The following is a 144,179-nucleotide window of genomic DNA, read 5'->3' as shown; positions in this document are numbered from 1 at the left end:
AAATTCCCGGGCGTTCAGTTACCATGACAACGTGATACACTAGTAACTCGTATTTAGATTATGAAATGATGACATAAAATTTGATTTCACTTCGAGTGATAGGTAAATATCACGTTTTCCGATCGATTGAGTTGAACTAATATTTGTAATTTGGACAATGACGCAGCGGTAAATATGTAATGAATTACTCAACGCTCTGAAACTGCTCTAAAAATGCGTCGATAGTTTAATCTTTATAAACTCCAAGTTCATAAATGTCATTGCAAATGAGCATTGTGAATATTATAAATCTGATTCAAGCCTTATACATTTCAGGTATCTTGAAGCATAAAAATATGTAACACAGGATTCGAATCCATAACCACGGCAGATTGTCCCACGGTGTCACACTAGTGAGTGAAAAAGGTCACAATAAAAATTGAAATGATGCATAATATACGCCATGTAGCGGTATATCATAGCTACATCTTGTAAAGTGGCTTGTGTCATAGGTATTATATTTTTAGCATTACATTCTTATATACATTTCCGTATGTCTTCCACCGAAGTTTATATTAACTAATCTGTTATCGGATCGCAGTTACACTTGAATTCTTTAGTATACGATTTTTTTTAGGATTCTGATATTCTTTCTGGGTTGACAAAAAATGTTCGTGACTTTATGGAACTGCTATTGACAGGTGTTACACAAATTCGTTCAGGAATCGAAGATTGTTATAAAAAGTGAAAAGTTTGACACCATTTCAACCAAGAACAAAATAGATAGAACCGCAATAATATACATTTGAAGGACATGCAAATATATGTGATTGTTGTTTAAATGGGAAACACGTTGATAGTGTATTGATTTTGTAATTAAATACTTTGTTTGTGACATTAGATATTTTCGAAAATGTGGCGACCAATCGTATTCAATCGTTAAATGATGCCTGTAATATATACGGCGAGACGTCTATCCAGTATCGAATTACCAATTATAAAGACACTCGCTCTTTGTGTGTAACATTTTTCATGCCTACTGGAAATATTGTGTTGGTGAAACCATACACATCCGGTATCTATTTCAACTACAATCAATCGATAAAACAAAGTCCGGAAGCCAAGATAAGTATTTTTTTGGTTTCCCGTTCGATCAGACATGTATGCACCATGTATTGCCTTTTCTGAATCTGTCTCGACAGCTCCAGTCAATCTAGTACGATAACCTTTGCGGCGCGTGCATTGACAATGCATAACACTTACTATGTATTAAGCTGACAGATGTACACCATTTGTCTGGAGAATCAAGATGAAATTGTTGACACGCTTAGTAAAAATTCAGTATCAGCAATAAATATGATCTATAAAAATAGATTCTAATTAAAACACCAATCCATGAGGAAACTATACAACATTTGCACCGATTGCACCAAGAAATGATGTCTGACATCAACAATGTTGAAACATACGATCAACATCAGCCAAAGAACGGCCACCTAAATAAATGATCTAAATTTCAAGTTGTTTTTTTTCTATTTTCAATACTTACTTGGTATTTTGTTGTAACGAAAGTGAATTCATACCACTTCACAGTATTTTTTGAAATCTTTCCATGATATTAGACATACATTTATTATATAGAAAACCCTTAGAATTTACATTCTATCTCAATGTGAAAATTAAAAAATATGGTAATTGAAAAACAATTTTAATTAGTTGAATCTCGATATCACAACACGTGTCTCTTATACATCCATGTACCATCTGATCACCTTGGTGAATTCTGGTAGCAATGATGTCATTATTATTAGTTGTATTATTAGTATTAAGCCACTTTGACCAACATTTGTTTAGTTCGCATGTCTTCATCACTTGTTGTCACTTCATTTAATGTCATATTTAATTCAATTTAATATTGATAAACCAACCTAAACATGGCCAAGGCGCGCTCACATACCGGAGGAACAGCTCTTCCGCATTGTCATCCTCCATCATTTCTTATCTTTCAATGTCCTTCAATTGCTCAGGTTAATCGGTGTCAACCGTGATTACATTTTTTTCTCTAAGAGTAGGGAATTCGAATCTTGTGTTTATATGTTTGTATACGTGCCTGTAATTTCGAATATGGTTTATGCCTCGGTCCATAACGGCACTCGTACTGCGTGGTCTGCCAACAAAATAATCGATTAGTTTTGGACTATTTTTGTCGAGGTATTCTAACATATTTCCGTATAGGCCGCATATATAATGGTTATCTTTCTCAAGTGTGTGTGTGTCAAAATAATATTGACTTTACATGTATACATATCAACATACTGCACGATATCCACATAACACGACGAAACAATACCCAATGTTTTACAAACAAAAAAACAGACGTGGTTAAATTAGCGGAACAAGAATATAAGGCGTTTTGAAAAGATCGAGTGAGAACATCATACTACTCGTTTCCGTCACACAGCAATTCATTCTGAAGCAATCAGTTTGCCCAATGTCATTTGCATGTGAATTCTGCCAAACAAAGTACAGTACTGAACTCGCAGTTCAATGTAAAATAATGAATATCATCTAAATTGTCTGATTGTTTTGAATTTGTTAAAATTGACTGTAAGGAGAATATCAAAAACATTCAAATTTACAATTATATTTTCTAAATAGTGTCCTAATCAGACAATTATATACGTAATATCTGTACTGCATGATTGCGAACATTGATAACTGATTATATAATGAAATAGTCGTAAAGGGCTAATTTCAGAATTGTCTTGGAAATTACCAAAGTTTCCAAAGAGTAAGAATTCAAATATGTGAAAATCCAATCCAACAATGTTTTATTACAAGTTTCTTGAAACGTGATCACGCCAGCAGCAATCAATTATATGTAAGACTGTTTAGTTGATTTAGAATTAGTGTTTGCGGCAGGGTCGACCACTTATATATATATATATATATATATATATATATATATATTTGTGTGATGTCATTCTTGTCATCATACTGAACCATTCGCCTTTCACCACTAATATATATCTTAGATACACACTTTCTATAAAATTTTGCTTAAATCAACTGTGTATCGATAGGTATGCTATTTAATGTGTTTCAGATATACAACTCCTATATTGATATGCAGTGATGGTGTCACGACTTTCGCTTGTAGATGATATATATATAAATGAATTTTTAATTTTCAAATTCTGAAAACCAAAAAAAAAAAAACATATATCCTGAAAATACAAAAATAGATATATTTAAAATATTTGTAATTCGTCACATAAATGTTATTAATTTAGCACTCTCGAGACCACATGAAGATAGCATCTAACGAAACATCTATTTTTAATAATATGAACTTTCATAAATATATATGATATGATTTTAAATAATTCCATGACAATTTGTGTGAACTTACCTACTGTGAACCTCTACTGCACTCACAACAGCTGGTCTTATTTTACTTAATCAGCGTAGTTCTAAGGAACATTGCTGATACAGGTAGGGCATATATCCGTCACTGCGCAAAAAGTGGAATATTAGGTAGGCAAAGTACTGGATGTAGAACATCAAAGGAACATGTTTGACCATGTTTACCCAACTATGCCACTTGTATGATGAGTGCAGATCCCCTACCTTTACGCATTGTACAGAATGACAAAACAAAAACTCTTGTTTAAAACAACTCGGATAAACACCGGGACGATATTATATATTCTCTGTTCAATCGTCTCATGCGTGATGAGTATTTAAAAGTTAAAAGTTAAAAGTACTGTCACTGCATGTGTTTGTTTACTGTTACTAAACAAAGTAATCCACACAATTTTATACCAATTGCTGTGAGAACTTTCCCGTAACCACAGTCAATCGACGGGAGCTGTCTCATGGACAGACAGGATAGACAGACGCACATGATGCCCAACACGAAATATGAACGATATGCAATATGTGTATAATAAAGCATATGGGATGATATAGAATAAATCAACAACTGATGTATTTATTTTCAATAACATCGGAAAGATCAATAAAGAATAAAATGAAAACAATGTTAAATACGGTAAGCGGCATTATAATAAATTTTGAATATTTTGAAAGTTACTAGACTAGTGATGTGGTAGAGCTACATGGCTGACTCATGTTTGTGTATGCACATTGCCGGCGTTTTGAGGGCTTCCAGATGAGGGGTCGATACATTGTCACATACGACTTATTTACCACTTCCGTGTCACTGAGAATGTTCTAGAACCGAACTGTGTCTGGGTGGAATATTCTAGATTTGTTTTAAGAAACTGGTTGAATAGGTAATAGAACACTGTAGGAGGCAATAGAAGGTAATGGAACATTCTAGAAATTTATAGTAAAGTCCAGACTCATTATTTATGCTGATGTAATGGTCTATTTATAGACAGTGTGGGTATATATAGGGGAGTTGTTCAGATCGGAGATCTCGTTGAATTGTATTGGAGTTTAAGTATATAGTTATTGGAGTAGTGGAGTTTTACCGCGATATTATACTTGATGTTTGCAGAGTATAATAATACCAGTACCAGTTGAAACCTCATTTGTTGGCTCCGTGTTCGCATGTTATCATCACCGCCAGGGAAGTCTTTCTGTTGCTGTTGCCATTTTGGTATTCGAACCATCACACCTGTACTATATCAATGAAGGTAATATTACGTTGCGTGTGACATCTGGGGGCTTGTCCGGGATCAGTGAAGACATAGAGAAAACAACATGGCCAGCGAGATAAAAGATATGTCGAAACAAGAGTTGATGGAATGGGCGGATGAACTGGGAATGACTGGAGAGGACAAAAGGAAATTTATTTTGGAGATCTCAGCGGGCTGACAGACAAGCGGCGAGGGAAGAAAGAAAGGCAAAAATGGAAGCAGAACAGCGAGAAAAGGAAAGGGAAGCAGAGGTGAATAAAATGGAGATAGAGGAAAGAAAGGAAAAGTTACGGCTGGAAGCAGAAGCAGGCGAAAAAGAATTTGAGTTGCGGAAATTAGAGCTGCAAGCAGCAATGCCAGGGTTCCAACAGGCTGATTTTGGTGGTCAACGAAATGTGGTCAGTGATGCGCAGTCACCAAAGTTGCCTGCATTTGTTGATGGTAAGGATGAACTTGATAGTTATTTATTGCGGTTTGAGAGGTTTGCAACGAATGGGTTGAGTTGTCAGGCACTGCAGCAACATATGATGGTGTTACCGACTTGATGGTGAAGAAGCAGTTTATTGGTGTTTGTACAAGAGATCTTGCAGTTTATCTTAAAGAAAGAGCACCCAAAGATTTAGAAGAGTTGGCAGTAATAGCAAAGCAGTGCCTAGTGGCACATGATCAACAGATATCCACGAAGGACCAGGTGAGGCGTAATGATAATAAGACTGCCATTAGAAATACTGATGTCGGACAAGGTAGTAGTATCCGGTGTTTTGTATGTCAGGGTGTTGGTCATCGAGCAGCACAATGTCCATCCTGCGTTACTGATGTCAACCATGACAAAGGTGAACAGTGCCTTCAGTGTGGTGCCTTAGGACATGTGGCTAAGGTCTGCCGTAGTGGACAAAACAAGGGTCAAGTAAGAAAGAGTGTCAAACCCAGCACTACTACTGGTGCAGCTGCAGTGGTTAAAGAGGAGTCTAATATCAGTGCTAGCTGTGCTGTTCAAATTAACAGTGATGTGCCTAAAATGATTGAGAAGGACCATTTGTTGTTAGCATCGGGGGAGCAGTTAAAGGTTGTGAATGGTGCATGTATGGAACGGAGTGGCGTTGTGGAGGACAGGACTTTGCCTGTGGGTCAAGTGAAGGTTGGTGACACAGCTGTGACCATGTTGAGAGACACTGGGTGTAATGGCATTATAGTCAAGAAGAGCTTGGTACCAGATGACCAGTATACAAAAAAGATGGGTCATATATTGATGGTTGTTCGTACTGTAAGAAGGGTTCCAGTCGCCATGGTGGAAATTGATACGGCATATTTGAGAGGCATGGTTGAAGCATTATGTGTGCAGGACCCAATCTATGAGTTAATTGTTGGGAATGTGCCCGGAGCAAGACCACCATATGACCCGGATCCAGTGTGGAATGTGAGTGGAACAGTAACAACCACAAATCTGGTAAGGTGAAGCCGCTCAAAGTGTGTGATGTAAAGACTGGAGCACATGTAACAAAAGACAAATTAATCGAGATGCAGCAAGCAGACACATCGTTGAAGAAATATTATAATAAGAGAGAACCAGAAGTGAGAGGGCACCATACAACCGAGTTCCAGGTATATGGAGGCTTGCTATATTGTGTGTATCGAGATCGTTCAGTTCCAGGAGGCAAGACGGTACGACAAGTGGTTGTGCCGAAACTATTGAGGACTCGTGTGATGGAGATTGCCCATGATTCAATATTTGGTGGACACATGTGGATAAAGAAGACAGAAGACCGGATTGTGACTAACTTTTATTGGCCTGAGCTACATCAAGATGTTACCAGTTTTTGTAGGTCGTGTGATGTGTGCCAGAAGACTGTTTCAAAGGGATCAGTTGTGAAGGCCCCATTAGATAAGATGCCTTTAATTGATATGCCATTCAAGAGTGTGGCTATAGATTTGGTTGGACCAATTACGCCAGCCAGTGACGGGGATCATCAATACATCTTAACTATGGTGGACTATGCTACACGGTATCCAAAGGCGGTTCCATTTAAAAGTATTGATACCGAGACTGTAGCCGAGGCGTTGATTGACTTTTATAGCCGATTGGGGGTTCCAAAAGAAGTACTAAGTGACATGGGGACTCAGTTTGTGTCAGAATGCATGCAAGAAGTATCACGATTGCTCAGCATTAAGAGACTGATATCTACGCCCTATCACCCCATTTGTAATGGACTGGTGGAAAAGTTTAATGGTACTTTGAAGAAGATGTTAAAGCGGTTGTGCCATGAACAATCAAGGCAATGGCATCAGTATATTAGTGCTTTACTCTTCACATATAGAGAGGTACCACAGGAGTCAACTGGTTTTTCCCCATTTGAGCTGTTATGTGGTCGAACGGTTAGAGGCCCAATGAAGATCCTTAAAGAGTTATGGACCCAAGAGAGCGATACTCCTGAGATAGTTAATAGTTACCAGTATGTGTTTGAGTTGAGAGATCGGTCAGAACAGACTTTAGAGATTGCTCGAGAGGAATTACAGAAGGCACAGAACCGATACAAGTGTTACTATGATCGTAAAACGAAGAAGCGAGTGCTTAAGGAAGGAGATAAGGTGTTAATTTTGCTGTCAACTGACAACAACAAGCTGTTGATGCAGTGGAAGGGTCCTTATGTGGTGGAGCAGGTAATAGGCGAAAACGATTATCGAGTGAGGGTAGGTGAAAAATTGAAGACATATCATGTAAATATGTTAAAGTTGTATGTTGAGCGGGAGATCTCACCTCAACCAGATGTAAGTGAGACAAGTTACTCACCAAATACGGCCATAGACCTAATGAATGCTGTGCGCGCAGCTACAGCGGGGTGCAACAAGTCAGATGAAGAGAATGCTGTAGACGAAGATGATCTTCTAGAGTTAGGAACTTGTAAACCCAAGGAGTCAGGTAAAGATGTTCAAATTGGTACAGACCTGACAGAACACCAGAGAAAAGAACTGGTGGGTTTAGTCAATACTTATGATAAGGTGTTTACTGACTTGCCAGGAAAGACCAAGATAATCAGTCATAAGATTGACTTGACAAATGATACACCAATACGATCTAAGCCATACTCACTACCATATGCAGTAAGGGAGAACCTTAGGCAAGATATTGAACATATGTTAAAAATGGGAGTAATCAGGAAGTACACATCACCCTATGTGGTGATTGTAAAGAAGAAGGATGGATCGAATCGCATATGTGTAGACTATAGGAAATTAAATAAGGTCACTGTAACCGAGCCTGAGCCAATGGTAACAACAGGGGACATATTTCAGAGGCGACATAATAGTAAGTTCCTGTCAAAAATTTATTTAAGTAAGGGTTATTGGCAGATACCAGTAGCTGAAGAAGATATACCAAAGACAGCATTTGTTACTCCCGATGGAACTTATGAATTTTTAAGGATGCCATTTGGAATGAAGAATTCGGGAGCTACTCCGGTGCGGGGAATCAGGAAATTATTGTCAGGTATGGAGGGGGTTGGAAGCTATATAGATGACCTGTTTCAAGCTGCTGGGATGAGCATGTTCAAGTATTATCTGAGTTGTTACGAAGACTGAGGGAAGCGGACATAACATCTAGACCATCCAAGTGTGTTCTGGGTGCAACATCAGTAGAATTCCTGGGTCATGAACTTGGACACAATTGGGTGAGTCCAAGTCACGACAACATGAAAAAAAATTCGAGAAGCGCAAAGCCCAGCGACCAAGAAAGGTGTCCGATCATTCTTTGGGCTGGTCAATTACTACAGAGACCACATCCCCTTATTCGTAACTATTGCAGCACCCCCTGAGTGACTTACTGAGGAAAGGACAACCCAACAAAGTTGTATGGGGAGAGGCCCAGGAGAAAGCATACAACACTTTGCGGGAATACTTATTGGGCAAACGAATTTTGGAGTTGCCAGACCCACAGAAAACATTTGTGTTGCGGACGGACGCGTCTCAGGTAGGAATTGGAGCAGTACTTATGCAGAATCATGGTGAGAAGCTTCATCCAGTTGCTTATGTAAGTAAGAAGTTATCCGATGCAGAAAAGAAATATTCAACTGTAGAATAGGAATGTTTAGCCATTGTATGGGGCGTGAATAAATTTCGCCTATATTTAGCCGGTGTGGAGTTCATTTTGCAGACGGATCATAAACCATTGTCTTACCTGGATAAAGCCAAGTTTGCAAATGACCGAGTGATGAGATGGACGATGACTCTGCAAGGATATAATTATCGTGTTGAGGATATTCCTGGACGGGACAATGTGGTAGCGGACTACCTGAGTAGATTGATGGACTGAGGAACTTTTGAACAGTATAGTAGAATGTTATTCGTTTATGACTGTATTTCATATTTTATTATATTCTACTGTATGTGATTTTCGAATTTATGTACTCAGAGCTTCATTCAGTTCGATTTGATATATTGTATTGTTGTTTTATTTGAAATTGTTATCGTATTCGTATTATTGACGTTGTTGCTAGTCATGTAATATTATATGTTATAATATTATTGAGAGGGAAGGCATGTCGCATACGACTTATTTACCACTTTCGTGTCACTGAGAATGTTCTAGAACCGTACTGTGTCTGGGTGGAATATTCTAGATTTTTTTTAAGAAACTGGTTGAATAGGTAATAGAACACTGTAGGAGGCAATAGAAGGTAATGTAACATTCTAGAAATTTATAGTAAATTCCAGACTCATTATGTATGCTGATTCAATGGTTTATTTATAGACAGTGTGTTTATATATAGGGGTGTTGTTCAGCACTGAGTGCAGATCGGAGATCTCGTTGAATTGTATTGGAGTTTAAGTATCTAGTTATTAGAGTAGTGGAGTTTTACCGCGTTATTGTACTTGATGTTTGCAGAGTATAATAATACCAGTACCAGTTGAAACCTCATTTGTTTACTCCGTGTTCGCATGTTATCATCGCCGCCAGGGAAGTCTTTCTGTTGCTGTTGCCATTTTGGTATTTGAACCATCACACCTGTAGTATACCAATTACGGTAATATTACGTTGCGTGATACATACATAGATGAAAGGTAATCACATGGTATGGCAGATGTGATAGCAGCATAATTTTACGGTCTTGGACCACAATTTTTTGGACAAATTAACCAAACAAACAAGATCCTCAGGTGACTTGGCCAGAATCACAGAGACGTCAGTCAGTCGGGTAGAGGTTTGGTTGAAACTGAGACTTTAATTTTTATCGATGTGATTACAGTCACTTTATATTAGGAAATAACGCATTCATTAATTGTCATCCAATCACGTCGGGCATAATTAAATAAATAGTTGCAGTGTTGTGGAATAAATTGTTGGATAATGCAAACATGAGCTGCCTCATTCAGACACCTAAATCTGCACTAAATCAAAACTTGTATTTTCTTGTATTGTATAACAGGTTATGAGCGAGCGTTGAAATATCTCACCCAGCCCTTCCCCTGGAAACCAATTATCAAGTCGTATCAGTGAATTTCGTCGTAATTGCCAAAAAAGCAGACCGATATCTAACACATGAGAATATAATCATGATGGTTCCATGAGGAAAATGTTCTAGCATGTATCCGGTTGTCACAGTCAGGGGACGATTTAGTATTGCCGTTAGTATGCCGTTTTCAAGAGATTCGAAATGTTCCAAACTACTGTGTAATGAGAGTAATCACTTTCTCCATGGTATGCGTGCAGGATATTAATTTATTTAGCTGTAATTAAATATGAAGTATTCAAAAGCTAGCTTAGGATCTGTACTATCGCGTTACGCTACCAGCCAAATGCCACCACTGTCTGATTTAACTGATTGAACATAAATATCTGTTATGTTAGAAATATCTTTATTTATTAGTTTATAAAGAAGTTTATAAAGAAGGTATGTAGAATGCGTTGTTGAGTCACTAAAAAGCAATAGTAATTGAATACTGGTAACGATGGATTCTTAATTACCATTGTTTCATAGTGTTTTAACAATTTTATATCATTTCTTCAGGAGGTGTATGTATTAATGTAAACAGTGCTTGCTAATTAATTTAGTTTAATAGCATACTGTACTGTTCCAGGCAAACTTACTCTGAAAGATGATTCATATATATATATATATATACATATATACATTATGATTCGTACACTTTGTACCAACTAAACCACGGCACTCTCACGCATGTGTTGTGGAATACATAAGAATGACCTTGAGCATGCGCACTGCGCGCTGAATATGCTTATAATTTTAATGAAGTTATGACGTAGACATATCCAATGAGTATCATTTTAAGATGCAATTAATAATAGAAATCATTTATTAATTAATGCCTCGCGAACATATTTTCGACCTTGACCTCTACACCGTCCATTGTGGTTCTCAGAAGACTGTAAACGCTTTGTATTCTGATACTAAACTGATCACCATATTTAACAAGTGCTTCTTCGTCTACAAGTCTACCTTTGCACGCTAATAAAGATTTCAAAGCTATACAGATGGCTTCATGTGAAACATTAAAAAAATATATGTGCTAATTCCTGTTTTTATTCCGAGCAGTTTCAATTATTAGTTATTTGGGTCACATTCGAAGCTAACTTAACTAAGTAGTCTTTCGAGAATCTATCTTCGCCTATTTGTGAGAATTGGAAATACTCAACATTGGAGGATATTCAAAATTCAGACGCAGTGTTGTCAAAGAACACAGGTACGGCTCGCATCATTTTTACCTGCAGCGTTAAAATTACATAGTTTTCTGCATAAAACATTCTCTGCATGATTGACTTAACATTTACATAATTCGACGTTTTGGTATAGCACGTAATATGTTCATATTGAGTCACAGAGCGGCGGAGTCACCTGACATTTATCAACTGACTGGAACTTCACTTAGCATAATCACATGTAACTGTGTATGAACTTGATTTAGCCTTACCCGTTTACCCAAGTTCATTTTGTGGCTAAGTGTATAAGGCACATATGAAGGGACTTGGACACTATGCCCTTTTCATTTAAACAGTGATGGTACTGTTGTTGAGAAGTATTAAACGTGTAAGTTATGTGTTTACCAAAACAAAAGATATATATATATATATGTGTGTGTGTGTGTGTTAGTACGTTTCAAAACAGTTTTAATATGAGGATTAAATACTTAACTGGGCCTAATTGTGTGGCTAAAACCAGGTTTCTTACATTTTTGCGATAACACTAAACATTACCAATAAACCGCGAGAAAAAATTCTTTGAGATATTTAGGTTTGATCATCAAGTTGGGAGTATGACTTAGAAATTAGAGATAATTATAATCAAGTGGTCATAACTATCACATAAACAGAATAATTGCTGGCTTGTAAAACGTTATTATATGAAGCTCAACAGTCAAATTGAACTTTCAATATTTCTCTACAGTCTTGAAAATTATATGCAAAGCATCCCAGGTATGTTCCATTTATACTGGAGCTTCGACATTTTAACAGTTTGAAGTAAAAATTTTGCATATAAAACATTTTGAGGTGCCCATGAACCTTTAGCTGCATTTAAACAGTAAATATTACATATGCGACGACATTATTTTTTAGTAGAATTGTGTTTATAATATATTCCTTAGATATACACAAATGTATGTTATTTATAGCGTGTCTGTTCAAAACAATGATTTTCCAAACGACGATTCAATGAGTTGACTGCAGTATCGTACTGATCAAAAACACTTACTTACTTTGATCACAAACACCATCGACAAATTTGTCATTTAACAACTCCCCAAATAATTTCAAATGATCCGTATTCCACTCAGCCATGGAAAATTAGGACACGTTCAGAAGTTAACCTTCACTTATGCACTGTATCTCATTTTTGATAGAAACGAGCAAAATCAATCTAATTAGATTTAAGTATTGCTTTCAGATATATTACGTCCACTATGTTGTAATGAGGAGTGTATTCATCACTTATCCCCAGAGGGTTTCTCTGTGTTTTCATTCAATCATTTCTCCCAAAATAAATGCCAGATTTGCCGTGCCAGTTTTGACACCGTATGTAGCCGCTTTGGTTGCAGATATGTATCATCAGTCAATGTGAAAGTGTTGTTCACATACGTATTACAGTATATATTGCATGCCATGCACCGCGATGACTAAAGTTATTCACAACGAACATATTGGCAGTTTGAATTGACTATACCTTTTAAGTCGTGGCGTGGCGTCTGTATTTATTCATGGAGATTGGAGACTGGATTGTAGACTTAATATTCAATTCCGGGTTCAAAGTCCTTTTCTATGCATTCATCTGAACCTCAATGGAAACAACTAAAGATAATAAAACTGAATTACATTAGTATTCCTGTCATCACAATAGTACGCAGTCTGTTATCTGCATGTATATACAATGATCATGTCATATGAGAAATGTAAAAATGAATATGTTTAAATTGCCTTTGTTTCACAATACAACACTTTAGCTGTGCCACAAGTTCATATAAGCGTTGTCATGTTATTGGAAATTAGTTGAGCTATTTTGCTAGTCGTCAGATAAATCAATAAAACAATCTTGAATTTAGTTATTATATTTCCATGGTATATCCAGCTGAATTTAGGAGACTCCATACTCCTTAAGAAGACTCCATACTCTGCTTCGACTGCTTCAAACCCGGATCTGTGCCGAGAATAATGCCAAACATTCTACCAGCCTGTATAATAAATAAGCTGATGTTGCCTTTATTATGCATCGACTAAAATGTGATTAAAATGTGATTAAACTATCACATGGCATCAACGCCGTTTTAATTTTTAATAGCTATAGATTGTCAGAAAAGCATCGTCAGATGTTATTATAATGGCATGCTCACCTGTCCACACAGTAATGATACAATACAATAATACACACTATCAAACCAGATGCTCGTTTTAAGAAAAAAATTATTATTATAATAATACAATGGCTATAAGACTAACATAACAATGACTGGTTTATAAAATGTTATTATGCAGATGTTGACATTGGTTTTTAAAAACTCGAATTACACTTTTATTTGATTACGTTTTTTTCAAATTATGCAGAGCGTCCGAAAAAAAGTCATTTTTACAATAAATTAGCAATTTAAGTGTTTCTTACACTCCACTCACTCCGAAATGTTAAATACAATGTGTTCTGAAAAATAATTATATTGATACTGATCAATAAAAAAAATAAACGATTAAATATTTCGTTTTCTTCATTAATACTACAACCATTGTATAATAATATGAGGTTATTACGAGAATACCTCAAAGTATGCACGAAGACAGTACAGCTGGAGTATCGACCAACGCGCGCAACGCGAATTTCAAATATGGAGCGATTAGGCGCGTAAGCGTTCTCTAAAAGTAAAAACAAACATGGCTGCAACCAGGGTTTGATTGGACTCCACATAAAGAAGTTCGCTGATTTGGATCTAAACATTTTGGATTTCGGCATTCCTATGATGTATCCTTGGAAGGAAAAGATGTATAATATTGCGCGTCTGTCGATGCATCCGCTGTACTGTACTGTATTTATATTAAGGCACTATTTTTCATTTCTTCGAAGATGTTTTTAATTTTTTTATCTAGAATTTATTTATTTTCATTTGTTTTGTTATGTAATTGCAAAAGCATATAACATAAAATACGATAATTATAGAACAAAAATAGCAAAATTATTATAAAATAAAAAAAGAAACAGAAAACTCGTACATCCCACATATTCCGAGAAAAAATATAATATGGCTACCTTAATACGCCCACATCAAAACGTCAATTTAAAGGTTAGTATGGTTTCCTCGACGGAGAACGTCGGAACTAGATTTCTATGGCAACATGATTATAATACCGTAGCACCGTGAAACCCGGATTTCAGAAATTTTCCCTAGGCATACACCTGAGCTTACAACATTAATGCCATTCAGAGCCTTGAGTAATTATTTGTATAACTCGTTAAGGGTTTATCCCCCCAACACGAACTTTTGCGAGACAACTTTTGAACCGCTGTCGAGATTAAACGAAATACATGTATGCGTAATTTGCTTCTCCAAATGCAACCTATACAATAGCATTGTCAGATTCAAGTCTTCGAAACTTGCACACATCGATAGTGACAGATTAAGTCTGATTACGAAAATATCCCCATATACAGGTATTGACAGTAAAATTAAAAAAAAACCAAGATGTTGACATACTTTGATAAATTGATAAAAATTAAGTTATGAAGAGGTTAATCCTAACAGGACTTGGTTTATACATAGATATTGGCATTGGTCTTTGCAGTAACCGTTTCATGTCTAGACATGGACATTAACTTAAGAAAGATTACGTCATAATTAGATTTAACGGTCTGTTAGAGCGCCTCGCGTTCAATAATTGTTTGGCCAAAAATCATCTAAGGAGGGTAAACAATTTACGAATAACATAAAATATCTCATAGGGCTTTGAATGCACTCTGATGTAAACCTAGAGAAAATGACTGAATTGCGGTTTACCGGTGCTGTCATGGTGCTATCATCCTGTTTTCATAGAACATGCATCTCGTAGCTACGCTCTCCGTTGTAATTACGTTTTTTAGAAAACTATAATAACATTTAAATTGGCATGATGCGAGTGTATTGAGGTGAGTAGATTATATTTTTCAAATTCAGAATGTTTTCGTTGATGCATTGTACAGGTTGTATTTATATTTTGTTAATATCTTTATTCTACATCTATCGTATTTCATGTTATTTAATTTCCCGATTACAAAGCTTTTCAAACTTCGGCAGGATAATAATTTATTAAAATAAATTCTAGAAAAAAATATAACATATATTAAAAAATACAGACACATGAACAAAAGGGAATGATGTTGTCGCTGATAACTAATATTGGATACAATATTGCGTCATTTGGAACATTTTTGGTATCTTTATACGTCTGTTGCTGCCTAGGCGCCGATTCATAATATTGTTTTAATATTTAACAAACAAAGATATTTTACTTTGTAAATATGTGCATTGACATAAATGATGCATTTTACATGGAGATATCCAAGTTGCTGTCGTGGGAAACAATTATACATAGAATACAGAACACGTTTTAATAATTGATTTCTTTGTGATTAATATTGTAGCGATATATGTTTTACATATACTTCGTATGACAATATATTGCTGTCTGATGTCAAATGTGATAATAATATTTACGATAATAACCCCAAATGGAATATGGAAAATCATCCCCGCTGCTGGTTTGTAACGTAACACGCTGTAACCATTAACATTCAGAAAATAATAATATCCAAAGTGCATTTGCAATTCCTGACAAGGGTAGGAAACTTTTATCATTTTTCAGATCATGAGTGTTAACATGTGTATTTGCAAATTGGCATTGAATACACAACACAGCAGCATTCGCGAGATATGCGGTCGATATCTGTGTATTAAAGAGTGCAAAATGTCATATAATTTCACGATTTCAGCAATTTCTCGATTTATTTGTTATTCCGACTGCGTAACACTCAATATATATGAATATATGTATTTGATAAAAATATACATATAGCAAGGTTGAAATCAGACAAAACATAATGTAATAGTATTTTTATTGAATTATGTTATGGACAACAATCTAGTGAACAATGATACATTCACAAAAAATGTGTTGCGTCAATAATCTATTTGAATTGTCATTGAGGTTCTGTAAGACGGTGAACTAAACAAAGTACGTTTCATAATCATTCACTACACTCGTTTTTAAATCGGGAATGTATTTTAAACTGTTTCTAATTTTAAGAATTATGGGTTGGGTTTTTTATACTGAATTATATTGAATTTTTAATGTCGTCATACTTCGATGACAACCTAGCGAATTACTAACAACGCTTTACAATTGGATAAGTTCCGTAAAACAAGATAAAAAATATAACAGAACTTGTTTTATCGAATACCAATCAGCACACATCATTCCAAGCAACACATCAAGCATACCCTAAATAATTACGTGTATTGCAGCAGTGATATTTACAGTAATCCGGGGTAGTGATTAAAAGCCACGGGCGATTAACCATTATACTCCTACGACATAATGTGTACAGTTTTCAACATTATGCAACAGCGGTTATTCGTCATAAAGACAATAGTATAGCACCCATTATTTAATAATATACGAATATTTCTGTTTTTGCTGTCTTGTCCTTCTCTTAATTATCCATTCCATCATTCAACGTAGTCCCCTAAGTGTCACTATATCTGACCAATTTTAAGTGCATGTCCAAATATACGTCAAGCGCAGATGGAATTACTGTGAAGCGTACATAGTACAATACATATGGATGTATCACGATTCAGATATTGTCATATTTGTCATCTTAATTATGGTCATGCATAATGTTGATCTGACCCCATATGAAAGCATTCTTAATGTCCACACTCTTACATAATTTAACTATTCCTCTTTTTGTGTTTCCTTGTTTCTCGTCGTTTGTTTCTCTGGTGTAATTTATTTAGGTAATTATGCATTCTCTTTAGCGTTATTTGAAGGCGTTAGCAAAGATATATGCTATTACATTTAACTTTGGACCCTAATAGTAACCAAGTTTGGAGTTACATAATAATTATTCATATACCCATATTGTTACCTTGATCCATTTATGTAACAAGGTGTTGTGAATCGCATAAAAATTGTGCTCGTTTTGAAGGCTCTGGCTATTTTTCCCACGCAATTTTTTTCATTTTTATTTATACGAGTTTTACAATTATAAAACATTTCAAATATTTACAAGTATATAATCACGAAATAATAAATGTATATCAACCAAATGATAGTATTTCAGTCGTCCGTGTAAGCATTGCATGATAAACAAATTTCAAAGAGTTCGGTTCACTTTGTGAGGATTGTCCATCCATGATACGCATCAGCGGGTTCCTGGTGGGCGAAGTTAAATGCATTTTTTTTTGTATTTGTTATTCTGATTCGAACGTCATACGCTGTTTTTATTTCAATATTTTATTTGCGCTAGTGGACATAGCATGGTAGCATGCTCAATATGAATCGTCTAGAAATAACATAAGGGACTCATCTAATAGAAACATTTCTTTTTCCTTAGGCACAACCTCTTGTATTATTTAGGGTATGTTGGATACGTCAGATAATCTAGACTCAACATCGTTTTCATCTCCAAATGAATCAGTAGATATATTCGTTTCTAAATAAATACCTCCCCGGAGAAAGCTACACAAGAACAACCTAGCAGGCAATAAAAGATACGAGTTGGTGTTATCATCTTATTCAGAGGCGGCGACACGAAATGTTGCGGGGGGGATCGAGATCTGATCACCAACCTTGCGCCAAGGACGCGACCTTACTAGGGATCCACATCATGCTCCCACTTAAGAATTTTGAAATATACACCCTCTGAAACGTCATTTCTGCATTTTTAGGGGCAAATTGTGCTGACTTAAAGGGTTTCAGCTTGATTTTGATTGTCCACTGCCATTAACACGTTTAAGGTAGATTGCCGTTATTCAATCAAATAATAAATGCAAGCAAAAAAATATCTGTTTCAAAAGTAACACATAATTATTGATTTTAACACATCATCAACATTTTAGTTTTTTGGTGAAGAACTGCCTTATGAGATGCAAAAATGTTTGCTACAATTTTCTTAGTTCGCCATGTTGAAAAAATGTTACGTAATCATTAGATATTTTTCACCGTATGTAGCCAAACACATTTTTTCATTTGGTACAAAATTATTACTGTAGGAAGCAATGATAAATAGCTCTTCACCATATTTTTCGTGCAAAGGTATTTTTGTAACCATATATTTTTATCGGGATTTTGTGATAATAGCATATACTAAAACCATAACTTAAAAGAAGCCATTCACTGTAAGTAATGTTGTGCTTGATGTAAGTATCCCCTCTGTTCGATTCCTCTGCGAAGAATGTCACATCAATCGTGGTTTCAGTTAGCATCCTCACAGATTCAGCAGTGTCTTCTATCTCAGAAGTCAGTTCATCTGTTTGAATTGATGCTGAAGTGGTTGCATTGTTTGCAGGAGTGGAGTTGTTTTAAGTGCAAATTAACTTCATTTGCGCTGTGGCAGTTAACTACAGACAATGCAGACACAGGCATATTAATAGCTGGCAGCATTTTATAATATGTTATGTCATTAGTAGTCAAGGAAATGCGGTACACTTGCTCCTCGTATGTCATGTTCTTATACATCATAGCCTTATCAGCCAATCAGATTCGCACATTTGGCGTCGATATACTAGTATTTGCGTATTGATTTCGCATCGGTCAAATACGTCGTATAATGTTTTTTGCGCATGCGTAGATGTTATGCGTAGATGTTCTAAATAGGATGAATCACCATTGATGTTTGTCGGCGTTTTCTCTAAGAATCACCTTAATTTGGGAACAGGTTGAACAGCTGTAATATTTTCTGCTGAATAACACGATTATGTCGCTCGGTTCGACTGTAGTCGTCGCACCGGCTACGTAGCTAGCGCAGTTTACTTGAATTTCGCACGCCATTCCACGATTTGTTGACGCATATGCCGACGTTTAGTTCTTCTATTTATTTCATCAAGTTAATTTTATTATTCGTTGTGTATCGTACATCCTTGTGGGTTTCATTAAATTGCTCATTTTATCGGGAATATGTTATATATTGCGTTTGTAAGTGTGATGGAACATCAACTTGTGAATGGAGAACATTCTGGATGTTGTCTTTGAAAACTTGGACAGAAGGAATTTGTCGATATGTACTTTTACTGAATGTTTGTCTTAGTGTAAGGCCTGTTTATTTGTACTCACACTGGACAGGGGGTTCTTTCACTGCTAGAATGGGGTAGACAAAACAATAGTACTTGAAATGAAATATACACACACTGAATTAGCAGGTTAAACTCCTGGCTTTAATAATTCTCAAAAATAATTACAAGAAACAAACCACAGAATAATACAATGAATAAATTCCCTAAAATAAGGGATTATCGATGGGAGGGTGCATTGGTGAACTCACAGTTCCGGGATGTAGAAACTAATGAAAGTCAATGACTTCTGCAACACAACAATGAAGAGATATAGAAGCCTTGCATGCAGAGAAACGCTGTTATTCTGGAGGGCATCGCTGATAGCAGGAGATCGCAGAGCAGCTTCACAAGTCTCACAGAACGATGATTGAAGCCTGTCTCACAATATTGCAGCAGCAACACGCAAAGTACTCAATTGAAATAGTGGTCCACAAATTTCCTCAATCTAGCCTATTTATAGAGCATAAATGGCCCAGTTTTAGGTACACCATCTGGGTTTCCACAGGAGCCAATCAGAATGTGGTCTAGCAGCTGTTTCACAATGACGTGCAGGCCCTCACGTAAGCATTGAAGTCAGGTATGACCTGTCAATCACCTTTATGAAAGTTATCACATGATAATGCACACATTTTCTTTCCATGATTCCATACATACTTCTATTTACAAGGTTTAAGGTAATAAAAAACATAGAATAAATGATGCTGACAATGTTTGTTTGGTATAATACAAATATTGACCTCAACCTCGGTCAACAATGCTCTCTTCGAGTCGACAAATTTGTATATCGTCCTTGGTTCAAACCAATATTTCTATATTTCTATCATGGCAGACCATTAACACATGTCGGCGACGATATTCTATATGTTTTAGCTCTGTTTGTCTGGACCTTGATGACTACGTCCATCACGTTCGAATTCAATGAGATATTTGAGAATAAACAGTAGTACTTTAGTAACCTTTATTGCTGGTTTAACTAAAGATGTTCTCAAATTATGTTGTACTTGTCTGTGTGATTTATGGAAATGTGCAAATTTATTCATTAAAATTTTCATTTTTTATTAGATATACTTATAGATTATATAAAATATGAAAATGTGACAAAAAAACTGCAGCCTTAAACTGTTATTGAATTGCGTTCCTGTTTTGGAATGTAATTTAATTGAGTAAAATTCTATCGCACTATTACATTATATTGCATTGAGTTCAATTAAATTGTAATTCTATTCTTTTAAAGTAAAAAATAAATTGCTATATAAGATAATAATTTCGAGTTAACTGAAATTGGAATTCCTATATAGGATTGTAATTCGATTGAGGTAAATCAATTGCATTGCTATGTAGAATTACAATTTAATATTGTAACGCAAATCATTAATCGCAAATTGCAAATATCGGTTAATGTATAATGTTGTGGGCTTCTTCAGTCTTAATCAAGTGTTGGGAAACTATTACATTTCCACTCACTCACGAGGCCGCAATAATATTACTTTGTCCTCAGGATATTTGCGATGGAATAAACAAACTCTTTAATGTTTTCACAGGGTAAGTGATTTACATTAAATTCCGCGATTGCGTGTCTGTCTTGAACAGTGGGCTGTAATGTGCAGGCCTCAACACGAAAGCCGGCATATTGTATTTATGTAGTCGTAGGTCTCACATTTCATGTCAATTACATAATCAAACATAAATAAACAATTAAAATATAATATAGCAAAAGTAATAATTAAGTGCATTAATTAGAAAAGCCCATTGCATTTGACCAGATTGCATTTGTCAACTGGAAAAAGAAATACACAAAATACATAGAAAGTTAAAATCAATGTGAATCCTAGTGACTATTTTGCTAATACAGGCCAGGTCGTCTGGGTTTAAGACTAGAAATAGTTTAGATCAAAATTAAGAACAGTTACAATCGGATGAATACAAAACCTAATATTATATAAATGAAACGTACAGTTTGAGTTTTTGGGAATTTAGGTTACGCTCATCAACTCTTAATAAAACGGGGTTTCGATATTAACCTTTCTCTCATAAATTGTTCAGACCTGTATTTCTATTATATATAGTAGATAATTTCCAAATTACTATCCTCTAATGCTTTTGATAAATAGCCATTGCTCGAAACGTCTAGCTAATTTTAATAGTTACTTAGAACATATGTATCGGCCGAGCACCATTTATTTGTTTACTACCGTATATGTTTTGGGATTACGTAACACATTAACATTCACGAGATCTTAAATTTACCTCAGTGTAATAGAGAGAGAGTTTAATACCAATGTAATATGCTACTTAGTTACGGAAATCAGAGCTTTCTCATTCGATGTCAAACGAATGAAATAACGCTGGTACTTTTATCATTTGATTTACTGTTGAAATATAGCGTAATATTTTATGGTCCAGTGTTTACAGCAAAAAAAATGTTTCTTTTTTCCCTATCAAATCTATATATCGTTGTCTGTACTGTGTACAATTTGTAATAGCCCTTCATATTAAATAAGAAACATGGCATGTATGTAAATATAGCTATCATGTTTGTATGAAACACTAGAAAACTCACAGAGTAGGAAATATATTGTTATTTTGATAACATAATTTATGCATTTATCCACAGTTAGCGTGATTATGAGGCCGTTCAGCAAGTTTACACATATTGTGTGGTATACACTGTACCAGTCGCTACATATATTTTTTACAGAACAATGATTATTTTCGTTTGAAAACACAATATATTAGAAATGATATAAATAGATGAGATATTCATGTCTTCATTTTCAACCTACAAAAATCAGTAATTCATTCAGAATTCCAAAATCGATAAGGAGACACACATAAATATTCTTAATTCACCTACGTGTTGATAATGCACACTTCATAAAGTGAAACAAACAAATCAACACATATTTTACACATACTTTGTGACCTAACGGCGAACAACAACGCTCTTTTAATAAATACTTTAAAACGAGGTGATATGATCAACAGCTTGAAGACAAGTTAGACATTTTTGTTTTATTGAATACTACTGGTCTAGCAGTTGAATATGTCTTCACATACGATGGCATGTCAATTTTATGGCTACTCATCACTTAAGCAACACATCATGCAAAACTTAAATAATTCCTTATAATGTTGATTAAGAAAGTATTCATGTGTAATGTGTACCCTCTCCAACGTAATGCCACTTTGGTATTATTCGTCATAATCACAATAATAAATCACCTTTTATACATTAATAATCTAAAATTCAATTGTATTTAAAAAGTATCCCGAGGTGGTTTTCTCGACATTTCTTTCTCTTAATTCTATCATTGTACGTTGTTCCCCAAAGGGCATATTACCTGGTCAATTTTACATGTTTATGTCAAACACAGAAACATGTGAATTATTACGAAGCGTGGATGGAACAAGGGGGTTGGATGTATCTCAATTCATATATTGCCATCTTTGTCACCATCATGATGGTCATGCAAAATATTGATTATACGCCACAACAACGCCTGCCGCCGACACCTGCTTCACAGATTCGTTATTTTTTGTGTTATAATTATAGTATTTTTATGAATGATAAACGCCAGGGAACCTTGAATAGGCCTCACGATAGTAATACACATGTTACTGCTGGTTGAATGTCAAAACTTGCCGTAGGCTTATAAAGTCGATGTATCATAGTTAAAGAGTATAATATCCCCAATCTAAGTACTAGTACTCTCACATCAGGATTTGATAGCTTGTTATCTCCCCCTCAATAACTCGTAAGTTGTACGCCTTTCTAGTGGCGCCATTGTCATGGAAACTGTAAACATGTTTGCCTGTGTTTGCTGTTTGTCATGAGACATAAGACAAATGTTCATATGGTATTCAGTATTGTAATCTTTCTGTGTTGACACCATATTAATATCTAGTTTCTTCCTTGACAATCGCGTATTCTGTGGCTGTTTTTTTTTTTTGCAGTTAGTTCTGACAAAGACTACCATTGTCGACTTCATTGGCAATTGCATGCTCATCTAGTATTTGGGGACTTCCGATTGTATTAGTGTGTTCAACATTTTTAGCTTACTGGTCTATCCACAGGTTTGTACAGAATATTCTGAATCGCAGTCAGGTCAGCTGGCGCACACGTGATACTAAAATAAATACGATATTTACTATATGGGGGGCGCCATCTTGATTGCAGCATAAAACTGAATAAGAGAATAAGTTTGTTATCGGTTGGCTTAATATAAGATCAACGGATCGCATTTCTGTGAAAGATTGGTATTTTTGTCCGGATTTGTAGGAATCTGAAAAACGCGTTTCACAACTTGTCTCATATTTAGTTTTATGCTGCATTCAAGATGGCGGCCCTCATATAGTAAATTTCCTATTTATTTTATCATCACGTGTGCGCCAGCTGACTGTGTCTGCAAAATAATGAAATATTACATACCGTGCCAATAATTACACTACTGAGTACATGTGGAGAAGTGGTTAATCCTGAAAATTAGAAGAAACAACAGGAACATTCGATTCCGGAACTGTCGCCTGGTACAAAACAATGCTTAAATTATAAAAGAACGATTTTAATCGTAACTGCAAAGCTTTACACATATGTTAGACTCAACGATTATGTATTCACCGCACCTTATCGAAACGAAGACCAGCGCCATGTTATTAAACTATTGAATGACAAATACGTATCATTTAGACTAGTAGTTTTTGTCGCGTGTGTAAATGTCTAATCACATCATTCGTTATTTATTAAAAAGCATACTGTTTATTGATCGTAAATGAATCACTCTGAAATATTATTAGAAATATGTGTAGAGCACCTCGTATTCAAGAGTTATCTCATCAAAAGTCATGTTAGATTGATATACACGTGACGAGTAGCATAAATGATCATACTACTGTTTGAATGGCAATCATGCAGTATGCATGTACGTTGTAATATGCCTAAAGAAAAGTACAAGTTTTTATGGTGTTATTATCCTGTTTCCATGACAAATGCACGCCATGGCCATGTCACAATTTTCACAAAATATCAGAAAGCAATAATAATATTTCAATCGATGGTATCTTGTGATGTGAGTGTATTGTAGTGGGTACATCATTTTCGTAATCTGATGGGTTTTATTTTATTATTTAATTTTTCATTATTTTGTTATTTTTTGCATTACATGTATCGCATTTTATTTTATTTATTTCCCAAATTAAAACAAATAAAAAAATACATACTAAGAGTTTGGGAATTTTGGAAATTTCGTGGAAGTCCATGTTGCCGATTCCAAATGTGTTATTTTACAGTTCGTCAGCAACACTGTTAGTTTTATCTTATAAAGCTGAACACGAATATTTTAAAAATTACCAAATACTCGCATAGCTGTTGTGATTTAAGGTAGAAGCTGAAAACAAAGGAATGAATAAATGATGCATATGATGATTTATATTGTAGTGAAACATTTCCATGTCTATCATTAATAGCAGTATGTGTCAGTTTATTGCCATATGTAATCTGATAATATACACGAAATGTGGCAACTATCGTCACTGCTTCCCAATAACATAAAATAATTACTTTCAGTGCCTCCCGGGGGTACTCTGAAAATGCATCCGAGTACGGATTTTGCTGCAGAGTTTAAGTCTGAAATTGTTTAGGTAAAAGTTTTTTTTTTAAAATACATTTTCGTACTTTTGCTTGTAAGTTTAATGTGTATTGTGTAACATAGTAAGTGCCGAAATATTTATGTTGCCTGTAAAGCCACGATCTGTAACTCCAGTGACCAGAATTAACACGCAATGTGTTGTTACAGTAACTTGCTGGAATTGTTAAAATAGGTTCGCAAGATGAACTAAAAAAAGTATGTAATTTATTACTAAATGTAATATATCAGCATGGCAAATAAAAGTTTATAAAATATAGGTTTATTTCGAACACAGAATCTTTTATGTGAAATATTGTAAAGCGTGTATGGTGATTGGGTATAGATATCGCCATCTTAACATAGTAAACGTTGATCTGACGCCAGCACAACACCCTTTGTCATTTTTATGGCGAACCAATCAACCAATGACGAACGTCAAGAAAACCTTTATGGACTTCACGCTGAAAATAATATACATGACATTACTAGTTGAATGTCGGGATTTGCAGCAGGTTGAAATAACCAATGTAATATAGTTAGTGAGGGTAATATGTACATAAAGTACTGCCACAAAAAGGTTTTAAAACGCTTTATCTATTCTTCAGTAACATGATTATTGTTGACCTGGTGCCGTTGTCATAGAAATGACGTATTGGTCATCCAATGTGTTTGTGCTGACCATTGACATTTCGTTTTGGTGTCATATTTCAGTTGACTAACCAGAATGAATTGAAATAAAATTTCGCTTCTGTTTTTGGTTTCTTTAAATCACTTCAATTTATAACGCTCAGCATGCTGTCTGAATGTATGGAGAACAATATACACATACTACATATAATACAGAGTCTGTAACCATCGAACGTAGACGCTGAATATTTGGGCACACTAGTCGATATTCTGGAATATTTGAGAAAAACAGCGTATAATTTCAAGTAATAATGACTTTAACATATTGTAATTATGATATATAACGTCGATACCAATCCGTATATTTAAATATTTAAGTTTTACTTGATTTTTTTTTTTATTTTGTCCTAATTCGAACGACAGCATGTCAACTTTGGTGTTTACATCACTGCGCGGTGGCCTTACTCGTATTTTTTGCAAAATTTAAACTTATATTGATTGATTATTGACGAGAAGGCATGTTTTTTAGCAGCCATGCGAGTAAAATTTACAGTTAACGTGCAGAAGAAGCTGGCTATGATTGGCCGAGGAAAAGGAATTGATTGGGTGAAAAAGAAGAAAGCTGACTGGTAGGAATAAACTTGCTGTAATTATCTGAGATAAAGCATACTAAAGTGGATAATGTTTAAAAAATACGCCACGGAGTAAATAGGTGAATGAAATAAACATTTTTTTTACAAACTAAACAGCACTCCAACCTGCAGTAGATCTAATTTTTTTTCGAAATTGTTACCAGTTCATACGAATCGTACAAGAAACTTATGTGTCAATATTGAATCTTAGTTGGTCACCTCCTGCGGTGTGTATTGAACAAACACATACCTTGTCATTTGTCTCGAAAATATGTCAAGTTTTGTGTGCCTCATGGGGAGGGAACAGGTGTGTCAAGTTTGAAGGCTTTGGCTATTTTTTCCCAGTAGTTGGTCTTTCATTAACCCATATTTTAACCTCAGCCATTGACCCCCCCAAATGTAGCTGGATCTTGTGAATCGCTTGAGGAACATGTGTATCAGCTATTAAATGTACTGGTTATTCGCAAATTTGGCTAGATTGTGTATAACAATATAAATACATAATAAACACATAATGTGGCCTTGAACCTTTACCTTCAGCCTTTTGTTTCTAAAAAAAATCATATTATGTTGGTTACATGAGAAATGTGTGCAGACAACCAGTGTCATTGCTTTTTCTTCTGATTACTAACTTTACTAAATGTATTTATTTATTACGATAGCGTAGAGACCATACGGCTGCGTACTTGCTGCATTATTTAGTGCAGTGTCAATAAATAAATAAGTTTATTTTGAGTTCCAAGTATGGCATTCCCAGCTATGCTCCTTTAGCTGAACATACATAAATACGTAATGTGACCTTGATTTGGGGAAAATAATTTCTAAGGCGAACAAAATTATGTTGGCTACAGCAGGTTACACGAGTTATTTTGACAAAAGTAAATAGTAATTGGTGCAGGTTACATGATAAATTATCTAAACAATATTTGATTGTGGTTTAGTGAGCGTATACGTATGTATTAAATCATAGTAGATCCAGTGACATTAATACCATTTATAATGCAAATCATGTAAGTAAACAGATGCCAGGTTGACGGCTGTTTGCAGTGTGTGTTTTTTCGGTGACTGGTTATCAGGATTTACCTGGGTTTTCTTGATTTCGTCAATCACTACAGACTACAGGCGAATAACGTGTGTACACAGACACATGTACTCACTATAATGTTAGGTTGTTGAATTGTGAATATGAATAATTTACAGTTTGGGACTTGTGCAGAAACAATCATATTCAGGAAGCTCGATTGTTGTTGATTAATGTCTGTATATGCAGTTGAATATCTGAACAAGTTTAGGCTATACTTTGGACAACGACATATGTTTTTAAAATTAAAATGTTTCTTTTCGAATTTTACATTTTTTGAAAAATGCGAGGATGGAGTATATTGCGTTTGTCGTGGCTGACGTAATTCAAAATGGCGACGGTTTAAAATTATGGCACGTTAAGAGATTACATATTCATAATCAATATTTCCATTTTAGTGTATGAAACCTGTTATTTTTTTCAAATATTATTTCTGTGATAAATTATTTGATTTATATTTCTTTCTCTTTTTTTGCTATGCAGCATTTGAACACGACCTATTGATTACATATTTAAACATTATTTTACATCTCATTTGTAAAATTTTGATTGTTCAATGAAGTCTTTTTAAATAGCTGCTCCCTACATGATATTGGTAACTCAAATACAGTTTTACAATCATTTCAACATGAAGAAAGATGTGGATCCAAGAATACGGTTCTATTTACCTCATATAGAAGATAATTTCATTTTGCTCAGTTTGCTCATGTCGACCATATTAAAATACATTTTTCAAATTGCATGTAAAATAAAGATTTGAAATCATTATGAAAATAGTTGATATCACCATAGCTAGGTAGCTGGTATTATCATGAGATATTATTTGAAATCATTGCGAAGATAGCTGGTATTATCATCGAGATATTAATTAAAATCATGATGAAGATAACGGGCTATTATTGTGATATTATTTGAAATCATGGTGAAGATAACAACTATTATTGTTGGTATGACCATGAAATGTTATTTGAAATCGTGGTGAAGAGATCTAAGTTTACCATTGAGATGTTATTTGAAATCATGGTGAAGATAGCAGCTATTATTGAGATATTATATTATAGCATTATCAAGAGGTCTTTCACTGACGTCATTGTTCCCTTGACAATGAGACGCGCCGCCATCTTGGAGGCCTTCATTCGTATTGTTGTTATTGCGTAACCACAAGGTCGATCGTCTTCTCAAAAATGGTTTTGAAATGTGTAGTGTTTGGATGTACAAATCGAAAAGATCGGGACAAACATTTGCAATTTTATCGATTACCAGCAGTAGTGGTAAATCAAGGCGAAGATTGCGAAAATCTGAGTAGTGAAAGGCGACGAGAATGGCTGGCTAGCCTCGGACAGAAATTTGAAAACCGAAACATGGATAACATCAGAATATGCTCGGCACATTTTATTGGTGGTAGGTTTCTCGCTGTTTACAATTTCAATTTTATTTATCACCAGGCATTGAAATTTGATAAAACCCAGTGGAATTGGTGGTAGAGAAAATCGATAATATGATAATCAAGTGTATTTTATTGTGTCTCCCGCAGGTGAAAAGGTCCGGCTCTATGACAAAGGTAACCCAAACTGGGTGCCAACAGTCAATGTCGGACACGGGGAGAATGTTCTGAAGCAAACAATGGCAGTAAACAGGTACAATAGGCTCCACAATAGACAGAAAAGAAAAGCAGAGGAAAAGATCGTCATTGTGGAAGAGGGGTTGGCGTTGGAAAACAAGGAAAACGCTACAAGTACAACTGAGTTTGGCACTCAAACAGACCTAACTACCTCTATGTTAAAATCAATGGAGAATGAACTCCAAGCTCTAAGAACAGAAAACCAATCATTGAAAGAACAACTTTCTAAATATACAAATAAAATGTCACAGGTAGACTTAGAGGGAGACAATGAAAAAGTAAAGTTTTTTACTGGCATCTCTTCATTTGCCATTTTAATTTCATTGTACAATTTCATAGCACAACACTTACCTCCTCGTACGTCTTTAGACAAATTTAGAATGTTTATGTTAACATTAATGAGACTTCGATTGAATTTGTCAGTACAATTTTTAGCCTATGAGTTTTCCATTTCACCTGCTTCAGTGTCAAGTATTATAACTTCTGTTATTAATGTTATGTACATTCGCACAAAACCATTCGTTTTTTTGGCCAGATAGGGAGACTTTGAAGATGACTATGCCAATGCAGCTTAAACAACATTGTGGTTTTAGATGTGCAGTAATTATTGACTGTTTTGAAGTGTTTATAGAAAGACCATCAAATCTGAAAGCACGTGCTGAAACTTGGTCTTCCTATAAACACCACAATACAGCTAAATTTTTGCTGGGCATTACACCACAGGGTACTGTGTCATTTTTGTCTAGAGCTTGGGGTGGTAGAGTGAGGTGACAAACACATTACAGAAAATAGTGGCATTCTTGACAATTTATTACCAGGAGATTTGATACTGGCTGATCGTGGTTTTAATATCCAGGAGAGTGTTGGTTCTGTTTGTGCAGAACTCAAGATTCCTGCATTTACCCGGGGAAAAAGCCAATTGTCTGCAGTCGATGTTGAAACAAACAGAAAAATAGAAAAAATAAATATTGACTGCATCATATTTAGTAATGAAATATAAATAAATATTGGATATATAAAAGTATGATACTGGGTGAAAAAATGCAAATAAATATTGACTGCATCATATTTTGTAATGAAATATAAATAAATATTGGATATATAAAAAAATGATACTGGGCGAAAAAATGCAAATAAATATTGACTACATAACATTGAGAGATGTACTGTTTCATAATGTCAATATGGCTGCATCACACAATCTTTTCTTCCTCCTGTATTCTGGTAGTTTCCTACAGTCAGGACAAAACCATTTTCCCTTTGGTATATTTCTAATTCCAACACATTTGAAATGAAACCAGACAAGAGCACATTCTGTGTTGTCACAGGCAACCATGTTGCCTTGTTCTTCTTGGTTACAATAACAATACAGATTATCATCATTGCTATTGGACGTAGAGGCTGCACCATCATTGCTGACTTCTTGCTGCTGTGATTGCTGGTGTAAAATTTTCCCAGAAGTTCTGGCATTATTGCGGTGTAAAATATATGTTTTGAACGTTCACAGATTGTTACCCAAAGCTCTTCGTCAAACATTATACTTTCAATGTGCATGTCATTCTCAGTCCAAACTACAAAATACCCCTGCTGTAAATTACATACACCCAACTGAGTCTGGACTTGGTAATAGTTACTGTGATCTTTCACAAGTGTTGCTACGCCATTCTCCTTCTTCAGGTAATCACAGCCATCAAGATTTTCATTTCGTAGATTGAAGGGGCATTTGATTTCTATACAAGATGTACTGCAGCAGTCACAAATGAAAACACCATCTGGGGAAGTTGCAATAAACGGCTGGTCTTGGTAAATTACAAGTCCCCTTCTTTCTATATGCCCATTTTCATGGTGTTGAGACATCACTTCAAAAAATTCACGCAAGGCAGTGTCTTCATGCTCACATCCCCCATCTAGTGGCCTCAGTTGAAAACTTGGAAAGCATGGGATAGCAGATGGATGATATTAGGCTTATCGAAGGGCTGTCTTGGTTGGTTCTGCATACTATTTTGGACGTTGATGAAGTTACTCTGCCTGCTTTAAACTGGAACCATCTATTTGATTTAGCCTGTTCTCTAGTATGTGACTCAACATTTTTTATTTGTTGTTCCGTCACTGTTATTTGAACTGTTGAACACTTCTCTAGTAACTCTTTATAATTTAAGTTCCTATAGTTGACATCATATAATGTTGTTAAAGCTGGTGGGTAACTTTCATCTGCAGTGATGGAATCATTGGAATGTGGCACAAACCCGGAAGCAAATGGCTGAACCAACGAGAGCAGTGAAGGCTTTGACCCAGTTAGATGAAACTCATTGAAAAGTGACTGTAGTTCTTGAGCTGTTGGTTGTGGTATGTTTTGTTAAGTGTAGCCAGTGGTGTTTTTGGAGCCAGGGGGAGTTTGCGTCTGTAATGCCAAGTCCAACTGTTTCTTTTTTGTTTTGGCTGATGTAAAGTCTGTATCATTCATTTTCTTGTATGTCACAGATTTCAAAGATGATGGTAGAAGCCAATATACCTTTTCATCAGTCACTGATTTGGAATCTCGAATCCTAACAGTAGCCTCCACTGCAAACAGAACTGCAGCCACATGGGTGCAGGTTTCCCCAAGACCAGCCATGCAGTTACAATGAGCACACAGAACACTACCATTTTGTTTTGCTATCATCCAGGGCTGTAGGGGCTTCTCACACATTCTCTAAGAATGCATGACCTGTGTAAAAAAATAAATATGAGGTAATTGAAGCCCCAAAGCACAAGATGTACAACAATTGTAATGTATCGTTATAGTTAATAGAAAACACACCAGACTGAGACCGAGATTTTCAACAGACATATATCTCTTATTAACAAAAGGACATCCACGACTGAGAAAACAGTGGACTATTAAAAATACTGACAATGCCATATATTAGTGCTCACCTTAGCAGATACTACAATGTTTTCGTTGCACACAAATGTTTTCATTTCTCTCACCCAACCGGAAACAAATTGGTTGTAGGCTTCAAGACCTTTGTAACACTTTAAGTCATCCAGTGTGTAAGGGCTAGGATTGAAAACCAGGTAATTCACAATATCTGGATATGTCACGGACGGTAACAAGGCGACGTCTGCAGACCATTTAGTAGCATCCACGTAAGGGTCACAGCCCCCAATAGTAGACAGTTTTGCTTCATAGCGTAGCTGTTCTGCACCAGAAAGTGTTTCACGATACAGACAGAGAGCATTTTTACGTTTCGATTTAGAGCCAGACATGTTTGCAATGAAAGAAGTAAATGGAAATGACTGAAGGAAATGAACAGATACACTAGCAAACAATCAACCTATTTACGCGTACTATTGTTATGATCGCAGACGACGCAGACGACGCAATTGTAGGACCTCCAAAATGGCCGACTTCCGGGTTAATGACGTCACGTGAAAGACCTCTATACCAGTGGATTTTATGACGTCATTGCAGCAGATTATTCGCGATAATGTATTACATTATTGAGGATCAAGGCCCTGTCCCATGGATATGAATACAATGTTATTTTCGAGAACGAATAAAGAAGAAACTATTAAAAAGGAAGAGAAATTGTTAGATAACAAGTATTTAATACCAAAATTGGCATTAAATAAAACGGTACATAACCAATAACAGCGGATTTCAATATCGAAATCAGACAATATTGTGAGGGCATCGTCATCTGCTCTGTACGCTAACGCGCGTTCGGTCGAAGCGTTCCATCTAGTACGCGCGCTTCTAGATTCCGCGACTGATGCCACTGTCCTTGTGGCCTCCTGATTAGTTTGCCCTATCGTGTTGATGAAGCGAGGTTAACCGAGGATAATGTATTCAAGCAAATGCGATGAACGGAATGGGGGTACAATGTACGTCTACGAGTACAGAGAGATGAATTTGTTCTGTTTTTGTAGTGAGTAGTACTACAAAATTTGCGAAACGAGATTGACGAAAGACCGACGTGACTTTCTTCGGCGTCGACTCCCGGTAAATGTAACAGTCCGGGCACAGTTTGCATAAATAAATGAAAGTATCCGTGTCCCCAGGTGTGTATATGTTTATTTATACGGTGAGATTAAAATCAGAGTTGGTTCTCCTTCTACTAGCTTTGTTTGTTCAAATCCCCGCCCTGTCGTGGAATTTAAAATAAATATTACACAGAAAGGACAGTTGCCAATAATATCTACCTTGATGGTTTGAAAACACTAGTGGGATGGGGTAACGTGCATGTACCCTTATATGGAAAGCCATAACTGTCTTATCCTACTCATTTACATTACATGATAGGCATACACCATTACATGATAGGCATTCACCATTACATGGTAGGCATTCACCATTACATGAGAGGCATTCACCATTACATGACAGGCATTCACTATTACATGATAGGCATTCGCCACAACGTGATAGGCATTTACCACAACGTGATAGGCATTTACCACAACGTGATAGACATTTACCACAACGTGATAGGCATTTACCACAACGTGATAGGCATTTACCACAACGTAATAGGCATTTACCACAGCGTGATAAGCATTCACCACAACGTGATAGGCATTCGCCACAACGTGATAGGCATTTACCACAACGTGATAGGCATTCGCCACAACGTGATAGGCATTTACCACAACGTGATGGCATTCACCACAACGTGATAGGCATTTACCACAACGTGGTCTATCGCGGAGTTGAAAGCGCGCCTGGGATCACAGGCCAAACTCTATTTGCGACCAATCCAACAAAATCTAAGCATCAGCCCCATTGTAACCAGTCAAACTTCAGACTTGAAAGAAATATGCAACAGTTGTAAAGAAGAATTTCCAATGTTAGAATTGCGTGAGCATGTAAGCATTTGCCCTGCTGTCATGACCATGCCAAGTTCTGACTCGTCCGACAACATTCCAAGTCTGGTAGCCGATTCGGACAGCATGCCAGTTGTTTATGAAGAGCCGACGTCACCAACAGAAGGGATAGGTGATCTGTCATAGGAACCTGAACAGCCTGAAGTCAACGAGGTAAAAAAAAGAACATTTTATTTATTGAATATTACTTTTGTAGTACATCTAGTAGTAATAGTAATAAATGCTGTACATGTGTGCCTATGGGACGCTATAACTTTCTTACGTTGTATTTATTCTTTATACAATGCCCACTTGTTATTATACAACACAACGCACACTTGTTATTATACAATGCATGCTTGTTAATATACAATGCTCAATATGCCCATGTAATGTCACAGTAGTCTCACTATGTTTTTTGTAAATATTTGATTTTTGCACAAAATGTACATTAATGATTGTATGTTTTTTTAATCTGTATAATTTCCAGTTAGATGCTTATGAAGGGAAACCCGAACAGTCAGTGGATGAGATAGTGTTGGAGACTGTTCAATACTGTGAGCAGCAAGACATATCTAATCCAGTGGAAATACTTCGATTTTTCCAGACGAAAATAGTAAAAGGACGACCCCTTGATGTTGAAAGTGTAGGACAGAGTAATGAAGGGGATACTGAAATGATAATTTTAGATTGAAGTAATCTATTGAAGACTGCCTTTGGTGAGATACAGGCTATTGAATTGAACGACTTAAGAAAAACTCTAGTGACGGACTTTTATGATGAGGTAAGATTTAAACAATCTTGAAACTCCAGACATGTTATTTCATGTGAGCCATAGTTTGAACCCCTGGCCCCCTCTGCAGATTAGACTTGCACCTGTGGGATTTATAAATTTCATGAATTGTTCAGAGCAGTATGTCATCAGCATTCAGCAAGTCAGCAGTGCTTTGACAAATTCTCTAAGGCTAATAAAACATAATTGCAGACGCTACTTGGAATCTATTCATTGTCTGATTGGAATGACATCAAGGAGACACTTGAACAAACCGTGTTGCACTATTTGAATGTATGTGCCATGTGTCCACCAACCCAGGGTAAACCAGCATCCTTCATAACATAGCCCTGTGCTTCCCTCACCTTCTAACAGACGCAATTTAATTTGTTCACTGTTTGAATTGATAAAGTGATCTAATTATGTGTCAACAATGAATGGGAATACCTAAAACTATGTATTACAGCTTATTTATAACATTACATAGCAATTGTTATATTTTTACTTATTTACTGCTAATTTATCTAGGTATCAGTGATTGTGAAAACAGTAATGTCCAATTAAACTGATGCATTAGTAACTATTTTAAAGTTTGTATTTAGGAGGCTCGTGACTATGGTGGTCCAAGAAAAGAATTTGTTGCTATGATTATGAGAGAGATTAAAGAGAAGTATTTTGAGAGAGGGTTAAGAGATCACCTTGCTGACTACTATACAGTTGGCATTGTGTTTGGTCAGTGCAATACTGCTATCTACTTAGCTATCAGGTTTTATGTTTATAGATGCCTTAATTTTAGTAGAACTTAATCAGTGTATTATACAAAGATTATTTTTGCCCACTTTTAGTCACAACATTTTTGAATGTAACTGGATAAAATTCATTGCAAAATTACCTAAAGTAGCCAAATATGCTGCTGTGTTGTTTTCTAGAAAGAACCTAGAAAAGTTATGTTAGCTTTTTATGTCCAAAATGCATTAGTTTGAGAGTATTAATGGAAAATTGTAATGCAGGTTCTCTCACTCATTTTTCCACATCCACTTTCTTCATGTACAGTGAACTGCCCCATGTTCCAAAATGGGGACTCGTGGTTTGTGCTCTCTAATTTTCTTCAAACTTAGTGAAAGTTTATTGGAAGTTGATGGAAGTCACTTTCCGCTCCAAATATGACCTGAGTTGGCCCACTGGTGGCCATTTTGTTTTTGACAAATTTGATTCCATACATACATCTTGGACATGCCTCGAGCAATTTATACATGGATATAATGGTAATAAATACACGACAATAATTTTGTCATCTGGTCAAAGATGACTCACTGTCGGCTATTTTGATTTACTTGCTCATCACTTTTAATTACACATCTGGCCATTTTGTCTTGAAATTTGATTTCAGACATATCTTGGAAATGCCTGCAGCAATTTACTTTCTACACATGTACAATATAATATATTTATTGGACGAGTACAATATCAAGAATTACTGTACACAAGTGGCTTTATTGGTCGTAGGCAGAGGCCAATAACAGCCACTTGAATATTTTAATTCTTGATATCGTACAAAGTCAAGTCCAATAACTGTTTTATTATCCTGAATAAAGACGACTAGATCTGTAGAAATGTAATTAACTGTGTTTTGACTTTTATTGATTTTTCATAACAGCTCTAAGTATGTTGCAGAATGGTAAAATACCACAGTTTCTGGGGGAGGATGTTCTAAATAAACTGTTCTCAACAAGTGCTGAAACATCTCCATGTGTTTCTAAACTTCGTGATGGTTTGCGCACACTAGGAATATATCAGGTATGTCTGAATATGTTGCCATGCCATGTGGTTTGTTTTTAAATTCAAAACTTTATTCCATTCATTGTAGTCAGTCTCTTTTAAACATACTTTCCTCAATATTCAGTGTGATTCATACACAAGACGCAAATCAGTAGTAGCATAACACATATTAAAAAACATAATACAAGAAAAAAATAAAAGCAAGTAGAAAGCATGAATAAAGTATCAAAACTTTGCTAATTCTAAAATAATCAACAAATTAGTTGATCAGATTCATAACCTATCTGCAATACAATATCATCAGTGCAAGTGTTTTCACACTGATAGATAATTTACGTTCCTTTTTACCAACATCTGTAGATTGCAGTAATAATGTCTGGTACTAACAGAAATATTTAATGTTTATTCTTGATAAGTATTGGAAATTCTCCATTCTGTAGTTGTCAGAGTAGAAACCCCTGCTTGAGTATAAGCCCCCCCTCTAAATTTGTGTGGTCCCCCTTCGAAGTAATCACTCGGTAGAACTTTTTTGAAGGGATGAGGTGCCCTGAAAAGTGACAATTGGCTGGCACTTGTAAATAAAATACAAACATAGTTAACTTAACATGTTCACAATTTAACGATAACAATGACAACAAAGGCAGGCAATGGCTGGATGATACATGATACATTCATCAAATACATGAGAGAAGTTTCAAGTAAGTTAGCATCAGTTGTAGTTGTATCCGTGTATGAATTAAACAATCTGCTGATTGTCAGTCTCATTTGGTCAGTGCACAGCTTTTGTTCACTATGGCTAAAATTTAATTTTGAGGACAATTACGTTATTGTTTATGATTGATAATCTTGTATCGTACTGTATGTATATAAACATGTACCGTTTTTGACCGATATCTCAAGAATCGAATGTTGGTTTTTAATGAAACTTGGTACTCAGAATTTTCGACCAGGACAAAAAGTTGGCGGCCAGTACTATTCTATGTCTGGAACCAGATATTTGTGTAATCTTATTTTCAAGCATATTAATGTTCTGAAATTTTAACAACTCAGAGATTTTGCCATACAAGGCTTGTTGACTCCCGTGTGCAAAGCACACAATGGGAGTCTTTGTAGTTACTAGTAGTGTGTATGTACCTGTGTGTGTGTGGGGGGGGGGGGGGGTGTCTGTCCGTTCCACTGATATCTCAAGAACCATATGTTGCATTTTGATGTTACTTGGTGCAAAGATACTTTAGGCTAATGCACAGATTTGATTAGGTTTTGGTCCAGATTCATTAGCCAATTTTTAGCTGTTCCAATCATATCCCATTTCAATGAAACTTGGTACATAGATGCTCTAACGGATTGCTCAGATTTGATTAGATTTTGGTTCAAATCAGTACTTATTAATTGATTTTTTTAAATAATTTTTGTGCAAGGCGACAGTGTCGTACATTGAATGTCACTGTTGTCTCACCTGATTTTGTTGTTGTATGTGGAAATTGCAAGTGCTAGTGCTGACATATAGTGCATTTTGTGCCACAGAAGTCATATTCATGTTTGGGACTACATGCCAGTGCTGTGTGGCCATCTCTCTATCAAATGGCAATTTTAATGCGCTATCCTGGCGTCAACCAGGCTCGGTCAAACACAAGCACCTGCAGACCTTAACTGAGATTCCCTCAAAGTCACACTAGGCTACCAGTGACCGATCACTTATTAATTGATTAATTTGCATAATAATTAGCCAATTTTCAGCTGTTCCATGACTGTTTCGCTGATATCTCCTAGTTGGATTTTATTGAAACGTTATGCTCTGGGGTGAATGCACAGATTGGCATTGTTTTGATCTGAATCCATGCATATTAATTGCCTAATTTGCACAATTATCAAGTTTCAGTTTTTCTAATTATTTCACAGGAACCACTCATTGGATGTTGATGAAAGTTGTTTTGTGAATGTTATGAGAATGTGTATAAATAATGTTGATGAGGCTTGCATTAAATTACCTAATTTGCATAATTAGCATTTTTAGCTGTTCTAATGATGTCAGGAGTCTCATTTGATTTTTTATGACACTTCTTAGATACAATGGGATGATATGTAGAGTTGATTAGCTTGACATCTGTGCGTATATATTACCTTATTTGCATAATTCAAATTTTTAGATATCTCGGGAACCACTCATTGTATTTTGATGAAATGTGGTGAATATACTATAGTTGCAAGTTCTGTAATAATCCTAAGACCTCATTTCTTTACATCTCCAAATGCCCTTGGCACACAGGAGTTCTTTCTAAGCTTTCTTTAATTTTTCACTAAATTAGGATTATCTCCTGAACAGCTACTGGATTTGAATCGAATTTGCCTGGGGTACATGTATGCCATGACGTGATATTCATGCAATATTACTAGTGGTGATAATTTGCATATGTAAATTAGCTTATTGTTTTCACTAAATTGTTTTTATCTTGTGAACAACACAATAGATTTACACCAAGTTTGTAGGGATGTTTATAACTATTGTGGATAATATTCCTTGACCAATTTTAACTGTTCAACCTTTTGTCCAAATACACAGAAGCCCTTTCTAAGCTTTCTGTGATTATTTTTTTCAGACTTTCAGGGAATCTTAATTTATCCGATATTCTCAAATTTGTCACTGGTGCAGAGGAAGAGCCTGTCCTGGGGTTTAATATCCACCCATCTATAGAGTTCATTGAGGTTGAGGATGGTTTCACCCCAACAGCCAATACTTGTACTAACTGCTTGACTCTACCAAAACCATCTATCAACAAGTCTTTACCAGATGAGACTAGATTGTTTAATGTTTATGATTTTGCTTTTTGTAATACATTCTTTGGTAGAGATTAATAATTAAAAACGTACATATATTGGACCTGTTTAGTTTTTAGCTCCGCTGTCGAGCGGAGCTTATCATATGAATGATTGTGTTCCGTCGTCTGCCGTCCTGTGTTCATGTCAACTTTTTACTGTGAGACCAGTAAGATCACCTAACTTCGTTATTTAGAACCATTTTAGCACCCCCGGTAGAAGCATATTTCTAGCGCTCGCGGTAATGATTTCATCGCGCCCGGTAGAAATTTTAGCGGCCTCAGTCGTGGTTTTATCGCGCCTGGTAATAATTTTAGCGGCCCCATTAGTGATGTTTTGCGCGCCCGGTAGTTATTTTAGCGGCCCCGGTAGTGATTGTATCGCCCGCGGTAGAGAATTAGCAGCCCCGTAGTGATTTAGTGCCCCCGGTAAAGGTGCCCCATTTTTGAAACACTTGGACGACCATATGTGCCTACTTAATCCACATGGGGAAATTGATAAAAATATTGCAACATTGATAGACAGTTTCCCAGGGAAGTTGCAAGTTACCTGTACAAATCTTGTTTACACTCGCTGTAAATGTGATGTGTATGCTCTGTTGGTCATCAGTCTGTGGTGTCATATGGGCTAGTATCCTGACAGCATGTTTATACATACTACACATAGTATACAGACTCATTACAAATTTCTGAATCATAATACCATAAAATTCCTTGCCAATTAATCAAAAGGTTCATAAAAAGATGAAGTACATTCAACTCTCTTCAAAAAACAAGTTGTTCAGGTTATGTATGAGTGTTCAAATGTTTATGATGTATTTGAATCACAAACAGATGGAAACAACAGTACAGGTATCCACTATTCAACTATCTTGATCAGATGTATGGCGATTGATTATTTCTTTAGCCACTAAATACATGTCAATTCCATGATTTACCGAAGTCCATCGTTCAGGTATTCTTGCAGCAAGTTCCTGTAAACACTGCTCATTCAGTTCATTCGTGGGTGAGCTTAGTATTGGTCTGGGATCATCATCATTGGTATTACCAGCGTTTATGCCTTCCATGCCATAATCTTCTATAGCCTCTATTGACAATTCAATACCCATTGGATTCTGAAATTGTCCAGCTACCCATAGACGAAGAGGAGAGGTTCTTGTGGTCCGCATCCTATGCATTGACCATGAATTCCGCCATGTTTCTAATCGTTCATTTATTCTTGACAGAAATACATAATGTAGTGCAACAATGTCAAGCTCGTTCAAGGGGTCCAATATACTTTCATTATCCATGAAATAAAAGAGTTGGTAAAACAAACTCAGGACACCTTCAAACACGTCACGCCACAATCTCTCTACCCTTTGATTATGGACACTTATCATACTCCCTCGATTTATCATACTGTTATCATACTCCCTCGATTTGTTCCCCTCTCAGATAACATAAAGTCAGCTATCAAAACATCTTCACCACCCTTATCACTTCGAACTCTACTTGGGATGCCATAAACATTGACCGCTGCTTTGAAACATTGTAAGATGGTTTCTGACTTGTTGTTGTCTGTGCACTTCAACATAACGGGGAGCCGACTGAATCCGTCAATTCCACCAACAATTATAAAGTGCCAACGTATAAGCTTGTGGTTTGTATCCACATGCCAGAGGTGATTTGGTCATTGAACATTATACACTCTCCTCTGAAGTCTTTCTCGTCGTCTTTCGTCCACCCCAGCTTGGTCTACTCTGTGGATACTGTCACGTAGTCGCACTCCGTTCCTTTCCATTAAAATACACTTCAGCATGTTTTCACCGCAGTTGGGAAACTCTGAAGATAGATTCATAACCTTGAAATTCAGGTCATGATCAGAGATGTCAGTAAAGTCCAACTTGGAAAATCCATATTGTCGCATTCTCCTATATATGGTGCTTTGTGACACAGCTAACATGGAAGAAATTTCTCGGATCAAGAAACCCTCATCAAGAAGATTCTGCAAAACAGTTCTTGGAATATCAAATTGCAAAACACCAAAGTCATCTTGATCCTTGTTCGGTTGCTGCCTGCCAAATGTTGAACATGTTGTCCGCAAAAGCATCATGTCTGTACGACTTCCAACTCCCAGATATTCCATAGCAGACACAGACACTTTACAAACTAGATCAGGCGTAATATTTTCGCTTTCGAATATATGAACCAAATATTCCAACTTTACCCTGGTTAGAACGCTCGCCATGGATGCCATGATGAAAACAGTAATATTCCAGTATGGTCAGCTGAACATATACAGGAAGTGGAATCATGAGAAATATTTAAATGAACTAACCACTGTGCGTATCATGTAATGATGAATGCCTATCATATTATGATGAATGCCTACCATGTTATGGTGAATGCCTACCATGTAATGGTGAATGCCTATCACGTTGTGGTAAATGCCTATCATGTAATGTAAATGAGTATGGCTTTCCATACCCTTGGTACGCACCCCTACGCACAGTCGATCCATCTGGACCACGGCGGCGATTTAGCGTGGCGTAGGGCAAGGCATGGAGGTAATTGCATGGGCAAGGCCATGATATGGCGTACCAGTCACGGCGTGCCGTTCGCTCGGGCGATCACTGCAATGCTACTCCACACCACACATCAGTCACTCATTCACTCGCAATGTAAATGAGTTCAATACAATAATATTTGATGGATTTAAACTAGTTTCTTTCTAAGTTTGCCGTATGAGATTGTGGATTGTGGAAACAATTTCCAGAAAGACATTTTAAATTATTCAGATTCACGGGCCAGTGACTGTGAAACTACTCCGTTCACTGTAGGTTTTTCTCCAAATTTTCCCGCTTTTTAGAGGCAGCAAATCAACTGGTAATGACAACGCTACAAAATAATAACAATAATGAACTTCCTGACAACCCATAATGGACTCAAGCACACTTTGTGCTCCATTTATGTACTCGTCTCACGCCTCGTACATATATGTCGCACAAAGTGAGCTTTCGCCTATTATGGGTTGGTGGGTCGTTCATTATTGTTTAATTATTTGAAATCATGAAATCGTGAAGATAGCAACTATTATTGTTGGTATTACCATGAAATGTTATTTGAAATCATGGTGAAGAGATCTGGTATTACCATTGAAATATTATTTGAAATAATAGTGGAGATGGCAGCTATTATTGAGATATTATTTGAAATCATGGTGAAGATAGCTGGTATCATCATGGGATGTTATTTAAACTCAGGGTAAAGAGATCGGGTATTATCATTAATTTAGGGATTAAAATCTTGATCTCTTTAATATTTTCTGAATTTCTTTTACTATTTTACCCTCCTATAAACAAATAATGTTTATAAATATTATTAATTTATATATGAAAATATAATTTTGGAGAAGTTACAGGCATTTGAATGGCACATTGTCCGCTTTAGTCATTTTCCATGTTTATGTTTCTGATATCTGAAGATTATACACACTACACAGACAATCGAATTATGTGAAAGACATAACACATTCTAAACAACAGACAAGGGGTTTGGGAGTACGGCAGAAGAGATTCAGTAGCTTGGAAATACGAGGCAGTGATAAGGTTTCATACACAAGACTTCGACCATACGATAACTGGTTTATTCAGTAAAGCTTAAGACTATAAATACACTAACATCAGATGGTTGGATTACACACGACAATATATGCAAATTACTATTAAATCTGGAATCTATCACTGAACTTGGTCTTGTTTATTAGTGTAATTTAAAATCCCCAACAATAAATCAACAATGTTCAAAAGTCAATATTCGTCATAAATATCCTATGTAAAGTCATTTCAGTAACATTCTGTGGTTACAAGGGGTGACGGATCATTTTAACATTACTGGTGCAGATCAGTTACACCCAAAAGATTTCAGGTATGTCTTGAGATCAAAACTGCACTTGTCAAGTTTGTAGTGTATTAGGCAAAGAATGGGTTCACATTAATTAATTAATTAACATCATTAAGCTAAAGTGTCTTGTCATGTGTTAACCCGGCATTAATTGAAGTCATTCTTCCAAAATGGCAGTCTAGAGCTGAGTTCATCTGTTCAATTGGCGACAAAAATTGTTGATTGTCTAACCCTTGATCAACTTGGTAATTATGGCAGTGAATATTGAAATGGGCGGAATTCCTGCATTTGCTTGCAAGACTGAGCCAGCCAAAATTGTTATGAGATGGAGGTGGTGATTAAAGTCATTGATGTTGGGAAAGGTGTTATAAGGCAGAAGAATTATTTTATGCTCCGATGTGCAGGGGATGATGTTTGAAACACTGAGAGACGACTGTTTCAAGTGAATTACGAGAAGGTCAGTAAGATAGCATAGGGCAGTATGATAAGACTGTACAGATGTTAATGCTTATTTTACAACAAGAATAAATATGAAAGAGACATTTTTCGTCAGTTAAACAAAAATTGTAAATTTGCATTTTCTGATGAGCAAATACGTGATCGGTTGATCGGTAATGTAGATCTTTAGGGCTCTGCCATACATTATTGAAGAACGGAGCTACACTTAGTTTAATATATGTGAAAGAAATTGTTAGTGCAATGGAAGCAGTTAATTTTCAAGTAAAACAGATAAAGGGGCTTACAAGTGCTACACCAATTCAGGAGGAAGTGAATCGCTTACAGCATATACTGGTGAGCAAGTATGTAATCAGTTGAGCGATAAATATAACTGCAGGGCTACGTCATCAATTATTGGAGAAAAGAACTACACTTTGGTAGTCTAAGATGTTAATGAAATCGTCATTGCAATGGAAGGAAGACATATAAAGGGGCTTACAAGTAATACACACATTTGCCAGGAAGTGAATCATATACAGCATATTCTGATGAGCAATTATGTAATCAGTTGAGCGATAAATATAACTTCAGGGCGCCGTCATAAATTACTGGAGAAAGGAACTACACTTAGTTTAATAAATGCTAATGAAATCGCTATTGCAATGGAAGCAGTTGAATTTCAAGTAAAACAGATAGAGGCTTATAAGAGGTGAATAACATACAGCAACATATAGTTGGACAAGAGGTGAATAATATCGCTTTAGTAATGCCAAAGGTAAAAACTTTCCAGGCAATTTTTAATAAATATCACAAAGAAGGACATTTTGCGACTGTGTGTAGAACAGAACTTAAACGCAATACAGTTTACACCATGCTAAAAGCGACATTGAATGTGACTATTTTTACTGTTGATTTTAATAAAAAAAAAAAAAACTGGCAAGGTAGCCGATGTTAAAGATGTTAAAATTATACATGAAATGCATATAGATTAAGGTGCTACATGTAATCTTATAGGTGAATCGTAATGGTTAGCACTGAAAGCACAAGGTATTAGGTGCAAAACGGAACTTATATAAAAGAAGCTGTACTCCTATTATACGAGGAGCGTTCAATAAGTAATGCCCCTGACCCACTTTCAGTTGTCTGATCTAGATGACATTTTGCATTTGTAACTGAACTAATTGTGGTTTCTGATTTACAGGTGTAAAATGCAGCCGGTTGAGTGTCACGCAGTAATCCGGTTTTTGTATCTGAAAGGACACACATCAAAGGACTTTTGATGAAACTTATGGTGATGATGCCCCATCATATGACCTTGTAAAACGCTGGTATCGTGAATTCAAACCGGAAGTCTGTGGAAACAACTCCCAGACCTGGTCGTCCCTCTTCTGCCAATAAAGAGGCATCTGTCCGTCAAGTTGAGGCAGCTATTTTGGAAGATCGACTGTTCGTCAAATAGCCCAAGAGGTCAAGATTGGTACATGGTCTGTGGAAACTGTCATTCATGACCATTTGCATATAAGGTGTCTGCTAGATGGATTCCCACGTTGCCCACACCTTTCCAGAAGCAAAAACGCGTCGAGTGCTCGAGGATGAATTCGGAGTGTTGAAAATATTTTTTGAAAAGACTGATTACACAGGATGAAACTAGGGTCCATCACTATGATCCAGAGACCAAAGCAAGGAACCAGGACAGAGTAGTGATGACAGATTTCCTGGCAAAGGGTACCGCAATTACAGGAGCCTATTGCGCTCCACTTTTGATGAAATTAGGAGAAGCTATCAAAATCAAGAAGCAGGGCAAGATCAGCATAGGTATCCTCCTCCTGCAGGACAACACTCCGGTCCACAAATCGCATGTTGCCAGATCAGAAGCACGTGGCTATGAAATCCTCCTCCATCCCCCTTAATCTCCCGACCTTGCCACCTCTGACTTTCATCTCTTCCTAGCCATGAAGTTGTTTTTGAAAGGAAAGCGTTCCCCCAGATGATGCAGCCTTGATTTCTGAAGTTGTTACACAGTTGGAGGACCAACCTGGGGTGTTCTACAAAAACTATGTCCAGAGCTGCACCAAACGATGGAAGAAATTCATAACGCTGGTTGTTCCCTATGTAGAGAATAACTAATAACTGTGTCAAGTTTTATTAATCTCCTGCTATGGGAAATGGGTCAGGGGCATTACTTATTGAACGCCTCTTGTAATTCTGAAGTTGAGTTATAAGTAATTAGAGATAGCCATATATTGTTATTGGGCTGTTTAGCAGTTGAGAAGCTAGAGGTTTTGAAAGTAGGATTACATTCTCATACAATTAAATACTGGGTATATTTTGATAGGTTCCCAAAGTGGTTTGATGGTATAGGTAGCTTAAATTCTAGACGTGTACCATTCAGTATGAGATCAAAGCTGGACATTATAGAGAAAGCATTGGCCAAACTACATAGGTCAGCCCAGTGGTGATAATTCCAAAAGCATGTGGTAACATAAGGTTATATGTTAACATGAGGACAGGGAAATAAAGCAGTTATCAGGGAACACAATCCTATACCAACAGTAACAGTGAACGAGCTACTGCATAATATTATTCAAAGCATAGAGTACAGCAATTAAGACTTTAAATAGGGAATTCATCAAATAAAGTTGCCAGAAGTGTCCAGAGATATCACTACGTTTGTGACACACATACGACTTTTTTTGTTACAAGAGGTTAATGTGCGATATTAGCTCTGCTCCTGAACTCTACCAGTACAATGTACAGCAAGTAATAGCTATATCTAATGGAGAACAGTACATAGCACATGATATGATAGTGCATGACCGTGAAAAAAAATAGCATGATCAAAGATCAGTTGAAGTGTTAAAACATCTCAAAGAAACAGAACTAAAACTAAACAAAGATAAGTGTTACGGAATGGACCAATGTGCTGTCTAAGGTAGCCGTAGGAGAGAGCCGTAGGAAGCTAAGGAGGTCAGAAGTTTTCCAGGTTTAGCTAACTTTTCAGCATGGTATATCCATGACTTGCTAGAACAATAGCAGAACCGCTGAGAAAGCTAACTTGCAGTAAGCAAAAGTTTGTCTGAGGAGCTATGTCGGTAGAAGTTTGACTAGTGTGGAGCAATGTTACTCCCAGACAGAAAAGGAGGTATTGGCATTGGTCTTGGTCTTGGCATGTGAGCGGTTCCATGAATACCTGTATGGGATCAAGTTTAAATTACTGACAGGCCATAAACCACTGATCTACATTCACTCATAAAGGTCATGTGTCAAAAGGGGTTTCTTTGCAACCATATTCCTTTACTGTGATTATATATTACTGGTCCAGGCAACATAGCTGATGCCTAATCTCGACTGGTGAGTAAACAAACAAAGCACAATACAGAGAGGAGAAACTGAAGAGTACATTATATATGTTGCTGAAATTGAAGCATCTACAGCTATACCAATACAAAGAATAGAGAAAATATTGTATACACTGAGAAGATGTGTTGAATCAGACAGAAAAGACTGTTCACCAAGTTATAATGCCGTGAGAATTGAATTAGACTCAATAGGTTATGTGTTACTAAGATATACAACTATAATTGAGCTAGCAAAACTGTAGCACAAGTGATTGATCTGGCTCATGGGGGCCGTCAGAGAATATTACAGACTAAACAGAGACTACTTACCAACGTCTGGTGGCCAATTATCCAGCCATCAATTCCAGAGCTGAAATAGTCTACAGTTCTACCAATCCATCCATGGGTAGATATTCTTTCAGACCTGCTTGGCCCTCTCCCCTCTGGTGGGTATCGATTGGTTATAATGAATTATTGTAGCTGATACTTTGAATTTGAAATACGGAATACTATGACAAGTGACAAAATAATAGTAGCCATGTAAAGGTGTTTTGCAAATCATGTTTATTCAGTTTTAATGAAAGCTGATAACGGTCCACATGTTATACATCGGAAGTGTCTGAAAGCTTCATAATAGAGACTGGTATGCAGCATAGATGCACCACTCCAATTTGGCCATCAGCCTATGACAATATGTGAATGCGACTGGATTTTCTGCAGAAATACAAAACCAACCAATTCATATAACCCATTGGAGGAAATAAAAGGAATCAATGTACCGTGAAATGATGTTCTGGTACAAAAATCGGCACAGCACAACATTGCATATTTATGAAAACATGCCCATTTAGGAGATAGATGATAGATGATATCCAAGCTACAGATCATGGATGGAAGTAGTTTCATGGAATAAGTATGGTTCACTGGAACTCGGATGCCAACTATATTTTCTGATACTATAGAGCCAGAAGATGTCACAAATTATGACAACGACAATGCCGGTATTACTGTTGTTGATTCAGATGCTGATGATAACAGTTATGATGAAAATGGAAATATAACTGAAATTATCAAAGAGTAGTAATTTTGAAATATCAATATTGTATGTGCATCATCAAAATTCAAAGTATGTTGGCCAACATTTTTGGGGAGGAAAAACACAAATGATAAAAACGTACCATGCACTAAAATGTCTTAAATCTGATTTCACATTTGCAATTTCCATAATGAAAATTTATATAAAAAATAGCTTCTGAATACTTAAATAATACTATATCGAAAAACCATCCACTACGAAATCAGAATAAAATTATATTTGTCCGAAAATAAATGTTGACCAATTACAGATAACATTGGGTCACAAATTTTGAAGGTTTTGAAGGACAATATTTACAATACAATATGAGCAGCATATTTAATGGCCAATTACGGTCAGGGGAAATCACTAAATCTGCGTAACTATTGCTGTTTTATTGAAATGGATAACATATTTGATAGCCATATATGGTCATGGTATCTCATTATTATGAATATCTAAAAAACTATTGTTACTAGCGACGTGCAACCAATGTTATTCTGAAGGTATTCGGCAAAAGATTAGCCCAACATATATTAAATTATCATTTATGGTCATGGGACCATTAAAAATACATGTCTCTAATATGGTCATACGAGCTCATTTAATATGCATGACCCTACTTTAATATATGAACAGTAATAGACATGTGTTATGGGTAACATATATGATAATGGAACCTCATTAAATGAGCATGAACGATATGACTAGAGCGATATTGCGGATATGGAAATCCGAATAATGATATTTTTAACTGACTGGACGACAGATGAACATATCATATTACCATCTACAGATATTCGTTGCATGTGACTTGGTCATATGTCAATCCCGCGGTTAGCAAAACTGAACTGAAAAACAAATAAATATTCAAATACTTAAAAGAAAAGCAAAGAATTAAAAAAAACATAGATTTAATTTCAATCCCGTTTGGTTTGTCATTGATAAATAATAGTACATACACTTTGGCGTCATTGAGCTAATTTCAAACTGCCTATGTACATCTGTATAATAAAAAGAAGCTACAGCCAATCAAATCGAGACACTCCGGTTGGTTAAAACATCAATAATAAAATAGGTACGGTCTCCGTCACGATCGGCTGAAGGTAACAATATATGTTAATGTGAAGATCCTCAGGTTTACAATAAATATGATCATTATTTGCCATTTTCCATGAAATAAAAGTGGCCTTTTCATGAAACGTTTTTCCATTCGAGTGCGTTGCCATGACATTACAATATATCAAAATTCACGATATCCAAGATCGATGTATATGTCTGTGTAATAAGAAATCCAAATTGTCATATAATTTAACGTAGTCACGTAAATCATAGCTGTTATGGTTAATGGTCATGATATGGCCTCAAAGAGAAATTTTACCCACGCGATCACTGTAAAAATAAAATAATACTATGCAGTGTGAACTCAGTGTGACAAAATAATGTATATTACAAATGCAACACAACAGATTTACACTATAAATCATTACAGAAAACATTCCTACAGTTCCTACTAGACATACAATTGTTTTGAAACAGATTAACAGTCTTTTACCTAGATAATTTCTAGTTTCGCTGGGAGACTCACTACTGCAAATTTAAATTGAGCACGATGATGTGTTTGTATATCATGAATATCTATCAGTTATGTTATGTTAGTTCTATACTGTTAATTTTGATAATCTAGTTTTCTGCCATGGGTACCACACCACAGGACTCATCCTGGGTTCTAAGTATCACTCACATGCGTCAGATGGCCATAGCCACTCTCCTTTGCAGAGTCTTCGTAACCTAGGGAGCCACAGAGAGCCGCACTATACGTTCCCTAGCGAATACCTAGATTAGTGATAAAAGACCCATAGTCTCTGCGACGGCGAATAAGCCACAGCGCGTCATTGAGCCTTTGCGTTTTTAGCGTGTGTGGTTATCGCTAGGACTCAATTTCCGCGCGAGCGCAGGTGACGACCCTCCCACTTTAAGCGACTTGTCACTGAGGGCAACCTCCGAATAATTTTTCGCCCTGGCGACTTAAAACAATTTAATATTCACTGACAAAAAATTCGATTATAGTGAAAATAGTGATTCGTGTTCCTTTAGTATGACCGGACAAACAGTTCAATATATTATCATGTATCATTGAGATATTATTCTGGTGTGGAGATCAATAGCCATGAGCGATCACACTCACATCGTTTGTATTATTCGTCATAAACCCAATAATAGATCACCCTTTGTAAATTAATAATCGAAAATTCAATTGTATTTAATTGATTTAACAATATACAAAGTATCCCGGAGTAATTTTCCTGACATTTCCTCTCCTAATTGCCCATTCCATCATTCTTGCATTCATTCCCCAAGGGTCATTTTATATGATCAAATTTCGAAGTTCATACACCTCAAAAGCAGAAACCTAATACGAGAAATATTATGAGGCGTGCATGGTGCAAAAGGATTCAATGTGTCAGGAACCAGATATTGTCATCTTTGTATCATATTGATGGTTATGCATAATGTTGATCTGATGTCACAAGAACAACATTCGCAATTTTGAAACTTTTACAAATTTGTTATATTTATGTTATAATTAATATTTTCCACCAATGGGAAGTTCAATAAAACTTTAATAGCCCTTACAAGTGAAATAATGTATATATATATTATTGCTGATTGAGTGTCGATAATTGCCACAGGCATATAAAGACAAGGTGTCATGGTTAAAATGTTTAATATTTACTATATAATAAGTACTCCTACATCCTAATGTGGTATTTTTGGCATAGACATTCATGCTAACCACAAGTTATTCATGACATATACAGCTGCGTGTTTATCAGTTAGAAAATTAACTCCTAGTGTACTTTAAAATAAACGTAGTAAAACAACTTTACATTGGTACATATATAGTGGACTGCTGGATATGATTGTGTACAAGTTTTTGGGATATGTCCTCACTATATGTAGTTCTGAATGTATTTTCTGTACTTTGCTCACTGAAGTTAAATTCCACTGTTTATATCAGTTAATCTTAGTCCTAAAGTAGGGCAAGTGATAAAACAATTCATCATTTTCAAAAGCCTACTGATTATGACTCAGATAAATGCGTGCACTCATTCGTACATTCATCGAAACATCTAACATCACTTCTTGTATATATGCATGTTGCATTTGGTTCATAAATGTCTTTTCCACACTATTTAACCATTTAAGTATAGACTAAAGGTTTGACAAGCTGGTTGGCGATCCGCTCCGGTCAAAAAACGAACAAAATGACTTTGGCTTTTGCCATAGCAGGAGATGAACATGAAGCTAACGTCGGTTTATAACTAGAACGGGGGCCCATATACGAAGTTCGCAAAGAACATTCAGTCTTCAGAGATCACTTAAATTTATAACTATCGCGTATTTTGCTGTTATAATTACAAATATTATTTCCGACCGTTTTGCAATTGTGTTTTCTAGATTCTTTGTGTGAACGCAGCATTTACAGTTCATTCAAAATTCAAAACTGCGTTGGGACTTACGTTGATACAGTGTAAGAATGTCGGCGCTGGTGATCTCCCGTCGGTGTGCAACTTTGCCAAAATAAAAAACAAGAGCATTTGAACACTGACATTGAGGAGGTGATATATTTGAGACGAAAATATTTAAAAAATCGGTTTTTAGATTGCCATGGCAACGGTAGGCCAGATTTTGTGGTTTTTCATATGGGGGCTTCTGCGCATGCGCCAACCAAGCGCCGGTTTAGTAAATAAGTTATGGTCAGCAGTCCCTGACTCCCCAACATTATACTCTGTTTATCATTTCTTTGATTTAGGCTAGTTTTGACAGTTCATGTAACCTTGAGTGGCAGATTAGGCAATGTAATCCTTCTCCTCACTACCAGCTGTATAGCAACCGACTTGTTTATTATTATAGACAATTTTAAGCCAATGCCAAGGCAGCGAAAAGATTACCGGCACCAATGCTTGATTGTTTTTATGCTCAAAGTGTGATTACACCTTGACATTATATATTTTGTGGCATCACAGATTGAGGGTATATACTAGCTGGCTCGACTCGCGCGACAGGCGTTGTTTCCCCTTTTGTTCATTTTTTTCTAAGACAAAAAAAGGAAACTTGTCTGAATAATCTAAATACGCTGTGCTTTTCCAATCATCCATCACACGAAACACTTCTCCTGCAATCCCATTGCATAAGGCCCATGTAACCCCTCCTCTGCGAAAAATATGCAGTGAGTACTCACTAAGGGGAAGCCCTGGAGAACAGAGGTATGCATATAGTCTGGGAAGGGGTGTGGCTCGGGGTTTGCAAAACACAGGCCCAGCGGCACTTACTTCGTGGGTAGAAGCTAGGGTTGCAGAAAGTGCTGTGGTAGAACAGAGTGGGTGGGGTGCGATATAGGTAACGAAAGCTGACGTTGCTGAAATCATCTCTAGTACGTCCGTGCTGAAATTGAATGGTTTTAAGTCATCATACTTGGAGAATTAAACCCAGGGGATGGAGCAGGATGTTATCTTGTTATAAGTGCTTGCCATGAGTGAATTTACCAGAGACACGGAGGTTGGATAGCCTAAAGTGTACCGTCGACTTCTCTGCGTGTGATATCTGCCCCATTTCTTGATATTAATCTGTCAGACGCGACGCCATGTTGCAAATAGTTCGATGAACCGGAAGTACTTGGCAGCGTGTCATGATGTAATGTAAAATGGCTGCCCCCAATAATTTGCGTTGCCCGAATGATAACTTGAATTGCGATTCTGTTTCTTCGGCAGAAAGAAGTTGAAGTACTTGAAGGCTGTCGCAATGAACCTCTAGTGTTTCTTGCTGAATGCTAGTAATTACCAACTCTCCAGTCAGTACAATGAAGTTAAACAAACCTTCACAGCTTTGGAATGAAATAATATAACATGTACATCACCAAAAAAATGAAAGTATGAAAAGTATATTAATTACGAATAATAATAATATAAGGTTATTACGAGGATATACGAAGACAGTACAGCGTAAGTATCGAACGACGCGCAGCAGACTCGTAATAACCTCATATTATGCAGAGGGACTTCATTTTAAGTCAGTAGGTTCAATTTGTTATAAAAAGCACTAAATAAAAGATCTTCAATAGAAGGGCATATAAACCAAAAACCTGTATACTGTGGCTGTCATTAAAATATTACTTATTTTCACAAAAGAAAACCTTTCTGTAATTTACGTAAACATATGGGCTACTGCTGCCCTGCATGCCACTAATAGAGCAAACTAGCCATGAGTGAATTTACCAGAGACAAGGAGGTTGGATAGCCTAAAGTGTACCGTCGACTTCTCTGCGTGTGGTATCTGCCCCATTTATTGATGTGAATCTGTCGGACGCGACGCCATGTTACAAATAGTTCGATGAACCGGAAGTACTTGGCAGCGTGTCATGATATAATGTAAAATGGCTGCCACCAATAATTTGCGTTGCCAGAGTGATAACTTGAATTGCGATTCTGTTTCTTCGGCAGAAAGAAGTTGAAGTACTTGAAGGCTATCGCAATGTTTCTTCCGTAGAACCTCTAGTGTTTCGTGCCGAATGTTATGTTGAAGAGCACAGATTTCGAACGTTGCTGACTCTGACATTTCGGTTTCAGGCTGCGTTTGTTCAGATTCCATCGTTTTGCTTGACTTCTTAGCACTGCAGTATATTTTGACTATGTGTACGTCTTAGCCGAGTTTTAGTCTAACGGGAGAAAAACTGCAATAAAACAATGCCTGTCGCGCTTGTCGAGCCAGCTAGCCAACACCCTCAATCTGTGATGCCACACAATATATAGTGTCCAGGTGTTAGCCACGCTAGCTAAGATAATCACACGTTGAGCTTAAAAACAATCAAGCATTGGTGCCGGTAATCTTTTTCTTGCCTTGGCATTGACTTGAAATTGTCTATACCAATAAACAGCCTGGTTGCTATACAGCCGGTAGTGAGGAGAAAGATTACATCGCTTAATCTACCACTCAAAGTTACATATAAAAGATGACACATTTAAAACTGTATTAAACATAAATACTTAATACGTTAAATAACAGAAATCACTCACACACAGTGATTTTAATGACAATCCTGGCGGAGCGGGTCAGCAACAATTCGGCGTAATATTTGTGAGTAACACTTGCGTTGGAATCAAAATATACATCTAATAATTCGACAACTCAACGGGTTTTTTTTTTCGTTTGTCTTCAAATAGTTCATCTACTACTAAGATGATTAATTTGTCATGGTTTCGTGACGACGTTGATCACCTGCGTTTGGGTGTTTTGCGTTTTCCTGTCTTTTCACGTAAACACTGTGTGTAATCAGACTCGGATTACAAACATTTTATTGGTTCATCTCCGCTTATGTTTGGTTCACAGATTAGTCATTTGCTACGGCTACAGTTTTTTTGTTGAGTGATACTAATGAAAGACGCACCAATTCAACGACTGCGGAATTTGTGTTTTAGTAATTGTTGTATCTGATTACGTGTCCTTTCTTCCCCGCACTTTTGTATGAAGATTGTTCGTCGAATGCCAGTTAGCAAAGCGATTAGTGTTTAACTGTATGTCGTTACAGAGTGTACTCTCGTAGAAAATCCCTCGCTTGGTTGAACCCGAACTTTTGCAAATATTGGAAACACACGTATTCACCAGGTTGTAGATTTCCGCTCTGATCATGTTACTACTATATAGTCGTTTCAGGCGATTCCATATCACATGACTAGTTGTTTTTTTACAAATGTACTGCGCATTTGTAAAGGATGTAAAATATAATTGAGGATTGATACATAACATTGTCACATAGGACAAATTTCTATAGGATTTCTATGATATTTTGACATATATATATATTCTTGCAGGATTATAGGAATGCTTTGCGCGTCAAGCTCTTTTTGGTGAAAAGTTTATCAATCATATACATTGCATTAGAAACTGATTAGTATTACAAGAGTACTTTATTGCTTACGATATACTAGACATGGTTGATATTCAATTGAAAGAAAAATATGAAAAAAACAAGTAAAACTATTACCATGAATATGTAGCGCACCATTATTTGAAATGCAATAAAAAAACAAGTTGATAATAATTTGAAAACAAGTAATTTCTATAGACTTGATTTGAGAAAAAATATTTTATATTAATTCAAAAAAGCAACGTACACGATCTCTGCTAGTAATTACCAACTCTCCAGTCAGTACAATTAAGTTAAACAAAAGTTCACAGCTTTGGAATGAAATAATATAACATGTACATCACCAACAAAAATGAATGTATGAAAAGTATATTAATTACGAATAAAAATATAAGGTTATTACGAACGACGCGCAGCAGACTCGTAATAACCTCATATTATGCAGAGAAACTTCATTTTAAGTGAGTAGGTTCGATTTGTTATAAAAAACACTAAATAAAAGATCTTCAATAGAAGGGCATATAAACCAAAAACCTGTATACTGTGGCTGTCATTAAAATATTACTTATTTTCACAAAAGAAAACCTTTCTGTAATTTACGTAAGCATATGGGCTACTGTTGCCCTGCATGCCACTAATAGAGCAAACATGATAAAAATATGTAACTTCTTTCAATCAAATTTTGTTAAATAGCAACAACAGTCCAATAGTTACTACCCGTATTTCGTTGATGCTATTATATACATACCTCAAAAATTGGCTTTCACAAATTGAATAAAATAATTTAGTACACATTACTTGAAATAAATTTGAATTTTTCAATTCTGAGCGATTCAAATCAGGCAAATCAAGGTAAATATTGAGATAACATTTCTTGCCGTTATAGGAGAAAGTGCCATAACGATTGAACTTTGGGGGCATACATAATTATTATTTAAACTAATATCACAATGCTATGTACTACGTTATATTCTGTTGATATTTTTCCATTACACAGGTTGTTGGATTAAAATAATATAGTACATCATATGGCGATCTATTGGATCCAGATTTTGTCCCAAACTACAGTTCACATTATGTATAAACAACCTGGCAAAAGTATTCAAAATATTCAATGAAGAGTTTCTGGAAAAATCTCAATTGCATTAGTGTAAATAAAGCATATAATTATCTCTACGTGTGGACGAACTTATTCCTTAAAATATACCTTAACAATCCACGTCTAGAGATACTCATTTTAATGAATGTTAAGCTTTACATAATATTTTCAAGAAAAGTTGTAAAATATATTGTACATTCTGTTTCAATTTACATATGTTTTATATATTATGGAGACAAGGGACAGGAATATATTTGTATGACATAATTCACGAGTTGTATATTGCGAGTGATTTGCATAATGAATAAGACGTACTATCAAGTACACAATAGGAAAGTATCCAAACATCACGGTCGACACAACACATTGATATTCCAATATTTTACCAATAATATGAAATCGAAATCTTTTTTTTTCGTTATTTATAAAGAATATGGATTTTAAAATACATGTGCCTTTTCCCGAAACCGATATGATCACACAAAGATTTGTAACTTTAAATAAAATTTACCGACTTTGCTCAAAAACACGCAATATTTTTAGACGTCCACTGAACGGATGTGCTTCGAACGAGCTCCAAGTTAATGCTATGACGTCACCGCTCTCTCCCCACAAGCGAAACAGGCACTGTACATGGGACTCGGGCGATTCACACCTTAGAACAATAGCGTTTCCTAACCGGGTGTCGAGGGACTGTGCTGCAACCATGGAAGGTACTAACGGAAGGAGCCACGACGCTCGTTTGTAAATGTTTGTTCACAAACATTGGTTCTTGTTAGTTCTTGGCACCTTCTTACAATTGGTTACGCTAATCTCGAGCATTCGGTAATATTCGGAGCATGTTCGGTAGCAATAGACGAACTGCGCATGCACAAGATTGAAAATGACGTCTGTTTCCGGAGATCTTGGCGAGATTTATTGAAAAATTGGCAGATATAACATCGATTGAAGAAGAACTGTTTAACTATCGTGAATCTTTTTGTATTTGTAATGGTGATGAGACGTAATCAATGATTGCCTGTGACAATAACGATTGCATTATTCAATGGTACCATCATCAGTGCGTGGGCTTGACGCTCAAAATTTTCGACCACCGGGCATCGGCGAACACCACCAGAGAAGATAGTATCGAAAGAAGGGCATGCCTAGACACTTTCTCTGCGGTAATATTTTAGGAGTTCTTAGAAATTGTTGTTGTAGACGATCGAAATCTTGTTTTAGTTACAATTGCTAATAATGAAAACATGTGAAGTCAAACGTTCATCTGTTGAGTTTCTGGTTGTGAAATACGTATTTTGACCATTAACACCTCACAAACCGAGTGCGCATGTGTGATGACCGTAATTTCATAATGCGCATATATTTTATGGTCACGTTAAAAATCGGCGAGGTTATATCATTTTCCGCTAACTCGTAACTTGTGTAAATAATCGCAAACTATCATGAGATGAGCTAGACAATGTTTGTATCAACTTTGTTTGTATTAACTTGGGTTGAAACAAAAGGAAATAAGGCAGTTAAGAGGCTTAAGTGACAACTTGAGAGGCGTCGTGGCTCCTTCCGTTAGTACCTTCCATGCTGTAACAATATATAATGAGTTCGATATAATATTCATCTAAAAGTAAATTTCATATAACTTAATGAGACAATTTTACTATCAAATAAATAAAACAGTGCAAATCAAATTTTTTATAAGATATCCCATCACGTTAAGCCATAATGTGCTGTTTTTTTTATGGAAATTTGCTCGAAAAACATACAATAAAAAAACGTTTGATTTTTCAGTCGGACTTTCAAACTAGCCGCGTCAAACTCCTTCATTTGTTTTTTGTCGAAATTAAGCGTTGTTTGAAAAAAGAACAACCTATGATATAACACATGTTAACTGCTTTTCTCTAAAGTTACTGGCCATACATATAGTCTATTAGTCGAACGAATGTATTGTATTATTCAAGTTGGCTGAAATATAAAGTATACTACACCAATGAGGTGTATTATCATAAATGTAAACAACCCTTCTATAAATTCATGTATATATTTGAAATTATTTCGTTTAATGTCATTGAAATAAATAAAATGTCACTTTTATATGCTCAATCTCCCCCGTTTCTATAGCAACGTATATATTTTATAAATAATGTATGCAGAGTGGCGACATTAAATCTGTCAAGTATCTATTGAGTAATCATTGCCGCTGCAATTATCTTAATCTCAAAACTGATCCCTGGTATCACAATGGTACTGATATTAATCATCATGTCTATTTCCCAATATATGACACTCTAAATAAATTCGCAGATAATCACAGCTAAACACAGGAAGAATGCATGTCTGTGCTTGTGTAATTTTGTTTATAAAGGTATGGTGATGCTATATATTTCTGAAATATACCTTACGAGTTGAATTTGAATCTTTCGAACGTTGATGAGAGTTTTTCACATTTAAAATAAAAATATGTTGCTGTGGCAAATTCAATACTCGTTGTGAACTGTAACACGTGCCATAAGTATGTATCATATATCACGATTTTGCTTCATCATATCTAACTTGAATCTAGGATCGATACAGCAAATATGGATGTCAACTACATTCGTTATTATAACGATAACTGTACCGTGCATACCTAATTTATGATTTGTTTGGAAACAAATTATGCTAATACCTTATAAGATGCACGAAAATTTATGATAGAAATTGGAAGGGTCGGATAATCTAAAATGATTGAAAAAGACCCCTGTGTACAGTTCGGGTCACATTTGAAGACACGCTGTTGTCACTTGGTTTCGTGTAGTTTTGCCGATATATAATGCTGTTATCACTTCTTCCCGGGAGATCAGTGAAGCTAACATAATTTTTAAACAGATAGCTGAATGTGTTCAACAAACCCATTATAAAACTAGTCTATTGATTGTTGTTTGACTGACAATCGATTTTGATTCAGACTTAATTAAAACTTTATTACATTTTTTCGTAAAGCCGAATAATCAGTACAAATACAAATATATAAAATTGCGAAAAAAACGTTTACAGATAATGCAGTTCTAAGGTTGTCTTATGTTTATTATTCATTGTTGTTTTCTTTTCGGCGCATTTCACTGTTAATGTTGGAAACTTATTGGCGAAATCATGTTTGAAATAGGCATAAACTAGTGGGTTTAATGCACTATTTATATAATTCAAAAATGAGGTGAAGTAATAAGCAAATTGGAATTGTTTTTGTTTGTATAGTAGTGGGTGTTTCAGTGACACAATGCGAGTAATCCAAAAAGGTAGCCAGCACACGGAGAACAACAGGACAGCCATCACGACCATTATACTGACCTTTTCAATTTTAGTTTTTCGTCTTGTACAAACTGTTTTTATGATTCTCTGTAGATAAACGGTTATTCGCAGGTAGCAGATGAATATGATGATCAAAGGTATGCCAAATCCGATAATAAACGTGTAGATGAGAAACACATACTGCACAGTCAATGGCATCATCACATTGCACACGATATGTCCATTAAATTGTTGTAACGTGGAATAAAGCCATAAAGGTGTCGTTGACACGAACGAGACCGCCCAAAGAACTACACACACGAGTTGCGTATGTTGTACAGTGCGTTTTGACTTGGACCATGCCGTGTGTACAACGGCTACATATCGATCTACTGCCATAGCTGTTAAGGTGAATATACCTGTCATCATGTTCATTACGTCCAAGCTTAACACTATTTTACACAAACAGGTTCCAAACACCCAGTTTTTGGAGAAGTTGAAATAAATAAGAAAAGGCAGGCCGAGTAGAAATAATGCGTCTGCCACGGCCAAATTAAGGATGTAGTAATTGGGGATGGATCGCATTCCTGGATATCTAAGAATGATAAAAATCACAATACCGTTCATGACTAAACCGGAAATGCATATGATAGTGCAGAAGTAAGGTATAAACGAGTTGAAAATCCAATCAGGAATATATACATAATATGTATCTTCGATTAGTTGCGATGATGAATGGTTAGTCGTTACATTACTCACATTGGTCCAGAGTAACTGCATTGTGTACTAATCAAGTGTTCAGTCTATTGCAAACTATATCACAGCTATGGCACGGTTAGCTGAACAGTGCTGATAGATGGCTGTAATATGCGAATATACGTTGAGGCTGTAGCACGTTTTGTTGTTGTTGTTGTTGTTTTTTCTGTACATATGCGATCGACGAGAAAACTCAATAGCACGTTAATAACGATTACTTCGAAGAGAATCGCACGACTGAATACTGTGGCACAAATACTGGCGGTGACTACACACGATACGACCATGCGCGATTATTGGAGATAGGTTATTCACAGGCGCTATCCATATGAAATTCGTTGCCGTTGTGGTAGAATTCCGAACGCTTAGTTCTGAGTGCTCACAGCCGAATCATAAATTGATTAACAAGACACGATCATCTATTGGGAGATGCACATTACCGATGTTTTACAAGGAACAAAAAAGGCTTTAGATTTGTAAATGGAGAAGTATGGACTCGTCGACTCGTTCACGGGTATGAATCACATTGTGCTAGTGAGCAATGATATGAGGTTGGGTGATGATTTTTCGAGGGGTGACATGGCGTTAGGGTGGATAATGTTTCTAAGTCCCAGGCTAGGGAAATTATTGTCGATAGCGACGGTTCGAAACCAAACCTATCAAAACAATAATTTGGTGCGGGCCCCGTGCATACTATTTTGAATATAACACAATGGATAATAATACTTTTCAACGAGTGGTGGTCAGCCGAGTACCATTTATAAAATTCCAGTAAACAGTCAGAATTTCTTATTTATACTTGACAAAGTTTGATACACATTAACAGTTTACAAAGTATGTAGCTATTATAATTCTCAGAACGTTAGGACACATGACCAAAACTGGTCAGAGTATATTTCAACTAAATTATGGCATGTTTCACTCATATCCTATTTAAATACGACTATGACAACCGTTAGAATAGAGTCATGGAAGGAAGTAAATTAATACCATTTATAATTGCAATGTTGAACCTGCAAACAGCAAAAAATTAATAAAGAATGTGTGTTCAACTGTATATGAGGATAGATATACCTGATACCATAATAATCGCAGTTGTAAGTGATTAGGAGTTATAAGGGGTTTATTCAAAACTAGGTAAGATAACAAAATTGACCCCATTCTTTAAAATTGGACTCGTAGTTATTTGGGGGATACATCGAGTCTTAACAAAATGACAATTCAAGCTCACAATACACGTTGGTAATCATGTCGAACTATCAGTAATGTCTATTGCTCAAAAAATGTCCATAGATTCACAACGCTGGGTCAAATCCTTTAAATTACTGCAACAATCGCGTAATGACTATCGTTTAGTTTTTAGGTCTGGGTAATCTGGATAATTGTTGGTCCGAGTAAAAGCAAAAATAATGATGATGATGATGATGATGATGATGATAGTATCATTTTCTGGAATATACTATTTCATGGAAACTAATATTCGTGAAAATTAGACAGTGTGATTAAATGTATTCTGTAAAGTCATTACTCGCGGATACTACTCATCATAGAAACTACCATTGATGAACAATAATATTTCATTGGAAAATACTATTTATGGAAATTAATATTCATAGACTCCACTCTAAATAGAAACTATGATTATGCTGAGACTAATATACATACTAACAATAGGTCAGCACCAAGAATTTGAATTATTGCTGCCCGTGGCGATACGCGGAGACCTTTAAATTTCGTTACTGTGAATAAACAAATCTGTCGAGTTGTAAGCAGCGCAGAGAAAGAGTTAATAACAAAACAGAAAATAACATTAAATGTTATTACATTCGTCAAACCTAAACGCACGCATATGCGTTTATAACATGTGCTGTACTATTAAGACTATCATTAATGGGGGAAGATAATGACATGTTTTTGATTTGACTATCTTTCCCCTTCCAGGTTAGCGTGGTGGAACACATGTGCTTCATTGTTCGAGCCCTGATGCTATGAAAAATGTTCTAAGTATCATTGCACACCGTATTCACTCAGAGTATATGAATCAATTGATATGTATTCCAGTCAAGGGTAGAATCAAACATTCAGCTCACAGGTCGACTTATTAAATTACATTTTCATTGATTGATTGAATATTTTTATATATCACAGTTCTCCTATATCCTTTTAGTTGTTCAACCGATGTAATAATTGGTTTATTTTGCATCAAAGAAATGCATTAAAGGTCGGTTGTCGTTGCGCCGCGTTCTGTTCGATATGAGGCTAATAGCGACGTACAAAACACGTGTAAAATACACTGTTTGTTAACATGAAACTCGAACACGCGCTGCACGACGACCACGAGCTTTTAACATTATAGTTGTGACCTTTAATACTTTTAAAAGCGCATCATAAAATTCAAGCTACTCGTAGTGTTTCCTGATATCTGCGGATGGTGCTTGTTGAGTTGGAAGTAATTCATTAACACGTAAGTGGATAAACCTCATTGGCGTGATATACAATTTCGATTTCACCGGTGCAGAAAATTCAGCAGAGCAACCGAAAGAGAACTCACTAACTATCTCGTGAGATGAATATGCGATTTTGCCAACTGTATTTCAAAGTATAGATAAGTAAGTTGGTTGGTCAATAAGTTGGTTGTTGGGGTAGTTGGTGGATTATTCATTCAATCATTGTTGGTGTGTTGGCTGGTTGGTTGGTTGGACGCGTGGTTCACTTCATTACAATACCACATAAGGCATATGATACATATTATAGACTAGGATTTGATCACAGTCAGCTAGTGCACGCGTGATAATAAAATAAATGCGATATATACTATACTATATATACTACCATCTTGAATGTTACATAACAGTTGGGATATTGGAGATGGGTCCCCCCCCGGTTGAAAAATTTATTCAATTTGTTTTTGTATAATATAAAAAAAATCATTAACTTAGTCTAGAGATTTTAAAGTTTGGACCCCCCCCCCCCCCCATGAACAAAATCCTGTATCCGCCTCAGCATAAAACTAAATAAGAGACAAGTTGTAAAACGCGTTTTTCAGATTCCTATAATTCAGGACAGAAATGCCAATATTTCACGGCTGAATTCGTCGTTTTTGTGTGGGAAAATCTCTTAAATACGAACACCTAATTATACACTTGCCCGGGGTATTTGCAACCGAAACTGTCGTCTAACTGTAAGGCCGTCACTGATTGGCTGCTGAGCAGGAATGCAAATTTTTGGTTTCAAATACTCCAAGAAAGTGTTCTATGTTCTTTGGCATTTTTTGTCTTGATTTGTAGGAATCTAAAAAAATGCGTTTCATAACTTGACTCTTATTTAGTTTTATACCGCATTCAAGATGGCGGCCCTCATATAGTAATTATCGCATTTATGTTATTATCACGTACGCCTGCTGACTGTAGATTTGACCGTTAAGCTAGTCGCTATTATCAGGACTACAGTATATGTGCCGACTATTGCATTTCTCTGTTTGAACATATCGTGTTATTCAAGGTTAATTTGATCAGAATTGTTATGAATTATTAATGTAGCATATACTTGTTGAACAAACTCGCGGGGATATGCGGGTTATTTTGGACGTGTTAATAGTTGAGAAACAACTTCCCTCCATGTCCGAAACTGCCAAGTGAAAACAAGATTGACGGTTTACTAATCTGCGTACAAATACAGAAAGAGTGTATGCTCATGAAAAAAGGTTATACCATATATATATATATATATCGCCTGAGCGAGTTTATGCCACATCCCATATGTATATGTGTGCATTTATACCACTCTCATTAATCAATGGAGGCGTGTATATTTCCCTCATGGGATAGAGTGTAGCAGAGTTCTAACAAACACCTCAGAGCGAACGAGACAAAGGGTTCTAATGTTAAGATGATGCTTTCAATGTAAAGTGTTCCGTGCTGAATTATTGATAGCGCTTGCAATATTCGTGTTCGTCTGCATTTAAATTAAGAGTAGTACATTAACGACAGCGATTGCTTGCTGAAACCTTCAGTTTTATCGTGTTCTGTGTTGTATTAATCGGTATATTTGCATCTCGTTGGCGTTGCGGTCAGTAACCCATAAAACTAGGTTTTCTCGACGAAACGATTCACACAGTGCACTATACGATGTACTAAGTAAATCGTAACTCAGTATATAGAGTGACAAACGATAAACCAAGTATGAGATTGTAGATGCTTGTGAGACATTACATGTTTATATCCTTGCAATATACAACTGATGTGTTAAAGCTCTGTTAGATATTGTGTAATATTTTCCAGCTAAAAGTATACGTTATTTTATTATACTTAGAATTCATTGTGTACAAAAGGAGTGCAATAATGATAACAACTGTCTATTTTCATCTCTGGTAGCAATATCGGTTACTTTCCGGGAAAATGAAACATGAAAGTGCAGTTTGTAATACACAGAGTTTTATAATGCACATAGTTGCTTTGACTTCATGCAAAATACCTCTTTCTATAACCTTCAACATATCCGCAAACATTAACTGAAACCAATATGAATATATTGCGCGTTAATTAAATCAGAATTACGCGTTCAACAGTTTAAAATTCGTATTACCGTTACCATCTTATCATTGTCATTTTGTGAAAAGTTCTGCTGTTTAGAAAAAGACAAGCTGAATTAGAACAACGTGTACATATTATGTGAATGTCTTCATGTATACAAAGGCCACATAGATACATTTTATTAAGCACACAGTTTCACTGGATGACTGTTTGTGTTTTCCACGAATATAATATATAAATTACATTATTTAGTATATTAAGTGTTTTTTCGCATCATTTATTCCTTCCATTTAGGTATTATATTTCCCACATAATATAAATACGTGATAATATGTATTATTGTATGATAAACCCCACGTTATGTATATGTTATAGAGACAGGGTAAGGAAATGTAGGAAACTCGTTTGAACCAAAATATTGGTAATACAATACAAAACATGGTCAAATAATTGGGAAAAATGATACTTTGTTCCGGAGGTATACACTCAACGTCACATCCGTAAACTTGAGACCAGACGGAATCTGCACAAGTAGATCATTTTGAGTGAACGTCGTTTCCATGGTAATCAGTCTTTACATACGTGGTCATATATAGTTCACTATGCTTTGGTAAGCACAGTATCATGTATATCATATATAGCAGCTAAATCCACGAGTGAAGTAGAAATATCGTCAAATATAAACAAATGAGTCCGTGAACGTTAAATTTATGCCATATACACAGTTAAATCAGTGCGCGAAATATCTGTATATCTGGATCTGAAAGCATGCATCCTAACAGTGACATTATATGTGAACAGCTGTGGGTATGTACTGTACTGTACTGGGGCACTCTGAATAAATCTGTTTACCATGTTATGTATCTCTAGGGGGGGGCAAATCTCTGACATGTTTTACATATATTGAGGCTATCTCGACCAATGTCGAAATCAGCGAGAACAAAATGAACATACACATCCACGTCAAGTGAAAATGTGTCTTCGAGGCTGATGGTGGATATATGATACACTGCACATTACTCTTCGTGTCATCCGGTCAAATAATCTTTCGCGACAACCATGAATTTCTAAGTAATGACGAAATGATAGAAAAAGTGAGTTATTTATATCACCTGTATACTTACTTAGCAGGTGAATATATATCACTCGCAAACAATTGTTTAATTAATTCCCATTGATGATCTGCGTTTTTTCCCAGTATCTGTTATTGTGTATACCATGTTGAATGCGTGAAAAAACGTCGTATGGAATTATTGGTGTTATAATTGAATAACGAAAGTCTTTTGATACCAACAGGTCACTCACCATCCATTCAGCCCGTTAAAATAAACACCGTATTTTTTAACCAGTTCAGTTGTAGTACTTGCAGGTTTTTGTCAGTGTACGTCATTCAAAATGCCATTGATACTCTGCTACAGTTGCTTTTTTGCTCCAAATAGGAATGTATCTATAAATTTTCAATTCCTCAAAGCATCACACACGATGTTTTATTCATTAAAATGAAATCAAACCCTTTTCTAGTAATTCAAAATAGCCAGTCTTCTCGACAATAAGAGTCTACAGGGTGCTTCGTTTAATTTTCCCTATCATTGTAGTCTCTCGTTTGGTGATTGCTTCCAAATATACAAACACACAGAAATGGATACCTCTGAGGTGTTAGAGCCAGTCAGTCTAAGGTGAAATAAGATATCTATTGTATATGTACTCATAACATATGCGATCATTTCCCGTCAACTTTGCCATGGTAACAGTGATTGCATGAATATGATCGGTGCTAGGAAGTGTACATAATTTTTTTTTGTATTGTGTATGCACGAATCATTGTGTATATATTGCGTAATTAACATTTTAGGATCATTATGGTCATTGATGTTACCTGATTCCAGACATACAGAAAATACGAAGACTTGTCTAGTATTTGAATATCTTGTCTAAATCGCACTTGTATTCCAATTGATGTATTCCAGTTTATGAATGCTGCCCTCATCGATATGTTGTGGAATACACGTTAAAAAACACTATAAAGATCCATAGTGAATTGAAATGTTCTTGCTCCAACATACAACTCGTACCAATGTCTCATAGTGCTGAATGTTGAAAGAACTGTGTGTTGTAGCCATTGTAACCATCATAAATCAAAAAAATATCCTATAATCGGACTGTTTTCAAAAAGTATATCGTTCAAAAACCACGTGGCATATGTGGCATCTGACGCACAACAACAAGGCTGAACAATCTTTAATTGATGTATTTTATCGGATTGCACATCTATTAATCAGCAGCGTTCCTTACTATGTGCTTGAAAATATTGACTCTAAACAATAAACAGAGCAATGTTTCATGGCACAGATATTAGATTAAAGTCATTTGTTTGAACATCAACATTACATTTGTTTGACAAGTTGAAATGTATTTGTATCACTTAAATATCTGTTTAATTATTTGAAAGACACTTTGATTTTATTTATGGCGTTTACTCGTTAGTATTTAAAACTTGTCATCTAAGGCATTTTGTCGTCGTAATACCTAGGTTTTGTACGAGAAAACCTGTTGACATCACCCATATAGTATTTGAATACATCTCTTCTATTTCAGCGTTTGTGTCGTGAATGACGAATCATTGGTTCATGGTGATGTTTCGCTAGCTAGTGTACACTGTCATTTATGCGTATATCATTGTTAAACTTTCCTCGTGACTCGTATCTCATATATATAACAAATATTTAACAATAAATTACCAACCCGTCTTAAAACTTTCACTTACTCGACAATATACCATAGGAGTACGCACGTGCGCTTTGCACGTTCTTGTCTGCCCTTTTGATCAAATGTCATTTGTTTACATGAAACGTTTCATAAAAAAATGGAGCAATGACCAGGTATTTCATTACGAAGGTGACACTATGCGATTACCAGATACATGATGAGAGGAATTAGCCCCGAATATATGATATTCTACGAATGGAAATAGTATTGCCATTACGTTCAAATGTATACGGAGCGACACACCACATTTATATGCCATCTACATACAGACTACGGCAAGATAAACCCATGGGAAATACAATTAGACAACTGACAGTCACTGTTTTACATCTGCTGAAGCAAGTACTCTCTTGAGTACAAATGCATATCGAAAAGTCAATTCAAATGTGAATGAAAATAACAAAATCGAACAGAAGAAAAAATATATATACGTCAGCCAAACAGTTTTCAGACGCCCCACACACTACCACACACACACACACTACCACCACCACCATCACCATTATTCCGTTGACATTCTGACTATCTATCAAGATGAATTATTGCCAGCAAGATTCTGTAGTTCGGCTGGATATCTGATGATGACACGTGATTAGAGTATGCAAGGGATTGAGTCTGGATTACATGTTATATTAACTAGAGTAATGTATTTGCGTGATTTTGCATAAATATCAACAAAATTATGATCCAAGGTTATATTACAATGCACTGTTTTAGGTTTCATGGTTGTTGTGTTCTGTTTGTAGAATTTTTATGGGTGAAAAACAGAAACAAATGGCATATAATAATTCGAAAAACAAACGCTGTACATCGAACATATTACCGTTTATAACATGATGGTCCATACCAACAATTAGTCGTAGACTATCATATGGTTGTTGTTGAATGGTTTTCTTTCTCCGCGTTTTATCAGAGACGCGATGTGTGAAGGTGTACTGCAATTACGTCAGCTGTGAGAGATACGTGAGAAGCTTTGATCATTGGCCAAATACCGGTGACCTGTGGATCTCGAATAGACGCTTCAAACATAGCTGCTTTTCTAAGAATATTGAATGCAGAAAGCCTGACAAACCTGTATATTTTGTTAATATCCATTTTTTAGGAGTCTGAGCTGACAAAAATGTGTTTTTCTGGACAGAATTCTATTACATACACGAGGTTTCTACAAATCAAATTAATATTTTGACCTTTGTGGCCTGTTTTTTAGTCTATTGAGATCCCGATTTCATCTCTGTTTGATGGCGCTCTTCAAATTATCGAGTTAGACTGCAAATTGCAAATACGATTTAAATTGGAAGGTGAAAAGCAATTCTATTTGTAGTTATTTTTTTAAATCTTAAATTTCAAATCAGCAAATTCCATTTCCAATCAATTTGGACTAAGGTATGCTTCTCGCTGACATAGATGTGAGCGACTGCCAACAATGCGGCGAGGCTTCACAAAAACTGGCAAACTTTTCAGTCGTCATACTATTTTCCATACAACTAACCTTTTTTACCACATTATTAAAAAGAAACAACCTAAACTTTTTTTAGACAGAATGTTTTTAAATCTATTCATGGGCTGGTTTCAATTACATTCCATCAATGTTTGTCAGATAGATATGATCCGGAAGATTATCTATCGAATTATTAATATACGTATGCACGCCAGGTTTAAACAAGGCTCGGCAGAAAAGTGGTAAAATTCACTCTTTTTTTTACGGTTGCTTTATTGCCTGTGCATATTTGTAAATACATCTATATCTTAATATTCCAGTAGTATAACACAAAGATCATTACACGCCGGATTAAAGAAACAAAGCATGCAGAGTAGATATATGGGTTAGGTTCAGTGATGTTAGTTGTGTGTGCCCGATTTGAAAAAAGTTCAATAAAGAAGAATGAATAAACTACGTGACAAATGCCAATGAAGTTAATGTCTAATTGGTTGTTTTCAATCATGACTACTCTTTCTGGCTATGTTCAAAGTTAATACACTGTCAACGTCACGCAGTATAGACAAAGTCAACGGCATTTTGACCTCACAAAAAATGCACATATTAATTGATGATAGACAAAATCATAAATTACGATCGCTGTGTTAGTATTTTACCTTTATCAATATTTCGGATGTACATGAAATTTGTTACCCTACAATAGCTTATTGAGTAAACTCGTGTAAGTTTACACGAAAAAGGGTTGGAACAAATACAAACTATTGCTATTGTAGGGCCACTAAATTTATATGTCTCATACTGCACGAATTAATAAGTTGTCTGTTACATAGCAGTGTATATTGCATCATATCGTTCGTCTCGTTTTTACTTGGAGTCTGAAGGTTGACCCAATCACGTGTTTCATAAATTATCAATCATTACATACTATAATAAATGATCCATTACATCCGGGAAATTCGGACTCAAGAAAATCAACTCTGTGCTAATGTTTAATAATACACAATTAAATTGGAAAAGTTACTCTTAAATCTACATTTGACTAGAACGTGGTGTCATTTTACCAATTTTGATAAAATGTTGGGACAATAATCTACCCTTTCAAAAAGAGGTTCACATTTTCTACATTTTATCAAACTAAATTGTTCATACATACGCAAACCATACATGCAAATCTGCACATTAATACCTCTACCATATTGTATACCTGTATGCCATGCTCATTTAATAGGCTTATAATTTCATTTCCGTCCATGTTGTGTTATAAATAGACAATAATTGCTGAAATTGTTGTTTCCATGGCAGACATATCTGAATCTCTGAATCTCGATTGGCCCGTATCAACGTCTACCCCTTCTAAGAATGTTATGAGAATTCATTCACACGTTTACAAAATGTTGTAAGACATATTGTTTCACCCTATGTTACCAATCAAAATGTTGAGTTATATATCGTACCCATGGAAACAATGATAAGATGCAATAAACACATCAAAACATGCGTTTTTATTCCATTTGTATGCGAATTAATAAACATTGTACGAAGTAGATACAAAAAAGTTATCTACTACCGCCCTTCAAATAACCATAATTATTATACATCTGTCACCGTAACGCCATACGTTAGAGCGTGCGATATCGTATTGGGTATTTTCATCATGCCATATTAGTAAATGTAAATTCCAAATATGGAATGATTACGCGCTTAAGCAAAACATGGCTGCCACCAGGTTTTGACCGGAGTCAACACAAAGAAGTTCGCTGATTATGTTCTAAACTTTTTGGATTTTGGCATTCCCATGATGTATCATTGGGAGGAAAGACAGTATGCCGTTGCATCGACCGTCGCTGCGCGTGCATACTTTCGTGCATACTTTCATGCATACTTTCGGTATCCTCGTAATAACGTCATATTAATACTAAATGAACAGATCTTATGAGAATCTCTCGAATTTACATGAATATAAAAGCAACTTGGGTGCTGTTTTAGGAATTCGGATATATATTTTCAAAACTAGAACATAATTTACCGCTAGATATCTCGATTTACACTGTAAATTGCGCGCTCTAGCAAGAGTAGGCTTATATGATGTATATAAGTGACACGAAAGCCGTTGGAAATATGGATATCGTTTTTATCTGTAGACGTCCATTAATGCAGATTATGTTTTATTTTAAAGATTTTACTATATTCTAGATGAATAAAAACACGACCAAGTACAGTCAGTTTCAACGACATTGGTTTCACTCAAATACGTTATTCTAACGTCACAGAAGTTCCCCATCATTTTTAGGAAAGGCGTTTTGCATATAAATGTGATTGTCAAGTAGTTGAAGGAAGGAAGTTGAAAATAAACAAGTCATTGTTTATGACACAGTTCCCGTTGAAATTAGGGGAAATGTTATTCATGACTAATATCAAGTAATATACCAAGTAAAAAACAAGATTTCTTGCTATTTCTTTATTTATCTGATCACGAATTGAATTGTACTGAACATGGATAATTTATGCAAACAAACTGGATCATGTGACCAGGTAAGTATCAATAAAAACAGTACATTGGTGAAAAAGATATAGAAGTACAGCCAAAAAAAGGAAATAACCGCCATTTTGAGATTTTAGATCCGATCATGAAACAAACATGCACATGTATTCCCACGAGTATTACGTATGTGCCAAATATGAATGGAAATGTTCCATAGGTCCGCCAGTCGGTCGTCTTTGATCGTTCGAACGAGGACAAAGAAGATGATAGATGACGAACAAACAGTAATATGAATAACAGGCATTCATCTTCAATTGCAGTCAAACTAAATCAGGAAAGTATGTCAATTGACAAACTGATTTTCAGTTCAATCAACTAAACATACACGAGCACTGTTTTCTAATATATATGTTATATATTATCGCGTGAAATGCAAAATCTAATGTTCTAAAAGCTCCTTTAACCAAACAATTACTTGCATTTATTGATGAAGTTGCAACACAAGCAGCTATTCATGGACAGACATATGACAGGAATAAATACACCTCTTCCCGTATTAGCGCCAAGGGCATATGTGTCTCCATGTTTTTCTTGTTTGCTATGGCATATGCAAAGTTCATATCCCATATGTCAATGAAAAACACTCCATCGCCGCTGAAGGTTTCTTTCATAATGCGGATCATGTCATAAACGATCCAGTAACTCTGTACATCATGTTTTGCATGGGACCCTTTTATGCCAATAATAGAATTGGGACAACGTTTTTTGAGACGTTTTACACCCTTCTCAAGATTTGCAATTCTTTCTGAGAAGCTAGTTTGAGTCCATGCCTCAAAGTGAGCCCAGAAACTGAGCACAATGACATAGTTGCATTTCGGGGCTGTCAAACCATCAATAAGATCAACAAAGAATGGAAAACGTTGAATGGGAATTGGATGACGTGTATGACGTGAGATGGCATGATGACGGAATGTAAAGTTGATATTGTTTTTCAAATCGGTGACTTTAACCGAATATGCATCCGTTCCAGATGCATTAAACAACCCGGGAATGCTGGACACTTTCCGACGCCAGTTGTTATCGTTAATATGGACGGGGTATCCAACAGTATTTATCATAATTTTATACCACTGATGGGTGGTTGAGTCTCCTAGAAAGTACACGTCCTTGCCCTTCAAGCATTCTTGTACCTCGGTCACATTCGTCCACTGCTTACTTTGACAAACCAGTGAGTGCCATCGTGACCCCAACCAATAACCATCACTCAGAGTATCTGGTAACTCAGCTTTACAGTGAGGTATGGAATACAGGAGATTGTCTGGTTCTCTACGATCTATAATACACAATATGACAATGAGTTTTTATATGTGAACAACCCCACTCTAGAGAATTGTGCAAACGATGAGTTTTGAAAACCCTATTATGTACTGACAAAGTGGTTGTTTGCCATCTGTGTTTTTAAATTATATTGTGTAAAGTATTCCGAGCCAAAGACGCCGTATAAATGAATATGAAGGTGGTAAATTGATCTGATCACATATCCCGTAAATGTACAATAGTATAATAATGTATTTTGCATCAATGACAAACTTGTGTGAGAAATGGTGCACGAATCTACGAACAGAATAAGCATTTTTACATTATATTATTATATATTTGTCACCGTAACCGTATTTTACGGGGGTTTTTTTCATCATACTATATTACGAAATGCGAATTCTAAATATGAAATGATTACGCGCGTAAGCGTCCTCTAATAGAAAAAACAAACCTGGCTGCCACCAGAGTTTGACCGGACTCCACACTAAGAATTTTGCTGATTCTGTTCTAAACATTTCAGACTTCGGCATTCCCATGGTGAATCCTTGGAAGCAAAAGATGTATAGTAATAGAGTTATTACCAGGATACCTCAAAGTTTGCACTCAAACAGTACGCCGTGCATCGACCTCCGCTGCGCGTCGGTCGGTACTCCCACTGTACTGTCTACGGGCATACTTTGAGGTATCCTCTAATAACCCCATTGTATACGAAGTTTACTCTGTGTTACAACTATAAGTAAAATACGACTCACTTTGTATGGTCATTTCCTTCAAACTACTGTTTGTGATAACTTGATCTGCGTTAGGACTAACGAATAAAATGAATGAATAACTTTTAAATTGCTTGCATATACACACTTTCTTTAATCGTGAATCAGTATTTCTGTTTTTAGATTAACCGTCATTTACATAAACTTATTTCACTGATGTGTATTTTTTTTTCATTTACGCAGAAAATAAAATTCATCTCTATAAACTAATATATAATAATAATTATATTACTAAAATTAATATTAATAACACCTACCTTTGAAAGAAATGACTATTTTCAGCCATGGTTCTATTCAAAGAGTTTGGAATGTTTGCCACATTTTGTATTCCTATGAGAGTATTGCAGTGCAGAGTCTTTGGTGGATCACATACAAATGTCGTCATTCCTAATGCTTTTGGATGCGGAAATTCGCATTTATTGTCCCAAACTCCCTCTCTCATTAACACGCAATATGTATGTTCGGTTTTTTTGCGTCGTTTGAATATTCCGCGCCAGGTGCTCCGAAGTTCGGTTGGTCTGAGCACGTCTCTTTGGTATAAAACTGCTTCTCTCTGCAAGACTAACGTCACTTGAACTTTCATTTGCCCAGATAAACCAGCGTAAACATGTACAGTGTATGTTCCATTATTATGGTCGGTAATCTTCCCCATAGAGGCAAACCTCTCATCGGAGCTGTATATCGCTACACGCCATATATCACCCCCTACATTACGATCTCGTCCATTATCGTCACGTGCTTGGAGTTTGATTACAATGACGTCACCTTTATAAACAGACTCAGCATCGTTTGAGAGCGTCACAACAGTAGTTTGGGCATTGGTCCTGTGTTTCGAGCCTTTAAAAGCTGCGGATATCTTCCAGATAGTGTTGTCATATTGTATGACGTCATCTATAATTTCATCTCCAGAGATATGTTGATAAAGATTACGCACTGGTTGTATAGTACTGTAATTGACAACATACGATGACACGTCCTAGATAGAATAAAGTACAATTACTTTAACATTCACTAGAACCCATGAAGCTGTTGAGTTTGTCTCAACATGTTCTATTCTAAAATACATAATATGATTCACCCCAAGGTATCGGCGTCTTAGTCCATAAGCTAACCACATCCGAAAATTATGTTCACCTAATGTGCTTTAGTTGATTTGGTATTTTGTACCTATACGTATGGGTAAATTTAAATATTCCAATATTTAAATATATTTGAGGCCACGCTTGTTCTTGCTACTCAAATTTTATATATATTCAAAATTCTAGCCTCACCCTCGTTAAAAACTACAGCGATTAAGATAGTGATTATATGCCATACATATGCTAGTATGATGGTAATAAAATTAACGTTTTCTGGTCTGTAAAGGGGAAGAGTGTATTTCACATTAAATTAACGAAAAGGAATCTAAGGACACGGTTTTAAAAAAGGTGATATTTCTCATATGTTGAGACAACTTTTGTTGAAGATATATTTTGAACAATAAAATGACGCTTTTTGGCGCGCATTAATGGACGGTCACTGAGTGTCCCTCAAATAATATATTGTCTTTCTCAGTGCAACTAAATATCTTGACCAATAAGATTAGTGCAGTTTGATTTAGTGTCACCATAGCATTAGCATTGAAAGAGTAATACTGTTATGTAATAGTCACGAACATTAATTTATTATTCATTTATTTGTCTTTCCAAGTAAGAATTACCTCAAACATCACTTTTGAAAAATAGCTACATTTCATGTTATGTAATTGTTTATTATAATGGGTCATTATAAAGTAATTATATTGCAAAAAACGGAAAAATAAAATGACTTCTAGCCTGATAAACGGTAGTTAGGCAGGTCGACGCCGTTTTAAAACATGCAAATAAAGAGGAATCCGTCGACTGCATCCCAACTATCAACGGATCGTACAGGTGCAGCCAATGAAGTTGTTCATCGAAAAAGCTGCTCAGAAGATATTTAAGGGCAAGGGATTTGTTTTTGTCTTTGAGAGCAGGGGAAAATTGGTAGTTTTGTGAGGACAGGAGAAATTGTGTGCAATTAGAAAACCAGGGGTGGAGTATCTTCCTGGATATTTTTAGAACGCGCGTTTAAGCATCGTTCGAATCGCTCGGTTTGTTGGTGCAGACTTATTGCCTCCAATTAGACGATGTGTAACATTGAAGAACAAAATGTCGGAAATGGCGACGTGTATCACGTTTACTTCAAAATTCTTCTTCTGCGTGTAGAGTGTGTTTAGCTTGTTTGCCAAACCCAATAAACAGGCGCTGCATTTTTTCACCAACAGTTTTTTATGCTAACGTTGCAGGCTGTCGTCAGCAAAGTGACAAATATATCAACTCGGAAAGAAAATCTCAGAAACTCTACTCGACTGATCGTTTTTCGTGATTTGCAACCCACTGTCCTTTTCAGCTAGTAATACTATTCTTGAAAAAACTGCGTGATCTGTTCTGCTTGGGTCGCCATTTTAAAAACACCCGCCCTACTGTATTTTGATACAATATAGCTGATTGGCTGGTTTTATTTTTGTCGTATCTCTTTGCCGTTAAGGGCGCTTATGCACCACAGTGGTTCAATCTGCTAAGGGTTAGTTTGGAGAGGTGACCCGAAACGTTTCTTGGCTGTTGAAGATGGCGTTTTAGTGGATGGTGTCCATGTCATCTGACTGAACTGCAACGCTGTATGGAGGCCTCTGATTATAGTAAATTGGGATAACATTCGGTGCGCATATCATTGTACGAGGGCTAGCGTCTATAAAAAAAACGCGGCACGTTGTTACAAGACACTGATATTCCATGTGACTTTGGTATAAAACGTTGTGGTGAACCAGACTCCGTGACGGTGTCTGATCTGTGTGTTGGAAAACTGGCTTTATCTATGGTTCTGCGTGTACATGTAATCATCTTGTCAGAAATCGATCATGCTAATTGTGTGGCCTCCGGGAAGGAGGGGGGAGTGAGAGAGGTCGGACAGACAGACAGACACGCTGCTATTATCGTGCCTGTATGTGTTCAAATACGGACAAATGGAATGCATAATTGTCCAGAGATTAGTTGATAAAATTATTAATCAGTACGTACCAGGTGTACAAGGATGAAACTTATATTGATCACTGCTGACGTCATTAGTGCCACTGCTATCACCTTCTTTTTCATGCTGCCCATTAAATTCACAAACCGTGACGGACGTCTGGAGTAAAAACGAAACAAAGTTATTCAGGCAGACCTGTAGCCATCACAACAGAATCTTTAGTCGGGTCTTACGCTATTCATAGGTAATTATTGAAGTGATATATGTGATATTCAATTAGGGCAATCAGCTAAATAACCACAACTACAAGTGGATGAAAGTCAGTTGAATTCCCATTGAATTGCGATGTGGAACCCTTAGGGCTGATACACTTTGATACATTGAACTAGGCAAATATCATAATGAACACTGAGTAATACTGACAATACAACCGAAAGATATGCGACCCCGACGTATAGAACCACTGGAATGTATGCTAGGTTGATGCTAACCCGACACCAAAATCACTGAATCAATGGAACCAATGGAATATATGCTAGCCCGACGCATTCCCGTGTGCCCAGGCGTCGAGCTAGCATATATTTCAGTGGTCTATGCGTCGGTCTATCATATATTTCAGTGGTCCTAGCTTGACGCCCGGGCACACTGAAATATATTGTCATATCATATATAGTTTTTATAGCGCCTAATATCAAATGATGCCCAAAGACGCTAACAAGTTCACAGGAATGTTTGATGAAACAGATGAGTTTTTAATCTTGATTTGAATGTGTTAACATTTGGTGCTGTGCGAATGTCATTTGGTAGATGATTCCATAGTGAAGGAGATGAATAAGAGAATGATCGGTCACCATATGATTTAAGTCTGGTTTTCGGTATTTCGTGAATTTGTTTGCTGCTAGAGCGAAGAGTTCTACCCGGATTACTTTGCTGTATGAGGTGAAGCTTTGTAAGTAATGGGGAGTATTTTTAATTTGATTCTGTATGTGACTGGAAGCCAGGGCAACTGTTTGAATATTGGTGTTATTTGATTAGACGTTTCTGTGCGAGTAATGAGACGAGCAGCACTATTCTGGGCTCTTTGATGGCGCCAGGCCCACTGAAATATAGGCTAGCCTGACACTAGACCACTGTAATATAGGATAGCCTGGAAACACGACCACTGAAATATAGTACAGCCTGACGCCAGGACCGCTGGAATATAGGCTAGCCTGACACCAGCACCACTGGAATATAGCCTAGCCTGACGCTAGGACCATTGAAACTATATATGCAAACCCGAAACCAGAATCACTGAAAGTTATGCTAGTCTTACGCCACAACACTGAAATATAGGCTAGCCCGATGCCACGGCAACTGAAATATAGGATAGCCCGACGCCTGACCACTGAAATATATGCTAGCCCGACGTCATATTATATAGCCTGGAACCAGAGTCACTGAAATATAGGCCAGTCTGACGCCAAGACTATGGAAATATATGATAGCCGACACCAGGGCCACTGAAATACATGCTAGCCAAACGCCCTGACACACTGAAATATATGCTAGCCAAACGCCCGAGCACACTGAAGTGTATGCTAACATGGCGCCAATACCACTGAAATATAGCCTAGACTGACCAATGGAACCAATGAAATATATGCCAGAACACTGAAATATAGGCTAGCCAAACACCAAGCCACTGAAATATATGCTAACCAGACACGAGAATCACTGAACTAATTGAACCATTGAAATAGATGCCAACATCACTGAAATTTAGGCTAACCCTGACGCAAGAACACTTAAATATAGACTTGCCTGACACCAGGACCACTGGAATATAGGCTGGCCAGGCGATAGGACCACTGAAATATAGGCTGCCTGACGCCAGGTCACTGAAATATAGGCTAGTCTGACGCCAGGACCACTGAAATATGGGCTAGCCTGACGCCAAAACACTGAAATATAGGCTAGCCTGACGCCAGGGCCACTGAAATATATGGTAGACCGACACCAAGACCACTGACATTTATGCTAGCCTGGCGCCAGGATTACTGAAATATAAGATAGCCTGACTCCAGTACCAGTGAAATATATGCTAGTCTGACGCCAGATACACTGAAATATAGGATAGTATGACGTCAGGACCTCTGAAATATAGTATAGCCTGAAACCAGAGTAACTTGAATATAGGCCAGTCTGAAGTCTGGACCAATGAAATATAGGATAGCCCGATGCCAGGACCACTGAAATATATACTAACCCGAAACCAGAATAACTGAAAGTTAGGCTAGCCTGACGCCATAATCCTGAAATATAGGCTAGCCCGATGCCACGGCAACTGAAATATAGGATAGCCCGACGCCTGACCACTGAAATATATGCTAGCCCGACGTCATATTGTATAACTTGGAACCAGAGTCACTGAAAGTTAGGCTAGCATGACGCCATAATCCTGAAATATAGGCTAGCCCGATGCCACGGCAACTGAAATATAGGATAGCCCGACGCCTGACCACTGAAATATATGCTAGCCCGACGTCATATTGTATGACTTGGAACCAGAGTCACTGAAATATAGGCCAGTCTGACGCCAAGACCGCTGAAATATATGATAGCCCGACGTTATATAGTATAGCCTGGAACCAGAGTCACTTAAATATAGGCCAGTCTGACACCAGGGCCACTGAAATATATGATAGCCAAACGCCCTGGCACACTGAAGTATATGCTAACATGGCGCCAAAACCACTGAAATATAGGCTAGACTGTCCAATGGAATATATGCAGGAACACTGAAATATATGTTAGCCTGACGCCATGACCATTGAAATATACAAGAATAATTAATATCAATGTTTAAAATACAACCGTGATAGGCATAATAGGGATAAGTCTGGAAGTAAGTACGATGAGTAGAAGTAGTGCTTACGCAACACGATGTACGGGCTAAGATTTAAGTTTGCATATTGGATAAACCCGAATGCGTTCACGCACGTGAGGGAACAGATAAGACAAAATTTGTTAAGAATATACAAAAATATTCTGCTATTTTAACTATGATTACTGGTACAGTAACTAGGAAGGTATCCTTGTTACTTATACGTTATAAAACAATACCAAACAAATTCAGAAAGTGTGGATTGCAGAATAACAGGAAGTAGCACAGAATCTCGTCATCAGTTCATTTTTTCCCGGGAACAATATTTCTTTGTGTGTTCGCGTTGATTGTAACGTCGGAACTGGCATGCCGAAATGAATAGTTAGGAATATAATAGTAAATATACAAAATGAACATTGAATACAATGGCGTTTTGCTCACTCAGCCCGAGCTATAACGGCAGTGTCATAGTGTAGGTGTAACCAATTGAAATAATTAACAGTTTCATATGATTAAGAGTAGGTTATAATTGAATAAGCGATGTGAGTCAAACATTTACATAGGTTCGGTGTACGATATCTAATACATGTGCATGTCTGTGTATGTATGTATACCAGTAGGTACTTTTGTTTATTGATTCCTGAGAATTCAATATCAGTTGATGAGCGTGACAGGTATTTAGTGTAATGCCTAGTCTGTGTGGACTACTGTTAAAACTACAGAGAAAGTAAGAAGTAGGTCAAATCCAATTACGTAGAGTATAATTAGCACAGATGTGTTGTTTGAAGATTAACCTAATAGATTGTTAATAATGTTATTAGGGGCCATTGAGCATCGCTTAATCATTCAGGCTTTCAGAATAACTGTGGGTTTCCTATAGAGAATATATAGCTTTCTTGTTAGATTTAGAAGTAATCATGGAGACCAACTTTAAAAGCAAGATATGGAATCACTTATTACAAGAGGGTTGATGACTTAGTGTTAATTAGTGCACAGACTAAATAGAATAGCTTAATAAGGAATTGAGGTGATGTATATTAACTGGTCAAGAAATTAATTAGTTAACTAATTAGACATGAGATAAAACTGTATTAGATGAAGGCTCAGTTAGTTTTTTTTAATTATGTGCTTCTGATGATGATGCAAAGTTATCCTGATTCCAAAAGTTATAAAAACCGTGACATTCTAGGCAATTTTCCCACGTTTACAGAATCAATGGGCAGAGCTGTATTTCAGTCCATATAGGGATCGGGAGAATTTCAGAATCATTAATATTGTCGAAAAGTCTACCGTTATTATCAGATGATTGACTCCTTAACCTATGGGGTACGTTCAAGTGTGGAGTTATCCTCGGGAGAGATATTAGTTTAGCTTGCAGATTAGTCAGCAGATAGTTCCAAGAGTGTCCACATTCCTGCTTAAAACTAGGCTTAGCTTGGGTGTATTCAGCTAGTTTATGAGAAGAAAAACGTATAGAACTGTGTTTTCGGGAAATCGGACTGAAATCAACGTTTCCAGTTGTTTTTTTAAGATTTCCTATACTGTAAGAGTGGATGGACCTCAATCTAAACGTTCAGTCACTCTGTGATGACATCAGTGCATGCTCATACAAAACAGCTGACTGGTGACATCTAATTGCGACTGTAACTATGCTGATATATGGTATAGTAATTCTATATATCAACTTGTGTATATTTAAACTGTCTGCTGAATAACTCTCGTACTGTGAGTTGGGAGTTGTAGTGAATGTGTATCCCATGATGATTGATTACGACTATTGTTCAGAATTTCCACAAATGAACTTGTGATAACACTGTATTGCACAGAGTCTTTAATGCTGTATCTGGGTAATCTGATGACACACCGAGGCCACGCCCGAGTTGTTGAACATTGCCCTCAACGATGTACATGGGTAATCTGTGGGAAACGCCCTCAATGGCTGATTGTATCAAGTCTCTTGAACTTTGAGCGGAGCTGCTGTTTAATAGTGAACTGTGACATGATACTAACATTGATACATATCTGTTGATACTGTTGATACATTCATGTGTTTTAAATTTTATTCACACCTGTGTTTTTGATCGATTGCCGAGTCCCAAAATTTATATTTCCTGTACACATTTGTCCTACTGTATAAACGATCTGAGAGGCTCTGTGAACGGGGTGTTACATAGACCATCATGTATAAAAATCAGACTTCCATAAGACTGGCATGCCAAATACTGGCTGATTTGAAATAAGGGGGGAATAGATAATAATTTGTTGACTCCCATGAGGCCCAGAATCAGGATGGCCGCCGTCACACATCGGGAAACGGGAATCTTTTAACTACGCAACTAATGCCAATGAAGTTAATGTCTTTTTTGTTGTTTTCAAGCATGACTAGTCTGTTGGTTATGTTTCAAACTAATACAAGGTCAAAGTCGCTCTGTAAACACAAAATTAACGTCATGTTGACCTCTCAACACTAAAAATACACATATTTATTGTGGAATTGGGGGAAAATTAAATATCACAAATTACGATCGTTGTGTTAGTGTTTAGCCTTTAGAAGCTGTATTATTACCTATATCTATACACTAACCTCTGTCTGGGAACCGTGTTAGTGGTCGAATAATCCCAATATGGTTATCCTGCAGGAATTAATAAGTTGTCTGCCACATGGCAGTGTATATGGCATGGTATGGTCTCGCCTTTGACATGTAGTCTGAAGGTTGACACAATCTATTACGTATTTTATTAATTGTTAACCATTGAATTTAAGTGGATGACCCATTACAGCCGGGAAATGTGGACTCATGGAAATCAGCAGCTCCGTAGTAATGTTTGATTAAATCACTCCCTGTGATTAAATGACTAAAATTGGAAACGTTACTCTTAAATCCACATTTGAATAAAGGGTAGTGTCATATGAAAATTCTACATTTGGCTTTCACTTGATCCTTTCTAGCAATGTTGAAGAATCTTTTGACAACATTATCTGCAAAACAACTGTATCCAGATGTATTCTTAAGTATATTTGCTTAATTTTTTACCCCCGTGTGCGAAGCACATAATAGGAGTCTTTGCAGTTAGTGTGTCTGTATGTGTGTGTGTGTACTATGTGTGTCCGTCTGTCCAACTGATATCTCAAGAACCATACACTGATTTTTGATGAAACTTGATGCTCTGGGCCAATGCGCAGATTCGATTAGGTTTTGATAAAAATCCATCCATATTAATTACCTAATTTGCACGATAATTAGCTGATTTTTAGCTGTTACGTGACTGTTCCACTGATATTTAAAGAACCACTCATTGTATTTTTATGAAACCTGGCACATAGAAGTTCTGAACTAATGCGCAGATATGATTAGTTTTGGGTAAAAATCTGTGCAATATTAATTACCTAATTTGCATATTGATTAATAAATTTTTGGCTTTTCCACTGATATCTCAAGTACTAATCATTACATTTCAATAGAACTTGGTACATAGATGTCATGGAACACTTCACAGACCTGATAGTTTTAGGGTAATATCAGTACATATTAATTACCTAATTTGCATAATTAATTAATTTACAGCTTTTGATATTTCAAGTAGTAATCATCACATTTTAATAAAACTTGGTACATAGTTACTTAAGGACTGTGCAGAGACCTGATTAGTTTTAAGGTAAATATGTATGCACAATAATTACCTTATAAGCATAATAAGTTAATTTTCAGCTTTTCGCCTGATATCTCAAGCACTAATCATATTTCAATGAGACTTGCTACATACCGGTAGATCTTCTAGGACTGTGCAGAGCCCTGATTAGTTTTGGAGTAAATAATTGTGGATATCAATTACCTAATTTGCATAATTATTTAATTTTACAATGAATGTTCCACTGATATATAAAGAACCACTAATTGGATTTTTAATGAAAATTTAATAATCTGTGCAATATTAATTACCTAATTTGCATATTGATTAATAAATTTTTGGCTTTTCCACTGATATCTCAAGTACTCATCATCACATTTCAATGAACCTAGGACTATATATATTTATGCTTATTAATCATCTAATTAAAATAATTAATTAACACTGATATCTCAATTACTGACCATCACATTTGAACATTTATTTGGTACATAAATGCTCTAGGATAATAGACAGGTCTGATTAATTTGGGGTTGAAATTTGTTCATATTAATTCTTTAATAATAATTCATAGTTTTGTTGTTCTAATCACATTTTAATGAAACTTAGTACATAGATATTGCATTACGCAGACCTTATTAGTTTTACACTCAAATCTGTTCATATTAGTTACATAATTAGTTTTCAGCTTTTCCATCAATATCTCAAATACAAGTAATTTTGAATTAATTTTTAATGTGTCGTCAATACTCTCAGCACACGAGAGTTCTTTCTAAGCTTCTTTGATAAATGTTTGAAATAAAACCTAAAAACTGGGGAACTGTTTTAATTAACTGTTTTAGTTATTCAGCAAAGAATAGTATAATAGTGACAAAATATTGCCATGGCAATAAGATATTGACGATCTCTTACCAACAGGCACCCCATCTGAAAATGTCATGAATTCCATCAACAACTTTTTGAGATAATAATTATTTGCCTAGCAACCGCTGTAACTAGGGGAATTGTTATTCATGACTAATATCAAATAATATATGAAGTAAAAAAACAAGATGGCTTGCTATTTCGCTATTTATTTGATCACAAATTGAATTGTCCTGAACATGTGTAATTTTTTTTCTGAATTAAGTGTACGGTCGGTAATTGATAGTGAATAATAAACTAATCTAGTATCAACAAAATATCAGATACATTAAATCACAATTTAATGAGAACGAAGCATGAACATGTAACAATGTATGTTTGAGAATATACAACATGGAGTTTCAGTTGAAGTTTACTAACACACGTAGTAGTAATCTATAGTACGAACAAATATGAATCTCTGGGGGAAATCTTGCCATTCATGATTTCATTTGCAGCCAGACACACTCATGTTAACCTAAATGTACATTTGTTTATATTTATTACTTTTTATTTACTATGCTGACTATGGAAATTTAATAAAAACTTTGGAAGATACAAATAAACATAGATGTGTATTATAAAATATAAGACTGCACATGGGTATATTAGATATACTAGTATTGCCGAAAGATTCTCAGCAGCAGACCTTCTTTGATCCGATCATAAAAATTCATCGGAGATTTTTAATCAAATCACAAAGTGAACATGTGCTGAGTATCAATAAAAACGATACATTGAAGAAAAAGATATAGTAGTAAAGCCAAAAAAGGAAATAGTCGCCGGACGTCCATTTTTGATCTGATGTGAAACATGAATAATTTCAAGAAAAACAAGCCATGCATGCCACAGAAATGCTTGATATTTGATGATTCGTTGGCACATCTTGAATCAGATCGTGAAACAAATTGTTGTGCATATGTATAATATTATATACGATGAATGTGTGAAGTTGGATTGTGATTGGTCCAAGCATTTCAACAGGTCCGGACGCACGCACGGAAGCACGGACGCACAAATGTCAAAACAAAAGTCCCCGTTTTCGGACTACGTCCGAACGGGGACTAACAAACGTGTCGATATATTTTCAAAAAAAAAGATGGCTGCCAGTCGAACATTTTGGATCCGATCAAGAAACAAACCAGTATTACGTATGTACTAAATATGAATGGAAATGTTACGTATGTCCGCCAGTCGGCCATCTTTGATTGTTCGAACGGGGACAAAAAAGGTGACGGATGACAGACAAACAGTAATATTAATAAGAAGCATATATATTCAATCACAGTGGGGCTAAAAGAAGAAATCATGTCAATTGACAGACTGATTTTCAGATCACGCAACAAAACACACACGAGCACTGTTTTCTCATATATACGGTATTATGTAATCGCATAAAATGCAAAAAGGCTCACCTAACCAAACAATTATTTGTATCTATTGATGGCGAACAAATGCCGCTATTCATGGACAGACATATGACAGAAATAAATACACCTCTTCCCTTATTAGCGCCAAGGGCATATGTGTCTCCATGTCTTTCTTGTTTGCTATGGCATATGCAAAGTTCATATCCCATATGTCAATGAAAAACACTCCATCGCCGCTGAAAGTTTCTTTCATAATTCGGATCATGTCATAAACGATCCAGTAACTTTGTACATCATGTTTTGCATGGGACCCTTTTATGCCAATAATAGAATTGGGACAACGTTTTTTGAGACGTTTTACACCCTTCTCAAGATTTGCAACTCTTTCCGAGAAGCTGGTTTGAGTCCATGCTTCAAAGTGAGCCCAGAAACTGAGCACAATGACATAGTTGCATTTCGGGGCTGTCAAACCATCAATAAGATCAACAAAGAATGGAAAACGTTGAATGGGAATTGGATAACGTGTATGACGTGAGATGGCATGATGACGGAATGTAAAGTTGATATTGTTTTTCAAATCGGTGACTTGAATCGAATATGCATCCGTTCCAGATGCATTGAACAACCCGGGAATGCTGGACACTTTCCGACGCCAGTTGCTATCGGTCATATTGACCGGGTATCCAACAATATTTATCATAATTTTATACCATTGATGGGTGGTTGAGTCGCCTAGAAAGTACACGTCCTTGTCCTTCAAGCATTCTTGTACCTCGGTCACATTCGTCCACTGCTTACTTTGACAAACCAGTGAGTGCCATCGTGACCCCAACCAATAACCATCACTCAGGGTATCTGGTAACTCAGCTTTACAGTGAGGTATGGAATACAGGAGATTGTCTGGTTCTCTACGATCTATAAACGGTTAATAAACAATTATGACAATGAGTCTCTATATGTGAACAACCCCGCCCTAGGGAATTGTGCAAACGATGAGTTTTAGAAAGCCTATTATGTACTTACAAAGTGGTTGTTTGTCACCTGAGTGTTTTCAAATGATATTGTGTAAATTATTTCGAGCAACCAAAGACGTCGTATAAATGAATATGAAGGTAGTAAATTGACCTGATCACATATTACGTAAATGTACAATAGTGTGATAATGTATTTTGCATCAATGTTTTGAAAATATTGTTTTTGGAATCGATCCAATTTTATATTTAATTTAAAATATTACAAAATGCAGTGTCGCCATGGCCGTTCCTGCTTTATTATATATATATTTAGACTTACAGGATGAATGCATGGCTATGTTTGTATGATATAAGAGATATTTTTCAGTGTAACAAGTATTATTTATAATCATAATAAGAGTTAAATAAAAACACGTCTTATTTAGTCTAATATAGAACTGAAAATGGTATCTACAATGGTATATGGTATTTACGTATTTTTAATCAAATTAAGTGAGAAATGGTGCACGAATCTACGAACAGAATGAGCAGTATTACATTATATTATTATACATCTGTCACCGTAAGCGTCCTCTAATAATGAAAACAAACATGGCTGCCACCAGAGTTTGACCGGACTCCACACTAAGAATTTCGCTGATTCTGTTCTAAACATTTTAGATTTCGGCATTCCCATGGTGCATGATTGGAAGCAAAAGATGTATAATAATAAGGCTGTTACTAGGATACCTCAAAGTATGCACTCAGACATTACGCCGCGCAACCGTGATACTCCCACTGTACTGTCTTCGGGCATACTTTGAGGTATCCTTGTAATAACCTCATATTATACGAAGTTTACTCTGTGTTACAACTATAAGTAACACAATTTGAACTATTTCGGGATAATTGGATTCGCTTAAAATGTGCTACTGTAGGGTAGTATTGTTCTTAATTTCCTCATTTCTGATATCAATACAAGAAATTATCAGAAAAAAATCTAAAACGAACAAATAAAATATTTTTGTGAAAACAAACCATTACAGTAGCACATTTTAAGTGAATCCAATTATCCCGAAATAGTTCCAATCGTGTTAAGTAAAATACGACTCACCTTTTATGGTTATTTCCTTCAAGCTACTGTTTGTGATAACTTGATCTGCATTGGGACTAACGAATAAAATGAATGAATAACTTTTAAATTGCTTGCATATACACACTTTCTTTAATCGTGAATCAGTATTTCTATTTTTGGAATAATCGTCATTTACATGAACTTATTTCACTGATCTGTATTGTTTTCATTTACGCAGATAATAACATTCATCTCTATAAAGTAATATATAATAATAATTATATTACTAAAATGAATATTAATAACACCTACCTTTGAAAGAAATAATTATTTTCAGCCATGGTTCTATTCAAAGAGTTTGGAATGTTTGCCACATTTTGTATTTCAGTGAGAGTATTGCAGTGCAGAGTCTTTGGTGGATCACATACAAATGTCGTCATTCCTAATGCTTTTGGATGCGGAAATTCGCATTTATTGTCCCAAACTCCCTCTCTCATTAACACGCAATATGTATGTTCGGTTTTTTTGCGTCGTTTGAATATTCCGCGCCAGGTGCTCCGAAGTTCGGTTGGTCTGAGCACGTCTCTTTGGTATAAAACTGCTTCTCTCTGCAAGACTAACGTCACTTGAACTTGCACTTGCCCAGATAAACCAGCGTATACATGTACAGTGTATGTTCCATTATTATGGTCGGTAATCTTCCCCATAGAGGAAAACTTCTTGTCCATGTTGTTTATTGCTACACGCCATATATCACCTCCTACATTACGATCTCGTCCATTATCGTCACGTGCGTGGAGTTTAATTACAATAACGTCACCTCTATAAATAAACTCAGCATCGTTTGAGAGCGTCACAACAGTAGTTTGGGCATTGGTCCTGTGTTTCGAGCCTTTAAAAGCTGCGGATATATTCCAGATATTGTTGCCATATTGTATGACGTCATCTATAATTTCATCTTCAGAGATATGTTGGTAAAGATTGCGCACTGGTTGTATAGTATTGTAATTGGCAACATACGATGACACGTCCTGGATAGAATAAAGTACAATTACTTTAACATTCACTGGAACCCATGAAGCTGTGGAGTTTGTCTCAACATGTTCTATTCTAAAATACATACAATGATTCACCCCAAGGTATCGGCATCTTAGTCCATAAGCTGACCACATCCGAAAATTATGTCCACCTAATGTGCTTTAGTTGATTTGGTATTTTTTACCTATACGTATGGGTAAATTTAAATATTCCAGGTGAGGCCTCGCTTGTGGTTGCTACTCAAATGTCATGTATATTTAAAGTCCTAGCCTCGCCCTCATTACAAACTACAGCGATTAAGATACTGATTATATGTAATATAATAACTAATATACTAATATACTAATATGCAAATAGAAAGGAAAGATGACGTAAAATTATCATGTTTTCTGATATGTAAAGCGGAAAAGTGTATTTCACATTAAATTAACGGAAAGGAAACTAAGAACATGGTTTTAAACAAAGGTGATATTTTTCATATGTTGAGGCAACTCTTGTTGTATGTATATTTTGAACAATAAAATTGCGTATTTCTTACTTTCTTGCACGATTTTTGACGCGCATTAATGGACGGTCACTGAGTGTCCCTCAAATAATTTATTGTCTTTCTTAATATCCTGACCAACAGGATTAGTGCAGTTTGATTTAATGTCATCCATAGCATTAACATTGAAAGTGTAATATTGTTATGTAATAGTTAAGCACATATTTTATTCATTTATTTATTTTTCCAATTAAGAATTGCTCCAAAAATCACTTTCGCAAAATAGCTACATTTTATGTTATGTATTTTTTTATTATAATGGGGTATAATAAAGTAATTCTATTGCAAAAAAGGAAAAATAATTTGTCTTCTGGCATGATACTATAACGGTGCTTGAGCAGACCGACGCCGTTTTAAAACATGAATGAAAAACGTGCAAATGAAGAGGAATCTGTCAGACTGCATCCCAACTATCAACGGATCGTACAGGTGCAGCCAATGAAGTTGTTCATCGAAAAAGCTGCTCAGAAAATGTTTAAGGGCAGGGTATTTGTTTTTTGTATTTGTGAGCAGGAGGAAATTGACAGTTTTGTAAGGACAGGAGAAATGGTGTGCAATTAGAAAACCAGGGGTGAAGTATCTTCCTGGATATTTTTAGAACGCGCGTTTAAGCATCGTTCGAATCGCACGGTTTGTTGGTGCCGACTCCACCAACCCGTGCTGCGTATTTTATGTTAAACAACTTGAAATGACCAAGTTTGATTGGATGCGCCTTTTGGAAAGGCGCCCAATCAGACGCTGTGATTTATTGCGCGGTAAGCTGAAGAACAAAATGGCGACGTGTAGCACGTGTACTTCAAAATTCTTCTAGTAACCGTGCGTGTAGACTGTGTTTAGCTTGTTTACCAAACTCAATAAACCGGCGCTGCATTTTTTCATCCAGTTTTCCACATTTTTTTGCCAACATTGCAGGCTGTTTTTGGCATACTTCGTCAGCAAAGTGGCAATTATTTATGTCGACTATGTTTTAACACAGTGATCAAACTTTCAACTCTGAAAGAAAATATCAGAAACTCTACTCGATTGATCATTCAAGAGTTGAACTGTTGTCCAATTATTGTGATTTGCCACCCCCTGTCCTTTTCAGCTAGTAGTCTTAATCTTGAAAAAATGCCTGATCTGTTCAGCTTGGGTCGCCATTTTAAAAACACCCGCTCTACTATATTTTGATACAAGATAGCTGATTGGTTGTTTATTGTCGTAGTTAAGGGCGCCTATTAAATAAACACCACAGTGGTTCAATCTGCCAAGGGTTAGTTTGGAGGGGTGACCCGAAACAAACGTTCCCTTCCTGTTGAAGATGGCATTTTAGTGGTTGGTGTCGATGTCACCTGACTGAACTGAAACGCTGTATGGAGGCCTCTGATAATAGTAAATTGGGATAACATTCGGTGTGCATATCATTGTACGAGGGCTAGCGTCTATAAAAAAAACGCGGCACGTTGTTACAAGACACTGATATTCATGTGACTTTGGTATGAAACGTTGTGGTGAACCAGACTCCGTGACGGTGTCTGATCTGTGTGTTGGAAAACTGGCTTTACCCATGGTTCTGTGTGTACATGTAATCATCTTGTCAGGAATCGATCATGCTAATTGTGTGGCCTCCGGGAAGGAGGGGGGAGTGAGAGAGGTCGGACAGACAGACAGACACGCTGCTATTATCGTGCCCGTATGTGTTCAAATACGGACAAATGGAATGCATAATTGTCCAGAGATTAGTTGATAAAATTATTAATCAGTACGTACCAGGTATACAAGGATGAAACCTATATTGATCACTGCTGACGTCATTAGTGCCACTGCTATCACCTTCTTTTTCATGTTGCCCATTTTATTCACAAACAGTGACGGAAGTCTGGTGTAAAAAGGAAACAGGTTATTACAAGTTATTCAGGAAGACCTGTAGCTGAAGCCATCACACCAGATTCTTTAGTTGGGTCTCACGCTATTCATAGGTAATTATTGAAGTGATATATGTGATATTCAATTAGAGCAATCAACTAAATAACTACAACTACAAGTGGATGAAAGTCAGTTTAATTCCCATTGCATTATCGATATTTGGCACGTTTTTAAATTTGGAGGGGAGGGGTTAAGCTGTAAATCCCCTCCCACTGACGTCAAAAAAATGCCCTCCCACTGCATCTTGGTTCCCGCTGCCCTCTCCCCACCCATCACCCCCTCTCACTACCTTCCCTCCCACTAGTGCCTGCAAAAAAATGCCCTCCCACTGGGTAGTGGTCTTCAGAGCCCTCTCCCCACCTGTTCTTACACATCTTCGAAATTCATTGTACAAGAGCTGAACCTACTTAAATCCTACATGCAGTTAATTCTTCAACTTGATGTTTTATGTGTAGATTCAAACTATACTCAAGCATACCTCAGCCATGACTCAGCATATTTCATTAAACCTCAAGTAGTGTGCGGGCTTTGTTTTGTTTTTGCTAATTATTATTTTGAAATTAATTACTTTTTGTCAACATCTAATCATAATGTTGTCAAATTGGCGTGCTCACACCCACGTGTTTCCCATATAAGGGAAGACGTTGATTTATCAACAAAAGAAACTAATATCAACAAACATAAAACTCGATTGATCACTGATGGACGAATGTTATCCTGTCGGCTTCTTCGTCGCACTGAACTCTTCCCTGTTTGGTGGCGTTCATCATATCAAAGACACAACTGACCTCGCTTGACCCAATCTGGCAACCTGACGATTCATCGATATTCTACGGGTATTATCTCTATATTCTCCCTCCCGATATTGTAACCACAAGTTCTTCTTTACCCACTGATAGTTATAATTTTCTGCCCACATATGTTAACAATTCTGCCTGCCCACTTCCAAAAATGCATTACCCACACCCACTCCCCACAATATTAAGTCAAGTTTTTCTCCCTCCCACTGATTAAATTAAATTTTGCCTGCCCACAGAAAAACGTTCGCGAACACCTTTTTGCACGAACAGCTTCCTTGACTGCACCTGAGATATGCGATCCCGACGTATAGAACCACTGGAATGTATGCTAGGTTGATGCTAACCCGACACCAGAATCACTGAACCAATGGAACCAATGGAATATATGCTAGCTCGACGCATTCCCGTGTGCCCAGGCGTCGAGCTAGCATATATTTCAGTGGTCTATGCGTCGGTCTATCATATATTTCAGTGGTCCTAGCTTGACGCCCGGGCACACTGAAATATATCATCATATCATACATAGTTTTTATAGCGCCTAATATCAAATGATGCCCAAAGACGCTAACAGTTCACAGGAATGCTTGATGAAACAGATGAGTTTTTAATCTAGATTTGAATGTGTTAACATTTGGTGCTGTGCGAATGTCATTTGGTAGATGATTCCATAGTGAAGGAGATGAATGAGGGAATGATCGGTCACCATATGGTTTAAGTCTGTTTTTTGGTACTTCGAGTAATTGTTTGTTGCTAGAGCGAAGAGTTTACCAGGATTACTTTGTTGTAAGCGATCAGAAATGTATGGTGAAGTCAACTGAGGTGGAGCTTTGTAAGTAATGGGGAGTATTTTTAATTTAATTCTGTAAGTGACTGGAAGCCAGTGCAACTGTTTGAATATCGGTGTTATTTGATCAGACGTTTTTGTGCGAGTAATAAGACGAGCAGCACTATTCTGGGCTCTTTGATGGCGCCAGGCCCACTGAAATATAGGCTAGCCTGACACCAGGACCACTGAAATATAGGATAGCCTGACACCAGAACCACTGAAATATAGGATAGCCTGGAACCTGGACCACTGAAATATAGGCTAACCTGGCGCCAGGACCACTGGAATATATGCTAGCCTGACGCCAGGATCACTGAAATATAGGCTAGCCTGACGCCAGGATCACTGAAATATAGGCTAGCCTGACGCCAGAACACACAAATAATGGCTAGTCTGACGCCAGGCCCACTGAAATATAGGATAGCCTGACACCAGGACCACTGAAATATAGGATAGCCTGGAACCTGGACCACTGAAATATAGGCTAACCTGGCGCCAGGACCACTGGAATATATGCTAGCCTGACGCCAGGATCACTGAAATATAGGCTAGTCTGACGCCAGGATCACTGAAATATAGGCTATCCTGACGCCAGAACACACAAATAATGGCTAGTCTGACGCCAGGATCACTGAAATATAGGATAGCCTGACACCAGGACTACTGAAGTATAGGCTAGCCTGACACGAAGACCACTGAAATATAGGCTAGCCTGACGCCAGAACACACAAATAATGGCTAGTCTGACGCCAGGATAACTGAAATATAGGCTAGCCTGACGCCAGGATAACTGAAATATGGGCTAGCCTGATGTCAGAACACTGAAATAATGGCTAGTCTGACGCCAGACGTCAACCCAGCCAAGACCACTGAAATATAGGCTAGCCTGACACCAAGACCACTGAAATATAGGCTAACCTGGCGCCAGGACCACTGGAATATATGCTAGCCTGACGCCAGGGTCACTGAAATATATGCCAGCCAAACGCCGAGACACTGAAATATATGCTAGCCCAATGCCCGGGCATGGCTAGACTGACACCACAACCACTGAAATATAGGATAGCCTGTGGCAGCAGCACTGAAATATACTAGTTTGCTAATCCGACACCAGAATCAATGAAATATAGGCTAGCCTGACGTCAGAACACAGAAATATAGGCTAGCCTGACGCCAGGGTCATTGAAATAAGATAGTCCGACGCCGGTTCACTAAAATATAGGCTAGCCCGACGCCAAGACCACTGAAATCATGGGTGGATTTAGAGGGGGCCGAAGGGGCCGAGGCCCCCCATTTTTAACAACCAACTGGGCTTCGCGCCATCGGCGCTCGCGCACTTGGCCTTCGGCCAACCTATCGCCCCCCCCCCCCCATTCCTGAATCCTAGATCCGCCCCTGAAAATATATGCTAGCTCGACGCCATGGCACACTAGGCTGAAATATAGGCTAGCCCGACGCCAAGACCACTGAAATCATGGGTGGATTTAGAGGGGGGCGAAGGGGCCGAGGCCCCCCATTTTTAACAACCAACTGGGCTTCGCGCCATCGGCGCTCGCGCACTTGGCCTGCGGCCAACCTATCGCCCCCCCCCCCCATTCCTGAATCCTAGATCCGCCCCTGAAAATATATGCTAGCTCGACGCCATGGCACACTAGACTGAAATATGTGCTAGCCAAACGCCAAGACCACTGACCTATATGCTAGCCAAACACCAAGACCACTGAACTATATGCTAGCTCGACGTCTGGGCGCACCGAACGATATGATAGCCAAACGCCACGACACTGAACTATATGCTAACCTGACACAAGGACCACTGAAATGTATGTCAGCCTGACGCAATGACCATTGAAGGCCATTGAAATATACAAGAATAATTAATATCAATGTCTAAAACACAACCGTGATAGGAATAATAGGGGTAAGTCTGGGAGTAAGTACGATGCCGTGAGTAGAAGAAGTAAAAGTAGTGTTTACGCAACACGATGTAGGGGCTAAGATTTTAGCTAATCTCATATGTTTGCATATAAATAAGAATGTAAAAAGTAAATGGTTTACAAGTGTAGAAACCCTCATGCAAGATTTAGATGTTGTCACCATTGTAAACTCAAGTGAAAAAATAATTAAGAAAAATTTAGACTTTATTCATAAAAAAAAATAAACAAATCATTTGAGAACCAATGGATCTTAGACATGCATAATGATAATAGAAAACAAACCTTGGCTTAAAACAAACTAAGAACATACAGACTTTTCAAACAAGATTTAAAAATTAAAAATTACCTAATTAATATGCAGAACCATGGTCTTAGAAGGTTAATTGCAAAATTCAGGACAAGCAACCATGACCTTAAAATTGAGAAAGGCAGACATAATAATGTGCCGCTGGATAAAAGAACATGTGATATGTGCAGCCAAAATATAGTTGAGGATGAGCAACATTTTGTAATGAAATGTCCAGCTTACAGTCACCTTAGGGACAAATTATTCCTGACTGCACAAAATAAAGTTCCAAATTTTGATAAAGAAAATAGTCAGAATAAATTCATTTTGATTATGGCAAACCATACTCTAGCACCAGCCTTAGCTTAGCTGTATGGAACAAAACAGCAACAACTATCAGTGTATTAGGCTACATTTTGTGTTCATTCCATATTCTGTACTCACCATTGGCTGCAAATTGTCTTTATTGTTTTTTATTTTTTTTAGAAAAGTTTTTTATTTTTTGTTTTACTTTTTAGATTGTAGTTTGTTTTTGTTTTTTAATTTCTTTCTGTAAGACCCTTTTTATCCTTTCCTAAGGATTTTATGCGTCTAATAAAAAAAATATAAATATAAATATCGGATATATCCAAATGCGTTCACGCACGTGAGGATACAGCCGTTATACAAACATATTCAGTCTTTTTAACTACTGATTACTGGTACAGTAACTAGGAAGGTATACTTGTTACTTATACGTTATAAAACAATACCAAACAAATTCAGAAAGTGTAGATTGCAGAATAACAGGAGGTAGCACAGAGTCTCATCGTCAGTTCATTTTCCCTGAAAACAATATTTCTATATGTTCGCGTTGATTGTCACGTCGGAACTGGCATGCCGAAATGAATAGTTAGGAATAATAGTAAATATTCCAAATGAACATTGAATACAATGGCGTTTTGGTCACTTAGCCATAGCTATCCGTTGACGCACACTTCGTGTGTCTACACCGGGTCTTAGCATTTCTTAGCCCGTGCTCAGACTAGTAATTAATAGTCTAAATCTTCGAAATTCATTGTACAAGAGCTGAACCTACTTAAATCCTACTTGCAGTTAATTCTTCAACTTGATGTTTTATGTGTAGATTCAAACTATACTCAAGCATACCTCAACCATGACTCAGCATATTTCATTAAATCTCACGTAGTGTGCGGGCTTTGTTTTGTTTTTGCTAATTATTAATTTAATTACTTTTTGTCAACATCTAATCATAATGTTGTCAAATAGTCTAAGGCCCGTGCTAAGCGTTCAAGCACGTTTTCTTAGCACGGACTAAAGTATTTGACCTGCTAGCACGTGCTACGAACCTGTGCGTGAACGCTACAAGTAATATAAAGGTCGAACTACATGACTGACAGTTGAAATATTTTTTTGTCTAAAACAATTGACGAGGGCAGTGGAAATGTGTGATATTTGAAATACTTGGGTGATTGGAAGAACTGATAAAACGAAGACAGGGAAACTGAAGGAATACCTATAGCAGGACTGGGTGGACGTGTAAGGGTGCACTTAAAAGCTATGTTAAGCTTTGGGCAATGGCAGTTACTAATTGGCCTGTCACTCAACCACATCATGGTAACTAGTTGACCTGTCAATCAACCACATCAAGCTAACTATCCCGCAGCCACCTCCCCCACACCTAAATGGTATAGTCCGACACGCAAGTTATTGGCAATTCAATTGACCACATCCGTTTGTGAGTATAACTCGCTTGTGTGTTTCTCATATAGTTAGCAACGCATTTGATATTGGAGTCAAAGAGTTTGATTCTATTTTGGATTGACGGGTAATCCTTAAGAATTCCTATCTGATTTTGTAATGCGATACGTAAAAGGGGTGTGATTCATTGACAACGCAGAAATTGGTAGATTCAATATTTATTATATTGGACGCTGTCCGGCTAACTGCTGTCTACAGAAGACGCATATTCGTACATTTGAAGAAATTCTCAGACAAAAGTCAGTTAGCTTAATGGGTCGGCTGCATATTTTCACGTGTTATAAATATTTTGTCTATTTCTATTTTTTCCTACTATGGCAAACACGGTCGAAGCGTATTTTCTGGTTTGTATTTTTTCTTCCTTTTTATGATATGGATTTGTTATGATCTGAAATTAACATGAATTTAAATCACATGGAGGGCAGATAGCGAGGTAGATCGACCTTCTAGCTGAATTGACGATTTCCGAGAAAAAAAAGAAAGAAAGTTTATTCCATTTCCACCGTAAGCGGGCGCACGTGATGGGGTTACTGCAATCCTGCGCTCCCTGTCTACTTCGCTGGTTCATGACGTCCTTTGCGAATGGCAAGTAACACGCAGGTAACCATTCTCTACCATCGGCCCCACGGACCTCTGTAACCACAACTTGTGCGCACAGTCACTGCGCATCTTCCTCCGCGCACTGAACCCTGAACTACATTTACATAAACACAGAAATGCAAACAAGCGGAGGCACGACCGTCATTCACTGTTTTAGTTTTCGACTGCTGGATTATCATTTTATATCAAGCTCGGAAGCCGTAAAGCCGAAGCTGATAATATAACGACCATCTTAGAATCGTATTTAGATAAGATTTCCTTATTTTGTTTTTAATAGTATTTTGTTATGCAATTGGTGGAGCAATATCATGATTGCGGATAATTTGTTGGTTTTCTTAAAAATGTAATTAATAATAACTTTTGTTGCATTGTCAAAAACTAAATTTCTTTGTTGTTCGTATTTTTACATGATTTGAGACAGAAGTATGGAGTGTGTAATGTCAAGACGCTAATCCACCGGCTAGGCCCAGATAAATTTACACAAGCCATGGGTCGTGAAACGGGGTCAGCAGATGCAGTATGTCGTTTAGCTTGACAAGTTGGCGTAGGTGGCGCCCTGGACTGCTGCGATCCCCACCAACGTTGGTGGGGATCGCAGCAGTCCAGGGCGCCACCTACGCCAACTTGTCAGGCTATATGTCGTTCTATGTCAATTTTAATGAAGCACTCTTCATCCACTGTAAATCCAGTAGACACACGTATGTAGTTCCGGAAGAAGTTTTACTTAGAGGTACACAAGTACTACAAAAGTTTAGGATATTTATGAAAACCGTTGGACAATCATGTAATGGATTGAAAGGAATTAATTCATCGCCATTTCAGAAATTCAACAAATGTGACCTACCAACTAGAGTGGCATTACTCGTGTCAAGATTGTAAACTGGACTCTCAAATGATAGTAATTCTGATACAAGTACAATATTCATAACTATCAATATCTCATGTTTTATCATTTTTTTCAAACTGTAGGTTGGTAATACTTGCAATGTCACTTTTATACAAATTATTTTTTTCTCTGCATGATAATGAAATTTAAAGCTAGGGTGCTAAATTGTTTTTTTTAGAGATACGGTTACTGTACAAAGTCACCTGTGTAGCTTTATAATCCTGATGCATGTCCAGTCAGTGAGCATTTATGGTAAAACATCTATAACTAGAGGCCATGACTTTAAATTAAGAAAATTTGGTCACGTCTGGATGTCAGAAATCTTACTTTTTCAGTAATAAAGTTGTAAATATTTGGAGCACCTTACAACGAATAAGCTTTAAGTGGCCTCAAACATTGTATTATATCAGTATAAGTAAAAAACAAATCATAACACAATGAAAATTGTAAAGGCACATCGATTGATGCAAATGTGTGGTATTATTAATTTATTAATGAATGGATAATGAACCTATATATATATATATATATATATATATATATATATATATATATATATATATATATATATATATATATAACAAACATTCTTGTGATATACATGTATACATATAATTTTATAATGGGATTCTATTACATGTATACACTATAAAAATAAATGTTATTATGAAAGTCTAACAAAAGAATGATTTGAAATACTACTGTTGTCCAAATGTAGGCACTTGTTCAAGTGTAAACCTTGACCCTCCCAACCCTCAAGGTAGAAGTCTACTCAAATACCCAGAATTTATCTATTTTTTAATAAATTGTACTTCTAGGCAATATATTGACTTAAAAAAAGTTGGGGGTCACCAGGTTAATTTTCAAGAAAAAATATGTGGTTGTATTTTAGTGAATATTGGCTATTTTGGCAGTATTATAGTGCTTTTACCATAGATTCCTATGGCAGAGATATTATGCCATATCTCAAATTGTAGGCTGGTGACATAGGCTGAAAAAAATATATATTGTTAATGAGGGGTACTTTTTGTTTTCCTGAATTTTTTTAAAAACCTTGGTTTTAAAAAGTGTTGAAAAATGCAATTTTTGCTTAACATTGCGCTCTATGGAATTGTTCTAAAAATAGCGATTTTTGAAAAATATTAGGACAAGTTTTTCAAAATATGGCACTGTTCACACAAAAGAATGCTATTTTATGGGGCAATAGCTCCACGATTTTACATAATAAACCAATGACCAGTGAGCGATTTATGACCAACTTTTTCAAAAAATGCTGAGTAGGCTTCAACCTTAAATCAATACTTGTACCAACATGGTCATGTGACCTTTGTTCTGGTTGTAACCACACTTGTGTTGATATGCAAAGTGTAGTTAATACAGATGACTATACATAACATGTAAACCACTATTGAAATTCAGCCTTACACCAATGCAGACAAATATCTGTTGAAAATTAAAAAAATATTTGTTCACAGACTGAAAATTACTAGTACTACCCTTTAAATTGGTCTTATCTTACTTGACCTACTAATTGTGAACCACATTTACTGTATTAGCTCATCAATAGACAAAACACTTATTTATTTACACATATATATATGTGCTTCTAATAGAGCAAATATGGTATTGGATTTGAATTATCAGGAGTTTTTCATGGGGTAAAGTACCCAGGTAAAAGAGGTGTTACAAATTTAACACAGGTATGATTATATTGGAGGTGCACTTAAATTATGGCAGTTGACTTAAAGACAATTAGTGCAGCACATCCCTGGGGAGCACTGCTCTTTTGTGAATCCAAACACAGACAACATATATTGTTGTGCAATACATTATTATATTCTCTTGCATGCCAGGAACATTCTTAGCAATATTTTGTAGCTGTAGTAACTGTGGTAACTGGTCCAGCTGTACAGCAGTCAGAGTGCCACTCAATGCCATGAAAAGAGCCATAATAAAAAAAGACAGTTGTGTGTTCAGCTCTTTGTAAGTTTTACAACAAGTTTTTACTCTGCGAAAAAAAAAATGAACATGTTTAGTAAAAATACAATATATGAAAAATTGTACTTGTAACAGAAATACTTATTAATGAAATACAACAACCAGAAACTGTGAAAGTTATTTTGCCCACTAAAATTAGAATGACATACACGTAGCAGCTATAGTGCGCATTGTGACTGAATCTATTTCAACAATAGCAGAAGCCTAGATAAAAATAAATCTAAATTAGTATTTTATTATAATTTTAATCCTTATAATATTTACATCATCAATGTCAAATTTATATTGTCGAGCAGCACACTTAGACATGCTGCATTGACAGTGGGTACATTTTGTATAGGACAAATAAAATAGTATTGTTTATGGAAACACTGAAATTAATGTAGGTAAGTATAACTTTTATTTTGATTAAAGTGTTAATAGCTGTAACTATCTATCTTTTTTTCTCTTATTTTTGTTTTTAATAAAACATTTCCTGTGTCATTAGTCAGTGTCAATTTGTAGCGGCCATCGCCAAAATGTGGACTTTGAAAGCATAGCATATACACTATGTATATCAATGTAGTATATTATTAAAATAAATTGTAAACAAGCAGCCTATCGGCTGAGATGCACATTTCAATTAAAGAACTGAAGACATCATTAGAAAATGAACAATATGAATAGTATCAAAGCAATCGGACTTACAGTTTTTAACAAGAAGTCGAAAATATCACTTTTTACCAAAAATTACAAAAATATTCACCAAAATAAATTAATTAGAGAATTGAAGATATCATCACAAAATGAACAAATCTGAGAGAGGTCCACATGTAGTACCTATATATGTAATATCAAAGCAATCTGACTTACAGTTTTCAACAAGAAGTCGAAAATATCACTTTTTACCAAAAATGACAAAAATATTCACCAAAATTAGAGAATTGAAGATATCATCACAAAATGAACAAATCTGAGAGAGGTCCACATGTAGTACCTATATATGTAATATAAAAGCAATCGGACTTGCGGTTTTTAACAAGAAGTCGAAAATATCACTTTTCACCAAAAAATGACAAAAATATTCACCAAAATTAGAGAATTAAAGATATCATTACAAAATGAACAAATCTGAGAGAGGTCCACATGTAGTACCTATATATGTAATATCAAAGCATTTGCACTTGCGGTTTTTAACAAGAAGTCGAAAATATCAGTTTTTACCAAAAATGACAAAATTATTCACCAAAATTAGAGAATTAAAGATATGATTACAAAATAAACAAATCTGAGAGAGGTCCACATGTAGTACCTATATATGTAATATCAAAGCAATTGCACGTGCGGTTTTTAACAAGAAGTCAACAATATCAGTTTTTACCAAAAATGACAAAAATATTCACCAAAATTAGAGAATTAAAGATATCATTACAAAATGAACAAATCTGAGAGAGGTCCACATGTAGTACCTATATATATAATATCAAAGGAATTGCACTTGCGGTTTTTAACAAGAAGTCGAAAATATCAGTTTTTACCAAAAATGACAAAAATATTCACCAAAATTAGAGAATTGAAGATATCATCACGAAATGAACAAATCTGAGAGAGGTCCACATGTAGTACCTATATATGTAGTATCAAAGCATTTGCACTTGCGGTTTTTAACAAGAAGTCGAAAATATCAGTTTTTACCAAAAATGACAAAATTATTCACCAAAATTAGAGAATTAAAGATATGATTACAAAATAAACAAATCTGAGAGAGGTCCACATGTAGTACCTATATATGTAATATCAAAGCAATTGCACGTGCGGTTTTTAACAAGAAGTCGAAAATATCAGTTTTTACCAAAAATGACAAAAATATTCACCAAAATTAGAGAATTAAAGATATCATTACAAAATGAACAAATCTGAGAGAGGTCCACATGTAGTACCTATATATGTAATATCAAAGGAATTGCACTTGCGGTTTTTAACAAGAAGTCGAAAATATCAGTTTTTACCAAAAATGACAAAAATACTCACCAAAATTAGAGAATTGAAGATATCATCACGAAATGAACAAATCTGAGAGAGGTCCACATGTAGTACCTATATATGTAGTATCAAAGCAATTGGACTTGCGGTTTTTAACAAGAAGTCGAAAATATCAGTTTTTACCAAAAATGACAAAAATATTCACCAAAATTAAAGAATTAAAAATATCATTACAACATTAACAAATCTGAGAGAGGTCCACATGTAGTACCTATAGATGTAATATCAAAGCAATTGCACTTGCGGTTTTTAACAAGAAGTCGAAAATATCAGTTTTTACCAAAGATGACAAAAATATTCACCAAAATTAGAGAATTAAAGATCAACATGAAATGAACATGAAATGAACAAACCTAAGAGAGGTCTACCCAAGGTACATATACACCAAGTATCAAAGCATTTAGGCTTGTAGTTTACAAGAAGAAGTCGAAAAAGTAAAACATTGACACGGACGACGGACGACGACGACGGACAATCACTCATATGATAAGCTCCGCTCGACAAAGTCGACAGCGGAGCTAAAAAATGAGATCTAATTGTTTATATTAGCTTATTTAAAAGACATAATCTAAAATGCAAATTGCCCAATACTTCTGAGAAACAAATTATTTATTCACCCACGGTTACTAAAAACTGTGATTCACCGACCACCACTAGTAATTTGTTTTCCTTTGTATGCAAATTTTATTATATAAGGGGGCATTCCATAACCACAGAACAGTGAGCAGCAAAACAATGGTGATGATTAATATTTTACTATAGAAGAACAATCTAGCAACCTATGATAAACCTCAGACAACAAATAAATTTATTAGTTGTCTAAGGATAAACACACAAAATCTACGGCTTGTCCCCTGAATAGTCTCTGTGGTGAATAAACAATGGTAAAGTTCTTCAAATTAACACTTACCTACATGTTGGGGTTCAAGGCATCATTGCATGATTTCACAATCGGATCGGAGGCTGCCATTTCAAAATCTCCCGGGAAACTATTTACGCCTTGTAATCAATCCACAAAAATGTAGTTCTTTATCAAAATAGCCGTTTACGTCCACAAAGCACGGTAAAACATAATACTTTTACTATATTTATTTAAACCAACTACTTTATGAAGTATTTGAATCATTTTGATACATTTTCCAGTTCAATTAATGCAAGAACGTATTTATTTATCACGATTCTTGATAAAATCACCGCTTGTGGTGGCAAGGGTTACCGGAGGATGGCGCGTGACACTTGTTACGCAGGATGGCAGGTAACTAGTAATCGCCATATTGTTCCATTTGGGCCGGTTTTCCGGCCGGAAGGCACGTGACTGAGTGACGTAATTTGAAAACATTCCAAGTTCCGTTCTGTCTAAACGTGTCTGTAACACTACAATAAAGCCATGCTTTATATATTATACCAGTGTATCACTGCCATGAATGCATCATTGTGATTTGTTGGGAGACTGTTTCAATGTATGCAAGCCATGGTTAAATAGAGCATAATGCACAGTTATGGTGTTCCAAATAAGGCCCCAGAGTATGAATACAAGTGTAATGCTTAAACAATTAATGATAAGGGCATTTAAATATTAGGTAAATTTTGGGGTAATATTGATAGCATATATACATATTTTATTTAACAGTGGTTAAATAAAAAAAAAAATTGTACAACCTACAATTTTTGCATGCGACATGATTTCGTTGTCTGCAATATAAACATTAGTGGCCGAGTATCATGTACGGGAGCTACAAGAGCAAGATTTTCTTGCAGAAACCGAAGAATTCGTCCAGACGGACATAAAAAAAAACGCTTTGCCAATTTTAATGAAATTGACCTTCACAAAATTGAGCTGCTAAAAGACGAGAAAGCAACCACAAAGCAGATAGCGTGTGGAGTAAAAATGTTGAAAGGTGAGTGACAACATCGATCATACTATTGTTCGTGTTTTTGTTTACAAACAAAACATTGCGAGTTTGACCTCTTGACACAAACATCATTTCCAATAAATCGTTCATCTCATTTAGCGGCTATATTACGCCGTTTCTACGCCGTAGCTAGAAGTCGAGATGGGGAGCGGTACTCCAAATCAAGCCTATCGGGAATGCGTGCAGCCATCAATCGGTACCTCATCTCGCCACCATACCACCGAAATATCAATATAATCCACGACAGAGAGTTCAAAGCTGCCAACAATATCTTCACTGCATTAATAAAACAGCTCAAGGCAGACGGACTGGACAAAATTTGTCATAAAACGCCAATTACCACCTTTGACTTGAGAAAGTTAACGTCCAGTGGGGTGATGTCAACTAGCGACCCGCTGAGTCTGTTACGTACAATTTGGTTCGATTTGACCTTTCATTTTGGCCGCAGGGGTCGGGAGGGATTTCGAAGTTTTGGCATCCAAGAAAGCTTCAACGAAACCCGTTATGTAAAAAGGACATATTCTGAGAAAACCAAAAATCACCCTGACGACGATTTCGAAACACAGGCGGCGAAAATTGTCCCGCTGCAGCATTTCAAATGTATTTGTCCAAATTGCACCCAGGGCAAAATGCGTTGTTTAAGAGGCCCCGTATAAATGTAACACCCACTGACACAGTCTGGTATTGTAATTCACCCCTTGGTGAAAATAAATTGGGATCTATGATGAAAGAGATTTCGATAGCAGCAAATTTGTTGAGAGTTCATACAAATCATTGTGTTAGGGCACAGACCAAGCACAGACCCTGTGGTTAGGGCAACTGCGTGCACTGTGTTAGATTCCGCAGGAGTTGAAACCAAACACATTACTAATATGTATTTCACAGCACATACAGACGAAGCTAGTGTTCGGTCCTACACCAACAAACTCACCAATAATCATAGTCAAGTAATGTCCAGTATTCTGTCTCGCAGTTTGGGGTATAAAAACAAATCCTCTGATAGAAAAGTGACCGTAGCGATCGAAGCGGGTGTTTCCGACAACGTCATCCGTACCCCAGAGAACACCGGCATAGTAGCGTCTGGACCAACTCCCGCAGAATCTGACACCGCTTCTATTTCTAATACCCACAAACAAATTACACATGCGGCATCTGCTTTGTTTCATAACTGCACCTTTAGTAGACCAATTAATGTCAACATAACAAACACAAAATAGAAAATTCGACAACGATAACAAGTCTACAGCACAAGTTTTCAAAAATGGCACACAGTGCGCGCTGCCTGTAATTTCTGCTGATGATAATTTATTCACAGCTATGTAAATTTAGCGTTTAGCTTGTTCAGTTTATTAAATTTGCGTTGTAGAAATAAACTTTCTTTGCTTGTGATGATATCTAAACTTGCTCTTCTGTGCGTTTCTGTGTACTGAGCGCGAGTGTGTTGGATATGTGATTAAATACTGGTTCCAGGGCCCACATCTGATCACCGTGTCGACCATCAGAAACCCTATTACACGTCGTTCGAAAACGACTCTTTCTTATTTTGTAAAAAGTACGAAAGTGACGAAAATACTACAGAAATGAAGTTGATATAATATAATAGCAATAAACCACCGCCGGAGTCGGGTATACCACTCGATATTGCACAATTCACTCTATATATATATATGTCGTGAGTTGTGCAATATCTCGTGGTATACCCGCCTCCAGTGGTGGTTTATTGCTCAAGTAATTAATAATAAATTATTTTCTTATTTTCTAATTCATTATGTTATTTTTTTATTTTTTTTACCTGTCAAATCGGTTTGAGATTATTTCTCACAGCATAATGTTTGTAATCTTGTTTTCGTATTTTCTCAAAAATATGCATTACTTACTGTTTTATAGTAACGCAGCTGTTTTCATATCATTGTATATAAAATATTGTACCTACTCGGATAGATATCCAATAGATAGTAAATGAGTATCGCATTGCTTTAATGTAAAGGCTTTGCGTTTCCAGCAATCAAATAATCAAAACACAAAATACTGAAAAGAATATTTTAAAGACTATAAAAAACAAACCTCTTTATGATTAAACCGTGGGAAAACTTACACAAGTGACTTTATATATATAGAACAATGTCCAGTAATAAATTACTAAAATCGATTAGAATGTGTTTATTATAGTAGATGCTATGGTACAAATTAAATAGATTGTTACTACCAAAAATATAAAAAGTTATCTTACAGATGTCAACCATCGTTACATAATTAAAAATCTGAAAAAAAAAATTATCAGACGACGATGTCACAACTTACAAGACATTGTAATGTAACTGACAGTTTGGCATTGTTGAGAAGGGAGAATAAAAAAACTATTGCAAAGTAGTCAAACCATACAGCAAAGCTTTTACTTATAAAAACACAATTCTGAAAAGGCGATATTTGTGCAATAACACAGGATGAGTGGATTGAAAAAAGGGGAATATGATGTAACTGATAGTTTGTATATATTGTGTATATCGGTTTAGGAAGAGCTTATCAACGGTTTCTATCCTATAAAAGATCTTATTTATGAAATTATACATTATAATATATAATATATAACAAACATGATTGAAAACGAGATTCATTTGAATAAATTAGATAACGTACACGTATCCTGGCTCCATAAAAAATATCGTAGTATTTTTTGTATTTGTGTAGAATTGTATTCCACAATATTGTACACTTTTGTGAATAATATGCTAAACATTTACAGACATTAATTTTATGCTATATAGACATAATTTTAAGTGTCCCATGTGGTAACCAATAATCTAATAAGCAACTTAATTGGGCTGATTACTTAAAAACTACATTTCCAACATAATATTTGTTTCTGTTAGCTAATTAAATTGCATAAAATATTATAAACTATTAAAAGTTACCGATTTACACAAGCAACATACATGCACATAGTTTCAATCAATTTGAGTAAGCTGTTGACTGAACTTTATACTTTAATATATACGTTCATTAAGTTGACTAATATGCATACGATTATTTTATATGCGTCAGCTCTTATTTGATATTCATCCACACAAACAGCAGTCATGTACAAAATGTCCATTTGAGTAAACTACAATCTGATTAAAAATGTATATATACGTAAATGCTCATCCTTTTTTTAATTTTCATGTTTTATATATTGTGGATTTGTTTTGAAAACAGAAACACGAGCAGGAATATGAACACCTAAATCTTGGGCGTTGCCCACGAAGCAATATCGTCAGTCCAGCATGTAAATGTTAATATAAACTCACAAATCCAAATTTCTATATTACTGTACACCACCTTTACTTGCACGTACTACATTAATGTCCCACCAATCATATGGATAGACAAGATCAAATACCGAATAACTTATGCACGGGTAAATTAGTCCAACTACAACTGTCGAAGTAAATAAATTAGCAAGAGCGCCAACCAGTGATCACCACAGCATTTCAATAAACAAACTGCCGTCTTCAAGACGAAGACTAGAATAACAAAAAGGAATGTGAAAACACAAGAACAAAAGAAAGTGGTGAAAACCGAATATTACTCATAGAATAGAAACAGTGGGACTAAAGCGAAAGAACAATAAAGGAAAGGCCTTTCAGTCCAAAGTGCATGCGGTATTGTCATAGGGCCTCTCCTTGTTCGACCATACACAAGTTCAAAAGAGGTGAAACGCCCAAGCTGGCTTTGGGTTCTTCTCGATGCGTGAAAAATAAGGGGATAGAAACTAATCTCAATAATTGGGGTGTTCGTCACACATGCCTAAGCCTATTAAATTGTGGGTGGTAAGGAGTAGTGGTCAACCACTGTATACTCAACAGCTGGATGACTTCAGCCATAAACTGGACCCCAAGTCGGAAAGAATTTCTCACGGTGTTTCCACCCTACCGATTCTATCAACGAGGGATTCTGTCGATCAAAGGCATGTTTTATCAGGGAGACTTTACCAACCTTTGTTGTGTACGCACACACCACATGATTGGCAATAACACTACATGTCTGTTTGGCGTATGAATAACAGGGTGTAACGACTAAATATCACTTAAACATGGTTGTCTAGGTAAAATTCAACACGTATGCCCATGGCTACCTTAAGCAGCTCATCTAAAACGTTCAATTCCCAACTATACCGACTACTGTGTTTTAAGCACTTGACTACAAATTGTGTTCATAAAACAACTTTCTAAACAAAAAATAAATCAGAAGAAAATACCTTTACGGCCAGGCAGACACGAGATATTCTGGTAATGCTATTTGTATAACAATATGTATACACTTAGGGGAAAGCAGAACTGGATATTGGGGAATGGACCCCTTAGGTGACCGATTTTATTTTAGTGAGTTTAGATGACTGAATTAGTAAAATAAGATAAAATAGTTTAGCAGAAGTTTGGTGCACAACATAAATTGCCGTGGTGAATTTTGACACTTATTGTTTGGTCTTATCATTACGCACAGAAATACGTTTATATTTGCATATGAATAGAATAGAGCGCCGGAATAAAAAGTAACTAGTTTGAAATAGGTGCCCTTAGGCGCACGAATATTTTGCGTGAAGCTACGCCTAAAAATCAAGTTTTCGACCATTGGCATTGCAACAGTGGAACAGAACTATTTTTTTTCAAATGTGTACACCTTTTTGATATAATGTGCGCAGAAAAGCCTACGAGGTCAAATTTCTCAGCATTAAAAAATAGCAAAAAAAGCAAATAGTAATGTTGGGCGCACACTTAAGGGGTTAGCATACGTTTAATGTGTTTTTTTTTTTCAATATTTTTTTTTATTTTAAATTATTGATGGTTATGACAGTATCTATGGCTGTGCTTTTAGTCTAAACAAAAACTCCATTTTATAAGGCATATTTCGACGTTTTTTCTATTTCAAAACATTGCCACGTGTGATTGTTTATAAACACCACCAACATAAGCACAACACTCCCATGAAAGTAATCCTAATTGTCACTTGCTGAAAAATCCGATTTGCATATCAATACTAGAAAGTTTATGTAATTACGGTACCAATTTCGCCCAACCTTCCGCTTTTACACCCACAGCTTATTGCTTGATTTCCGACCGCGCGGTCTTGTCCGACCGGAAACCGACAGCATTTTAATCGCTTTTTTTTTCGCTCGCTCGCTCGCTCATTGAAAAACATTGACTGCTCACCAAAACACTGATCACACATGAGCAGTCGAAATGGTGGTTTTTCAAATCTAATAGTTGCATGACACTCAATCGTCAAAGCATGGATGTACTCGTACGTCCCTGGTCAAAGCAACTTAACTGGGACCTCTTGTTACGTGTTTTCGATGCTTGTTCTAAATGTAATATTTTATTTTAATGAGACAGTTGCGTGAAAAGGGCATAGGTAACTTCTTTCGACAGAGCAGAGAAACGAGGAAAATGTTAATGATTAATTCCAAAAATAACGATACCAAAACCACGTCTGTTAAGCGTCCGTAGGGTTTTTTAACGCCATAGGGGCCTACATTACAGTATATTTCGAAGTTTTCATTAGTTTTTCGTAATTATTTTGCATGTAATGAACGTATTACACAATTTTGTAGAAAATTTATACATATTCTACCAAAAGTGAGATAGTATACCAATTGTTTTAATATTTTTTCTTCTCAAACAGTATTGGTGCAATTATCCATACATTTACGCCGAATTACGAGTTTTCAGTTACCTAGGGCGCACATACAAGGTCGCCATTTTTTTTTATTTTCTCAGAACGCGAAACCTGCAGACCGGATTTCAGATCGGCATACGATAAAATAGGTGTACAGAGAGGTGACATAAAGCAACACAGTACAGGTGAGTTATTCATAATTAGTGGAAATTCCAGCATATGAAAAACGGGCAAGTGAATCAGTCTGATTGTCTGACCGACGGATCTATTCGCTGGAACGGCAGTGTCCCGGGCGCACTGTACAGTACAGGCCAAGTGGTACGGGCTGTGTCAAGCAATATTCGAGCCCGCGAAATATTCCGTGTTCATTGTATTACTTTGTAGTATGTTATTAGTTTGATTCATGTCGACCTGAACAGCGCAATGTACTTTGATTACTGTCGACTCACTGACAGTACCCGTTTACAACTGAAAAAAAATCCGTCAAGATATCGGGCAACACAACATCTTGCGCTAAACTATCCGACTGTTCGCTACCATTTTGAAACAAAACTGAGAGATCCTGGAAAACCAGTGAGAAGGGATTTGCTTTACTCTAATGTACTCTTATGTTAACTCCTTATTCCACACACACAAAATGACCCAAAATTCATTTTTGGGTAGTTTATAATTGGTTCCTTTGACAGAAACATCCCATCATATCTGAAAAATATGTTCGTTGACCTATGTTGAAAAAAATCATATGTAGTCTCGGGGGGGGGGGGGCAACGTATGGTTGTCGCAAAATATTGGAAATTCTGTCGGTAGCTGGTAAATTGGAAAACTGGTAGCCCATAATAATTTTTAGTAGCCAACATTTGTGGTTCAAGTCATAAACAGATGTGACTGTCAATACTCATTTCATGAATGATATCCAGTTTGTTGTTCCATACTTTGTTTTGATGATAAATTCTAGTTTTATAAATTTCTAGTAGTCCTATTGGGCTACTAATGTTCAACAATGGTGGCCCCTGGAGAAGAACTGGTAGCCTATGTGCCTTAGACTACTGTTAATTTTTAGCCTTGAAAATTATATGTAGTATTGGTAGTCAAGTAAAATAAATGTAGTGGCCACCTGGCTACCAAGAAAATATTTGTTGTGGCCAGTCTGAAAATGTGATTGCCACAGCTACTTAGAGGGCTGCTTTAGAGTTCTCAAATCACTAATGAACCAATCACATTCATAGTGGAGGGTTTAAATAGCAAGTATTGACCAACTATTTTTCCTGCTTTTTTTCTCAAGTAAACCTTGTTTATATATTTTTTTTTATTGCATGCCTTTTAGGGAGGGGGGTATCCTTTAAAACAATACATTTGTCAGAGAATTGGCCAGAATGTTGAGTTCAAGCATAAAATATGTATAAATGTTAGTAACAAGTGTAAATGTGTACCTCCCTAAAATGTGAAATATCCCTATTCTAAAACACAGGCTCCAGGTTGTGAGTCATTATAGGCTTGTAATAAGGAGAGGTACCTATAGCTCTGTCACATGTTTGCTGAAATTATTGGTTCATTTGATTTTCTAATTGTTTACTAATTTGTTTTATTCCCTTAGGTTTCAGCATGCCTAATTTAGGCTCTGTGATCTCTCCAACACGTGAAAAGTACAAGGTCATGCTTGATATTTTGTCTAAGCAAAAAGTCTTGACAGACTTACCAAAGGGGCCAATCAGAAGGAGTGTTTACAAAACACTTCACAAAGCTGACCATGGCTACACTGTTGATAATACAATTTATCCTTTGACTGGGAAAACAACTGAACTGATTTTATTTAATGGTAGAATTTTGGTGCCAAAGGAAGATGTGTCCAAAGTAGTTATGTACTACTATACTACAATGAAAGGGTCAGGTGCACGTGCAATTCACTATAGACTTAATTCAGTGTTTGCAGGGATCAGTGAAAAGGTAGTCCAAGTGGAGTTGAACAAAAGTAAAACACATGGTAGAGAAAAGCCCATATTTGATGGGAAGGCACCCTTAGTACCTGTGACAGCACAGTCTGTAATGGATATTCATCAGATAGATCTCATAGATATGTCCAAACATCCATGTGAACGGAATGGCATTACATACCGCTACATTCTAACTTTGGAGGACATATTTTCAAGGTTTATATTTTTGCGCGTGCTTTGTCCAACAAAGAACCAACTACAGTTGCTGAAGTTCTACTTCCCATTTACAATTCCTATGGTCCCCCCAGAATACTTCAATGTGATCAGGGCAATGAGTTTAAAGGCGATCTCCCTATACTGTGTAGCAGTTTCAATATACGGATGATCAGAAGTCGAAGTAGACATCCTCAATCTCAGGGGAAGGTATGTATTATATGGGTGTGCATGCATGCATGTGTGTGTGTATGTATGTATGTGATGATTGGTGGTGGGGGTTTATCGGTGTCAATCCAGGCTGTTTCTGTGTAATTTTCAGTTAAACATTGAATTGTTGGTTGTTGTCGGGTAGTGCATTTTTGAATTTCATGTAAATAAACAATTCAACTAGCATTTTTCTTCTTTAAATTTATAAATTGCTTGTTGAACAGTGGTTGGTACAATCCAGTATAAAATTATTGATTGCAAATTTCTAATCATTCTTTGATGTATACTACTTTTAGGTTGAGCGTTCCCATCGAACCATTAAATCTCGACTAAGATTTGATGAATTTAGTAAGCTATCTGAAACAAAAGGTATAGAATGGGTGGACAGTGTTCCAGCATGTGAACAGCTGTACAACAATACATATCACCAAGCTATAAGTAAGTGATTGGTATTTGAACTTGTGTTATTTGTTCCCACTCATACCATGGTGCACGTATAGGAACACATGTTTATTAATTCTCATACATGATTTTGTACAAAGACCTGATGGTTTACAATACATAATGATATGAACATGAGTAATTTATAATTTGTTTAGATTTAAATGATAACTGGCCATCTCCCCTTCCAAAGCTGAAGTTGAACATGTTTGTTTGTCAACTTTGTCAAGCGGAGCTAATCAAATTACTGATTGTTCACGTCAACTTTTTACTTTTTCGACTTCTTCTTGAAAACCGCAAGTCTGATTGTTTTGGTACTTGGTGTATATTAACCTTGGGTAGACCTCTTTTAGATTTGTTCATTTCGTGATGATATCTTCAATTCTCTTGATTGTCTATCAATTGATGGGGTCTTCAATTGGTTCATGTTCATATGCTTGAACCTGTGTAACGCTGTTCACAGCTTTAAATTTTGATTGTTATTATAAATATCCCCTACATCAAATTCATGCCTTCAATTCACTCTGCATACAGGTCATCTTTTTTATACTGTGGTACAGATTTCTTGTGAAATGTGCATAACTAACAGCGGAGCTATCTCAGCCAAGAGGCTGCTTGTTATTTATATAATGCATATTAAACTGAATCGCCCTTGAATGTGTTCTGCCTGTGTTCTAAATGGTACATGTTGTGTTGAGCACATAACAACTAGGGTTGAAAGAAGTGGACAGTGTAATTTTCATTCACTTGTTTCACTTGTTTTTTTGTTGAATGTTTTGTCATTTTGGGGATTTATTTATTGCACCTAGGTCATAAGATCTCTTCATTTGTATATAAAAACATCCTGTAACATGTCTTTCTGTCACTTTTTCAGAGATGTCACCATTTGAAGCATTTTTTGCTAGACAAAATAATAAATTTTCAAGGCAACCTGATATTCCAAATGAGAAGGTAGGTTGTGTGCAATGGAGTGTTATGCTAATTTATCAGATTTTGATACAGTTAATTGTAATTTCAAGTGAAATTGAAGCTCTAATATTATTACTGTAATATCTCCCTTGAATATCTTTCCTTGACTTAAATGTTTGATTTAATTTTGTCCAAATTTGAATTCTGTTTCAATTGCAAGCAAATTTTCCCGAAATTGATATTTGCAAATTCTTGTGATAACATAATTCAGAAGGGTTTCAAATTTAATTTGCAGGTTCTTAGGGGGATCTCTCTCCTCTCTCAGATTTGTTCATGTATCGTTGTGTGTGGGTGTGGTCATATTTGCAGGGCTTGAACTTCACGGAGGCCATTGCCTAGATGCCCCACCTGATTGCCTTGGTGCCCTTTGAAATTTGAAAATTTTCGCCATACAATTTCAATGAGACCAAAGTACTGCTATAATGTTTGGCCTTGAAAATGGGTGCCCTCACACTTATAAAGTTCAAGCCCTGTGCCGGTATTTGTTTGTAAACAGCTGGTGTGTGTGTGTGTGTGTGTGTGTGTGGGGGGGGGGGGGGTTACTTGTTTTACTTGTACTGATTGATTGAAAACCCAGTTGGAATTCATAGGGAAGAGTGGAGTTTTCCAGGCCTGGATCCTATGGGGAGAATTCACCTTCAAAAATGTTGTCAGAATGGATATCAGTGGCAGATGTGGTACGTGGTAAAGCTCTTCAATCAAACAAAAATGAATCTGACAAAATGGTTCAGAGAGAAATGTCAAAGCATGCTATATCAATGTATGACATCAATGATAATGTGTTGGTGAAAGTTAAGCCAAAAACTAAATTGTCAGGAAAGTACAAGACACATGTAGTGAAGGGAAAAGTAGTTGATTTTAATGATGACACATCCATGTACAAAATTGAGTTACAAACAGGAAACACCAAGTAGTTTTCAGTCTCAGAACTGACCAGTATGTGTAGGGCGAAAGAGAAAGAAAACAGGTCTAAAGGTAGACAATTTATGGATTTTAAAATGTTAACAAGTTATTAAAGTTCATTTTAATTTAATGTATTTAATATACTTGATCAATGAAGACACTGGAACATACTGTAACAAAACAGGGAGGATCTGGGTGATATCTACAAGAAATAAATCACACCAAACTGCTTGTTATTATTGCTTTGTGCAATACTGGGTTTTAAGCAGCACCACAGTTTCTACTCGGGTGTATACAATTTTTGGCATGTTGCCTGACATTTTGAGTGGCCGAGTGAATGCTCATGAATTTCGGATATCTGCGAAGGTTTCACCCAGGTCCAGGCTCCTTAAAAAGTAAAGACTTTGCTTTGACTATATGGCATACAACTGTCTATTATGGGCAACTTATACTAGTATACTACCAGAACTCAAGACCAAAGCCAATTAAATCACCTAAGAACAGCCAATAGTAATATCAGTATGTTATTCCAAAGATAAAGTCTGCTAAGATCCAAGGTTAACGCTCTTTTAGCCAATATATATTTTGTGTTATCCTACCGACACCATAAAAAAACATTTTTGAGGCATTTTTGTCTGATACCTTAAAATACCATAGCCATTTTTGCACATTGTCCCTTTTGGTTTTACATTTCCTGAACATTAGAATATGGAATATTCTTACAATTTCTTGTATGCATAATATCTAATATGATGTCTTTTATGTATTATACTACTTTTATGAAATACACAAAAGGTATTTTTCTAGTCATCACTAAAAAATCACACATGGCTTTTTATGGATTGGGCCATATTGCTGTTGGTATGGATTTATGGTTTATTATGGTATCAGCTGTTATGGACATTATGGCCTTTTATGATAAAATTAGTTACACTTAGATTGAATATGGTATTTTATGTCATTTTATATGAAACTTGATTGTGTAATGGTATATTATGGCTTCAAATTTTAAATTTTATGGTAATATATGGTGTCAGAGTTCACTAAACCATGTGTTACTATAGCATCAGGATTTCATTAAAATTTGATACACAGGTGCAAATCCGTTTAGACTATAGACATATTTTTGTTTCTAGCTGTCTAGACGTTTTTGTTTATCATATTCATACTTAGTTTTTCTTTAGCCAAGTTGTCAAACTGTAGAAATGTTCATTTCTTTTGATAAGCAAATTCTTCTAGTGCCACTAGTCTATAAACAAATGAAGATCATTAACATTTTAAATGACAGCTGTTTTAGCCCATAAAAAAGTTACTACACAGGCAGTACATGTAAATGCTAAATCTGTTGACAACATTTTGAGTTTCAAAATAAATTCTGAGTTTAACAGAATTTTATTGTCTCATTTAGGTAATTATATTCTCCCAAATGTCTAGATAAACCTGAAGCCATATTTTACCATAACATGGTATTTTATGGACCAAAGATTTCCTTTCCCAAGCCATAAAAACCCATATTGTCTGGCTGAATACTTATTCCTTCTGAAACCATAAAGTACCATATCTTTAATTATTACTGTAGCCATATAATGCCATAAGATAAATGCCTTACGTACTGCACAATCTGAACGCATAAAATACCATATAATTGATTTTAGACTGGAAACACCCCAAGCCATACAAAACCATATTTTGGGGGGTAGCATTTTTTTGGACCCCCCAGAATTCAAATTCTCCAGTAGCATAGTTACTTGATAAACCATGACTTACTCTTTTAGGCAAGGCCACTTTTCTCTCTGGTTTCATGATTTATTAACAAAATTCACAGCTGTCATGTTATCTTAATTAGCATATTTTTGTAACCCTACTCTAATCGTACAATTTAATTTATGTGTCTGAATTTCATGAAATGAGGAGACAATAATCTATTCTAAATGGAAAACCAAGTTTAGTGTCAATTTGATTAATTAAAATGCAGTAATTGAAAATTGAAATTGGGTGAAATTACACAAAAAGTCTTGGCTAGTTAGTGTGAAAAGTATGCTGACAGAATAGGTGTCCATTTTTCAAATGGTATTTTATGGCGTCGGTAGGAAGAGGGTTAAAAGCTGTAACCTTTTTTTCTTGTTTTTGTTGTCGGATTTTATTTCTATGTACCAACTATTTTAAGTTGTGACATTCATGTACTAAGATATCTGTGCAACAGTAAGGGCCAAATATTGTCTATGTTGCTGCTTTTTGCATTTTGTTTGTTTACTCAGAACTAACATTTAGTAGTTGATATTATTGTTGTTCTTATATTATCTAATCAATTTTAAGAAGTTTCTTATGAATATGCATGCGTTATTATTTAATCAAAAACAGCATGCATATACAATTCTCATGAAGAAGACATCTAATGATTGTCATTATGTCTCTACTTTTTGAGCAGATCCAGTTCGATGTAAATGCAAGAAAGCATGTATGAAGATTGCAAGTAGAAAGTGTACTTATAGTATGAATAAAGTTTGTTGTAAGAGAACTGTTAAAGATGGCCCATGTAGCATCAAGCAGCATAATCATGCTAAACAGATCTGGTAAGCCGTATAATTTTTGTTTTCAGAAACAAAATTACATATGTAACCCCCCCCCCCCCCCCCCCCAATGTTCACGCTGTAATCAATTACCTTCAATTATTTTGAAATTTAGTTGGGTACCTTCAGGCAAAAAATAATTAGACAGAAAAAATAGTGTAACATTTTATTTTTTCTATTGTTGATTTAATCATACACATTTAAAATAAAAACATAGTGGATAGTGAATAATGCATATTCACTACGTTCAATTACCCACCATAGACTCTGGTCAGTCAAAATGACTATTTTGAACTGTAGGCATTAATCAGCGATTCTGCCAGTAACGGAGAGATAGATCAGGGGAAGCCCCATGACCCCAAGATTCTTTTACCCTTACGTCACGAACTCACATGACCGAGGCCACATGGCAGCACCATAGACGGCCGTACAATCACTCTTTCATCTCCGCCTCGTCGGGAAAGATTCTGAGCGGCTCTGCCTGGCTCATTTGCTTTTTCCTGTCCGGGTTTCTAGCGTGGGTCATTGCCGCAGCCGCGGCATCCGACATTCTAGCTGGTAGGATATGTTTTTCTTGTCTTTTTACCCTCATGTCGTTTTCCCCTTTGTGTGTTATGCTTTTCCACAACAAAGAAATTAAAACCCGGTGCCACCACGTAGCCACTTGTTGGTTTCATGGCGGCACCTTTGACAACTGTATTTCATTTCCCTCATGCATGTCGTCTTTTATTTACAATGTATTTAGAAATGGATAGATGCACTGGCAACGCCAGAAGCTCGCCGCCGGTATTGTACCCTCAGTTTTTTGAGGCGGACCTGCAACCATTGTACATGGAACTTGCAAGACTGGAACCCACATGCTAAATGCTACCGATGTATTACCTGCGTTCGGGGTTCGGGTGTCTGCCCAGAGAATATTTGCAATCACTGGGGTTCTGAAGCCTGGGATTCTTTCCAGCGGTTTGTAAAAATTGCCAAGACTGACCGCGTTGCTCGCAAAAAGATCGCTCGGCAAGTGGAACCGGCATAGGTATGTGTGTGTTGTGCGTTGGCATGAGTGAGAAGTCCTCGCGCTCGGCTACCGGTACTCGTACTGGGATACCAAGCAAAAGGTCTGATGGTGGAGGAACCAACGTATTTCGTTTTCCTCCCGCTGATCAGAGTGCATCTGCACAGTCAGATTTTTCAGGCAGTGGGTTACCCGACTTTACCGGCAACAGCGAGGCTGCGCCCCTAGAGGTTTTTTCCTTCTATGGGGCCCTGCACGTCTCCCCTGGTCCAGCTGAGCGTGCAGACAGTGTTGAGGGGCGGTCATTGGTCAGCCGCAGAGGAGGTAACGCCAAAAGCCTGGGGTAATCTTTTGCATAACCCCTTTCGCTGGACCAAACGCTACCCTATCGGGGCAATTTCGGATTCGGACCCCAATTCGTGGGACGAAACCAGAAGCCCCGATCGGACCCCAAGTCTCCTTCCCCAGACCCCGGTACCACAAATTTCTGTTTTGCTAACCGGGTAAAGGGGGACGGCTGCGTTCCATTGTCATTCTCATTGACCCAGTCTGAGACTATCCAACACGCCCTGAGGGCAGAGTTGCGACCCATCAATTTCTTAGAATTCGTGGCCGCCACACTGGAGTACTTTCTTGTGCGCGCCCAGGACTCTGACACCTCAGACGCAGAACGCACCTGCCTCCTAGACCAGGCGACACAGTTAATGGTAGGCCACCGCACGGCTATGTGCGATATCCTCCATTGTCATATGGCTCTCTTGGCCGGGGCTACTACTGTGCAGCGAGACACGGTTTTAGACGCGTGTGCTTTCGGCGGCGAACTGAGTCAGGGAGTACGCCATAGCATCAGTTACGCAGAATGGACATCGCCCACTCTCTTTGATGGGGAGATAGCGGGTGCAGTCGCCGAGCTTCGGGGTGTAACAAACCAAATGGTCCAAGGGGCTTATTTCTGTGTTTTGTTGGCCTCATTAAGGACAAATGCTGACAGCTGAATCCCAATCAATGCTTTTTTTATCTGTAGCTGTACATTTTGTAGCTCCATATGCATGTTCATGCATTTATTTCTATTATGAATTCAAATTTATGAGTGAAAATTTCAATCATTTGAACGTGTCAAATAATTTCATGGATTTTGCAAGGAAACAGGGCAACCCATGTGTGGTGAAATTAAATAATTAAAGATTTGGTTCATGGTACATGGCCCACCTCTCCATTAGTTGTTTAATCCTGACACAGACAAAACCATATTCCTGTGGTGAAATATAAATAGGTCTCAATAATTTTTCAGGATTACACACACAGCTAAGAAAGATTCAAAGAAAACAGTTCAAAGTTCAAAGAAAACAGTAACCACAAAATGTACAGATGGTGATAAGAGTGACAAATTCAAAACAAAAAGTGATGATACTGGTACGTGTTATAGAAATCAACCTATTGTTATGCATAGAACACCTTTATGAATAGTAATGAAATGACACATCTACAGTTTAGGAGTAATCACCAGCACCACAAAAATCAAAAACGGGGACTATTTATTTGGGGTCCATCTGGAGCCATTTCTCGGACATGTTTTGACTGATCTCATTCAAACTTGACTCATGGAAAATGTATGATGTCTTACATGCAAATGCATTCATGTCAATTTTTTTTGTCGTTCCGTAAAATACGGCAGACTAAGCCCAGTTTGATTGCTATTTTTAACGTCACTATATTCCAATATCATTTAGTGACTGCTCCTTATTTTGTTTCATATTCTGCAGCTGCCTACCTTCATGAACTTTCTGAGGCATTAAAAAGCATTGAAACACATGAAGAAAGATTGATGCAGAGAGTAAGATCAGAAGGTTTATTTGTCCGAAACTCTGTGATTGGTGATGGAAACTGTTTTTTCCGAGCAGTACAGGATCAGTTAGAAAGATTCCCATTCCATCCAATTCTTAATCATGCAGGAATAAGAAAGAAAGTTGTTAATTATTTGAAAGGACATCCTACAACAGTAAGTCAAAGTGATTCACATTAGGCCATTGAATTGTTAATACTTTCTTTTTGTGGCAGGTATCTTTATCATTAGCTCAGTGAATTGTAGGTTGAGCCACTACCTAGTTTATTTGATTCAGTAAATCGGAACATAAGCAGTTCTCTGATATTTATTCATTTGGTTGCAATATCTTCAATATTTTTGACATTTTTGGTCAAAATTGATATTTTTGTAATACAAGCCACAAGTGATATGCTGAAAATTCCTATTAGGATAATCACTTCTGCCTCACCAGAATCCGATGCTTATGATATCATATTCAGTCCACATGATTCTATTGAGAATACCACGCTCTTGTTAGGACACCTTAGCGAAAATCATTATATGAGTTTAGAGATTTCAGGTACAGTATTGCTTGTATTTGCTTAGTTTTTGTACATAACTTACATCATGTTTAGCAACAACAACTGAATTGTTGTCATACAATTGTCTATTCATGTGTTGCTAGTCATTTATAACATCCTTTGACAGATTTTGTTCAAAGTTTGTTTTGTGTTATGTTAATTGGTAGTTAGATGCATGTCAAAGTTGTGCAAGATTCAATCCAGAATAACTAATTGGTGGAATTTACATTTGCTGCTTAAATCACACTAGAGGATACCATTTCAAACCAGAAAAAAATGATAATAAAAACAAAATCTCATCATAAATTGTTTTCAACCACAAAATGTGTTGCTTCATCATGTTCATGCTTTTAGTTGCATTCTTTGAATTTAACACACCATTTTCATTTATTGTCTTAGAACCATCATTGAAACGGACTACATATGATTTGAGAAACTTCCCACCGAAGGTAAATGCTCTCATAAATCGGCCTGTCTGTTTTTTTTCTTTGACGTGCATGTTAATCGCAGATAACCATTTGAAATAATCAAAACTGGAACCATTTTCAGGTAATTGCTGCTTATTTTTCAACTATATACTATATATTCACTGGAATTCTTTTAATAATCTTTCCTTTATTTACTGTAGAAACGGTTCTCTAAAAGCTGGTTAACTGTTGATCCTAAAAGGTATATGGAATTATAATGGAATATGCACTTGAAACTTGCTTGAGTGGGAGATCAACATTGCAATTTATTCATTTGCATAGGGCATTTCATGATGTTGTACTCACTATGCATTGTATGTTTAATGTTTTAAAGGCCAGATGTATTTTGAAAGAAGCATTAATAATATTGGTTGTTTGAAATAAACTAGTTTAACAAATGTAATAGTTTTTGTGACATGAGTTATGATTGCAAAATTATGGAATATCTTGGGTCTAAACAACAACAACAATAATAACAATTTGTTTATTATTCAGGAGTTCCGTTAATAGTGGTCTTGATGCAGCAGGTGGCTTATCATCAAAGAATAGTCACAAAAGTGCATTGACAATAGGTATGTAACCATCGAATGTTTTAACTAAATTTGAAAATTTCACTCTCTGTTTAAATATGCAATATTTGAAATGAATCTAATTTGATCAATCATCAGAACACCATGACAGTGTGTATTTGCGAATTTTGACTTTAATTTTACAAATGGTTAGATCACATGATATGTTCTCTAGTCACGACTAATTACCGAGATTTGTATGAAATAACACTCATTCTCAAGTTTTAAACTGAATACTTTTTCAGAACATAGTAAAATTGAGAGTTGTGAGGATATCATTGACAATAAGCAGTTAAATTCTGATGTAAGTATTTTATTTTGAGTGGTGTTATTACTACTGCAGTATATATTTTCATGTGAGCATTTAATGTTAGTCAATAAGTGAAATGTTTCTTGTCATATAATATAATTTATAATACAGCTGCTGCTTTGTTTTATCGGATTAGGGTTGAAAACTATCAAATAAAAAAGGTTTAATTGATTTTTACTTTTATTATAGAAAATGAACATGTACTGCCAATTGCTGCACACACATGCTTGTAGTAAGGCGAGTATAAAAAATATGTGAAATAGTACTTTCAACTACCGGTAGGCATTTCTAATGATTGTACACTGGTAGTTGGTTAAACAGGAAATCAGTTACATAATCCCAATATATGTTGATTTTTATATGATATCTGATTTATAGAGTTAGATTTGTTTGGCGTTTATATATAATGTATATTATTGCAATATTTTCTAATATTTATAATGTATTATTTGTATATGTTCACTTGTAAAAATGTCATGAAATGTACATTTTTCAGGATGGAAGTTGTGACTATATTGGTATTGCTTCTACTTTCCTAATACCAGCAGTTATAAAGGGGACAGCTGCAGCAAAGTACAAGTCTTACATCACAAAGGTAATTGCGTAATCAAAGTCAAATTTACATGACACAATTTACTTTTTAATCTAGTTGTGTATCAACAGGTTGAAAGCTAATAATATTTATACTATTTTTTGTGTATTATAATGTATGTACATACTTTCAAATCTAAATAATGCTGTATTCTGTAAAACATCACTGTGTATTATGCATATTGTACAGTATATGTGTTTGTGAACATAATGGAAAATCGTTGATGCCAACTTTGCATATTTCATTATAATTAACAGCCTCAATCTCGAAAGAAATTGTGATTGATTGTAACAATATATCATTCCTCTAAAAGTGGACCCCAAATGAAATCCATATTGATTTTTTTGCAGGCATCCTTGACACTGAAATTACAAAAAGTATGCTAGAACCTTAGCTGAGAAATTAGTTAGCAAATTGCTCCAAAAATAATAACCTCAACTTCAAACAGATCCAAATAGTGAAAAATCATACATTGGTCTTAAAACGTATTCAGTGCACGCAGTTTGGTACAATAGGTTTTGTTAACGTAACAATTGCTGAATCCTTGTCCAGTCAAGTTTGTGTTAATTCATCCACAGTCCAATGTTTTAAAATGGAATTCAGCTGTTTATTCTGTAGTCAAAGTTATACATTGCTAGTCTGAAATTATTAAAAAGTGTTTTAAAACGAGACTGGTTCCATGCCCATTGTGCCAAGGGCTGTGTATTCGCCATCATCTTGCCAGCGATTTGTAACAGTAGATCTAAGTGAATTGTCATTTGATAAACAGAGTGATTTGTGTTTTAAGTAGCCCTATAGATAAGATGAATGAATTTCAGGAAAACTTAACCTGTTTATACAATGTAATATGAATATACATTTAATAATTTCCTTGAACCGGTCATCTGATTACCTGTTAGCTCAATAGGCTGTATGTCCAATGAGCTATTGGGATGGTGCTGTGTCCGGCGTTTGTTGGAAAATTTAACCAAATGTTTTTTCTGCTTTTACCTTACAGAGTTTATCTCTCTGGAATCTGAAACTGTTGTATGTACCTGTACATATTCCTGCTGTAAGCATGACTTATCATTGAAATTGTTGTCATTGGGTTTTTGCTGTAAACTGATACTATCTATATACTTGTGAACATAAATTTGAAACATATTGTCAATGTAATTTATTGAGTATTGTGTTAAGTTTGCCATGCAAAATCAACTTCACACCAATGATTTACTTAGGAATTTATTAGAACCTATAATCGTATTTGCACTATTAGACATGTATATGCTTATGTAAATGGCAGAGGTGATTTTATTGTTAAAAATAAGATATTTTAACATTACAGTACACAATTAATGCAATATTTGGTTTAGATGCACTTCTGTTAGTAATAACCATGTAATAGAGCAAATATGGCAATACATGTACATGTACTATATTATTGAATTGCAGAAAATTGATGTAGAAAAGCAAGTCGTTGATATTTACAACTCCCTCTCATCAGAGTATTCTTATGTGGAAGATTCACTTAGGTGAGTTAATTAACATATTGGAACATTTTTAACTGCCATTGTGCTCAGCACAAAAACTGGAGCTAATGTCATAGCAGTGTCTTTCTGTGTGTACATCTGTGTGTACGATCTTATTCCACTGATCAGATTAGATTAACCAATGATTAGATTTGAATGAAACTGTACAGTAAGATACTATATGATAGTTGCCAGATCCAATTAGTTTTTGTTAAAAGTTTGTGTGTATATTAATATTAGGGTTAACTAGTTTCTAAATTGGGATTTAATCTTTCCTGATATGAAAATCCAGTTGTCATTTCGAATTTTATTCTCTTCGAAATCAGATTTATGCATATTAATCAGTTTAATTACTTTGTTTATTGGCAATTATACTTTCATGAATATGTCAAGAACCACTATTTGGATTTGAATAAAACTTGACAATAATTTAGACACACTTGAAAAATTCACATGTTTGATTACTTTGGGTAACAAATTATTATTATTAGTTTGATACAAAAATATTTCACTGATATCTCACAAATCAAACTCAACAATTATGAACTATTGCACTCACTGTTGATTAGGCCTTGACAATTCACCTTGTTGAAATACTGGATAATAGAAATCCTACACCTAAAGTATTATTTTAATCACGGACTGCAGTACCGTACTATCAGAGCTTGAACCTCGTGATTTTGAGGTCATTCATTTTCAAGTCCTTGAATTCTGATTTTAAATATCATATGGCACCAAAAATATCACTTTTGGAATCTAGGCCAGCGGAGTTCAAGACCTGTTTTTATGTTCAGTCAGTAGACAATCTCAATGAACAGTTCTTGCAGTGTCTGCAATGGGACCTCAACCTCGAGCTGCAAGTCTAGAGTTCAATGTGTTTGTGAGCAATGTGAAATGTATTTGAGTTTTCTTGTTCACATTTGTATTCACTACTTTGTGTTATTTAACACACACTACAATTTATCCTTTTTCAGAAAATACATATCAGGAGATTCTCAAAGTTCATATACGATCATGACACGTGAAAAGTCCAAATGGAAATACCATTATGTTAAGGTACACAATTGTAGGAACTAAGTGTAATTTTCAGATGCTTTGGTCATAAAACTGCAAACATTCGACAATAATAACCACAATTTTTTTTTTCTGTTTTGTGTAAAAAAAATCAAAAATGTTTAGTTTAATAGTGTTAATATATTATAATATGATAATAGTAACAATGAATTTGACTCATTACATTGTTAGCTGTAATTACTTATTAGTCCCCGTTCGGACGAAGTCCGAAAACGGGGACTTATAATTCGGTCTCCGTGCGTCCGTCCGCAGTCATATCTCAGAATCCCTTGGACCGATTCCGTTTATTCTTTGCATGTGCCTAGTACTTTATGTGGGACATATGCACATGCAGTGGTTTAGCGATTCGATTCAAAATGGCCGACTGGCAGCCATCTTGTTTTTTGAAAATGTTGTATTTTGGACATGCTTTGTCAGTTGTCATTCAAACTTGGTACATAGATTATACATGTTAGGATACATGTCCATGACGATTTATTTCGCAATTGGATCAAAGATGGTCGACTGGCAGGCATCTTGTTTTTGTTTTTTTATGCGGTATCTTGGACATGCTCTGTCAGTTTTCATTCAAATTTGGCACATACATGTTAGGATGCATTTGTCATCAAAATCTGGTCAAGGATGGCCGATTGACAGCCGTCTGACTTTTTGGCCTTACTACTATATTTCCACAATTTATGTACCATTTTCATTTGTATTTGGCACATACATCATACAACGAACGTCATAATTGCGTGAAATTAGTTTGGAACGTTCGGTCCGTTTGATTGATTGTGCGTTTGTCCTGCCAGACGCTCGGTGCAGTCGATTGCTTGTTGGCCGGTATAACTGTAACAACAAACTGGCTACATTTTAAAAACAATCAGTGACGAAAAGGCGGAGGTTAATGAGACAAACCATTTTACTCAAAGGAGTGGTAACTGTGATGTCATTTGTGTCGAACAAACCCAGAATGTGACAGGGATCGTTCGTATAAAAACAAGATTTGGATGGTTACAGTTCAACAATTTTCGAAATATACCGATAACTAAATCCTGTAATAAACTGGAGCTGCCTGGCACCCCGGTCTGGCAACCCAGTGTGGCACCCATTTGTGTTCAGTCATCATTGTTTTGAAAAGCGTTTTTGTGTGTGGAATAGTCCAGGGAATTTTGTTTTAACAAAATCAAAAAGTACTTAGAGCGACCACCGTTGTCTTTAATCAGCTTCGGAAATTTTCCGTATTCTATATACTCTGCCGTTGAGCAAATTACACCAGCTGACACTAGGTCATTCTTTAGTGCAACAGGATTTCTGTTCGTTTAGCGTTTAGCTCAGAAACTGAACAAAACTGCCCTTTTTGTGGCCACCACATTCTCCAGAAAGAGATATACCGTGTTCTAACAAGTGGCGGATCTAGGGGGGTTTGGCGTCCAGAACTCCCCCCCCCCCCCCCACACCGTTGAAAAATGTTTTCAATTTGTTTTTGTATAATATAAGTCTGGCCATATTAAAGTTTGGTCCCCCATGAAAAATCGTGTATCCGCCCCTGGATCAGTTGCTCTTTTCAAGTTGTGTCGGCGTTTAGTCTCTGTGGTGTGTTTTTAGTTGGTGTCATCAAATTTTTATTTTCATACATTGTTATCGACACTGAAGAGCTATGCCCTCTATAAACTAGCCTAACACAAATGTGCGTCGCCAATACAACATTTACCGTCACCTATTTATATAACATGTAGTGGACGGTTGGGCGTTATGTTTGCAACAATGTATTTGTTTATCATAAATGTCTACTCTACTAACCAAAACATAACCGTTTACAAAGCCTGTCACCGACACTGGGACACGTTTTGATCTGACTAATTTCACGCAATTGTGACGTTTGTTGTACATATCAGTGTGTTTCATAATCAGATCAAAGATGGCTGAATAACGGCTTTTTTATTTTGGCCATATTACTATGACACGAAACCCGTGTTTTGATGTAAATAAACAATCTGTTGTATACGCCACTTGGAACTCAACTTTAAAGGACACGCTCGCGACAACCCCTCTGCTTTAATATGATGAGCACAAAGAGAACTTAATGGGGACTGTGTCATTTTCAATGACTTGTTTCTTTATCATTTGATTTATTTAGGGATTACCATGCCAAAATAATGACAGTGACTGTGGTGTGTTTGTTTTGAAGGTATGTTAAGCTGCATGTTCACCAAATATTCAATTTCAGTGTATAGTGTTGCTAAGAATTGAATGTGTTAGTAAAAAATGATGTTATGTTTAACTAGAAAATAGTTTTCATTAACTTCTATTACCTGAACACATCAGTCTGAATTTGCATATCTACATTTCTGTATTTATGTATAAAGCATCCAAGTTCAAATATATTTTGCCAAATACTGCATGAATACAAGTTTTAGAGATTCACCATTACTCTGTTATACTTTTTTTTGTAGTATTTGAAATGCTGTTTGCTTGGTGAAGACATAAACTTTCAGGTGAGAAATAACATATCTGAGTTGTAGTATGCAGCTTTATTATGTAACTTTGATATTTGTTGATGTAACACTCATTGAACAACAAAATGATTTGATAAAAAATGATGGATTCTGTGTTTATTCTTGTAGGCTGAATCGTCTTCATTGAGACAAGAACTGAAAAATGATTTGCTGCAGTGGTGAGTATATTATTATTATCATTATTATCATTATTATTATTATTATTCAAATATAAAAGTAAAGGCTAACTATATTTTTAAGTTTACACCAATTTGGTACTTCACATTTTTTTTAAGTTGATATTAACTATCCTTAAAATAATGTATGGCAATATACTCATGGCAATAACACATACTTAAAAACAAAAATGATATACTTACCTTGTGAATGAATAAATAAAAACATTGTAAAAATATGTTTACATTAAAGACACATAGTTAAAATTATCCATAGTATGAGAAGTTTCATAATTTGTAATTTAATAATTGTAATTGTTAGTACGTCTTTGCTTTTTGTTGAGAAATGTCTGAAAGAACATTCTGTGGAAAAAAAAATTATACTTTCATTTTTACCTGGTTTTGTTACATATTTGTGTGTGTTTAGTCCAAATGTATTAACCAAATGTTTGTAAAAACAAAATTGGTTTCTCCATGTACATGCTTCATACATAAGTGTTTACCCCTTTTCATAGATTGCAGACATGTTGTCAAAACGTAATTGACAGTTTCCTATCAAAGCTTTTGTTCATTTTTTTTATTCAGGAAAATAGAACCTGAAGAAACAGTCCATGAAAAGATTCTTATACCAGGTTAATATTTCACACGTGTTAAAATTATGGGTACATTCAATCGCAATATTTCTAAAACAACTTACTTTCTCGTTGTGGTATTCGATGTCTACCTTTTTACATACATGTACACAACAAAAAATATTTCAAATAGATTGTTTACATTTCAGAGTCGGACAGTTTGAAAGATGTCTCAGATGAAGATCAAAGTGAGAAAATAAATGCAATCACAAATGACGAGGTACAGTTATAGTTACGATATATAATTGCAGTGTTTTGTATATTAGCGGATGAGTGTGCCTGTTGTCTAATTCTTGTGACATTTGTATGAATTTGATAATGAAATGTATTCATCATTAAGTCACATTCATTTTTTAGTCTTTTCGAATACATTTCGATGTGTTCTACTCCATCCTCACCTATATCTGAGACATTTTGTCCATTCACATTCAACCTGAAACATACATGTTGCACACCAATCTGTTTCAAGATCAGATTCAATATACCCAACCAATGGTCATTTAAGTAATATAAAATCATTGATTTATTATGCATTCCCCTTCCTACCTTTTTTCTCTAGTAATGAAAGTCCTTGTCTTGATCTCTCAGAAACAAAAACACTGCATCCCCTTATTTTAGGTGTCCTAGCTCTGGGTTGCTTGAATGAGGTTCTACGGGTCAAAGTTCACAACTCCCTGACCCATGATGCATAGCGAACCATATTGGAAATCAGTTGTTTTTGTTTCTCAATGACCTTGGACCTGATTTCTGTAGTTCCCGCTTAGGAAAACTGGCGGTCTGTTTTATTGAAAAAATATTTCGGTCTCTCTACTGTAAGTCTGCTCACTGGTTGTACCTTGAGTGATTCTATCGGTACTTGTGGTTTTAATTTAGTTTGGTTTGAAGTTGCACATGATACTAAGGTGGAAGATTTTTATTGTTCATTTTATGATTTATGGTTTTCTTTCGCGTGCCAACGCGGCGTTCATTGTTGCGACCGGTATTTTAGTCAGTAGTCTGATGTGCCTTTGTTATTATTATTACTGGTACCTGTGTTTATCACGCTTTTGTGGCATGGAGAGTGGTGATTAGTAGTGGGCGTTGTCATGTTGCATTTTGACCACCAGTATATTATGCATTTTCATTCACGTTTTACACATGTATATCATATAAGTTGGAATACAAGTTTCCTTTCTATTCTCCTATAAAAGATGGTTAACTGGCAGCCATTATGTTTTTGAAAATGCTGTATTGTTTGTGATTAGATCAAAGTTGGCTTTTACCAATGTTTCAAACGCATGCAGCTACATTTTTCTCCAAATAAAATGAATTTTAACTGTATTACAATCAAATAATACGCATGTAAAATAATACTCAGTCTGCTTGTTATTTATCTCCTATGCATGGAATTCTTTTCTCAGCTTTCCTTGATTAATTTTTGTTTATCCACACAGTATGTAGACATATTGTCACACACGAATAAAGTCATTCAGTGTAATTATAGTAGGTGTGATGATCACCTAGACAGACATAAAGTGTTTCTAAAGAATTATCAGAAACTTTACGGTGAGAGAAGAGCCCTTATCAAATATGGATATGGCATGAACCATATATCCATTCAGGTGAGTTGAGAGGTTGAGAGAAAAGTTGTTTGTGCCTATTGAGGCAGTGTATTTCTCATTTGAGTCATTTTAACTACTTATATTAGTTTAATTGCTAAAATCTGTGCATATCCATTTTTCATTTTTTACAAATTTCTTCAGAATCTTTCATTTATTCTCTTTTTTCTGAACTCGTTTGACAGAAAATGCACTGAAATTTGTTGAACATGTATCTGCGATCTTTGTGTCAAATTTTTTTTCTTAAAAAACAAAAACTATTACAATCAAGTCAGTTGTTCCTTAGTTGTAATGTAGTCTACCAGAGAGAAATAATTGGCAAATAATTTTGTCTTTTTGAGTCAAACCTGATATTTTGGACTATTTCTTTGTTTCATATTTGCTATGCAAGGACCTTGGGCGGTATCGATCTTTATTCTGTAGAGCTATTTTAACAAGGTTCTGTGTTTTACACAGAAATTGAAAGTATATTCATATATGCATATATTGCAGGCCTATGAGGAAGTTCAAGAGCGTCTAATGAAAGAGCACCTAGTGAAAAAGAGACTGGGCAAAAGGTATGTGTATGTAAATTGTGCTATATTCATATAAACATGTAGAGTGTTCGTTTGAAAAACTTTTGGTTTTGATTTCAGCATATTTGATGCAAGCACTTCTATGGTATGCACTACAGAAAAAACAGTATTCATGGTGAAAGAAGCTAAAAAGTCTCCTATCCAGTATGTAAACCTTGTTAATTACAAATATTATATCATATTTGATTTTTACAGGTTACCCTAAAATGTTTAATCAATTTTTATAAACATTTCTCTTTTCAGTTTTGCTGTAAGGTTCATTGCAGATGTCTTGGTGAAAGAGGTCATTGCACTGTTAGTGAAGAAACAAAAAACATATCTCTAAAAGATGCAGATAAATTATGTGAAGAGACAGAAAAATGTGCTTATTAGTTGACAACATGATTGTGTAACTTGCTTTGGTGTATACAGTATATTTATGCATTATTAGGCCGAAGGAAATCTCTGTTTCCAGTAAACTAGCTAGGGATTTTATTTTTTCCAAACCTTTTTGCAGCCATAAAGGATTTATTTTATGCATAAAGATGCATTTGCTTGTAATGAAAATAACTGTTATGATCTACATTTCTATAGCCATCCTCTTACTGATGATGGCAGCCCAAATTGGGTCATTTGATTAAAAGTAAAATATTTAGTCCCTGTTCAAATTAGATCAATGCAGTTATTTTCAGAACCCAATTTCAAAATAGCTTCCTTGTCATCAAAAGTCATCTTTTAGGTTATTATTACCCTACCCAAAAAATATACAAATTAGCTAAATCCAGTTATTTCCTTTGATCTCAGCAACCATTGAGCTGATTTCGTTGGTATTTGGTAGGATTACACCTTGACACGAGTAGATGTGCTTCTGACAGTAATGACCAAACTCTCCCAAAAGTATGCAAATTAGATCAAGGCAGTTATTTGCTGCTATCTCTACCACCACTGTGTCGATTTTATTCATATTTGGTATGATAACACCTTGGCACGAGTAGATGTGCTTTTGGCAATAATGACCACATCCTCCCAAAAATATACAATTATTTGCTCTTATCCCGGCAACCATTGGGCCAATTTAGTTTATATGTGGTTAGGATCACACCTTGAAATGAGTAGATATGCTTTTAGCAATAATGACCACGCTCCTCAAATTACATGTACTTGCTCTGAAAACATAGCTTCTCCAATTGTTTAACAATTGTAGAAGCTATGTTTTCAGCATTTATTATGGTATCCATGATATATATGGAAGTACTTGAATAATTACAATATTATTTAGTGTATAAAGAGTGTGTTAAGTATAATCTTGCATTGTAAGTCACTTGAACCAATCTGGTAATGATAGTTATACAAATAAGATATGTAACGCCATAGGGGCTACATTTAAAGCCATAGGGGTTTGCCCTCATTTATTATGGTATCCATGATATATATGGAAGTACTTGAATAATTACAATATTATTTAGTGTGTAAAGAGTGTGTTAAGTATAATCTTCCAGTATAAGTCATTTGAACCAATCTGGTAATGATAGTTATACAAATAAGATATGTAACGCCATAGGGGCTACATTTAACGCCATAGGGGCTTGCCCTCATTTATTATGGTACCCTTGATATATATGGAAGTACTTGAATAATTACAATATTATTTAGTGTATAAAGAGTGTGTTAAGTATAATCTTCCAGTATAAATCATTTGAACCAATCTGGTAATGATAGTTATTCCGGTACAAATAAGATATGTAACGCCGTAGGGGCTACATTTAAAGCCATAGGGGTTTGCCCTCATTTATTATGGTATCCATGATATATATGGAAGTACTTGAATAATTACAATATTATTTAGTGTATAAAGAGTGTGTTAAGTATAATCTTCCAGTATAAGTCATTTGAACCAATCTGGTAATGATAGTTATTCCGGTACAAATAAGATATGTAACGCCGTAGGGGCTACATTTAAAGCCATAGGGGTTTGCCCTCATTTATTATGGTATTATGGGTCTTCCAGGTGTCCAGGATACATAATGCCATGAAAAACATTTTGTTGAATGGGAAAGCCTTGCATCCCATTTAATTGAGTGTTCCTGTTATTTTTTACAGCTGTGTAATAAAGTTATTCATATTATTGTTATTGGTGTCTCAGAGTAGTTTCTATAACATAGCTGCAGAATATCGATTATCCATATCATGCCCAATATGGCGATTCAATAAAATTAACATCTTTATTTGCAATATTGGAATAGTTGTTGATGCCAACCTGTGCCGTTTCATTACATTTAAATGTAGTACATACCACTAGTGTAAGGTAACAATTGGATAGAAACGAGCAGAACTAATGCAAAACCTATTTGGTATGGATGGAATTGATCTCCATGAACTTGGCCTAAGTCTCTGCTGGACCCTGATTGTAAATGATGCAGATGCTGATTTACTGGATTGAAGTAGGACAATTGTCGCCCCCAAATTCCACCCTAGACCAGCATTTAGCATATTAATGAGTCATGCATCATCTGGCAAACAGGTTTATTTCAATGAGGTGCATCATCCATGTTAATGCGTGTAACTGCGAAAGTAGGTCAAAGGTCAATACAAAATTTTGGAAAAGTGTTTTTCAACAGTTGTCCATGCTAAGATGTGTATCAGTATTTCTAAGGTCGTTTCCAAAATTTCCAATATTTCAATGAGGTGCATCATCCATGTTAATGCGTGTAACTGCGAAAGTAGGTCAAAGGTCAATATAAAATTTTGGAAAAGTGTTTTGCAACAGTTGTCCATGCTAAGATGTGTATCAGTATTTCTAAGGTCATTTCCAGAATTTGAAAAAAAAAAGAAAAAAATTATTCCACAAGTTCCATCTCACACATCTGATACTCAGTGTGGAATCAGGTTTTTAGTTATACATACCCCAACTATTTCATAGACTTGCAAAAATCTTATTTTCCCAATTGGGTGTATCAATAATGTGTCACTTTATCATATAAATAATTCTGTGTTTATCTATTGTCGACTTGCATTGTGGCATTTATTGGTGGATAGCTTGACTCAATACAACCAAAACCAGACTACCTAGAACACTGTTTAATGGTGCCGATTTCCCTACGGCGTTAAAAACCCCTACGGACGCTTAACACACGTTGGTCCACAGCGGTCGGTCTGGTATAATTTTACATTAAATTTTCAAAATTAAGTCACGATCAGTGAATGAGCTCGATCTATACGTGTACCGTAGAATGAGATATGCCCCAGCCCGGGGTTTATGTATTCAAAACTCTATTTGTTGGCTTTTGACATGGCAACAGTTGGCCAGGATTTTTTTCCAGAATTTACTACCTAACTAGGGTGAAGATGTGACCTTTCGTAATGTATACGCATTTATTAACACAAACACTGTTAAAAACACACCGAAGACGGGACAATCGTGAGAAAACAAAACTTTCCAATTGTCAAATAGGCTAGGAAAGTCAACATTTATTCACTGTTGTTTATTGTAAGGGAATTGTAAACATTTACATATGAATACTATATCTTTGGGTCAACTAAACATGAGTAACACATGTACTTAATAGAAACTGCAAATATACTTGGGAGATATGGTTTGTATAGCTACGAATGATATTAACAAAACAGAAATCTTGGCATGACAGTGATTGCACATGTATGAGAAAGGATGAACGCAGGTCATTAAATCGTTTTAGGGGTGACATGAACATGACTATTTAAATAAATATCTCCAAGAAATCAGTACAAAAATTATTAAATATTAAAAAAAAACAGAGTCTTTGAAAAGAAGAAAACAAAACTGATTCTTGCTTCAGTTTGGTCAATGCTTGGAGCAGGGAAATGTGAAGGGGATCATTTATTGAACATCATTGGAAAATAATGATACCAGCAACTTGAATGAACTTTTAGTAGTTTACTAGCAAGACTGAAAACAAATACAGTCGTAAATCATGTTTCATAAGGAGGGGGCAGCCTAAAATTTCTTTTTTTTTTGGTCAGCAACTAAATGTTGTATTAGTCTACATATATATTGTGCTATAGTAATAGTAAGCAATAGTAAAGTTAGTTTTGAAATTGAAATTCTACAAAATAAGTTGCAATAAGTTTTATTTTGAACTTGTGTGGTTATGCTTCCAGTGCTGCTGTAAGATGTGGGCTAGGGCGTTTTTTTCTATTGATACCTTAGGTTGGTGAGAATTGTCAAGTATTGGCTGCGTATTCTGGCTATGCCGCAGCATCGACTGTCACTTTTGTTATGACTTTCAGTATGGACAGACAGAGATAGGGAACCATGGTAAGTGTCTAATGTTACAAACCTACTGTTTTCATAAGGATTTGGTGAGGTGTGGATGAATCAAGGAGTGGGTTATTGAAATGAATAAGGTCCCTGAGGTCACACCTGCGAATTACTCACCTATACGGATTTCACCCAATCTGATTAAAATCTGATGTAGTGTACAGGCTTTAATTATTTGGACTATCAACTTATTTTAATTTTATTTTTTATTACTTTTGTTATTAATGCCCTTTTATTTTATTATTTTACTTTGATTTTGTGATTTTTTTTTTTTAATTCTGCCCTACCTACATCTGATCCGACGCCTATGTAAGTCCCGTTCAAATCTCGCGTAAGTAACAGCCAATCACAGCCCCCCTTTTATACAGGCTGTCGGTTGCTTACTTTTCAGTGTAGCAATACTCTACGGGCAATCTTTCTGTACATTATATTTTGCCCACTTGAATAAACCATTAATAGAAAATTGCTAGAATATTTTTATTTGCAAAAGAAATTCCACAGCATTTTACAATTTTTGTCATTACATTGAATATTTTTTTCACTTCCAACAAATGTGTACACTTCCAGATACATCTTCGCCAGCCAAGGTTCGTTCATTCAGTTGTTGCGGGCGCTACCCTTAATTCTTTACTCAGAATGATAATAGCTGTAATTTCGTAGTCTTCACGAACTTTATTTTTGCAGTCTATACCATCCAGGTAAACTACAGTACAAAAGTACATATAAAACTTGAGCAACGTCGTAATGAACATGCACATTTTGAATCATCAAATACAAATCCATAAAATACAAAGAATCAAACACAATTGTAATGTCGGCACCAATAGATATTAATCATTTCTATCGCTACTAGAAAATACATTTAAATTAAGTATTCACCTAGATTTCGGGGCAAACTGATGGAGCCCGGTCTTTAAATGGCTGCCATATTTACGTTGACGGCATTTCTACTCCAGTGCATAACAAACAAACAATTGTAATAGAGGGCGCTGTAGAGGAATTCCTAGATTTACCGTACGACGGTAGCAACACTCCTCTCTGCAAATGGGTAATTTATCGTACATTTGCACTCATGCCAAACTTTATAATATCTATATCAAACTATGTCTATAATAATAATTGCTCTTGAAATTCAAGTAAGAGTTCACAAAAAATAACATCAACAATAAAGGTAACAATTTAACTGTACTCAATGTTATTCATAGTCCCAATTAGTCTTCATCAACAGCAAGGAGCAGTACAAGCTTGTGGATTGGTCTGTCCACTATGGAACTGGCAGTAGTAAGCTGTACTTTGCGTACCAAACCATCTTTCCCAGGATACACTGCTGTCACTCTGCCAAGACGCCAGAAGTTACGTGGTACATTATCTTCCTTGATAATGACTATGTCACCCAATTTCAGATTGTACTGTGATGTGGTCCACTTTGGCCTTTGCTGTAGCGTATGCAGAAATTCTTTTCTCCATCGGTTCCAAAATTCATTGGTTAAGTGCTGTACTCTTCTCCATCTACGTGTTGAGTACATATCAGCCTTCTGGAAGTTGCCTGGTGGGGGAAGAAGTATTCTGGTCTTCATCGTTAACAAATGGTTTGGTGTCAGAGGTTCTGGAGAATCGGATTCACTCAGCTGATTGAGAGTAATTGGTCTTGAATTTACGATGTTCTGCACTTCCGCCATAAATGTGCGAAAGGACTCATCATCCAGCTGTGGACCTGCCTGATAGATGAGGGGTTCCAGAACACTTCGAACAGTCCTTATTTGTCTCTCCCAAATTCCTCCCATGTGACTACTGCTGGGAACATTGAATTTAAACTCAATCCAATCACACCTCTGACCTATCAAGAAATCAGCCATTTTCTTCTGATCGATCTCTTTCAGGCCCTTAATCATTTCATTGTGTGTTCCAACGATGTTAGTGCCACAATCTGCTCTCAGCTGCCTAATAGGTCCACGGATGCTAACAAATCTTCTCACCGCATTGATGAAAGAATTGGTATCTAGAGAGTTGACAGTCTCCAGATGAATTGCCTTGGATGCCATGCACACAAAAACTACACCATATCTCTTCAACTGGCTCCTCCTCTCCTTGATTAAGAATGGTCCAAAAAGATCTACACCTGAATATGTGAATGGTGGGGCTTCCTTTATGCGGTCACTTGGAAGGTCTCCCATTTTCTGAGTTTGGGGTGCTCTTCTGAACTTCCTACATGTGACACACTGATTGATCAATTTAGACACTGTATATGAGCCACTGATGATCCAATATCCATGCTGTCGGATGTAGTTGTGAGTACAGCCTCTTCCCATATGATTGATTTGTTCATGGAAGTGTCGCACTATTAGTGTTGTTATGTGAATATTCTTGGGTAAGATGACTGGATGTTTAATTTCAAAGAGCTGGCAGGATTTCTGTATTCTACCTCCAACTCTCAGCAAACCCTGGTCATCTATGAATGGATTCAGTTTATATATAGTGCTGGATTTTCTGAACTGTATATTTCGTGCCTTTAGTTGGTTTCTAGATTGTGGGTTACCCACTAGCTTCATTTCCTTCAGTATCTGTATTTCTTTCTGAAAGGCTCTACTTTGAACCTCTCGTATTATGGCTTTTTCACCTTCTGCGAGATCCTGTACAGTTAAGGGTGTATTAGTTTCTGACATGACATCTGTGAGATCTAACTTTCTATTTATGGTTTTGGTGGCTCTCAACATTTTTGCCTTAAGACGTAGACAATTAGCGGCTGCTCGTTTAGATGCGTCCCATGATGAGTACTGATCAAAGCGGTCGATCAATTGACCATCTGAACAGGCTGTGAGTGAATTAGTCTTCAATACCGTGGAAGTTCTCTTCATTTCTCTCCTCATCTCTTCTTCTGTGTCACTGGTACACTCATATCGAAATTCTGTTGCAGATAGGGACTTATCATTCCATAGAAAATCTGGTCCAGTTAACCAGTTAGAATCTTTGATAAGTTGCCTGGCAGTTATCCCTCTGCTAGCGTCATCACTTGGGTTTGAGGCAGTGTTAACATACTTCCATGCATCTGGAGAAGTCAACTCTCGTATCTGCTGGACCCTGTTGGCGACATAGGTGTGAAAACGTTTGGATTCATTATTTATGTATCCAAGAACAACTTTACTATCTACCCAAAAATACTCTTTCACATCTTTAAACTGTAGTGCTGTGGTGATGTAGTGACTCATTCTTGCAGATAAAACTGCTGCTGTCAGCTCAAGGCGAGGGATGGTGATTTGTTTGTTGAGTGGTGTGACTCTGGCCTTTCCTATGACGAAAGAACAGTATACTTCGTCATCCTGGTTGATTTGTCTCAAATATGTGCTCTGTCCATAACCTGTTTCACTGGCATCAGAGAAGTAATGAAGCTCTATTCTCTTGACTTCACCAAAGTTGTTAGGTTTATAGCAACGGTTTACCTTCAAACTCTGTAACTCAAGAATGTCAGTTCTCCACTGTATCCATTTCATTCTGAGGTCTTCAGTGATGGGATCATCCCAATCAACATTATTTCTACATAATTCTTGCAAGATGATCTTTCCAGTTAGGATTACTGGGGCTGCAAAACCTAAAGGATCATACACTGAGCAGATGGTAGCAAGAATACCTCTGCGAGTAAGTGGTAAGTCGCGCAATAATATTCTAAATTGGAAAAAGTCACCCTCCACGACCCATGTCACTCCTAATGCTCTTTCTACAGGTAAGAGGTCTGTTTGAAGGTTTACTTCCATCAAACTCGACGCACGAGCTTCAGGAGGTATTGCATCCAGCACTTCTCTCTTGTTTGAGATCCACTTGTGCAGTTTCAACCCAGCTTTAGCACAAATATCAATACTATTGTTAACAAGGGTGATGGCTTTGCTTACATCTGAAACTGACTTTAACCCATCGTCTACATAAAAGTCATCTCTGATAAAACTAGCTGCTTCTTCACCAAATTCCTCCTCTCCATCATCTGCTGCTCTCTTCAGACCAAAGTTGGCACATCCTGGTGAACTGGCTGCACCAAATAAGTGTACAGTCATTCTGTACTCAGACAATTCCTTATCCAAGTCACCATCTTTCCACCATAAGAAGCGTAACAGATCCCTATCATTTGGAGTGACATGAAACTGGTGGAACATACCCTGGATGTCCGCCATCACTGCCACCTCTTCTTTTCTGAAGCGACTTAAGACCCCAACTAGACCATTGGTAAGATCAGGTCCTTGGAGGAGACAGTCATTAAGAGATATGCCCTCATATCTTGCAGAGCAATCAAAAACCACACGGATCTTATCAGGTTTTTTGGGGTGATACACACCTGTATGTGGTACATAATTCACCCTGCCATCTACATTCTGTTGATCTTCAGGAACTTCTTCAGCACAGTTGGTTAGGATATCTTCCATAAATGTGAAGTAATCTTTCTTGTATTTCTGATTTCTTTGCAATCGTCTTTTGAGTTGTAATGTTCTTTTTACAGCTAATGGTTTGTTGTTTGGAAGTCGAAGATTATTGTACTTCAGTGGAAGGGGCATCTCATAGTGACCATCCTCTCTCTTGATGATATTGTTAGAGAGGCACCTGATGAACTTATGATCATTAACTGACAGAGAATCTTGTTTGTGTTTATGTTCAATAAAGTCCCGTTCAAACATCTGTTGAATCTGTTGTGTACTCACTATTTCCTTTGAGGTTGACTGAACTACCAATCTGTTAACTAATTTCGGCTTATTTGCAGGCATGGCTGTAAGCTGACTCGCTGCATTTGTTTCTGTGGTCACAATGCGGTTTGACACAACATTGTTTTCTGAATTTGAACAAATTGTTCCAACTATTCCCCATCCTAGTAGAGACCTTTGGCCATATGGATGATCTTCATCGCCAGCTATGATATCTCTAGGTCTTACAGCCGATGGAACATTGTTACCTATTAATATTCCAACCTTAACTTGAGGCATGATTGGAGGTATCTTATCAGCAATTCTTCGTAGATGGTTCCACTTCATTGCCACCTCTGAACTTGGGATTTGGTGTCTCTCTGCTGGAACATGGTCTCTGGTGTAGGATGTTGGCACTGGTATTACAACTTTTCTGTCGTAACTAAGAATCTCTAAATCCCTTATCCTCTTAGCTGAAACAACTGCACCATTCATTTGCATTGTTGACAGTGTCAGTTCAGTATCATGCCCTATGATTCTAAGTTGTTTCTGAAGTTCTTTTGAGATGAAACAGGTATTGCTCTGTGGATCTAGAACACAATATTGTAAGATTTCTCTGTTGGGATTAACTTTGCTTCGTACCCATACAGGTACAATCATGGAGTTGTCAGTTGTCTGTCCTTCTCTGTTACATACAGAAATGCAATGACTTACACTGGTAGTACGGTTTTCATCATAGTGGAGAGCTGTCAAATGTTTTTTTGAACATTTCTTACAATCAACTCTGGATGTACATGCTCTCCCATTGTGTTCTTTAGTCATCCCACAAGCATAGCACAGACCTTCTGTCTTGAAGAATTGCTTCCGTTCTCTTCTGTGAAGATTCATCAGTTTGTCACAGTCATCAATATGGTGCTGTTCTTTGCAAAAAGGGCACTTCAGATCTTCATTACCACTGATTACATTTGTGGTAAATGTTCTAGCTTTCACTTGGTTCCCTCCCCTGCTGGTGTTTTTGCTTTCTCTATTGAAAACAGAAGATTCCTTCCAGTCTTTCACTTCAGGTTCAAAAGCAGGTATGTTTGCTTCTTTTGCCTTTTCTTTCACAAATAATGCAAACCGCTCAAAGGTTGGAAAACATCCACTGCTAACACTGGCATGTGTAATACGTCTCCATTGGTTTTCTATATAAGTTGGAATTTTAGCTACCAGCTTTGCATTTTCTTGTGGGTAATCCAAGACACCAAGATCATGTATTGTTCGCTTTGCTGCAACAACTTCATTTAACATATCAGAAAATCTTCGGAGTCCAATGGAGTCACGTGGTTGGATCCTTGGTGATGATGCAAGCTTATCTATGAATGCCTTGGCAATCACTGTATTGTTACCATACCTGTCCTTCAACTCAGCTTTGGCTTGTACAAATGCCTCTTCAGTTTGGAGCAAGAGGTAGCTATTAACCATTGCTTTGGGCTCACCAGACAGATGTTGGCTCAACAAATTTAATCTTTCAACCACTGAGGGGGCCTTTGACTCAATCAGAGACTTGAAAGAGGACTCCCATGAGGGAAACTGGAGTGGGTTTCCACTGAAAATTTCTAATTTGACTTGAGGAAGCCTAAATGAGTCCACCAACTGTTTCATAGCATCAGTGACTTCATTCGCAAGTGGGTTTGGAACACTGCTCACCTTGGCCCTGGCATCCTTGTTTTCTACTTTCTTGTTTACCTTTGCTTCCATTTTTGGTGACAAAATTAATGCACAGTTCTGATCGTGTACTGAAGGAACATGGCTGTAATCAACACTGCTGGCTGTACAACTAGTAGTTTGCATAGCCCTTTGTGCTTCTGTATTATTTGATTGTGAGTGTTGTTCATCCATCTCTGGTTGTGAATTTAAAAATCTGTACATATCTTCATCCTTATTGGCTGGCAGTATGCCACTCAAATTCTGACTTCCTTCATCAGATCTGTCTACTTCATATATCACTTCTTGCTGTGCCTGATTTTCAGCAAGTTTCTTATGTAACTTTAATTCTTCAATCCTCCTTCTATGTTCTAGCTCCTCTCTTTCTAGCTGTTTTTCCTTTGGTGCAAACGCTAGCTGTACTCTCAATGCAGCTTCCTGTTTCTTAAGTTCCAGTTTCATTGACCTGACACTGGAAGTTGTACGGTTGCTATGGCTACTAATTTTAGTTTTCTGTGAACTTGATTTGAGTGATTCAGGGTTTAGCATTTCCATATCAATACGATGTTGAATTTCTACTTTGATGTCATCCTCAAATTTATGCCATTCCAAAAAGTCTTGTTGTTTCTGTTTTGTGAATGCAGCAATTTCTTCCTGCTTTTCCAACAATTCAGCAAGTTCATCATAAAGTTCACTTATGTCTTGCCATGCTATCTGTGCAACTAACAGCTTTTGTTTAAGTGCTCGGGTATCTTCAAATCCTTTTTGCATAATGGCATTTCTTTTGGCTTTACTAAGTTCAGATTTCTTTGCTTTCAAATCTCTTCTAAGAATGTTGAATCTGAGCTCCTTACCTTTCAGTGTTAAAGTCCGCGTTCGCGTCCCATTGACACTTGCTGCTTGATCTCTGTCTTCATCGACTGGAGATTGACCTTCAAGCTGAACTTCTGTGTCCTCGGACATTTCTAGTTTACTGTTGCGGGCGCTACCCTTAATTCTTTACTCAGAATGATAATAGCTGTAATTTCGTAGTCTTCACGAACTTTATTTTTGCAGTCTATACCATCCAGGTAAACTACAGTACAAAAGTACATATAAAACTTGAGCAACGTCGTAATGAACATGCACATTTTGAATCATCAAATACAAATCCATAAAATACAAAGAATCAAACACAATTGTAATGTCGGCACCAATAGATATTAATCATTTCTATCGCTACTAGAAAATACATTTAAATTAAGTATTCACCTAGATTTCGGGGCAAACTGATGGAGCCCGGTCTTTAAATGGCTGCCATATTTACGTTGACGGCATTTCTACTCCAGTGCATAACAAACAAACAATTGTAATAGAGGGCGCTGTAGAGGAATTCCTAGATTTACCGTACGACGGTAGCAACATCAGTCATCGCTTCAATTTTACATCACTGAGCATAATTATCTAGAATGGAAGCAAAAAAATAAGTAAATCGTAATGATTAGAACACTGTAAACAGCTATAGTAAACAATGCAAACTGATTTTAAATTGTATAACGGTCACCGGCCCACGGCATCGACGCAGAAAATTGGAGCAAACAAATATTTCCTGATCAATTGCGATGTGTTCCAAATAAAAAATATTTTATTCCAGTCCAAATCAGCTCAATTACTTTAATAAAGAGTTATTGTATAATGTACAAAATGTTGATACAATTTGATGAATATTTACAGCTACGGCTTCAATACCGTAGACGATGTTGGCCCGATCTTCAACAAAACATCACCCGTCTCCAGGGCATGGCAGGCGACTGGAAAAAGACACTGGTGTTCGGTCGAAACGGTGGAAACAAAATCGTCACTCCCAGAATAACTATGCAAAATAACGATCTAAAGTCGAACCATTCGAGCCACAATATTAACATCAAAATGACTTTCGTTGCATTTGACAATGATAAACTTACCGTAAAGCCGTGTTATTCTCGGTCGCTAACGTCGGTGTAATCCGCCATTTTATTTGAGTGTTTGCCACCCGACTCCGCCCGGTGACGTCATCATGTGCGCTATAGAAGGAGATCTGTGATTCGTTGACTAAAATCGTCGATATATGGGTCTCGTTGAAATCTCGTTACATAGGCATCGGCTCAGATGTAGGTAGGGCGGAATTAAAAAAAATCACAAAATCAAAATCAAAGTAAAACAAGTAACCTGTAGAATGCTGTGTGGGTAATATTGTTATATTGATTTTTGTTGCATTTGCAGCAAATAGTTACCAAACAATGAGAAATCTATAGGATTGGATATACCTCTCAGCTGGCTTCACATGCATAGTTCAAGACTGCCTAACCGGTGCTTATACCAGGTTTTAGTTGCAGCACTGTGGTCTGTGGTTACAGCTTCATTTTCCGAGTAATCACAAGAAATTGACATTACAATAGAAAATAAAAGACTGGCACTCCCATACAATTAATAGCAAGTGAAATTCCTGGAATTGAAAAATAGATTTTAAAGTCACTGGTGTAGGCATTGAATAACTTCAAGTTGGCATAAAGACGAGGTAGTTTATTTAATCAGTGCTGAACTAGAGGTTGAAATTATAATTAAGTTCGTTGTCATATAATTTGTTTATTTAAATTTCTCCTGAATTCAAATAGAATACACTGGTGAAAGGATGTTTTTGAGGTGTGGTTACATTGTGTATGGAGTGGTAGGGTTGGGTGTCATATAATTTTTTCATTTTCAAATCTCATGAAATCACACAGAATTTCACTTAATTTATTTTCGATGAAAAGTTTTCAAGCATACGGTGTGAATCAAATTTTCACTGTGCTGTGTCAAGTCTCAATAGAGTATGAGGGAAATGGCATTTTCACTGGAATTTATTTTAGCGGAAAAATGTTCACAGTGAAAGGAAGTATTCTAAATTATTACATATATACTGCAGTTTATTTTGATTCGTCCCTGAAATCAAAATCGGTACTTCCACACCCCATATGCAAATGAGGTCTGAGAGCGAATAAAGTAATCCGTTCAAGAGTAGCGTTTTTCGAAACATAGCAGAAATAAACAATATTTAGAAGTACGATACTTTTCGTTTGGGTATATACATGAATATATTTGCCGAGTGAAATGAAATTTGAACAACAGTAATGGTACTTCTAAGCAGTAACTTATTTTGACTAAAACTAATTTGCATATCACCAATGCAATGATGTTTTTGGTATTTTCACGGTCAATATGCAAATGAACATGGTATTGGCGATTCGCTCCACTTGGATTGCCCTTAAAATCACTTTAATTTTGTGTATCTGTGTGTGTGTGTGATTTCTAGTGTTTTCACGTATTAATTCTTCTGTGATTTGTTTGGCTGGGCCGATTTCGCTCAAACTTAGCAGGTAGGTCACACCTTCACCCTAGTTATCAGGAAATGTATCTCCTACAAATTTTGGATACAACACCTCAGACATAGCTCATTTTGCTCAGCTTGAGTGTGGGCACAAAGTTACTATTGGTAAAATCTGAAAACAAATTCTGACCACCGTTTCCATGGAAACAGCCAACAACTGAATTTTTTAATACCTTCACGCCAAATGTATCACACCCTACATTTCTATGATTAAAAAGCATGGACGTAGCTCATTCTAATCCG

At 36.2% G+C, this 144,179-nt stretch overlaps 5 protein-coding genes across 6 annotated transcripts; 1 reads left to right on the top strand and 4 right to left on the bottom strand.

Moving 5' to 3' along the window:
- Nucleotides 1-59,023: 59,023 nt before the first annotated feature.
- Nucleotides 59,024-59,887, bottom strand: LOC144348094 (somatostatin receptor type 5-like). Its single transcript, XM_078007594.1, has one exon. The coding sequence runs from the start codon at nt 59,885-59,887 to the stop codon at nt 59,024-59,026; it is 864 nt and encodes a 287-aa protein (XP_077863720.1).
- Nucleotides 59,888-71,746: 11,859 nt separating this feature from the next.
- LOC100366956 (NXPE family member 3-like) lies at nt 71,747-76,476 on the bottom strand. The gene is made up of 4 exons (XM_002732746.3): nt 76,402-76,476; nt 73,582-74,300; nt 73,307-73,362; nt 71,747-72,567 (listed from the first exon to the last, which is right to left on the bottom strand). Exons 1-4 carry the CDS (start codon nt 76,474-76,476, stop codon nt 71,747-71,749), a joined length of 1,671 nt encoding a protein of 556 aa, XP_002732792.3.
- Nucleotides 76,477-83,904: 7,428 nt separating this feature from the next.
- LOC144348101 (NXPE family member 3-like) lies at nt 83,905-107,982 on the bottom strand. The gene is made up of 5 exons (XM_078007597.2): nt 107,902-107,982; nt 90,480-90,588; nt 87,461-88,179; nt 87,188-87,243; nt 83,905-86,035 (listed from the first exon to the last, which is right to left on the bottom strand). The coding sequence occupies exons 2-5, from the start codon at nt 90,561-90,563 to the stop codon at nt 85,215-85,217; spliced, it is 1,680 nt and encodes a 559-aa protein (XP_077863723.1). The 5' UTR covers nt 90,564-90,588; nt 107,902-107,982; the 3' UTR covers nt 83,905-85,214.
- Nucleotides 107,983-121,759: 13,777 nt separating this feature from the next.
- On the top strand, nt 121,760-132,038 carry LOC146735017 (uncharacterized). Of its 2 annotated transcripts, none has more exons than XM_085506730.1 (13): nt 121,760-121,891; nt 122,886-122,939; nt 123,320-123,399; nt 124,371-124,452; nt 126,590-126,640; nt 126,906-126,947; nt 127,077-127,126; nt 127,709-127,755; nt 127,905-127,975; nt 129,189-129,356; nt 129,846-129,910; nt 130,004-130,072; nt 130,172-132,038. In XM_085506730.1, the coding sequence occupies exons 1-13, from the start codon at nt 121,778-121,780 to the stop codon at nt 130,251-130,253; spliced, it is 975 nt and encodes a 324-aa protein (XP_085362856.1). In that variant the 5' UTR covers nt 121,760-121,777; the 3' UTR covers nt 130,254-132,038. The 2 variants fall into 2 exon arrangements, with proteins under 2 accessions (XP_085362856.1, XP_085362855.1); XM_085506729.1 differs by having other exon boundaries at nt 129,989-130,072.
- Nucleotides 132,039-134,666: 2,628 nt separating this feature from the next.
- On the bottom strand, nt 134,667-141,915 carry LOC144354911 (uncharacterized). The gene is made up of 3 exons (XM_085507320.1): nt 141,803-141,915; nt 135,084-141,626; nt 134,667-134,907 (listed from the first exon to the last, which is right to left on the bottom strand). The coding sequence occupies exon 2, from the start codon at nt 141,512-141,514 to the stop codon at nt 135,416-135,418; it is 6,099 nt and encodes a 2,032-aa protein (XP_085363446.1). The 5' UTR covers nt 141,515-141,626; nt 141,803-141,915; the 3' UTR covers nt 134,667-134,907; nt 135,084-135,415.
- Nucleotides 141,916-144,179: the final 2,264 nt, after the last annotated feature.

Source organism: Saccoglossus kowalevskii, chromosome 13 (genome assembly GCF_978046115.1).
Source record: "Saccoglossus kowalevskii chromosome 13, keSacKowa6.1, whole genome shotgun sequence".
Taxonomy (NCBI): domain Eukaryota; kingdom Metazoa; phylum Hemichordata; class Enteropneusta; family Harrimaniidae; genus Saccoglossus; species Saccoglossus kowalevskii.
The sequence above is the reverse complement of the archived record's forward strand: the minus strand, read 5'-3'. Positions and strand labels throughout refer to the sequence as shown.

Bases quoted from the DNA above. Each gene is read 5' to 3' on its own strand.
- LOC144348094 (XM_078007594.1), bottom strand. From the start codon at position 59,887: ATGAACGGTATTGTGATTTTTATCATTCTTAGATATCCAGGAATGCGA.
- LOC100366956 (XM_002732746.3), bottom strand. From the start codon at position 76,476: ATGAAAAAGAAGGTGATAGCAGTGGCACTAATGACGTCAGCAGTGATC. The intron at 74,301-76,401 runs GTACGTACTGAT...TATTCTATCTAG, and splicing joins GTTTCATCCTTGTACACCTG to GACGTGTCATCGTATGTTGT. The intron at 72,568-73,306 runs GTGAGTCGTATT...TGTGTATTATAG, and splicing joins GAAGGAAATGACCATACAAA to ATCGTAGAGAACCAGACAAT.
- LOC144348101 (XM_078007597.2), bottom strand. From the start codon at position 90,563: ATGGGCAACATGAAAAAGAAGGTGATAGCAGTGGCACTAATGACGTCA. The intron at 87,244-87,460 runs GTAGGTGTTATT...TTTATTCGTTAG, and splicing joins AATAATTATTTCTTTCAAAG to TCCCAATGCAGATCAAGTTA. The intron at 86,036-87,187 runs GTGAGTCGTATT...AACCGTTTATAG, and splicing joins GAAGGAAATAACCATAAAAG to ATCGTAGAGAACCAGACAAT.
- LOC146735017 (XM_085506729.1), top strand. From the start codon at position 121,778: ATGTACATTTTTCAGGATGGAAGTTGTGACTATATTGGTATTGCTTCT. The intron at 126,641-126,905 runs GTATGTTAAGCT...TTTTTTTTGTAG, and splicing joins GTGGTGTGTTTGTTTTGAAG to TATTTGAAATGCTGTTTGCT. The intron at 129,911-129,988 runs GTATGTGTATGT...TTTTGATTTCAG, and splicing joins AAAAAGAGACTGGGCAAAAG to CATATTTGATGCAAGCACTT.
- LOC144354911 (XM_085507320.1), bottom strand. From the start codon at position 141,514: ATGTCCGAGGACACAGAAGTTCAGCTTGAAGGTCAATCTCCAGTCGAT.